Source organism: Acomys russatus, chromosome 30 (assembly GCF_903995435.1).
Source record: "Acomys russatus chromosome 30, mAcoRus1.1, whole genome shotgun sequence".
NCBI lineage: Eukaryota > Metazoa > Chordata > Mammalia > Rodentia > Muridae > Acomys > Acomys russatus.
In genome coordinates, this window is record NC_067166.1 from 5,167,201 (window position 1) to 5,311,379 (window position 144,179).

The 144,179-nt window shown below is 43.2% G+C and overlaps 1 protein-coding gene and 1 pseudogene across 1 annotated transcript; both read left to right on the forward strand.

Moving 5' to 3' along the window:
* The first annotated feature begins 896 nt into the window (after positions 1–896).
* Ndufs4 (NADH:ubiquinone oxidoreductase subunit S4) lies at positions 897–26,935 on the forward strand. The gene is made up of 3 exons (XM_051172260.1): positions 897–1,111; positions 5,204–5,277; positions 26,724–26,935. The coding sequence occupies exons 1-3, from the start codon at positions 897–899 to the stop codon at positions 26,825–26,827; spliced, it is 393 nt and encodes a 130-aa protein (XP_051028217.1). The 3' UTR covers positions 26,828–26,935.
* A 6,424-nt stretch (positions 26,936–33,359) lies between these two features.
* On the forward strand, positions 33,360–119,609 carry LOC127212199 (protein LLP homolog; annotated as a pseudogene).
* Positions 119,610–144,179: the final 24,570 nt, after the last annotated feature.

Genomic DNA, 144,179 nt, shown 5'->3' on the forward strand with positions numbered 1-144,179 from the left:
AGCTTTAAAAACCAACACCAACAAAAACCCAAAGTACCTCCACATGCCTTTATCCCAGCACTCAGAGAAACAGAGGCAGGGGCATCTGTGAGTTGAAGGCCAGCCTGGTCTACAAAGCAAGTTCCAGGACAGCCAGAGCTACACAGAAAAATCCTGTCTCAAAAGACTAAAAAAAGAAAAAGGACCTTCCTGGGTTCTCACTCTGAACCTTGCGCTGGCTCCTCACAGGGACTGCACTAGGGTGTAGGAATTCTGGGAAGGAAAAGTCCATTATCTCTAATAAGCACTAATTATTCCTTCTATCTCTTTAGCATGACCTAAGGTGAACCTACCCTCTGAGGGCTGGTGCCTCTGTGTGATTGGCTAGCCCCATGAGACTAACTCTAATGGGAGCAGACAACGCCTGTGTCTGCATGGAAGCAGATTCTATTCTCTTAGCTGGGAGGTAACAACTTTCCCTTAATGGACCTTCTGTGCTACCTTATCGTCAGTCATCCCCACCGAGGAAGTCATTCACTACAGGCTCCTGAAGAATTACCATGCCTACTCGAGAGGTGGGAGCAGAAGACGTGCAGGCTTGTCCTCAGCTACTGGACACAAGACGTTGTACCCAGAAGATAGAGAGAGGGACGACAGCAGCATGACGGGCTGTCGGGATTCGGGGCTGAGCACTGGTGTGGCGTGCACTAGGCCTTGGGTTCAAGGTGTGCAAAGGAGAGGGAAATGTTTTCCGGCCTCTTCACTGACACCTGCCCCCAAATTTAGTATTTACAGACAGCACAGTGCAAATGTGTACAAAACAGCATCAGGGTAGTCGTGAGAAAGACTATCCCGATTACAAGCAAGTCAGAGCACAAGTGTATGAAGAGAGGAAATGAGAAAAGCGTGTCACTGACATGCAGGTGTTTAACGACGTCTGTTGTCCTGTTTGTCCGCAGGACGTCACTACCTTAACTGGCGTTCCCGAAGAGCACATCAAAACCAGGAAGGTCAGGATCTTTGTCCCTGCTCGCAATAACATGCAATCTGGAGTAAACAACACAAAGAAATGGAAGATGGAGTTTGATACTAGAGAGAGATGGGAAAATCCTTTGATGGGTTGGGCATCAACGTGAGTACTTTGAATATTGTTTTCCAATTTTCTGTTGAAAATAGTGGATTTTTTTTTTCTTTAAAGATAATACTAATTTTTCTTAGAGCTAATACGTTTGTGAAAATTCCTTTTAATATAGTTAGGTTTCATTACAATGTAGAAAATGGAATTATATCTGTTCCTTTATGTATTATAGACATCCACAATAAACTTCCTAAGTACGAGTCTGGACACTGCTGAGATAAGCATTGATATGTGGCATTCAAACTATGAATATTGGTAAAATATATTCTGGTAGTGACATTAATAATTTAGTGACACTAACTTGTTTTTGTTTCACTTTGATTTTTAGTTAGGTTTTTTTAAATTTTTATTTATTTTTTTATTTTAAAGAAGCTCTCGCTGTGTAGCATTGGCCAGCCGAGAACTTGCTATTAGTCCAGACCGGCCTCAGTGTTGCCAGCTGTCATCACATCTTTCCTTAGTGCACCATCATACACAACTTCAGCTTGTTTTTAAATTAAAATAATACTACTGTGTAGCATATATTTTGTTTGTTAGAGGTATGAAAACTAAAATCAGAAATTAACTAATTTGAGGAAAATATATAATTTCCTGAGATCTTATGATTAAGATTTAAATAATAATTAATTATAAATTAATATTTATAACAGTAGAATAAATTTTAGAAGACATGTTTGTTGCTGTATCAGGAAAGTTTTTGTTAAATATTCTTCCATTTTAAAATTTCAATAGAATTATATTAGGCAAATTATGTAAAACATAGTTTCTAGAAGGATGTATCTTAAATTTTATATTTCATGTAATATATGGAGTCTTTTGTCAATCATATTTTCAGAGACCTAAGAAATTTTTTTTATTTTTATCTTTATTTTTAAAGATTTGTTTATTTTATTTATTGCATATGAGTGCTTTTATCTGCAGAAGAGGGTATCAGATTACATTATAGATGGTTGTGAGCCACCATGTGGTTGCTGGGAATTGAACTCAGGACCTCTGGAAGAGCAGGTGGCGCTCTTAACCACTGAGCCATCTCTCCAGCCCCGAGACCTAAGAAATTTAGAAGAAAAATCTTTGTCCGTACATTGTGGTTAAAATGTTATGATCATTCTTTTGAGTTACATAGATTTCTATATGTTCATCTGTACCTGGAATTTACATATTAATGCATTTCCAGTGATAATGCAGTAGCAGAGCCTTGATTCAGCAGTTATACTTGTGTATTTAGCTTGTTTCTGGGGAAAGACTTTAGTTAAGAATATAAGGCTAGTCAACATGGCAGTGAATATTTTAAATCCCTATGTTTTGAAGGTTGGGTCAAGAAGATAAGGAGTTTGAGGCCAGCTTGGATTAAAAGCTGAGAAAGAAGAAAAAATGAGTTGGTGTGAGGGAGGGAAAAAGGGAAGAAAAGGTTGAATTTTCTGAAGTTATACAGACCTATTCCTACCATCACAACACTAATGCCTAGATTACTAGATTAACTAGTAACTAGATTACTAATAACTAGATTCACACTAGAATAAACATACAAATGCATATACACATTATATGAAATATACACATTATATGAAACAGCCTTCAAATAAAGACCCAAAGAAACACAGAACCTTGCAGTAACAGTTGTCAGGTAAAGGAATGCCCAGACAAAGGAGCTGTGATCTAATGGTGATTAGTTGGGGGATGCTGGCCAGGCTGCTCGGTTTAAATTCCCATGCGCACCCTGTGTCTTCAGGGACACATTCCTTTTCTCTAGGTCTCCGGTGCTGTAGAGAACGTTTCATACTGACGTCAGAGGAAGTTCAGAGAATTTTGTTACAGCCTGCTTCGGGGCAGAAGGGCAAGAGCAGGCAGGGAGATTTAGTTACTTATATTTTATTTTCTCAAATGCCAGATACCATGTTTTGTGTAGTGTATCTTAAACCTTATCAGTGGGCTTAGAAAATAAATTTCACTTTGATGTGCTTGCACAAATATTCACCCAGTCATGATCATAGCATTGCTCCTAGAAATATCACACATTCTGAAGTTCTAATCACTTAATATATGGGATGAAAAGTATATGCTCTCCATGTGTAAGAGGTAAAGCTCTTTTCAAAATAGCTTGTCCAAAGTAAAACCTATTTTTAAAACAAGAATTTTCTATAGTTATTTTGTCAGAAGTATTATTTTGCATCTTAATATTTTATAAAAGTTAGTTCTTTTGTTGTAATATTAATAACCACTAACTTGGAAAATACAGGAACTGTCACATTTGTTGATATTAGAATCAAGCTTTTTTTTCCTGCAATGTTTAGCTTTTTTACTCTTTTTTTTTTTTTTTTTTTAAGATTTTATTATTTATTTTATGTATGAGTGCTCTGCTTGCATGTACACCTGCAGGCCAGAAGAGGGCATCAGATTACAGAACAGATGGCTGTGAGCCACCATGTGGTTGCTGAGAACTGAACTCAGGACTTCTGGAGGAGCAAGCAGTGCTCTTATCCACTGAGCCATCTCTCCAGCCCCAATGTTTAGCTTCTTAATCACAGAAAAAGATAGTATACAAAATTGTTGCTTAAACATACTGAATTTTGGCTTCTTTTGTGATGTACTTTAAAACCTTTTTATGAAACAGTTAAATTGGAAGGTGAAGTTTTTACATTTACTTCAAAGCTTGCCATTTACAAAATTTACTATCTTGTGCTGGAGAGAGATGGCTCGATGGTTGCAGACTCTTCAACAAGACCTACGTTTGACTCCCAGCACCTACGCTGGGTGACTCACACTTATCTTAAACTCTGGCTCCAGGGCAGTCTGACACATCTGGCTTTTTGCAGGCACCTGAATTAATGTACATATACCTCCACACAGACGCACATGCATACAGATAATTTAAAATAATAAAAATCTGAAAATTTTATATCTGAAATAAATGAATGACCTTACCATAATTTGGGTTCTCAGCCTCTCTCCATTTTATTTTATCACGATATATCTAATATTAGCATGTAAAACATAGGAAAAATACTTAGAGCCTAGGTATATATGTCTGAAGGTTTGTGGTTGAATGCAAGTGTGATACTGATGGTCAACTCTAGGCAATATTCTGAGTGATCTACATCTTCAGCTTATAACTTTCTTTTTAATGAAGTAGCTGCTTTATTTAATGGGAGGGAGAAAATATCTATTCAATAAATTTCAGTACTTACAGAGCACTCTTGAGTATGATGGAAGCCAATGACCAGATCGTATATCTAATATACATCTTTTTCTAAAGACCCAAAATTGCCTCATTTAGGTGACCTAGCCATGAAAAACATGCAGCTGGAGAGGATAAAGTACGAGAGATGTTATGGAAAAGATTGGTACTCAGAGTGAGCCGTGAGAAATGGTTGGGGTGGACTCCATATGTGGAGGTGCTAGGAGAGGGTTCTCAGAAGCAGGAACAATTGAAGTGATAGGAAATTTCATATAGATTGTGTGTTCATAGAAACAAGTCGGATGGGACTAGTTGGTTACTTATTGGGATAATTCAAAGGAAGTCTGAAAAAGAGTCTGACTGTACTACACAAGAGCGTAAATGGTTAGGAGGTGGAAGCCACTGTGGCAGACAGTAGAAACTGTTTGAAGTTTTTGAGCTGGCACTGGGTTTTGGAAAAAAAATAATAGGAAGATCCATCTGGTAACATGCTAAAGGGTGTGTTGGAATTTAAAAGAAGAGACAGAAAGATTAAGTTCTTGATAGCAATACAACCTAGAAAGAACTATGAAATAGATGAAGGAGAATGACAAACCAAGCTGAAAGAATGATTGATTGCTTGTTAAACTTTTGCTTGTTTGTTTATTGTTTTGTTTTGTTTTGTTTTGAGACAGTTTCCTTGTGCAGCCTTGGCTATCCTGGACTCACTTTGTAGACCAGGCTGGCTTCTGAGAACCCTCTCCTAGCACCTCCAGGTTTAACATAGAAATAAGTCATTGTATTTAGAGATTATTACAGATAAAATATTCTGTCATAATTTGCTTGATAATATAGCAAAAGCATTATATTTAAGGCACTGATTATCTCGCAGCCAAAGCTGAATATTAAATCATGGAAACTCTCTCTTCTAGGGCTGATCCCCTCTCAAACATGGTCCTAACGTTCAGTGCCAAAGAAGATGCAATTGCCTTTGCAGAAAAAAATGGTATGATTGAGCTTCCTGCCTTCCTTTTTAAGTCAAGCTAAGGTTTTATGTTCTTAACCTTAAAACCACTTCAGAATATGAAATATGGACAGATACTCGGGGCTCTTCCCTTTGCTGGGGTTGTTGACCACTGGTCCTCAGCAACACGGAAGCAGAAACGACAAACTGGGAGCTCGGTGGCTTGTGGACATGAACGGAAATAACATTCCAGAACCAGCTGCAGGGAGGCAGATCATTTATTTGGGTTAACGAGGGTTATATATAATGTTTTGGGGGGGGGGTGTGATTTCCAAGGTGGGAGAAGGACTAAGGTACTGAGATGCCTTATTAACGCAGAGAGGCACTCCAGGAATCCCAGACGCTTGCTGAATGGGTTCTTGTCATGGCAAGGGGAATTGGGCCTGTAATTTCCCTAAGGACTGTGTGACATTCTTCTGGTAGAGCATGTGGGGATCTGGGCTGTTCAAGGCAGAGAAGAAGAAATCTGGCCGAGGGAGCCGAGCCCTCCATTTTCACTGAGCTCAGCATTTTCTGGGAATGGTGCCCTGCAACCTTAGCAGCAGGGTTGCCTGACAGTACTTAGCTAGGTAGTCACTCACCAAGCCAGAGTTTAATCCCTGACACCCCTTGGTAGAAATAATCAACACCCACAAGTTGTACTTGGACCTCTGCATGCATGCTGCAGTATATATGTACACACACAATAAATAAATGTAGATAAAACATTTAAGTATGTGGAATTTGAACTGAAAAAAAAAATCATTTTATGTATCTAACCCATTGGTTTTTTAGGTTTGTTCGCTTTTCTCCACATCAAAATTTCTCCCTGCCCTGATCACAAAATATGTAACTGAAAGTCTAGTGTAACATCAAAGACCAAACTTGAAATAGAGACAGAGAATAAGATCACTGGTTCAACACTTACCTAACAGTTATTTAAAATCTAATTGCATGTGTCATAGTCTATTTCAGTTTTGACATTTTACTGTAGAGCTCTTTCTTCTTTTGATCTAAAAATCTGAGGGCTATTATTTTACCTAATAGCCTTTTAATTACTTGAAGGTAGTTGTTATATTCATTCTAAACTTCCCTTTAAGCTTAAATGTAAGCGTAATTTCCACAGTGCATTACATTTATGTGGTGTAAGAATATATGGAAGCTCTTGGGAAAGCAATAATATATTAGTTTATGGTGATCTTGCTACAAACAAATTTTTAAAATTCTTTTTTAAAAATCATTTTCTGCTATTAAGTTAATATATTGTAGTGAAAAGGAGGCCTTGGGGCTAGAGCAGTTTACTCAATTTTTGAAATTATATGTTTAATTTCATACTGGATTTAGTGTTTGTTTTTCAGTTAAGAGTACTTATAAGGGGCTGGAGAAATGACTTAATGGATAGGATTGCTGACTGTTCCTTTAGAGCATCTAGATTCAATTTCTAGCACCCACATGGCAGCTCACAGCTGTCTGAAACTCATACATGTAGTGTCCAAATATATATATTGCAGGCAGGCAATACACATGAATAAAATTTTAAGATAGAACATATGGCCAGGCACAATGGTGCACACCTGTAATCCCAGCACTTGGGAGGCAGAGGCAGGCAGATCTCTCTGAGTTCCAGGACAGCCTAGTCTACAAAGTGAGCCCAGGACAGCCAGGGCTGCAGAGAAACCCTGTCTCAAAAAAAAAACAAAGTACATGTGAAATAAGAATATCAGGTGTGAATGTACCTAAAATGTAGGCAATTGTTAATGATTGTCTCTGACCTCACCTCCCTCCCTTCCTCTGGCATCTTTGCAGTACCTTACAAGATCTGGGCTTCCCCAGATCAGGTGCAGAGAGAACCCCACTGAGACAGGGAGCCCATCATAATAGAAGGAGCTCAACTGTTATCCAATTACGTCAGGCTTTGACCATTGACCTTTCCAGCAGGGTTCCACATCAGTTTAAAGTACATTGTTAGTATAAGGTAGTATAGTATATATGAAAAACTAGTGTTATCTAATACATTTGATGTAAAAATATAAAGGCACTGTAAATGTTTCTAGAATATTTGTTGTACTTCCTCGCTTAGTATTTCGTAGCCTGTGATTTAAAAGTCTAACGTCAGGATCTGGGGTATACAGGACAGTGGCTGAGCATACCATGAGCTTAGAGCCAAACTAACTGTGTTTGAAACATGGCTGGTCATCATGACTTTGTACTTGAGTTTCCATATGTAAAGGAGAGTTGCTGTGAGGATTAAATAAGTTAATAAAAGGCAAAGTTATTAAATATGGTCTGACACATCATGCATAAAAGTACATAAGTATGCCACCTTAGTAATAGACCAAAAGTGTTTCTTCAAAAGGGTTAAGTGCACTTTCCTTGGACACTTTTTGGCCAAGTTCTCAATTTTTTAATATATTTTATTAATGTATTCATATTACATCTCAATTGTTATACCATCCCTTGTATCCTCCCTAAATTTCTTACACATGAAATTGTTGTCAGCATAATCATATTACTAATTTAATATAAAATAACATTGTAAAATATGTCTGTATTTTAATTAAACAGTCCTATTAATGTTTTTCATCCTTTCAGCCTTCCATACTTCATGTCTCACACCTTCCAAATTACTCATCCGGAGTTTGTATCATGAGTTCAGTAACAGGAAATCTAATTAAACTGTTAAATCCCTTGCTAGTCTTTCTCTTAAGTGGTCAGAAGGCGCATATGACTACGGTTGCTATGTGAATTGTAGGTGTGAAGTAGACACGGCTGTTATTGAAATCAGGTGATTTTCTAATTTGATTTACCTCCCCAGGAAAGAAAGTTCGTTAGTCAAAGCCAGTAGGAAATGTAACTTGAGAAAGCTCAGCTGATAGCGACTTAGAAAACCCTCTCACAGCGGATTTACATTTTCAGTCTGCAGAACTGCAGACCTGTCTGAGTCACTGATCTGTCTTCAGCACCTTCACAAAGCCTGGCATAATCTGTACCCAGTAAAAGTAAGGATTCTTTGGTCTCAAGAACTTAAAGCTACCCTGATTTCCAGGGTAATGCCATGTTTTGTATTCACTGTGGCGTTAGTGACCTGCTGTGTTTCTTTAACATTTAACATTACGTGTCTTTAAGTAGGTAGGCCCTACTTTCTCAGGTATAGTGGAAGCAAGGTATCTTCGTCACTGCTCTGTTGCTGTAAAGGACACCATGATCAAGGCAACACTTACAAAAGAATTTAAGTGGGAGCTTAGAGTCAGAGGTTTGGGCCATTGTCGTCATGGCAGGGCTGGCAGCAGGCCGGGTGGTGCTGGGGCAGTAGCTGAGAGTTACATCCTGATCTGCAGGCAGAGAAAGTCTGGGCAAGTGACACACTTCCTTCAGCAAGGCCACACCTCCTAACCCTTCTAAACCTATCAGTTCCTCTCCTTGGTGACTAAGCATTCAACTATATGAGCCTATGGCAGTCATTTTTATTCAAACCACCATACAAAGTCTAAGTAAGTAGCTTGGAGGGTAGAGAATCCTCACAGCTTGAAGAATCTTCTCTAAATTCCTCAGCAACGCTCTCCATGATGATTTACTTCTCTTAGACTATTGTGGGGCCATAAAAACAGACCTTCCTTTTTCCCACACCTAACATCATTTTATTGCTATATGCTATAAAAAGTTAGGTGAGCCAATGTCTAAGTTACCAAATATAGAGCACTGAAATACTTCAAACAGATGGGATGTCATACACCTGTAATCCCTGCTTATGGGAGGCTTGAGACAGGAAGATCAGGAGGTCAAGGTTATCTTAAGAGGGGGGGAGAGAGGGAGGGAGGGGAAAGAGAGAGAAAGAGAAGGGGAGGGAGAGAGGAGAGAGAGAGAGGGAGAGAGAGAGAGGGAGGGAGGGAGGGAGGGAGAGGTTAGTTGGTTCAAAAGCACCAACATATAAAGTCAGCTGAGTAAGGGGCTAGCAACTAGGACTCTAATTCCACCTTGTCTTATCACACAGGATAGCTTGGCCAGTCATGCGTCACTACACTTGGTTTTTAATACACATTGTTTTTCCATCTTTGAAATAAGAAGGTGAGTTGGATGGGACCAGCCTATGACCTCATTGTTTTCTCTTCAGGGGAAACGTATTGATGCTGGTGAACTCTTCAAAGACACTGCAGTTATGAGTAGTCTATGCTTGCTTTTCAGTAGTGTCCAGCGGCCAAGATAAAACTGTCACAAAACAAAAAGATAATTTATATACTCAGAATATTCTGAAAACACTATGTTTTCTTAGTTTTCCATGTCCCTAATATCTAAATGCTAATTTTAAAAAGAGAAGTCATGAGTATTTCCTTGCATAAAGTCATTTGTAGAGAATCATTTCTATGAGGAATGGGATTTTCAGATTGGCTTACTTTCTAGACATTGTAAGGGACCTCTGTTGTACTTTGAGAGCTCAGGCAATAAGTGTCTTTGTGACAAAGATTAATATTAGAATAAATAATCCTCCTGAGAGCCCCAGGAAGCATGAGCAGCCATTACCCTCATTTGCCACTCAAGAAAACTATGGTGTAGAGACATTAAATAACATTAAGTAGCAAGATCGTGTATTTACAGCTTGAACAAATTATATAAAAAGCCATGGCCCTGTGAGGTGGCTCAGCCAGTAAACACTGATAGCCTGAGTTTAATCACTGGGCCCACATGGTACAAGGTATATATAGTCCATGATGGCTTAGCTATGACAGTGGTAGGACTGCATTGTTGAAAATAATTACTACTTGTCCTGTGACAGAAAATGTGAGCTGATCTAGTTAATTCCTCATTTTGAGGGTGCAGGGATCCCTTCTGCACACCAGCCAGGCACCCTGCCCAACTGCGCTGACGGTCAGGGATCCCTTCTGCACACCAGCCAGGCACCCTGCCCAACTGCGCTCTGCCCCCAGACTCTGCTTCTTTCCCTGTTTCCCCCCCTCCCCATCCCACTCCCCATCCCCTCCCATGGGGTAAGTTCTTTTCCTTCTAACTTATAAAAGAACTTTTAAAATTCTTGTTTCCTTTTTGGAAATTAAAATATAATTACATTATTTCCCCTTTTCTTTCCTTTAACCCTCTCACATATACCTTCTTCCCCTCTCTGTCAAATTCATGGCCTTTGCCTCTTTTTTCTAACAATTGTATCTATATATGTAAAAATGCGCATACATACACAGTCCATATAATGCTACTTGTATGTGTATTCTTTCAGGGCTGACCACTTAGCATTGGGTAACTAACAGGGAGCTGTTCCCTGTGGAAGACTGTTTCCTCACCTCGCAACATCCCTGAGGAGCCTGTAGGTCTTTATCTAAGCTTGGGGCTTGGTGGATTTCCCACCTTCATGTCGGTATGTCTGTTGGTGTCGTTCTTCTTCAGGTCTTGTTCATGCAGCCATGTTGTTGAGATTTCATAGGATGCTTTCCCTGAGGTTGTTAGTGTTAGCATACAGGCCATTCAGCTGGCTTGCTTTCAAGGTCCTAGCAATTGCTTTTGTCATCACCTGCCACCTGTACCAGGTAGGGGCGGGATATCAGAACACCTCCACACACACCCTCACCGCCCCCACACCCACCTCCGTCCCAGTGTGTTCTCCCCTCCCCGCTTCTCTCTGTCACCACTGTTTCCCTCTCTGCCCCCATGGCTCACTCACTGTCCCTAACTCTGGCCCCAGGCTCTCACCACCACAATCAACCTCCTTTATACCAGATCTGTTGCTTGGTGTGATTCCTCAAGAGGGTGCACACCTCAGGACAAGCTTGTTGTGGTGCCACTCCACCACGTCATCTCTATATATCACAACAGTTAGATAGTTACACTCCAGACACACTGCTCCTCTCCGTAGCCTCTTTCTCAGTGTCCGTGGTAACGAGGAGCAGGGCTGCGTTGTAGATGCGTCAGCTGGGACTCGGTGCCACTTGTTCTCTTCACTTTGATCAGCTGTGCTTTTCTGCAGTGGCCTCCATCTGTGGCAGAGATGGGTCTCCTTGTTGAGGGGAGAGAACTACACTGATCTGTGGGCATAGGGTAAGTATTTAGAGTAGAGCTGGGGCCTGTGCTGGCCGAGTGACGAGTCAGATGGAGGCTCTCCTCTAAGGCCCCTGACCTCACTAGCCATGAGGAGGTGGCGAGGTTCCCAGTACCCAACGTGATTCCCCCTTAACTGAGCAAGCCTGAAATCCAGTTTGAGAGCTGCTGGTTACCACCAAATCCTTTGAACTTTTACAATGATTTCCCCCTTAAAACTCTTGCAGTATAGTTGTGCACCTTACTTTTTTCATTGCTGTTGTGTTATGCCAGTGCTGTGTGGCCGGGCTCTAGAGTTAAATCATTATGTAAGGCATAGATAGTCCTGACAGTCTGACAGTAGTATTTTGCCCTGACTACTAAATTCTAAACACCTATTCTAAGGGGAAACAGAATTTTATTCATCTTTATCTTTAATGTGTTAGGTACATATTGGTGAATTTCAATTAGTATGGCTAGTGAATTATTCCCAGATTAAGTTACTTTCCAGAAAACATGTTGAGTAATTTGTAAATTCTTTTACCATATCATTTAAATTTTTCTATGTTATTTTAATTTGCTATTGCTTCTTTCTCATAGTAGATCTACTAAGTCTTTCTGATTAGAAATTTGGAGGGAAAGAAACTATAGAAAAATGACTAGCAATTTTTAAAAATTACTTATTTTATGTATATGGATGTTTTGTCTGCATGTATGTCTGGGTACCAGATGTGTGTCATGTGCCCTTGGAGGTCCTAGGACTTGGGTTACAGAAAATTTAGAGCCACCTTGTGGGTGCTGGGAACTGTACTTGGGTCTTCTGGAAGCGCAGCCAGTGAGTGCTCTTAGTCACTGAGCCATCTCTCAAAGCCTCATATCAGTTTCTTGCATAAGAGCAAAGGGAATTTCTCTTCCTCTTGAAGTCTGATAGGTGTGTCATTGAAAATAAAGCTCACAAATATGAGACTGCTGAGAGGCCAGAAAGTTGCAAGATTTCATCTTGTAAAATGTAGAAAGAAGTTAAAGTTTAAGCTTGGAGGCAAAAAAATGCATGGTGAACTGGATATGGGGGTCAGAGGCCAACTTGTGGGTGTCAGTTTTCTCCTTCCATTCTATGGATTCTGGAGATGGCACTCAGGTTGGCATGCTTGGTAGCAAGTACCCTTAGCGGCTGCACCGTCTCAGTGGCCCAGATTGTCTTAAGCTTTCAGGTCGCATGCCTTAGAACAAGTGATGGCCCATGCCAGAGCCACTCTGAGCAGGGTGGGCAGCTGACTTCTAGCCGCCTCCTCCTGTGATGACAGCTGCATTCTAGCTTATGAACATTTAGTCAGTTTATTGTGGACAGATTTTGTTGTTGTGCAAAATACCTTACTTAACCAAATTAAAAGTGATACAAGGCTAGACGAGTGGCACATGCCGTAGAGGCAGGCAGATCTAAGTGTGAGGACAGCTTGGTTTGCATAGTGAGTTCCTCCCTCTCTCTCTCTCTCTCTCTCTCTCTCTCTCTCTCTCTCTCTCTCTCTCTCTCTCTCACACACACACACACACACACACACACACACACACACACACACACACACACCAAAAACAACAGCAACAAAAGCAGGATGCAGTGCTGCACGCCTGCAATCCTAGCACTCAGGGAAGCAGAGGCAGGCAGAACTCCGTGAGTTTGACGACTGCCTGGTCTACAAAGTGAGTCCAGGACAGACAGAGAAACTGTTAGCATACCTACTCTCAGTCTGCCTAACAACCTGTGACATCATCACCTGCCTGCCCCTCGGTGGGCACCAGCTGCCCATGATACTCTCTTCCTTTTCCTCTTCCTCTGCTCTCTCCCTTTCTCTTCCTCTCATGCCTCTCTCCCCTTGGGGTGCCCCTCCCCCTTTCCTGCTCTTCTATGCTTCTGTAATTAACTTTTCCATATCATACCTGTTGCCTGGCATCTTGATTTTCATATTTAATAGTCTTAGAAACAACAACAACAAAACAGATAGAGGGATATTTTGAGTATATCCGAGAATGATAGAGCCTTCATGGGGAACCAAGGCCCAGGAACTTGTCCACCACCAAAGCTGCCCAGAGCCAGTTAACTCACAAACTCAAAGATGGAAACCTAGGAGTCTTAGAAGATACAGTGCAGATGTACAGGTAGGAGCTTAAGACCGAAAGTGAAAGAGCGAGGAGTACTGCAGGACGTCCTGGGAGAACGTGTGTGTGTGTGGGGGGGGGGGTGCTTGCGGGAGTTTGTGATTGCAGATCCTTCCAGGTGCTCTGGTAACCATGCCCTCAGGATGTTTTCCAGAAAGGGATACTCTTTCAGGGAAAAGAGATAAGGAAATACAGAGCAAGTTCCTGGCATCTTCCAGCCTCTGGCAAGGACTAGGCTGCCCACACACTCAAGGACATTTCAAGAGTTTAGCCAAGAAAGAAACTGGTCACTTTTCTTTGTGGCCTTTTCACCCTGAACTGTCTAGCAGTTCTGTGTCCTGTTACCATCAACAGTAGAAAAGACTCATTACTCTGGTGGCTTCTTGTATGAGAAGTTTCAGTCTGTACTTGCTTAGCCTTCTTGCTTTGCGGTAGGACATTTTCAGGAGAGTGGGTTGTACAGCTGTTGACTTGACCTGGCAGTACCCTAGAAGCAGAGAGGAGAGGGGCAGCCTTCAGTCACACAGCTTCCTCTAAGAAGGTCCTGCTTCCCGCCAGTGGTGCCGCCCCTTTGTGACCAAGCTTCACTTGAGCCTTTTGGGGACATTTAAGTTTAAACCATGACAGTCAGATAAAGGGAATTCAGAAAAGCTCCCTTGGGGAGAGAAGAGCCAGAAAGAGGAGGGCAGGAGAGGGCCAGGGGGCCCGTGGCTCTGAGGTGGTGCCTTTGGCTTAAGTGCTCAGCAGACTAAAGAACCAGCCTTGGAGATACCTCTTCCAGAGCCACAACACATACACATCCCTGTTTGTACAAGTCCCTACAGCAGCAAAGGCTTTTCTGTCAAATTAGTGGGAGCTTATCCTGCGTTTTTAAAGGTGGTCACCCTGAAGCCTATTGCAGAGCTCTTCAAAGTCCTCTCATAATGCTGGTGTTGTTCCCAAGCTAAATGTGATCCTTGTTCTAAAGTCTTACTCTAGTAAATGTTTTGAATTTAAAGAAGATAAAGAGAAAACCTAAGATCAGTCATAGTGTCCCTAATCTGTGGGGCCCATGTCTTTAAAGTCTAAGTACAGTGCTGTTTCTGACACACTGGTAGGACTTGAAAATTACTCTAGATCCACACTGGCCATTTGGGAGTGAACACTACTCTCAATATCCCGCTTAGAATTATGGTGTGCTATTAATTTAAAATACTCAGTAGATTTCAAAGACTTAATAAAAACCATTAATGATTTTTTTTTTCACACTAAATGTTAATATTTTAAATACTTTGGGCTACATATGTAGTTCAAACTAGCTTTTCTTGCTGCTTTTCATTCATTTATTTAGTATAACTACTAAAAACTGAAATATATGTTCACACATTTGCATTGGACAGTACAGTCATCAGCAGTACATAGGATATATATATGATATATGCATATTTCATATATATGTGTGTCTGTCTGTCTTTTTACATAAGAATGCTCTCACTCCAGAGACTAAAAGAAATGTCTTTCCTCTAGCCAGTTGCTAATTCCTGACGTGTCCCCTGCTTCTCTTTCTAACTGCACCTCACTTTCTGTGGGAGGCTGGCTCTCTAAAGATGGGCAGTTGGGAGTAAAGGCTGAATGTCACTCATTCAACATTTTTCTGCCCTTTGCATCCTTCACACCTCCAGCTCTCCTAATCCCAAATATTTGAATACAAAATAAAGAAGATACAAAGATTCCATTGGCTTTTGGCTTTAATGCCACATCTTAAACCTCTAATGCCGCACGTGTGCTCCAAAGGAACTCTTTTAAAATAGCTTGTTTGTAAAAAAAAAAAAAAAAGTTGTTTATTAAAAAAAGGGGGGGGAGGGTAAGAGACTGAGGCATCCTCTGAAATGCAGATGAACCTTACTTCATCTCATTGTGGCCTGCAAGGACCAACCTTTCTCACCCAGGTGGCTTTTGTCTTTCCTTGTGCTACGGGAAAGCTTGGCAGGAGGAGGGAGCTACCTCATGGAGAGAGGCGGTGGGAGACAGCTGTGGAAAACATGGATGGCAGAAGCCTAACATCTACTACCATTTACATGCTAATAAAAACCAGAAATGGCTTTCCCCCTCGTTTGATCTGATTTGGAACTTGGTGACTTTTCTCTGGTATGGTATTTTACCCCCTGTGTTTTTCCCCATTGTTGTTAGCTATAAAAGTCTTTGAAATCCTCAAAATGAAGGAAGGTGTTCCTGAGGAATAAGAGAACAGAGCAGGCTGTGAGACTTGCTTTGTGCTCATGGTGGGTCTGTTGGTAGAGAAAGCCTACCTCTGAAAATAGAGGAGAAGCAGGAAGAAAAGCCAGCCTTTGCTTTCCAAGGCTCACACAGAGCACGGCTGCTCAGCAAAGAGCACTGAGGTAAGCCCACACTGAGTGGAATTCGAGTGACATGGCTTCAGATTGCCCCACACAAGAACAGAAGGAAGTCATAAATCAAGGCAGATTAGAGTCAAGCAAGGAAAACTGTTACAGGTTTTTCTTTCCTTTCTTTTTAAATTGTTTTGGTTTTGTTTTGAAAGAGGTGTAGGAGACAGGGTCTTATGTAGCTCAGAATGGCCTAGAGCTTGTTTTGTAACCTGGGTTGTACTGGAACTCATGTTGATCTCCTGGCTCAGGCATATGCTTACATGCTTAAATTATAACGCATGCCGCATCATGACCAACAACTTCTAGCTTTTGTGTCCTGTCTTGGGGGAGAAAAACCAGGGTATGGGCTCTGAGTACCTTTTGTTCAGTTAATGCCCTCCATCTCAGGGCAGCATTTTCCTGCTCCAGCAGTCTCTTTGTAGAGATAAGAGTACAGGAAGCTTGCAGTAAAACGCATGGACATTAGGGAAGAGATACAGTAAGTTTGCTGTGTGTCTTAAATACCTGCATGTTAGTCTCAGGTAAATGAGTGTCGTTTCCAAGTTAATGTTTGTTGACCTAGACGATAGGTCTAAAGCAGGTAGAATTCTTTTTAAGTAACAAGGGGTTCTCTCCTATTAAGCAAAGCAGAACAAAGACTTAGATGCATGTAAGCCGGTGACAGCTGAAGAAATCTCCAGGACCTTATCGATTCATACAGTGAGGGACTAGGTGGAGACAGACTTCCCAAGGCAAACAGACAAGGAGAGGAGCCATGACTTCAAGATAGCTGGCTTCTTCCTCATCCTGAAGACATAATAAAAGCCTGGCAGCTTAAAACAAAGGCCTTATAGGGTTTTCCCTTCTTTTCTTCTGACTGCAGACCCCTGCTGATGGGCTGGCTCCTATGGGTTAGAGGCCAACCAACCAGCCAACCCTAGATTAGGAGAGGGAGCAGGAAAACTCCTCAGAGACTTAAAACCCCCAGTCCTCCTCTGCTTTTGGGAAGATCTACTGCACCCCCAGTAAATACCTTTCTCCAATGGCTGGTTCTTCCTGCTCCTGTTGGCAGTGTTTAATATTTCTCTCCTGTTACCCTGTTGTGCTTGAGAATTTTCCTGCCTTTAAAATCTTTACTTGGCAGAGAAAACAATGCCAATCAATACTCCTAGATTGGAACACCACAGCAGACATGCTTGTTTTGATAACCTTTTTACCCATCAAATTTAACCTCATGTGGCTAGGGTGGCTCCTGACTGACCGTCTCTTCAGAGCAGCCTTGCAGTAGTAACATGCCAAATAAATGTACATTACTTCAGATGCTTCCCTTTGCAGTGGGAAAGAGCCCAGATTTAATGCGGTGTCCTGTGGAGTCTCAAAGGTGTGTGTGTGTGTGTGTGTGTGTGTGTGTGTGTGTGTGTGTGTGTGTGTGTGTTTTGTTTAGGATTTCATTTTGGAGTGACAATAAGTCGAGGGTCAAGTATTGTAGCTCAGCTATAGGCACATACCCAAGCATAGACAAAACCCTGGGTTTGCTACCCAGCACCAAAAAAGCGATGTGAGCAGGTAAGCTTGGTATAGGATTGTAGTTACCTAAAAAGTAAAAATGGGCTGTTCATTTCAAAATCACAGTAAAACCTAAAAAGTTAGCAGAGGGTAGCAGAACTGTAAAAACCGTAGCTCCTACACTGGTGACCAAGAACTTGAAGTCAGCAGAAAGCTTATCAAGTCATTGTGATAAACCATAATGTTTGCCATGGAGGAAGGTGCTAGAAAGAGCAACCTTTATAACATACATGGGGACAGTAACCTAGGACCTGAGCCCAGCGACATAAAGCAAGCTTTGCTAAGATTACTACACATTTGATGGGATTTTTCAGTCTTACAGTGTTCATATGCCATAATACAGGGAAGTCAACTTTCTGTGTTCAGGCCTGTCTTCATTCTCTTGCCCCTTGATAAATAAGGCATATCCTGTCATGTTGCTCACAAAGTTTTTGCATTGTTTACATTTTTTAAACTGCCATTATTAGATTATCTGTCAGCTCGGGTTTCTTTGGTTATGAAGTCACAAAGGGAACAAGTAGAAAATTGTGAACTGGAAGTGGTGGCTCCTCAGCTTGGGAGGTTGAGGCAGGAGGAGCAGAAGCTCCTGATCATCCTCGGCTACATGGTGAGTTTAACACCATCCTAGGATACGTGTGACTCTGCCCCACCCGAAAAGGGCTAAATTTGATGAAATGATGCATATTTGTGCTGCAGTTTGGCTGGGCAGAGGACGGTGTAACATAGGTACCTCTGTGCTTGCCACTTCAGGCTGCTCCTTCTGCTGCTCTATGCCTTCCTTCTCTGGATGCAGGAAACACGAGGGTCTTGTGTCCTGTTTCAGAAGATGGGTGGGCAGACAGTTCTTTTAGAGCTTCAGGGGACAAGAGCCAAAAATCAGAGTGGCCTTCCTGCTGTTGCTTTTTCATTATTAAATACACAAATGTCATATTTGGGCTAATGTTCCCTGAACCTTGTCATAATTAATGGCTCAGTAAACCATCTCACTTGGTAATAAATAATCTAGACATCCATTCATTTCAATAAAGGTATTTATTTTATTTAGTGTGTGCATGTGTGCGTGTGTGGAGGTCAGAGCATAACGTGAAAGAGTTGGTTCTCTCTTTCCACCATGTGTGCATTCCAGGATCATCTCAGGCACTCAGGTCAACAGGAATGGCGGCATGCACCTTTGCCTGCTCAGCCATCTTGTCAACCTGTTACCTAAGGTTTTAATAATAATCTTGGATAATTTATTTTTAAGTAAAATTGCTGGAGGGACTAATCAACCCAGTTAAAAGACACTTTTACATTCTCATGACTATAAACATTAATCCAAAGTAATGCTGGTTTATTTGATTGGTAAATTTGTGTAACTTGAGAAGGAACATATTCATAGAAAAAGAATCTATACTGACCAGTCTTGGAGGTCTCCGTGAGCCATCCAGCAGATTCATCAACAAATGCAGGCATACATCCCCAGCAAAGAAGGGTGTGCCTGTGCTCAAGTCCAGACGCCAAAGCACACGAGAGCACGCCTAACTCTGCTTCTCTAATTTTAATTTTTCCATGAATTTTGTGCCTTATTCTTACAAGTCTGGCCATTTGATGATCCTAGTTAATGAATAGTTTATACAAATCTATTCTGTTGGGTAAGAAAGCCGAGAATCAGGTTAGTTAATCTTCGCTATTTTAAGTCCAAATAAATTAAAAATTTGTACTTACTAAAAAAAAAAAAAAAAAATAGCTCTTTGGTATGAACTAATAAAGCTTCACAATTGTGCACTCATTAATTTATCTCTGAAAATTTAGAACTGAGGTTAGAAATTCTACATGACCACCTCTACCAGCATGTGTGATTCAGAGAAGCCTTTCACTCCTTCTTTTGTATGCAGTGTGAAAGAAAGAGTGTGTCTTACACTGATCACAAAGTATTAATGATGTTGTAATGAGCAGAATTTATAGGTTGGAGCCTAAATACGATTCTTGTCATTACTTGTCCACCTGTCTCTGACATAACATCTTGTGACTAATAGATAAAAGCTTTTGAAATGCATTAACAGGCAACAGACAGCATCTGAGGAGAGCCCTTGCTTTATCCTGCCTAATGTTCCCACCAGTGTATTTTAAAAGTGACTCGGTTAAAAACTTTGTTCTTTGCTATAAAACTTCACAGTTAGCAAACTGGAACGTGGATTTTTAGTAGACCTTATCTGTAGTTCCTGGCCATGGTCACTTATATTTGGCTTGTGAATACAATGAGCACTTACATTAAAGAATTTGTTTTACTCATGAGATACAAAGAAGCCAGGCAGATGTTATAGTCAGCTCCGAAAAGCAAGGGTCTGACTGGGGGCACATTAAAACACTACCAAAACAGCCAAGAGAGTGGACAAGAGAGAGAACATCCAGCGGCATCTGGAAGAGGCCAGAGCAGAGACAAGAGAAGCCAACTGGACATGTCCAGGGCTATTTCTGAGAGCATAGTGGAGAATAATGAGACAATAGTGGGGCCAGAGCGGGCTACTGCGTGTTATAAAGAGAGTGGGAAGTGAGCTGTCCTCTGCACCAGCCTGGAGCCAGCGCAGGGGAGGAGTGGAGGAGGTGGGAAGGACTAACCATGCTTTGAGATGCATGGCCAGTACATGTGAATGGGGTCTGAGGGTCTGGAGGCCAGCACTGGCTTTGGTATGCACGTCAATAGGGAGCCAGATGGCTCCTAGGCCAGGGGAAGGGGGCTCTTCCTGGCAGGACCCCAGTCATAGGCTCCTGAGGGTGCTGAAAGTACATTTGCAATCCTATAGTCCACTCATTTTATACCAGTGGGTTTGCCCTTAGGGGGTGCTTGGTTTTTGTTTTGTTTTGTTTTTTTTAGTTCTAACAAAGACAGCATGAAATTATGTGAGGTAAAGGGATGTTGATATAAATTCCAAGTAGAGACAAAACTAGTATTTCTAGAGTAAAGTCAGGAGGTGGAGATAGGGTGGAAGTGCGTGCATGTTACTGGGGTTATCCACTTTACAGGTGATAATCAAACCCTCTGGTGTCAACAGAACACTACAAGTTGTGGGAAAATAGAGGTGAGTTCCTCCAAGCTGCTGTCAGGTCCTTTCACCAGTTGAAACACTAGTCTGTTGTTTGTGTCTTTTGGGTGTTTTTGTTTTTGTTTGTTTGTTTCTAGAGACAGGGTTTCTCTGTGTAGCCCTGGCTGTCCTAGACTCACTCTGTAGACCAGGCTAGCCTCAAACTCACAGAGATTCACCTGCCTCTGCCTCTGGAGTGCTGGGACTACAGGTGCACCACCAAGTCCGGCTATTTGTATCTCCTTCTAAAGACATGTTATTTAATATATTATTGATTCATCTACACTGACCTTATAAACAACAACATGCTAACTCATACCTGGAACAAAACTTAACTAATTTTTAAAATGTTTTGTTTCTGTTTTTTTCGAGACAGGGTTTCTCTGTGTAGCCTTAGCTATCCTAGACTCACTTTGTAGACCAGGCTGGCCTCGAACTCACAGCGATCCAGATCCACCTGCCTCCCAAGTGCTGGGATTAAAGGCGTGCGCCACTGTGCCGGGCACAAAACTTATCTAATACCCACATTGTCACACCGTAGTCTTCTGGCACCATGCCTAGGAACCACCCACAAGACACACAAACCAAAACAAAAAATCTGGCTCTAAACAGACCTTGATGAGGACACTTGTTTGGAGTCTGAGGGCTAGACCAAGAAGGAAGCGACAGTGCTTGGCAGGAGCTGAGCTAGGAGGCACTTCCAAGTCTGTTTACTCCTGTGCAAATCATGAGTGACCACAGAAGCTTGAAGTGTATTGATTTGGGGGCTACAAATGAATTTTATGAACTCACAGCTGAGTATTATTTGTACCAACAGCCTACAAAGGGTTTCCCCTACTTATTCTTTATCCCAAATCCTCGATGGAGAGATTTTACCAGCTGAGGTAGTGCATGTGGGAGGAAGAGAGTTATTCCTTAGACACCCTGCACCCCTAGCCCCAGTAGAACTCTGAAATCATTTGTCTTATGGTAGGATTCTGTGTGGTGGTTTGGCGGGTTACTAGTGTATGGTGAGTTAAGTAGGGTTCTGGGAATTCTATGCATAGCCCATGCCTCAGATTAATTACCTCAAAATTTCTGGTCATGATTTTTAAATATTTTCATGTATCTTTTCAAGGCAGAAAAATATGTGTTCTAAATTTCCTTTTTGTTCCTGGTTTTTCAAGACAGGGCTTCCTTGTGTAGCCTTGGGTGTCCTGGACTCACTTTGTAGACCAGGCTGGCCTTGAACTCAGCCTGACTCTGCCTCCTGAGTGCCGGGATTAAAGGTGTGAGCCACCATGCCGGGTTGTGTTCTAAATTTCTAAACCAGTTTTCAACTGTGCTCTTGAAGCACAGCAATTATTTGATATCCTGGTTTCTTTTATGGCAAATTATGAATAGGATATTTCCAATTAATGCGTTAGAAATAATGTTAATCTGTATAGCAGTATTTATTTGAAAAATAAATTTAAAGAGACCATTGACTGTTGCGTCGGAGGGTTGTGGTATCTCGCGAGGGGCTTTGTCTCTAGCAGATACAGGATGTTTGTTACCCTAATGAATCTTCCAGGTGCTGTGCTTGCCTTTGTTTATTGACGTCATATGTGCTTTCACAGAGAAGACTTGTCTTCCATTTTACCCACAACCTTAGCACTTCCATAGTGTTTTCTAAAAGAATATCTAAGATATGTAAAATCATTTCAAAGTGGGATTTTTTTTTTTTTTAAAGTGAGATTCCTGGGAAGCTTTCTACCTTTCCTCTTTAAATGTTTGGTGTTTGCTTTGCCTTCACTGGGTGTGATAATGCCAGACAATAATCTGGTGAAATGTCTTGAAACATCCACTATTTATCAGTGTCACCCCCTTAGCGTCTCAAAGACTTGTTTGTTCTGGTCCCCAGTTGTTTGTGTTGTATTATGTGGTGTACACTTGTTGCAGCACAAATTATTGAACTGTTCACTTCCAATGTCATGAATGTCAGGGTTTGTGATTATGTCATCAGAGGAGAAGAGCCTTTCACAGGACTGCAGTCGGGGTTTCTAGAGTAAAATCTGTCATCAGCAGTAAGAGAACAAATGAATGTCTCTCTGTATGTTTATTACTGAGTCATAGATGAAGTGGCTCTGTAGATCAAGTGAATGGACTTCTCTTCATCTCACATGAAAGTCATACGCTAGCATTGCCGCCTGGCTTATTTTCAAGGGCTTGTGTGTATATGTACATGTGTGAAAAGACTGCACCAATGATTGCGTCAGGAATAGAACAATCCAGCCAGTGTAAGATCCACAAAATAAGATGGCCTGCTTTTGGAAAAGAAATTTGTTATTGAATGTTAAAGATCACATTTACGTTTACTAAGCATTTGCCAGATGTACTTTACACTAGAGCTTAAGGTTCAAAATATTTTTGTGAAAGCATTCTACTGTGTGAGAAAGCAGAGTCAGCTCCGATCATCATGTAGGTGCTGGTGGGTGGATTTGTGGCTAATCTGTGCCATATGGCTACTCTCTGCAGTGGGAAGTGATGGCAGTCCTGGGAGCTTTACTCCATCCCTGGGCAGCTGCCTGGGACTCAGTTGCTTTGATCTTCTTGTTGCACAGCTGGAAAAAGCAGGGCCTGGTTTTGAATGACCCAATAAGATGACATATGGGACACTGTCATAGACTGCACCTTCGCTTTAAATAAGTGTTCTTCAGACAATGCTCTGCTCATCTCAAATACAAGGTTGAATTATTTGTTTGTTTGTTTTGTTTTGTTTTTTTAATACCTTAAAGTTGAGAAAATAGAAATTTGGACCTTGTGAATATTTTACCAATACATTTTCTATGTTCTGTTTCATATAAAATTCTTCCTTTTAGGAACAAATTTCAGATGAGAAAAAAAAAAGGAGCATGTGTAATTCATGTAACGTACCCATTGCCAGGCACGGGCACATGTTCAATATCTTTGCAAGTGTTATTCTTAGAGTTCCATCTTGGCATGTCCCAGAACAGAGCAGAATTGGGAATCCAAAGTCACATGGTCGCCCTTTCCTTTCATGGTCTGCGATGATTGCCATTAGCCTACCTTAGAACCTTTGTTGCTTTTGTTAAATGAGTGCAGGTGTTTGTCCGCTTTAGGAGCAAGTCTGTTTTCCACAGAAAGACATGAAGGAACACAGTTTCTCCCTCTGTCCTAACAGTCAGGGTGACTGTGGTGAGCAGTTGTGGAGACCACATGCAGACTGCAGGTCTCTTCTGAATTGTTATCCCCATGGGTGACAAATGCAGTCTAGCTAGGAGACAAGCTAAACCAGTTTGGCATTTCTGTGTTTAAATATTCTATTCTAATTTTGGGGCACTGACCCTGACAGCACTTTGGAATCTCTAACCAGAACAGATAATAGATCTGTGCCTAGGTTCTGTGTACGGTGAGCAGTTAGAATTCACAGTATTTGCAGGTCTTGTTTCCTCGGGACACCGTTAAACTGTAAAGTCTGTCTTAGCAGGTGGTAGGGGGTGACAAAGCATGTTCCCACTCACTGTTTGGCAAGGAAGACCATAGAATTCTTGAGTAACCAACCAGTGATGGTCATAACAAGCTACAGGAGCAACACTGGGAAGCCTGGTTCTTCTCCAGTTGGAGAAAGGTGGAGTGAGCACTGTGGCCACAGACTTCATTTTGAGGAATTTTTTTAAATTAAAAAAAAAAAAAACATACGATCAAATTGGAAGAAAGCACAAAATAAAAATCGTAACTACAAGATATATAAAACTGAATTTCTTTAAATATATGAACTGGACAGTGTATGGCTTTAAAGTCAGCCTATGTTACAATGGCTTTGACTATTCTTAGCCCTATCATTTAAGGCTTGTTTATTTAGTCTAGGTAGAAGTAAATCATAACCAAGTATGAATAACTGTATTATACTTATAACTTATATATAATTGCCCACCTTATAAGCCAAGTGACTTACAGACTCACAGACCTCATTCCACCAGTTGTGTTCTTGCCTGAGGGCCTGCGTAGCTACTGTCTCTTTACCTGAAATCCTTCCCGGAGGTCTCCAGCTGGTGCTCCCAGATCGCTTCTAGGCCTTACTGTTACCTTTTCAGGGAAGGAGGGCTTTCCTATCTAGAAGCCATTAGTTAGAGTATACAAATAGTTTCACTCAGCTAGTATATATCAGCACCCCAATTACTACACATTTTTATTAATTTTTATTGTTAGCTTTAATGAGTTTGGGGATTTTTGTTTTGTTTCATTCCTTTGTTTACCATCAGTCTCTAAAAATAGTCCTTTACACATAATAAGCTATCAGTACTTTAAGTGAATAGTAAATGTTCAGTAAATATCTGTTGTATCGTCTTAAATTTTGCTTTTAGCAATTATCAGCATCTGCTAATTGGTGTGGAAAATAACTGAGTTTAAAGTATTTAAATGATCATCCTCCAATTACTCCATTAACTTATCTAATAAACCAGATCCATAGTTAATAACTAGGTTATTGCTCATTGTATCCAGTTCATCACACAGCAGACATGATGGACTCGGAGTCATGAGTAGATCCACTCCTCATGACAGCCTTATGAAATGGGTACTGTTTGCTCTGACGACATTGTATTGAAATGGAAAAAACCAATTAATGTACTTATTTTTTGAGACCAGCTTCTCTGAAGCTGCAGTGTTTTCCTAATGCATAGGGAAGTGCTCAGAACATGCACTCTGAGAGTGATACTGAGCACGCGACCCAAATGGGTGGTCTTAGTATGCTTTCTCTTAACCACTGCACTGTGATGAGTGCCCATACACCACACAGCTAAGCCAAGGCACCCATCCACGCATGTGCCACGTCCCACACTCTAGACACCTCAGGGAACTTACACAGTGGGAAAGACCATTCTGAAGCCATGGAGCTTGCCTTAGGATTGTGCACTTTTACTGTCTATTACATTGTATGCACTTATCTGCCATGAAAAAAGGAAAACAAAATCAAAACAAATTTCTGTCAGTTAAAGCTAGCCTAATGTTGAAGCTAATCCAGTGTTGATCCTGCCTTTCTGATTTCCCATTGCCTTATAGGTATTGGGCTTTGTTTGCACAATGGGATGATGGCGAATCCAGTAGTTTAAATGATCAATTATTGCATTCAAGGCTACTGTTTTCTTTTCTTGGACAATTACAGTAGGGTAGGTACTTTGAGCTCACACATCATGGTCTTTTTTTTTGTTTTTTTGTGTTTTTTGTTTTGTTTTGTTTGGCGTAGTTGATAATTCCTACTAAGGACTTGCTGGCGTGAGGGTTACTCATTTACTTTACTCATGAAGAGACATTAGAGTTCCTTAGAATTGATCTGATCAAGAAGTCACTTGCTTTGACTCTATAATATGTATTTTAGACATTTTATACATGATGAAGAAACATGCTTGAAGATGAGTTATTTGAAAGAGTCCTGAGAGAAAAGAATAGTGGGAAAATGGGATTTATAAAGAAAAATAAAAGTTGAAAGAGTTGCTTAGCCTAACGGAACAGTTCTGCCCAAGGAGGAGCGTTGATTGGATTGTTCCCTTCTGTAGGGACAACTAAAGGCCACTCAAAACAGATATTCTTAGAAGTAACTTTAAATCTCCAAAGTTAGGAAACACGAAAAGGTATTTGGAGAAAAGATACAAACTCAGAAAACATTTTTGAGCAAAGGCTTTCAGTTTGGTTTGCCTTAAACTCTGCTGAAACTGTTTTAAGTTCAACTCTCAAGTCCTCACCAGACATTTGGATCCAACTGGTCTCAATGTTTGTGTTGTTGGTCTATGATTTGAACTAATCACATTAGTTCATTAAACAAATGTTGAAAATAATTTTACTTGAGTTAGTAAGGGGACAGAACTTGGTCATCTCAAGAGGAATGGGGGAGAACCTCAGATGTGTTCCAGACACTAGCTCTTAGAGCAGGAAGGTGAGTTATACTATTGCGTGTTCTTTGTAGTAGTTAAAGGTGTCCCGTGTTAAGCCATGTATAGAAGTCGGATTCTATGTAATGCATAACTGTTGGTAATTAAGCAAGAAGTTTTAAGTAAGTAGAAATTCAGTCATAGGTTACACCTTTGCTTTGAACTATGACAACTCCTCTTCAGGCATTGTTTAGACTTTTGCACACAGGATTGAGAGGAAATAAATTACTAAATATATTTCAGGTTTGTTAACATTTATTCCTGTTGATAAATAAACATGAAATTATAAAAGTTAGCCTCTGCTTGCTTGTTGCTTAAGTATCCTCATTAATTGTCTTCCTGTGGGTTTTGTTTTGGTTTTGTTTTTTCACTAGGGTGGAGCTATGACGTGGAAGAGAGGAAGGTTCCGAAACCCAAGTCCAAGTCTTATGGTGCAAACTTTTCTTGGAACAAAAGAACAAGAGTGTCTACGAAATAGGGTGGCACTAGCTGCATCTCCGCTTGACTGTGACTAAAGTCAGCTGGGCACTATTTATAGTCCATGGATAATGCACCTCTTAATCTAATAAATGTGACCTTGAAACTACAGGTACACTGGGCGGTTTCTACTTTAAGTGTTTTTGATGTCTCACACTGAACACACTACAGTTTCCGGTACAGAGAAATTCCGGGTGTCCCTCCCTCAGGACATCTCAGCACTGGACTCTACTGACGTGAATGGCTGGAGTCAGCTGCAGGTGGGTTCTGGTTGCTTCTTATAGCCACGCCCAGATCAGTATCTGATGAAACACAAATCCAGACCTAAAGAGGGGTAAATAATGGGCCCAGGATGACAGTGGTTCCAGATGCAGAAGCTGATGCTGTAATTGCCTGCTTCAAACCTTTGCACTATGTTGTTTATGGTAGCTACAGAGAAATAGGCTTCAGTAATAGCAGATTTTTTTTTAGATTATATGTTCTTCAATGTGTAAGTTTACACTTTCTCCATTATTTCATGTAAATGCTGGTAACACGTTGCTGTAGCTTAAAAATATTCATCAGAGAATACAGTTTGGTTTTGAGGAGCACACTGGAAATCCTTTAGAAACATGTGAACCCACACTCCACTTCATTCCAAGGGGCTGCATCTAGTTAAACAGCCAAGGACGGCCACAGAGATATACACAGGGATTTTCTCTGCAAAATTGTTCCTAAGAACTGGTAAGTAGAAACAGCTTGAATATCTAGTTGAAGGTAAATGGAGAAATACGGAACAATTAAAGTGAAGGCTGTGTCTGGGCTGGGAGAGACGGTTCAGCAGGTAAAGGTATCTGTGGCCAAGCCTGACGACCTGCGTACAGTTGGTCCTTGGGGCCCAGGTGGAAGGTACATCCTTCACTCCCACACTGGCATACCCACCCAAGCACTTGCACACCCAAAGTAAGAAAACATCAAAACAAGATACAGCTATATGCATTTTTAGAAGATGTTCAACATTCATTACTAAGGAAAAAGAAGCCAAAAATGTGGTCCAGTGAGAAGGCAATTTCATTTAGATTGCCTTCAAAACATAACATTTTAGGATGCTTCTACTTTTTCAAGCTTACTTCAACTACTCAAATGGGCCGTAGTTTTAGCTGTGTTGCCTCTCTTGCCCCTCTTGCCTTCCCCTGTCTGATCATACTTTTCCAGTCTCTGCCTCACGCATCCATAACTGTCTCCCGAGGGAGATCCACCCCCTCCCCCTAACCCTTTACTCTGCACCTGACCTCTGTGGCTATACTGACTGTAGGTGCTTATCAAAGACTGAACAGCTAACATCTACCAAGATGTCAATGCATATTATATTTGTCTTTCTGGGTCACCTGACTTGAGGTGATTTTTTTTTTCCTAGCTCCATCCATTATTTACCTACAAATTTCATTTGTTAATGGATTATTAATATATGTAAATATATAATTTTTATCCATCCATCTATTCACAGACATGTAGGCTATTTCCAATATCTGAGTACTCTGAGTAGAGAAGCAGTAAACGTGGTTGAGCATTGACGAGAAGAGAGAATTGGATAACTCAGTCAAAGAAAATGTTAAATGTAAAAAAAATCCAGGCACAAAATATCTAGGAAACCTGGAGCACTATGAAAAAACCAAATCTACAAATCATATAAATAGAAGAAGAAACAAGACCATCGAAGAAAATGTTCCCAGCCTGAAGAAGGGGGTGCGGTGCCTATTGAGGTACAGGAAGCATAGCAAACACCAAAGAAACTGGACCCGAAAGGAAACTCGCACAACTCACAATAGCCAGAACATGAAACGTACAGAACAAAGAAAGGGTGTTAAAGTTGCAAGGTAAAAGACCAAGCAACACAAAAGCAGACCCATTAGAATAACACCAACTACTGTGGACTGAACCCAAATTCAAACTAAGTAGTTGCACTCAGAAACCAACCTGCTGATCCTTAGGAAGGTTTTCTGCACATCTGTAGCATGAAGAAAGTCAAGATTAAGTGATGAGGCTACCTACTCACCGCGTGATAAGCCACTGATGATACTTCCTGTGTGTCGTGAGGCTCTCTGTTGGTCCTGTCTCTAGAGACGCCTGACTTCTTCAGCCTACGAAGCTGATCCTACAGAGCTAACAGGACAGTTTGGTGTTTTGTGCTCGCTGCTTTGTTAATTGTTAACCATTTCTTTGATAGAATAGAGTGCTATATAGAAAATTACAAAGGAGACATGAAGGTCAAATATGCTACTCTAATGGTTATACAGTTAGGGTCTGTTTCAGGTGATTTATGCCCTTGTATACATTTTTATTTTCATAAAACAAAATTGCAATACCACTTTACATTTGAAAAACAAGAAAATCACACTAAGCGCCAAACCCCCTTTTCACCTAATAATCCTGTGATTTGTCACCATTGTTCTACCACACAATCTTATTTTCCAGACAGTGTAGATTTCAGTATTTAACATTGAGATTTTTTTTTTCCCTTTTAAAAAGTTTCTTGCACTTTAGTTGTAGTAGGTTAGCTGGCATGTCTTCAGCTAGACTGCAGATGCATGGAAGGGAAGGACAGTACGTTCAACATCTGTAACTGGCTCATCACAGGCTAGGACAGTGCACACTGCATCCTTTGAGTAATCACTGAAAATACTGCTAACACTCACCTAAAAATTACACTCAAGGTACTTATAAAATGATTTTTAAAATTTTTAGGAGTCAGTATTAAAAATAAATAATTGTGGTTTTCCTAAATAAAAAAGAGTAATCTCTCAAAAAGTCTCACACACTGAAAAAGACCATCATATAATTAGTACAGAGTAGATTTCTTTGGAGATAAATTTCAGTCTTAAATGAGTTTAAGTCATAAAACTGCAAAGAAAATTCGGTTCTGGTTTATGGTTTAATTGATCACCTATAAATATAAACCATCACCAGTGGCCTCTGGACTGTAGTTAAAGGAGGAGGTCCAAGCCGAGGAAATCATATGCTGGGGTTTGGGAGAGCTTGGGAAGGAAGCCTGAGTGTCTTCACTTGTTCAGGAGGAAGAGCCCAGTTGAGGAGGAGGAGCCCAGGCAATCGCATTCATCCAGGAAGCAGCCAAGTGTTCATTATGTTTCTCTCACCAGATGCAGAACCAGCGTAGGGAGGAAGGGTAACAGTGCACTGTAATAGTATATTTTCTCTTAATCTAAAAGTCACAGATATTTTTATTTCACTAGAATTTCCTTCCAAGTTGTTTCATAAAAAGAGAATATTTGATGAAGGACACTCAGTTAAGGGACATGTTTTATTAACTACCCTCCCCCCCCCCTTGTGTGTAGCTATGATTTCATTGCTAAATATTTCAGAATATACCTTTTCAGGAAAAAAGGCCTGACATGTTACCCTCTATACATTATAATAAGTGTTACAATAAAAACAAATTAATGTATTCACTCAGTATTGTTACTTTGCCTAATAGTGTTCATTGCGGGTGGCAGGTGAGGGAATGAGAAAGGGTCTTCCCGAGTAGCCCAGGCTGGCCTTGAAGTCATGACTGTTCGGCTTCAGCCGCCCAAGTGCTTGGATAATAGGAATACACTAGCAAACCCAGATGCAGTGTTGCTCTTCCTTGGGGATTTTAAGAGTAGAACTTAGAGTATACTCTAATAATTCACACTTCTATTGGACCTCAACCTCCCTTTTTACGTGGTTTAGTTTGGTTTTCGAGACAGGGTTTCTCTGTGTAGTCCCAGCTGTCCAGGGATACTCGCAGACCAGGCTGGCCGTGAAATCAGTGATCCACCTGCAGCTGCCTCCCCAGTGCAGAAATCAAAAGCATGCGCCACATGCCCAGCTTTGCTTTTCTTAATGTGTCCGTGAGTTTTGCCTGCACAGATGTATGTGTAACACATGTAGATGTAGTGCCATCGGAGGCCATAAGAGGGTGGCAGATCCCCGGGGACTGGAGACACAAATGGTTGTTATATATGGGAGCTATGAGCCAAACCCAGGTCCTCTGTGTGAGTAGCAAGTGCCCTTAACTGCTGAGCCATCTATCTCTCATGTCTAACTCCCCTTAATGATTTTTTAAATTAAGGATTAAATCAATAATCACATATGGAATATAATTGTACCTAAAACATTTCCTGTGCTCTTTGTTTTGTTTTTATATCATTGGGCATTATTTAAGAATCCAAATTAGCTTGGCGCTGTGGTGCCCAGCACCCGGGAAGGAAGGGAGAGGCAGGCAGATTTCTGTGGGCTCGAGGCCAGCCAGGTCTACAAAGCAGGTCAAGGACAGACAGGCAGGGTTGCACAGAGAAGCTCTGTCTCAGAAAATCCAAAGGAAAAAAATAAATTCAAATTAGTCACTGTGTAGAATATTCTTTGGATTTCTTTGTATCTTCATGATAAGATTCAGGTTCAACATTTATGGCAAGATTGTTTTTTCTATAATAAATATGTCCTCCAAAAACTCACTTCAGAAGACACAGGTCACTGTCCAGATACGGCTAATGTTAAATTTGATCTGTTCTGATGGTACTAATAGGAATGCTGACATTTCCAAGGGCATGGAGCCAGTTTCCCAGTAAGTTTGTTGTGTGGCTGCTGGGACTCAGACTCAGGTCTTACTGACCGTACCCTCTTCTAATTGAGCCATTTCTCTGGTCCATGGTTATTTTCTGGTTCTGTCATTTCTTGCAAATTTACTAACTGGCCCCAACTAGTTGTTGTTGTTGTCGTCGTCAATGTTAACATTTTCATGTTAATCACCACTGGTTTATGAGTTCCTGTTACTCATGTTCCTTACTGCGGTGCCATTACAAGCTCTTTTAAACTGATTGCTGTGTCCTTACCTTTTCTTCATCTCTTTCTGAGTAAGTACTTGTTGCGCGTTCACTCCTCAGAACTAGAATTGTGTTTCTAGGGAGCAGTGTTCCCTTTCAGTGGAGAGCAGGATTTAGAGGTCAATACTAAGGTTTTGTAGGTTCTTGTTTCAGCTAAAAACCCACTTAGTAGACAGTTCACACACACTTAGTAGCCGGTACCAGTCCTGGTGACACTAGGGAAACCATGGTCCTCCCTGAAGCTCATAGTCTCCTTAACAAGAGAACTTGAGACAGAAGGCCAAGGACAGCACCATCAGGGTGGCAAAGAAAAGCTCCAGGGCAGGCCGTCTGTGCACCTCTGCACCTCCCGGAGGAGGGGGAGAATGGAGGAGGGAGGGAAAGGCTTCCCTTAGGCTGTCAGTGGCCGGTGAGGGGCTGAACAGGGCCAGGGCATGGGGTGCTTTAGAGACAGAATAAGGAAGCTATAGTATCAGAGAGTGCATATGGAGAGCAAAGTCCAGAAAAAGAACCAAACAAAGCAAAAAATCAGTTACACCTTTCAGAAAAAGGCAGTCAGATCCAGCCCAACCTCAGTTTCTAAGGAATTCTGGGAAGGAAAAGTACATTATTTTAACATGAACCCTCTTCCTAGAAGTGACCCCGACCCCCCCCCCCCACACACACACACCCTTAGCCAAGTTATGCCCAACTGGGTTAACTGTTATGGGAGGAGACAGATGCTGTTCTCTACTGTAAAGGTTAATCTCTAGCCCTTTCTGTCACTCTTGCTCTCTCTCTCTTCTCTGGTATCTGCTGTCAGTGTGGTTTGCTACTCATTTGCTGTGCCCACCGTAAATACAAATGGGTTTAAAAGAGATTAAAGCACTTGCCTTACACATGTAAAAGCCTAAAATTGGTCCCCAGAACTGATGGATGGATGGATGGATGGATGGATGGATGGATAAAATTACTGCTCTGATAGCACCAGCAATGGTATAGGTTTTTAAAAGTTAGATGTGTGTGTGTTATATGTTAAATGTTTTATATAAATATATACACATATAATATGTATGTTCAGAAATAAATTTATACCTTTAATCCCAGTACTTGAGAGGCAGAAGAAGGTGGATCTCTGTGAGTTCGAGGCCAGCCTGGTTTACAGAGTGAGTTCCTAGACAGCCAGAGCTATTAGAGAGAGCCTGTTGCAAAACAAAACAAAAACCAAACCAAACAAATTTGTGCAGGATATCAAAGAGTACTGTGTCCTGAGTACCTGAATTAGTTGGTAATTTGGTGCAGAATATAGTTAGAATTCATCAACAGAACAGCCTGTAGTCAGATCTCCCATGACTGTAGTTATGACCAGGGTGTTCCGTGTGAAACAAGGCAAAATGAAGAAATGTTGGAAGAATTTTTAAATTGGCATCTATAAAAATAAGATACTTCTTTAGTTTCCCATTGTTGTATAAAACAAGACAAAATTCCTAGCATACTTTGATGAAGCATTTACTTTTTGGTGTGATTTGGTTTTCTGTTTATAAATCTATGCATGAGAAGATGAATTCACTTCAAGTTATATTTTATACAAGATCCAGTAAGCAATCCAGCTGCAGATCCAAGGCAAGCAATATGAAATGTGTGAAACGCGGGTCTGGACTTTACCAAAGCAGCCAAGATTCCTCGGCTATATGGTGATATATGGTAACAAGGATGAATGAGGACGAGAGGAGAAAGGGCGGCAGCAGCCCCTTGGGGACAGCGCTCCTGGTGAATGAAGAGGAGGTGGCACGTGAAAAGTAGAGGAAGCCAATAGAGGGCTCTGTAACGGAAAGCCTCTTTAGGATCCAATAGAGAGGGCTCTGTAACGGAAAGCCTTTAGTTCGGAGCCTACACAGCTCTGGATTGTTCAGTGATGTCTGGCCCAGAGGATGATGCCCCAGAGCACGTCATGCTTTGAGGTAAAGGAGGTGGGAGTGTCTCAGAAGCAAGGGCTCCTTGGCCTTTTTCATCTTTCCTCCCCTGGTGCATAATAGAAGCCATAATTCCTCTTCCTTGAGGAAGAACATTAAAAGCAAGAACTCTGAAGAAACAAGTTTTAATGCCTGAGAAGGCTGTTCTCTGACCTGTCTGCACTGTCCCTCTGGGACAGAAGAGCCCTTTGTGACTGTATCCTACCTACACAGACGCTAAAGGAGTCCCATTTGTAGGCTCAATTTCCTTAACAATTACACTTTATTATGAACTCATTAAATAAGCCTACCTCCCTTACAATCTGACTAGCCTAAATAAGAGGAAAAAGAGGTCAAGGAAAACAAGAATGCAACCTGGGAATCAGTTCCTAGGAACGATTCTCCTGGCACAGGCCGCAGGCTGCAGGCAGCAGGCAGCAGGAAGGATTTCAGCAGATCAGCAGGTCCACCAAAGTTGCTGCTGGAACCTGGAGCAAGTGGAACCTGGAGCCTCTGCTGGAGCCCAGAGCCTTGAAGCCCCTTCCCTGGAGCAGTTCTCTCTAGAAGCACTTCGAAGCAGAGTGATGAACAGCCATAAACCAAGTCCCAACAAAAAGCCAAAAGCCTCCTGTTTTGGGTGGGGATATAAGGATATATGTGTGTGTGTGTGTGTGTGTGTGTGTGTGTGTGTGTGTGTGTGTGTGTGTGTGTGTATCTCCTCAGTCTGTTCAAGGATGTTTTTCAGCTGGCAACAACCAAGCTCCCCCATAAAATGGTTCGACATCTAAGTGGAAAAACATCCTGTTCTCTCATATCTACGCGGTAAACATCCTGCTCTCTTCCCCATCCCACTTTTGGTTGGGACCAAAACAGAAACACGTTTATCTCCCCTACACCCATTGGTACAGATATTGAAGCATACCACAGAACTCTAATATTAACAGCTAACTAACAGAACATGAAACGATAGCCAACTGGATAGAATGGGAGAATCCAGCACAAGACCCCGAGATACTAGTGTGTGACAGATGCGCTATTCAGAACGCGTGGAGGGAAAGGCAGCTTCCTGGGTGGTGTTAGGACAGGTTTGATTGCAGGAGCACAAGAACAAACAGATCCAAGGCCCTGACAACAAGGGGAAGAGGAAGTGATCACACAAATTTTTTAAAAATCATTAGTGAATTTCTCTGAAGCCCAAGTAGGGATAGGCTTCTTAGCTTTAACTAATTGCTTTTAAAGTCACAATTCAAAGGTTAAACAGAATTCATACATGTTAACTTAAAAAATATTTTTACATTAAATCAGAAAAATTTAAATGTATGCATACAGACACACTGGCTACAGTATTTAAAAAAAAACACTGGAAGCTATCAATTGGATTGATCAACAGACTCAAATTTAAAACTGGAAAAAGTTTTGACATTCTTCACAGCAAAGTGACTGGTTAAATTTATTGTAGTGAATATTACAAAATAACTAGAAGATGCTATGTGAGGTGATGTCATATAAAAATAAAACCTTAAAAAAAGAAATTGGATGGTTGAATTGCAGAGTATCAAAAGGCTGGGTATTACCTACCTGTTTAAGAGTAAGAAACGCTTTTCAAACTGATATGGAATGATCGCTAGGAAAAAGACAACTGCAACACAGCAGGTGTGTGTGTGTGTGTGTGTGTGTGTGTGTGTGTGTGTGTGTGTGTGTGTTACACACGCCTGTACATAGATAGATAGGTACTCATCTAATTCTACTTTCTGTGTAGCAGAAGGCAAAGCCAGAAACCAGTGTTTTTCTTGACCTCCAAAGGATGGATGGGAACCAAGAAGAGGATTTGGAGATGAACTGTACCTCTCTGTGGATCATTTTGTGTGTTTTGACTCGAAAGCATGTTAAAATCCTACATGTTTAAAGAAAAGGAAATCAAATCCGAGAAGAAAGAAGCCCTGAAGTATAAAGCAAACAGAGAAGTGGTCCCATGTGTATCTTAACTGAAAACAGCCACAGAGAAGTGGAAGAACACACTCATGTTATGTAGAACAGAGCGTCCGACCTTCTATCCATGGTACTGGATGGGGCTGCATGGTTGCAGAGCATTCCAAACAAATACTTGAATTCCCTTTTTAGCGTGATTTCTTTATATAGTGGTTCGAGTAACAAAATTCTGGGACATACTTGGATATATACTATAACTGGGTTAATAAATATACTGATATTTTAGGGAAGCCAAATTTTTTTTCACTAAGACAGTCTTACAAATGCGGAATGGGAAAGGTAAGTCCTATGGGATGAGAATTATATCAAGGTAAACTGATTTCTAAAATAGCATGTGCATGTGTTGGTCTATATGTGCACAGACATTAGCACATTCACACGCACAGTGGCTTCTTAAATGTTACCTATTGAAGAACAAGACTGCAAAAATCCAACCCAGTCCGCAGTGAGATCTGGTCTGTGTGGATCCCAGATGCCCTCCCGAAGCCCTTGTCTACAGGCGTGGCTCTCACATGCTTCCGGTAGGTACTCGAAACTTCAGGAGATGGAGCTTAGTGAGAGAGAGACTGGTTGTCGGGTGAATGACTTTGAAGAGCATATGATCCTAAATCCTCGTCTCCACCCCCCACCATGACATGACAAGCTATTTGCTTGCCCACGTGCTTCCCACCATTGTGTGCTGCTGCAGAGCTGGACCACGCGGCTACGGACAGAACCCTCCAAAGCCATGAGCTGAAGCAAGCCTTTCTTCTATATAGTTCATCGTCTCAGCATTTTTTTATAGTAATAGACTAGCACAGACTGACTGACAAAGAACATTGGTACCAAGAAGAAAGATTTGGTTCCAAGAAGATAACTTGGCAGGTAAAGATGCTTTGCCTCCAAGCCTGAAAACCTGAATGTAAGTCCTGGGGACCCATATAGGAGAAGGAGAAAACTGACTCCTGCAACTTGTACTCTTGATTTCCACATACGCACCATGGTACCCTCGCCTATAAACACACACACACACACACACAAAATAGAATTTGACAAAAAAAAGGTTTTGTTGTTTCTCTATGCTTGAAACAACACAGAAGAGCCTTTACAGTTGATTTATAAGAGAAATTTGAAAAGGTGTAGACAACCAAATCAGATAAATGTCTAGACTCCTATGGACTAAACCTAATGGAGCATTGTTGGGACCTCTGAGGAACAGGATGCCTGCGTTAACATGGACGGTAAGGACTGTGCTGGCAGGGTTTCCGAGGGAACTGGATAGAGGCTACCCAGGATGCACCGAAGCCCTGTGTGGCTGGAAGAGGCCTCCGTTAAAAGCAGGTGGACTAGTTTATCTGAGGTGAGGTTATCAAGGCAGCAGAGTAGCCTGGAAACTACTAGTTGCTCTCAGATTTACAGTGAGAAAGGGGAGCAAAAGGGAACAGCTGAGTGATGTAGACAACTTTCATTTTGACCTCAGCAGGAACATCATGGGAGCCATAGAAGTGCTGCTGTTAGGATTAGCACAATTAGAAAGAAGCCAACGATCAATCAATCAATAAAGCAGAAATGATGGCTAAGCCATGTCAGGATCAGAGATGTAAATACACACATTCACACACATACACACACACACACACACACACACAAGTTTTTCAAGTTCTTAAAAAAGAAAAGAAAAAGATCATCCCTTGGGCTTGCAAAAACACTCAAGGAATGCCTTCCTCTGGGCTTCTGGCTGTCAAGACTAGAGACCCACTGAAGGCATGCCTGGTCCATGTGGGCCTGGGCATTGTCTGCTGCTGATTCTGAAAGAGTGCAAAATGGAAGTGTCCCATGATAAACAGTGCATACCCAGGATTTCTCCGGAAGGTCTGGTGGGCCAGGCAGTATGGTGAAGGAGAAGAGACCCTGGAAGCACGTTCCGATGGGTGATGCAGGAAGCCGGGAGGAAGGCTAATACTATACTGGAGACCTCACAAAAATAGGCACGTGCAGTTAGTTCATCCTAAGAGAAGCCCCGGAAAAATAGAGTCAGCCCAAGAAGGTGGCCGTGTGCAAATGCTGCAGCAAATTAGTCCATGGGGAGATGCTACACACGTCCTTAGGACCCCACGTTCCACCAGAGTGTTGCCCAGATGCCAGACATGGGACTTCACGCTTAGTATTTTTACTCCTGGGGTTTGGTCCAGCTTTGGTCTGGTGCTACTGGCCATCACTTTCAAAATGGGAATACTTAACTCGTGCCATTGCATTTTGGAGGTGTATAGTTTTTGTTTTGTTTTGTTTTGTTTAACAGTTCAAAGCTGAGACTTTGGACTTGAAATTAGGAGCAATTCTGGGCCAATTAAGATTTGGAGTGTTCCTCTCGAAGTGCGTGTTAAAAGCTTCTTTTCCAGCATGGCACTGTAGGCAGGTGGGACATCACTGACTGCACACCACTGACTGTACACCACTGACTGTACACCACTGACTGCACACCACTGACTGGAGGATGCTGGAATCTTCCTGCCTCTCCACCATGGAGGAGGTAAGCAGTTCTCTGTTACAATGCCCTAGACATCTGACGTGGCCCTCAAAACTGTGAGCCCAAATAATCTCGTTCTTTTTATAACTGTTTGCCTTGGGGTATTTGTTATAGTAGTGAAATGCTGGGTAACATAGCCTAGAACAACATTCCTCCCTGAAATTAGCTAAAAAAAAAAAAAAAAAGAAAAGAAAAGAAAATGACTGAGTTATGAACACAAAATGAGCTAAAAAGACTTCAATTATCCATCAAGTTAAAAGCAACCCAAAACTTAGCTGGCATTAGTGGAGCACATCTTTGATGGTACTCAGGAGGCAGAGCCAAGTGTATCTTTGCCTATGTATCCTGGTCTACGTAGCACATTTCAGGACAGCCAGAGCTATATAATGAGACTCTGATTAAAAAAAAAAAAAAAAAAAAAAAAAAAAAAAAAAAAAAAAAAAAAAAAAAAAACAACCTTTAAAATGATATATAGAAATGCTATATGTCACATGAAGGGGACACTACTGGTTAGACCTAGACAAACTGAACAGGGGGAAAAATGATCACATAACAATAAGTATGAGCCCAGTGCTGGGGAAAGTAGGAACTCAAAATTCATTACTGACAATAAAGATGTGAACGACGGAGAACAGTGATGAGGGAGGATTTCCAGGCATAGCTGCAATTGCAGCATTTGGAAGGCAGAGGCAGGCAGAGCTCTGTGAATCCAAGGCCACCATGATCTACACAGCGAATTCCAGGCCAGCCAGGGCTACATAGTGAGATCCCGTCTAGAATCAGAACAGAAAGGAGGAGTGAGGATTCTCGCTTTAAAGGAGAGCACTGTGTGTTGAGTGGGAAATTTGGAGAAAATGCTGGAATTGAAAATTTGACAATTTGAAAACATGATAGGTAAAGTTGGATTAGGCAGCGAGACTTACAAAATATCTACATGAAAAACTTGACGAGGTCATCTGTTGAAAAAATGGTAACGTAGCTAGAAATATAAAAAGGAAGTTTCTAGAAGTTGCTATAAAGAGCATATACAAATAATCAAGATCCTTTTCATGAAAATCTATTAGTATTTTTAAAAGTAGGAATCTATAACTTACACGAGGACCTGACGCTACCACAGGCTCCATTCCATGAGACGCGAGGGTGGGCTGGGAGGACCAGAGGCTTTTCTAACCTTACAGAGCACTGCCTAAGAGACCCACTTTGGTTACATCCTAGTAAGAAAGGTTTTCTTTTTTTCCATCAAAGGGAGCTAGCCTGCCAAGAGCCAATATTCATAAATCTTTCCCACCTGGTAAAACTGTGTATGAAAAGATCCCCGTGCATTCTGGGAATGTGACAGCTCAGAGCAGCTGTCTCCAACCCCGTTTCCTTCATGACAATTCTTTTAAAACTAGCCAGTGGGAAGACTGTGAGGTCAGACCCCAGCCAATGGGGAAAAGGCTCAGTTACCACCCATGTTGGGCTAAAAAACCAGGTGAAGTTGGGTCCTGGCACCCTTCCTATGAAGATAATTGCCTTGCCAGGTTGCTTTTGCCTTATTCCCTGATTGTGCGACGACAACAGGACTGCATGGTTTTGGTTTCTGGATATTAGTTTTCCCCACCTAGGATGATGAGGCTTCAGCAAATACTGTACTACAGCAAATACCATAGTGATCTCAGCAAGTGACTCAGGTCCTATTCACAGGCTTATGGACCTCACTAAGAGCCCAACCTGTAAACACTTAGATGCCCCTCCAAGTCACCAGGTAACCAGCACTGTGCCTCCTTCCCTTTCCTACAGTCTGTGCGTGCTATACATGGGTACCAGTAGCCATACTGACTCTGTGGAGTTGAGAAATGATACAAAACTTTAAATATCCCAGGCTATCATTCTATGATTGATAAACAGGTACCTAAACCTCAATTTGTCTGATCAGGAGAAGGCATCCAGCCCTGGCTTCCTCAGGAAGAATGAGGTGGGCACATTCATATAAAAGGTCTGAGAGACTCCTAGGTCAGTTAGCCAGTCAGTACACAGGGTAATGTAACAACACAGTTTTTAAGGGACACAGAACCACTAACATGACAGCACTGGTAAGTGAACTGACACTTTAGCAGCCGGCCACCAGCTCTACAAAGAATGCAATACAATAATCTTAATGTAGTTAACTTTGCAAGAGAGCATAAGGAGATAGCTGAATGAAAATGGTACATGAACAAGACGATCCATTCAGCAAAGAGAAATGACTAGAAGGAAACCAGGAACGCTGGAGGTGAAGAGTGTAATGGCTGAAGTGAAAACACAAAGGGAGTATCAACAGCTGACTCAAGCCTGTGGCTCTAGAAGGCCCAGATACGGCCCCTCGGTCCCTGGGAACACTAGGGAGGTGACTAACTATCTGCTTGCCCACTCTGTGGAATTCAAAATACTGTATGAAAAGGCAATGGTGTCTGGATTTTGTTCCAAGTTCCATCTCTTGCCCGGGGTGGAGACCTGGCATTTCAGGCTGCCCAAATATGGGGCACAAGGGTTTACTGTCCCCTTAAGGAGATAATGTGTCTTTCCTTCCCAGAAACAACGTCTCTGGTGCAGTTGCTGGGAACGCTTGCAGAAACTGCCATGGTGCTAGCAGTTGGGACTCAGAAAAACATAACTTTACTTCACTTTGTTTGTTTTTTTCAGATACTGGCCAAAAGGAGAGCATGCTTTCCCTGGCCCTCTAGGCCTTCTCCTTGTCTCCTCATGGCTGCCTTTTTGTCATGTGGCTGCCTTTTTGTCATGTGGCTGCCCTTTTGTCCGAAGGCCCCTATTGCAAACTGCATGGCCTTGTCTCTTCTCCATTTCCCCTTTTCCAGCAGCTACGAAGATCTACAGCGTGCCTGGCCTGTTCTTTTTCTCTTAATCTCTAATAAAAATTGTTCTTGAGTTTCCTCTCAAGTTTATTTCCAAATGATTTTATTGCTAAGATTAAGAACGTCAAAAGAAAACCAACAGGCCATAGGCCTACTTAACAGAGAGTTGGAAAGAAGGGGAGAAGACTAGTCGAACGAAGAAGCGAACACACACAAAACCCAGAGTGCTCCGAGCAGACCGAAGTCAGGTCTTCACGGAGACACAATATAAACATATTGTCAGAAATCAATGACAGAGAATTTTGAAAGCAGCCGGGGGGAGGGGGGGAAGACTCACTGCGTGCAAGGGAATTCCCCCTGTGACTGCAAGCAGATTTTCCACCAGAAACCTTTTAGATCTGCAGAGTTAGATGATAGATGCAGACTGCTGAGGGGATAGGGTAGGGTCCGCCAACCAAAAACATTTCACAGCAAAGCTGGCCCTGAATCCTGAAATGGGTGGCAGCAAAGACTCCCCCACCTCCACCTCGCCCCCACGTAAATGAAAGCAAGAGACTCCATCACTAGATCTGCCGGATTGAAAGCGGTTGAGGCAACAGGATGTTAATTATCATCATAAAACACAAGGAGAGCGGCAAAGGTCAGTATATACACAAATTCAGAATGTCCTAACCCTTACCAGGATGTTACTCCAGCTCCCCCTGCCCCCCCCCCCCGTTTCCCTCCCTTCCTGGTGATCTCACTTGAAAGACACGCAGCACCGCGCAGGAGCTAGGTGGGGTTTATTACAAGACAGAGTGGACTGCGTGGGCGATGGCCAAAGGCGATGGCCCGCGTGCTAGGTAGGCTTTGTACTGTTTCTAAATCTTGGAACAGACATCGTTTTATGTCTAGGTGATGGACAGTCCCATTTGGGTTGACTTTTAAAGGAGAAGCGGTGGCGTGTAAGGAAGGCCTTCTACCAGATAGTAAACTTTTGACCTCCCAGGCGGTTCAGAATGCCATGTCCCTGTGCAGGCGACATGACTCAGGTCCCATTCTTCTCATGAGTCATATGTAACAGATGAACTGATTAGAAAGAATTACAGCAAAAAATCAAAACGAATTTATTTTAAAAAAAGAAAAGAAAAGAAAGAAAGAAAGAAAAGCCTTGCTTCGCCAGGAGGACATAGCCTTCCCTTGGCTCCTGTGATTGGCACATTCTTCTTTTCGCCCCATCTGTAGCGGGCCCACCACTTAGAAAGTGAGTGCTGAGGGCAGCTGCAGTGTGCTCTCCTCCTTCTCACGCGGCATTGGAACTTCTAAGGAAGGGCACTATAATGGCTCGTGTTTCCTTTACCTTCTACTTTTCACCCCCAAAATTAGTGCTGATGGGGACATGTGGAGTGGGCCTGAGTTCATGTTCAAAGAAAAGTGAAAACATGCCTCCGCAGGACAGATCTGAAGGACCAGCAGCACGTCCAGGGACAAGGAGCTCTGGCCAGCAGTGCCATCTTTCACCCATCTCCCCATGAAACCTTCGAGACCCTTCCCTTCTGGAGAATGGGGAGTACTTGGCCGTGAGACGGTCTTTGTTCCGTTCTCCCAAGCACTGACTTAAAGCTCTCTCCTCACCTAATCTCCATCTTGTAACTAGCTGTGGTGGTGGTGACAGGTGATGTAAGGCCTCTAAAGCCCAGGGACAAGTGGAGTCTTCAGCTTCTGCTCTTGTGCCTACAAGCTAGTGATTGCAAGGGAGGAATCCATCTTCACTGGCCTTTAAAAGTCTGCTGGTACCTAGCTACCTAACAAAAGTGCCAAAGTAACTATAGCTACAATATTTTAGACACATTATTAAAAAGTGTAAACTTTGACGTCATATGCATGACTGAAGGGTTGACATTGGCATCACCTTAAAATTGACCATTACAAGTATCTTAGGGGTGGAGAGGTGTGCATATGGTGTGTGTATGTGTGTATAATACATATATGTGTGTGTGTGTGATATTACATATGTAACATTGTATTTAAGACTTATATTAGAAAAGCTTGAGGTACATAGAGAAAATATAAAAGAATGAAAACCTGTCATTACAAAAAGAAAAAAAAAATATCTAATCACAAGTAATATAACAAAGAGGAAGAAAGAGCCAGAATACACAAGAGTTAAAAAAAAACAAAAAACAAAAAAAAACAATGACTGGCACACACTAGCTCCTACCCATCAATAATTACCTTCACTCCCCTTGCTTCCAATTCCTCAGTCACAAAACAGAGCATTAAAATATGTGGTAGTTAAAAAGAAAAATGAAACAAAGCACACAAAATCCTCAGGTGTGGGCATTAAACACACACACACACACACACACACACACACAGTGGAAGTGCAGTGAACGCAGGGGAGTGTCAATGGCTACCGTGGAGGCTTTCTTGACTCAGTTGAATGTAACTTGGGGACTAGACTCTTGAACAATCCACAGCCACCATAGCCTCCAAGAACCAGTGGTTTCCTAGTTTTTCACCTCCCAAATGGAATACGTTTTAGAAAAAAAATGTTTTATTGTAAGCAAGCCAGCAGAGCTCTCCAAAGAGTTGCTGCCAGGGTCTCTGAGGGCTAGTGAGGCCTTCTGGGTAAAATCATGGGTTGGTAGGTGTTCCCTCTAGTTGACCCACCCACCAAACATTCGGTCCATCCTGGTGACTGGGTGAGAGCTGCAGGCACACCTTCAAAGGCCTGGGAAGTGTCTGCTCATACATAGTTTTGAGGCGGCTGTGCGCACTGAACTGCAAAGGGAAAGAAAGATCAGAAGCAGCGGCTGGAACATGGACCGCTGCCCTTCCACACTGTTCTGGCCTCTGACCAAGATAGATTTGCCAACAGGACCAAAGGTATTTCCAGCTCCTTGCCAGTACGTGGTCAAAGACTAAGTGCAGGTTGGCTTCTTTTCGAGCCCCCCTCCCCTGCCCTAAAATGCCTGTCTAGATTTTCTTTTGTTGTTATTCTCATTAAAAGGACAATAAATAAATAAATAGTAACAAAAATGAATAAAGTAGCTTTGCTTAGATAAATTAGACTGTCAAAAATGTCACAGGGGTACCTCAGCATAGGCATGCAAGCCTTTAAAACTAGAACTCAGGAAGATGAGATGGATCACGAGTTTAGACTGAGTTACACAAATAAGAGAGGGGAGGCGAGACAGGCAAAGGGGAGTGGGGGGGGGGCGGGGCAAGGGAGGAGAACAGAGAAAAGAAAGAAAAGAAACCCAAAGTATTTATGTATCTTTTAGTCTTAAGGTTTCATTTCAAAGCATCTGATTAGGTAAAATGTTTACACTCTGCCCATTGGGAGCTTCATCCTTCTCCCCCACTGTTGTTCATGACTTAGCTTTTCCCCATAGCTAGAATAGAGACCCAAAGGACCGTCTTAACCTCTGAAAACCCTGGGGCATCACATTGGTTCATCTGGTTGGTTTTCTGTTCTTTGTCTCAGAAAATTAAAAACTAAACCCCAGCTACAAAACCTATCCCGAGACAAAAATAGCAATAATAGAATGACAGGGTTCAAGTCATCAAAGCTATGTAGCCATCATGCCTGTGGCACATGCTGTTAATTTCAGCCATTAGGAGGCAGAGGCAGGCAGATCTCTGTGAGTTGAAGGCCAGCCAGGGCTATGTAGTGATACCCTGTCTCAAAGAAGACAAAAAAATTGTTTAACAATTGTAAGCATATATGCACCCAGCACTAGAGCATCCAAATTAAACAGAACTGATGGGGGGGGGGGAATAGACAGCAAAACAATAATAATATTTAGCAACAAATAGATCAGCTAGCCAGAAAACAATAGATCTGCATACCACCATAAGCCAAATAGAGCTAACTAAAATAAACAGACCATTTAGTTTAGCACAAGTAGACAAAAACATTCTTCCTCAACACACAGAATGTCCTCTAGGATATCATATATTAGGCCACAAAAGTCTTAATAAACTTAAGGAGAATTAAATCACAGTAAATATCTTTCCTAACCATAACAGTATGAAACTGGAAGCCGGTAAGAGGAGGAAAGTTGGAACATGCACAACTATGTAAACAATTTCAAAAGGGAAATAAAAATGTATCTTGAGACGAATAAGAATGGAGATAGAACACAGTGGAGCAAAAACGGTTCTAAGAAGAAATATTACAGTATAATAAACGCCTTTACGGAGAAAGGAGGAACGCTACAAGCTGACAGCCAAGGCAGTAAAGCTAGCAAACCAAGCCACAAAGCAGCCTAAGAAAAGAGATAATACCATAACCCAATTTTTAACAGGTAAAATTATGAAACCCTTGGCTAGACTAAGAAACAAGAAAGGACTTGAATAAAATTGAAGAGGAGACAGAACAAGTGATTTCACAGAAACAGAGGATCAGAGGACGGTGGACAATCATATGCCAGCAAACTGACCGTACTGTCATGTAAAGGAAACATTCCTCAACTTCCTCTCCCTATCTGAATCATGGAAATATAAATCCAAACAAAACAACGAGGGAGGAAATTAAATCAGTAATCAAAGGCTTCACAACAAAGGAAAGCCCAAGACTTGATGTCTCCATTGGTAAATTCTACAATACATTTAAAGAAGAGTAATGGCCAATCTTTTCCAAACTTCTGCCAAAATACTGAAAGGGAGAAAACACTTCCATGCTCATTTTATAAGCCCACATTACCTGATATAAAGCCATACCAAAAACAAAAAACAAAACAACAACAAAAACTTAAGAAAATCGAAGGCCAATATTTCTGAAGACTATACATGCATCTCAAGAAAATACATTTAACAGCACATTAAAATAATTTTACTTCATGAGCTTTACTCTTGTAATTCAATGACTGCTCATCATTTGAGAACTTAATAAATGTGAGACTTTACTAAAGTTGATCTTTACCATAGATACAGAAGAGGCCTTTGGTGAGACACAGTATCTGGCTATGCAGCAGTGGCTCATGCCTGTCATGGCAGCACTTAGGAGCTGAGGTAGGATGGCCTTGAGGTTGAGGCTGGCTTGGAATGGATAGTAAGTTGCAGGCTGGTTTGGATAACACAGCAAGATGCAGTCTTAAACCAACCACATACAACATTCCAACATCTGCTCATGATAGGAATTCTCAAGCCAGATCTCAAGTCCCAGTGACAGGGAAGCTGAGACAGAAAGATTACAAATTCAAGACCCGCCTAGGGTATGTCAGAAAACGTCATCTCCAAAACCAAACAAATGAACAATAATAAAAATCTCAACAAATTTGGCATAGAAAGAGTGCATGTGAACGTAATAAAAGTCACATATGACGGGACCACAGCTAACATCTCAGAGATGGCATGCTAGCTAACATTTTTCTTCTAAGATCAGAAGTAGAGCGAGGAATCATCCTTCATACCATACCCGTTTCTATTCCTTATCCTCTAATCTGAGAAATTAAGCAAGATAAATGCAAAAGTCATTAAATAAGGCTAGTTGTCTCTTTGTAGATGGCAGAGACATCTTATGTAAAGAAACTCCCTAAAGAGAAACCCTAAAACAATCTCTCTCTCTCCCTCTCTCTCTCTCTCTCTCTCTCTCTCTCTCTCTCTCTCTCTCTCTCTCTCTCTCTCTCACACACACACACACACACACACACACCAAACAAAACATCTTTTAGAACTATTTACCAATTAATTAAGGTTTTATAGGAATGGAGCGAAAGAAAGAGAGAGGAAGGGAAGGAGGGAGGGAAGCAGAGAGGGAGGAAGAGAGAGAAAAGGAAGAAGGGAGAAAAGAAGGAAGAAAGAAAACTCAGTTGTGTTTTTATGCACCATGAAATAACAATAAAGTAGCCAAGAACACTTAATAATATGGAACGGTATAAAACATAAATAATCGTGATAAAGCAAAATACTGAAGAACACATTTAAGGAGTGTAAAAATATCTAAAAAGTGTTTAAATTGAGTCATAAAAGAAAACACAAATAAAGGATTCCCTATGATCTTAGACTGAAGGAATTAATATTGTTAATATGTCTCAACCCAAAGTGACAGATTCAGTACAATCTACCAGCATTCCAATGACATCTTACACAGAAACAGGGCAAATATGTCAAAATTCATATGGGCTGACCAGAGATCCAGAGCAAAGGCAAGCTTGGGCAACAAAGACAATTGCAGTAGTATCACACCTGATTTTTTTTTTTTATTATAAAGTGACAGTAATCAAAATAGCATGGTACAGATATAAGAACAGCTACATAGACCAGTGTAATGGAATAACAGGCACAGAAATAATGCCCCCATATTACAAGTGAAGGGATAATAATACTCCTTTTTGTTAATGTTGGGAAAACTGAATATCTACAATCAGAAGAATGAAAGAATGTACAAAATAAGCTCAAAACAGAGCAAAAACTCCAGCCTGAAAACTGAAACCATAGAATTCCCACAAGAGAATGCAGCTTTTTGACATTAGTCTTGACAATGTTTTTGTTTGTTTTGTTTACATGACATGATACCAAAAGCCAAAATAAACAAGTGGGGTTAAATAAAACTATAAGGCTTCTGCATACTATAGGAAGCAGTCAAACTGATTAAAATGAAAAGGCAACCTTTGGAATGGTGGGAGATTTTAAAACCCCTATAGCTCTACTTTTTAATTGGATCTGAGGCCTGAGTCTGTTTCTAACAAATCTGGGCCTTGTACGGCTAACCTAGTCAAGAGAGCATGGCTCAGGAGATCCTGGGTTCAAGAGGGAAACCTGCTACTGTTGTTCTGATAAATGGGGAGGCTATCAAACTGCCTCCTAGGTATTTACGGTCATACCCGCAGTTAGTGCAACGGTCAACCTAGGCCAGAGAAGTTTCTTCAGTTTTGGTTTTGGTTTTTCAAGACAGGGATTCTCTGTGTAGTCCTGGCTGTCCTGGAACTCGCTCTGTAGACCAGGTGGGCCTTGAACCCAGAGATCCTCCTGCCTCTGCCTCTGGAATGCTGGGATTAAAGGCTTGTGTGCCACTACCGTCTATCAAGAAGTTTCTTTCTACAGTGGGTAGCAGTGAAATGCAGTGGCTAATAACTGCTTAAAGTGCTCCGGATAAATCGCTACTGAGTGGTAACCCTAAATGTGATATTTATAGTGCCCCCTCAAGGCTCAGGGAGTACAGAGGAAGAGGGGTAGAACGAAGGTAGAAGCCAGGGGACAGAGAGCAGTGTTCTAAAGTACTGTCTTTGGGACATGACATGCTCAGACCCACTGCAAATATAGCTACCTACACAAAGCAAGCCACAGAGACCAGTCCACATTTAAGCAGGCAGCACTCATTGGACATGGTGAGTTAGAAACAAACAAAATACAATAGATAAAATGAAAGAGGGAAGAGGACATGTTGGGGTTTGTCTGGGAGGAACTGGGAGAAGGAATTGGGGGTGGTGGTGGGAGAAGTCCATATATGAACTTATCAATGAATCAAGAAAATGTATCTTTAAAAATAACCCTTATCTAATAAGGGGATTGCCACCACAATATATACAAAATTTATAAACTCAATTGCAAAGTAATAAATAAATTTGGAATTTGGCACAGGGCTTAAATAAGCACCTCCCCAAAGATGACATACCAGTGGCTATCAGGTATATAAGAAGGTGTTTAAACATCACTAACCACCAGAGAAATCCAAACCAAACTACAACACGACATCATACCAATACCGCCATCATAGAGACAAAAGACAGATGTTGGTGAAGAGGCAGAGGAAGGACAACTCCAGCATGTTAGTGAAAACAAATCGGTCTATTTTCCATGAAAAATAGAGTGGCAATGACTCAAAAGGTTAAACAGAGCTGACACATGACCTAGGAACCCTACTTCTGGCTTTCGGTCCAAGGGAATTGAAATCAAGAGCTCAAAGACACGCTGTGTACTCTCCAGTGCCAAGATGCAGGAGCAACCACCTAACTGATTCATACAAAAAGAGGTGGGGCAGGGCCGTGGAGCAAGCAACTGACGGGTGCCACTGGACTTACTCTAATGAAAGGAAATTTTGTCATCCTACAACATGGATCCACATGAAAGAGATCTTGTTAAGCAAAATTATCTAAACATAGAAAGGCTTGGCAGAAAGCGCCATTACCCACTGAGTCATTTGGCCAGCCCTTATGATCTTACTTATATGTGGAAACTAAAACAGTCACACACACACACACACACACACACACACACACACACACACACACACACACAATTCATACTTGATGTGCTAAGGGAAAATATGATAATGATGACTCATCAGATGAGATTACTCACAGATAAAGTTTTCAAGTAAAAACAGCCAGGTGGGAATACTGGGATTGGAAAATAATGTAACTAAAACTAAAACCTCACTAGAAGAGTCAACAGTGTATTTTAACTGGCAGAATAAAAGATGAGTGAACTTGAAGGCAGACCAAGAGGATGTGTCCAACCTGTAGGGGGGAGAGAGAGAGAGAGAGAGAGAGAGAGAGAGAGAGAGAGAGAGAGAGAGGCTTACCATCATACAAATAAAGCATGCATCTGAAGGAGGCTAAAGACAGGTGTCATGTTAGCATGTCAAGCGACAGTGCTGTAGCCTGGACACGTAGCACGGAGTACACTGCACTAAAATGAAGGTTCCAGCAGGACTGAATCCCTGTTACCATCTGGGGGAAATTTCCCAGCACACAGGAAATATACACCTTCCTTAACACTCGGGTCCATAGAGCCATAAGGTTAAGTGGTGGTTTGAGAGCTAAGGAGAGGGTGAGATGGGGAAATAAGACTCAAGTTAAAGGAAATATGGGTTCAGTTATATAAAATAAGTTCTGAAGTTTCCCTAAGTAGCACCCTGACCACCTTTCATGGTCACATCTTCCCTCAAGCTCTGACCTTATCCAGAAAAAGTTATTAAAAGACTTCTAGTTGATAAAGACCCGTGTAGAGAATATAGGATAACCTTCAAATATCAAGGAATTTTTAATTCCAGATGATCTTAATCACATATGCAAATTTCTTTTTTTTTCTCCATAAGGTAATACATTAAAAAATTCCACTGGTCAGGCATGGACACAGACTAAGATGAAAGCCATTACTCTGTGCAGCACCATAGGAGCAGAAAAATGTATTCAAAGTAATTATGGCCAAACATTGTGAAATTTAAACAAACAAACAAAAAATATTAACCTGAACAAACAAGAAGCTCAATAAATTCCAATTAGGATAGCCACAAAAAAAAAAAAATCCATACTTAAACACATCATGGCAAACTCCTAAAATGTGGAGACAGCATTATCATGACAGCAATGGGAGAAGAACAATCCATCAGCCCAAAGGAAGCACAACAGAACTGACAGTTGAGTTCTCGTGAAAACCCGGAGGCCAGAACATGGTAGAATGAACTAAAAATAATTTTACGTCTAGCAAACAATCTTTCAAAAATTGAAACAAGATACAGACGTTCCCAGATAAACAAGGACAAAACTATGAGCAGACCTATCCCAAAATAATTTCTTTATGTTTGTAATGTATTTACTTTGTATATGTCTGTGTGCACGTATGCATGTTTGTGGAGGTCAGGGCTTGTGGGAATCAGCTCTCTCCCTCAATTGTGGAGACCCTGACCGTCAAACCTTGGCAGAAAGTCCCTTATCCACTGAGCCATCTGACCAGCCCGTGGCCAGCTTCTCAATTATCATTAAAAATCATTGTAAGATTGTGTTTTTTGAAAACTCACCTAGCGATGTGACAGATACGATAAAACACAGAAAGAACCAGAGAAGGAAGCCACAGGAGAACACAGAAATGACGTCAGCCAATGAACAATTTGAGCCTATGAGGAAATGTAAGTGTCCACCACAATAAGACAGACAAGTTAACACAAAAGACAGTATAATTATTCCCCTCTACTCTCCTAGTGCACTTTAAAGGTGACGTAAGAGAATATGGATGTCCACATCCATACCTCCCTAGACATGCCTGGTCTCATCTAGACAATTCAGGGAGCTATACCCACAACGTGGCATGCTGCTGTGATAACCACATCTGCAGTGGTACTAGAACATGGCAGATGAGTGGAGTGATCGTGGAGAAAAGTCTCTCATCTTTACCGGAACCTCATCATCATCGCTCTGACGCACATTCTGATAAAATACAGATTATGAGTCCTGATAGAACCTTTAATGAAAATGACTCATAACATATTTAAAAACTTAAGAAATTGAAAGAATATCCTAAAAATAATCATGTATTGTAGTGGATGTAAACATGTTTTGGTTTTGATCCCAAGTGTGAGATATGAGACAGACTTGTGTTAGGGTCCACTAGAAAGGGAACTGCCTCATGCGGGGTGGGGCATGGTCTTTGCCAGTTGCTAAACATCCTGGTACGGACTCTGAGAGAAGATAAATAGAGCCCCCAAAACAGACTTTTGCATCGCTTTGCATTTTTTGGCTGTTCATCTCTCTGCTCCGAGAAGCTCCTGGAGAGAAATGCTCTAGAGAACACTTTGAGGCTCAGGTTGCTGCAGCTGAGGCCACTTTTACTGGATTTCTGGTTTGCTCTTTAATGGATCTTCTGGGATCCTGACAACAAAGAGTGGAATCAGCCCAAGGCATTGAGTCCAAACAGGTCTACTCCTGTCTCTATTGACCTTAGGTCTCTCCCATTTAAGGTAGGTGGGTTGGAAGGGAAGTAGAGGGATTGAAGAACCCCAAGTAAAGTAAGTTTTAAAAGAGCAAAGCCTACAGCATAACATGAAATGTGTGAGTAAAGGAAGAACAGAGGAACAAACGTGCATAAGATCTACATGAAATAAGTCACAATGTGAAAGACACAAATCCAACTATATCAATAATTACAGTAAGTATGAGTGTCTTAAGCGCATAAGACATGTTGAAGCCGGGCGGTGGTGGTGCATGCCTTTAATCCCAGCACTTGGCAGGCAGAGGCAGGCAGATCTCCGTGAGTTCGAGGACTACAAAGTGAGTTTCAGGACAGCCACAGCTGTTACACAGAGAAACCCTGTCTTGAAAAACCAAAAAGACAGGTTGTAAAACTAAATTTAAAATAAATATATTACATATGTTGCATATTTCTTATGTTGTATATTTTTTAAAACGACGTAAGCTGAGCAATGGTGGCTCATACCTTCAAGCCCAGCCCTGGAGAGGCAGAGGAAGGTAAATTTCTGTGAAATCAAGGCCAGCCTGGTCTATATAATGAGTTACAGGCTAGCTAGGGATACACAAAGACTCTTTCTCAAAACAAAACAGCTATGTAGAAAAGACATAAAAAGCAAATAGCAGGTATTGTCAGAAAATGGTGGTGCAGGTCTTTAATCCTATCACTCGGGAGGCAGAGGCAGGTAGGTGGATCTCTGAGTTCCAGGCCAGTCTGGTCTACAGAGCGAGTTCCAGGACAGCCAGGGCTACACAGAGAAATAAGTCTCAAAAAACAAACAAACAAACAAAACAAAAACCCTCAAACCCCCAGACATTAATAGTGTACACTAATATCGCACAGAAAAGGGTTAAGGAAAAAGCTGTTAATAAGGACAAAAAGAAGTTTCTTACAAAAAGGGGCCAATTAATCACACAGACATAGGGATAAATCCTGTGCAGACAAGAGTCGTCTGAGAGGAGAGACTCTCAATTGCAAAGAAGCATCTAAAAGACAAGACAAGCCAGTGGAGGTGTTTTCTTGATTGATGATTGATGTGGGAGGGCCCAGCCCATTGTGGGTGGTGTCACCCCTAGGTAGGTGGTCCTGGGGTCTGTAAGAAAGCAGCTGAAGAAGTCATGGCCAGCGAGCCAGTAAGCAGCACACCTCTGTGGTCTCTGTTTCAGTTCCTGTCTCCAGGTTCCTGCCCTGCTTACATGCCTTCCTTGACTTCCTCATGGAGAGACTGTTATCTGGAAGTAAAAGAGGAAATACCCTTTCCTCTCCAAGTTGCTTTTGGTTTTTAACATAGCATATTTACTAAAATATATGAAACAAACACTGACAGAATAAAATAAAAAAATAGACGGTTAACAATAGCAGTGATGGTTTCAATAGCAAGATTTCTATCTTTCTTGGTTTGTTTGTTTGTTTTTGTTATGTTCTTCGAGACAGGGTTTCTCTGTGTAGCCACACCTGCTGCTGGAAGACAGGCACAATGGAAGAAGGTTGGTTTTGCCTGCTTGCCCTTGCCTTGCTAGCACACTCATTCTTTCACTGGCATTGGAGCCTGCTTCTTCGAGATTCCAGCACAGACAGACAACCAGCTGAGACACCCAGCCTGGGGGGACTGAGCAACTACTAGATTCTTGGACTTTCCATTCACAGCCATCCATTGTTGGATTAGTTGGACTTCAGCCTGTAAATCGTTCCAATAAATTCCCTTTATACCTTATGCTTTATATTTATATGTAGAAAGAGAGGGTCATCCGTAAGTCTATGACTCTAGAGAACCCTGACTAATACATACAACAAGATCAGAATACGAATCCTGCTCGAGTGCATGTGGATTTTTAAAGACATGACATGAACTGGTGCATCGAAACAAGGTTCAGTTTAGAAGGATGGAAGCTGTACAATGACCGTTCCAACATCGGAGTGACGGAAGGAAGTTACAAATTGACAACATGAGAAAGTTCGAGATACTCACACCTTTACAGAAAGTAAACAGTGACCTCTAAATGACCCATGGGTGGAAAAGGAAAATCAGAAAGCATGTAGCCTAGCAAAGAAAATATAGCATAGTAAATGCGCTTTGCCTATAAGTGCCTCAATAGTAAAGAAGAAAGATTGCAAAGATAATGAGTCAACTTCCTACCTTAAGGGAGAGGGAAAGGCTGGTGAACAAATAAGGCCAGAATTTCTTTTATTGTTGGTAAGACTGTCTCAAGATTAGAGCACTGGTTGACCAACTCTAAGGATAGTAAGTTGAACAAAACATGACTCGTACGGTATGTAGATTCTATCTCAAGAAGCCACTTGAAAAAATGGAAAAGCAAGTTTCATCAATGGATATTAAATCTAGGAGAACTTTTTGATGAACAGAAAGATATTTCCATGGCCCTTGCCTCACACGGGTTGCTAATGATTGCAAGGAAAAACAGAGTGATTATGGCGGTGAAGACAGACAGCATGTTGCTGCTTGACCAAAAGTAACATCAATGCATCTGAAGGAGGTGAGCCTCAGACAATACCAAATGTGATGCCCTGAACAAAAACTTGCAATAAACTGAAAATGAGGACAGTCCTATTAAAGGGGAGTGTGTGTGTGTGTGTGTGTGTGTGTGTGTGTGTGTGTGTGTGTGTATGTACACATATATATGAAGAAATTTGTGGATATGAACAGACTATGCAAGGCTAAAGAAATTGACAGTTCAATGCCATACTTGATCTTAGATTGTAAAACACTGTTTACAAAGAGCACTATTATCTGATAGACATTAGGATATAGAAATTAATATAACATAATCCAAATTCAATATATTTTTGTTAATAAATATATGATAGTTGTGAAAGAGAATATTCATGAGAGTATACCTTAAAATGCATAGGAGAAAAGGACTGTTATGTGTATAATTTATCCTCAAGTAGTTCAGAATAAAACACTCTCCTACCTTACACATACATAGGCGGTATATTTGTAGAGAACAGGAGGAAATGGAGAGAAAGAGAAAATAAGCCAAAATGCTTGTAACAGGTGAATTCACAAAATGAGTATATGAATGTGTGTTGTACTGATGTGGTTTTTGTAATTCTATTTTTTAAAGATGTATTTATTTTCTGTTGGCATGTACATCTGAAAGTTTGTAGAGGGCATCAGACTCCACTATAGATGTTTGTGAGCCACCATGTAGGTGCTGGGAATTGAACTCAGAACCCCTGGAAGAACAGCCAAGTGCTCTTAACCACTGAGCATCTCTCCAGCTCCATTTTTGTAAGTTTAAAATAAAATTGATAATGTTTGCAAATATAGGTATTTAAACTCAAGTATTCCAAAGAATTAATATGTCGGCAAGGAGGCAAGGAATGAGGCAGCTGGTCACAGTGCATCTGATGTCAGCTGCCGCAGTGGTCAGGAGGTGGGGCTGGACCAACATCCCTCACTCTTCTACTGTCTCCAAAGAGGCTCTACCTGCTGAGGGTACCATAACCTTCCTGAAGAGCTGCACTGGGAAATTTGCTCATACACGTGAGCCTATGGGGGACATTTTACACCCAAGCACAGCATTCCATCCCTGACCCCACAGGCACAAGGCCATCTAGTGCTGTAAAATGTTAATTCTAACCTCAAGCGTCTCATAGTCTTTAAAGTCTCCAGCATGTCCAAGGATCTCAAGTCTCTTCTGAGATTCAAGGACACCTCTTAACCGTGAGCCCCTATAGAAACCAACAAACAAGCCGTGGATTTTGAACATGCTGTGATGACGGCGGAGTAAGCTTTCCCATCCTAGAGCACAGGAATGGGTATAGCACAGAACATCTGGGCCAAAGCATGGGACAAAACCAACGGGGCAAACATCGAACTCTATAGCTCCATGTCCGGCATCTGGGGCATATGATGGCATCACCTGGGCTCTAGTGAGCTTTGGTATCTTTGCCCCTTGCTGTAGTCCTGCGTCTATAGCACACACAGCTTCTCTCATAGCTACCTCCACTCCACCCTAGCATCTTGATGGCAAATGCCAGCGCCACCCCCCCCCCATGACTGTTATAGTACCCCCAACATCCTGGCATCTCCATTCTTACTCAGGCACCTTCGTAGCTTCATTTCTCTCAGGGCCCCTTTGCATGGGATCCACACTGCTAGACCTTAGCCTCCGTGGTCTCTTCACCCGGGCATCATTTATGTCTACAAAGCCTAAGTCACGCAATGCCGCCTAGTTCAGCTGTCTGGTTGAGATGTAGCCTGGCTCCTTTGAACCCGAACCATAGTGGTCTTTGTGTGTTGACCCTGGGGAAATCTTTATGTAGGCAGTTTTTGAGCAGGTAGCCACGTTAGTGACACCCTCAGCTTAGAATCGCCCTTCGAATGAATTTTTGTCTTCACAAATTGGAACCCTGAGATCTTGCCTTCCACGTGCCTTTGCTCACGTCCCAGGGCAGAGGCTCACACAGCCACAGCCGCTTTTACTTTAAGCTTTAAGCTGCCTTATTTTTAAGCCTGTCTTTAAACTTGCTCTTCTTTTTTTTCTCCAAATTCCACACTTCCAACATCTTTCTGCTCAACCTGTTCCTGCTCTTCCACATAAAAAGCGGTGGACAATAACCATGCCACAGCAGCCTGCATGCTTTCTTGTTCTTGAGATTTCCCCAGCAAAATAAAGTAGTCCGTTGCTTCTGGATTCATCTTTACCCAAGATCGCAGGACAAGGCCAGAATCCAGCCAGATCCTTTCCCAGAATACAGCAGAAATACTGTCCAGACAAGACCCTGATGGAGTCCTCACTCCCCTCTGAAACCTCGCTTGCCTACCGCCCTCAGTGTTTTCCAGTGCTCTGGTCTCCTAAAGCACCGCCTACTAAGCGCCACCTACAGCAATTCTAGGGCTTTTCTAGCCCACATACTTCCACATTCCTCCTACAAATTCCTTCCAAAGGCCTAGGAAGCATCTGGTCAGGCTTATCACAGGGAAGACCTTGCCCTTTGCTTATTTTTTATGTATACAGTGTTCTGCCTGCAGCTGTGCCTGCCCGCCAGAAGAGGGCACCAGATCTCATTATAGATCGTTATGAGCCACATGTGGTTGCCGGGAGTTGAACTCAAGATCTCTGGAAGAACAATCAGTGCTTTTAGCCTCTGAGCCATCTCTCCAGGCCCGACCTCGCCCTTTGTACCGAAGAGTTGCAGTCATTATTTCCCTTGTTGCTGTGACTAATTTCAAATTCGAGGATTTGCAGCCAGTCAGTCCATCGTGCATGGGAAGGCACAGCGGCAGGAATGTGAGGTAGCTAGTCACAGTGTGCCTGCAGTTAAAAAAGCAGGGAGCAGGCGGGAAGTGCAACTTGGTTAAAAATCTTCCAAGTGGGCTGGAGATATGGCTCAGAGGTTAAGGGCGCCACCTGCTCTTCCGGAGGTCCTGAGTTCAATTCCCAGCAACCACATGGTGGCTCACAACCATCTATAATGAGATCTGGTGCCCTCTTCTGGCATGCAGGGGTACATGCAGGCAAAACAATGTATACATAATAAATAAATATTTTTTTAAAATCTTTCAAGTTTGACCCCTTCCCTGTATCAAGGCTCCACCTCCTCAGGGAACTGCAGCTTTCCAAAGCAGTGCCTCGGCTGGGAATCAAGTGACCAAAGACATGAATCTAGGGATGACATTGTATACCCAAACCACAACAGTCCTCATAACACTATATTTAGACTAAACTAGCCTTGATATTTTGACATACTGGCAGGCATTTCATTTATGGAATTTAAAGAATATTCATATCATTTTTGTCTTCCTAATAATCTAATATATAATCATAAATTTACCCTCTGGTTGCCACCACCATCAAGTGTCTAACTATAATAATAATAATAATAATAATAATAATAATAATAATAATAATAATAATAATAATATTTATTATATATTATTATTATCATCATCATCATCATCATCATCATCATCATCATCATCATCATTATTTGAATTTGGTTCCAAAAAAATGTTCGCACATTTATTTTGCTATTACAGATTTTAAACAAGACTAAGTCAGTTTTCAGACAGGTCATTTTATATTCTAGGTCTGTTGAGTGGCTTCTGAGTGCCTTTACTTTCTTCTGTAGCTCTTCATTCTTTACCCAAACTAAAATCTCTATTTTAGGGATTGGTAAGGTAGCGCTTGATACTTGACACTGTGGGTCCTAGAGAATTTTATAAAACAAAGCAAAGGTCGACCTTTCTTGAAGGCTTTCATGGTGGTCGTAACTACAGATAAGTCTATGCTTTTCCTCTGTCGGCTATGAGCAGCCCAATCTTGGGGCTGAAAAGATAGAAAAGAGGGGCTGTATAGAAGAAGGCTCAACAGTTAATGCTCTATCAGAGGACCAGAACCTGGATCCTCAGCATCCCACTGGGTGGCTCCTAACTGCTTGTAATTCCAGCTTCAAAGGAGCTGACACACTAGTGCCTCACCTTTCGTCTCTGTGGGCACCTGTGTGGTCATACACACAGATTAAAAAAAAAAAAAGATAAACCTTTTATTAAAAGACAGAAAATAATAGCACAATTTATGTTTACCTACTAGAGCTAGGAAGCTGTCTCCTATAGAGACCTGGCCATGCTGGCTTCCTCAGGGGCATGCAGCTCGTTAGAGAAACGCTGGCAGGTTTGCTTAGCTATGGTCATTACAAGAAGAAAATATCTTGGGTTGGAGAGGTGGCTCCATGGTTAAGAGCACCTGCTGCTCTTGCAGAGGACCTGGGTTTGACTCCCAGCACCCACATAGTGGCTCACCACCATATGCACCCAGGAGGACCAAACATCCTCTTTCCGGCTTCTGCAGGCACCAGGTACACATGTGGCCCACAGATACGCACACAAACAAAATAAACACAGAAATTAAAATTTTTAAAAATTTTAAAATGGGGAAAAAACCCTCTTACTTTTCTAATCAGAGTTACGGGTTTCTTTCACCATCAGCCACCAAAAGCACTAAAAAAATGGGAACTGAGTCTCTAATGAAGAAGAGACTCGCCATCTTTTAGTACCAATAGATTGAGGAAACCCCATAGGTTGTTATGGATCAAGATTTGTGTGTAGTGGTTTAAAACGATTTTTCAGTCATCGAGAGCTTCTCTGCCTATGCTGTGATCCAGTGCTCTGTGACTGGGTCATGACTTAAAGACCTTGGTAATGTAAACCAAGCTAATGACGTAACAAAAAGACACAGGGGACCAAAGGTCTCACTGTGTCACAGCAGTCCCCAGCGGCATGGCTCTAATTAGGACTATTGCTTTGTGTTTTAGAGGTTAGTCATTTCATAGTGAAAATGTGCCTTGACATACAAATATTATTACGCCTAGGGCAATTCTTTGCGAGGAAGAGCCAATTAAGTTAATGAGTGATTTGAGGGGGTTAAAATGGCTGATCTGAAACAAAAAAAAAATTTTTTTTTCCATTTCAAAAATTATATCATATCTGGCAGTGGCAAGGAGATACATAAATTCTTTGGGAATTACTCCTAAAAAAGATAAAATTTTTTTCTATATGGCTTAAGAATCCATTTAAAATTCAAAATACTATAAAATCCAAAACTGTTTGAATACTAACCTATTGCTGTACAGAGACAATTCTACACTATGAAAACTACTTACTCGTAAAGTTCCCGAAAACCACAACTTGGAATTATTTTCACAAAGTGTCCATAGTGTAGACAACACAAATACCCTTCCACTCAGCTTGCAGCTCCCTCCCAGAACTCTGGTTTGGACCTGAATGGTTCTGACTTGCATCAGTGACCTCCCGGAGTCACAGCTCAGATCAACCTGCTGCCCTGCAAGGGGGAGCAAGGGATGCCATGGGTCTTATGCAGAATTTCCTGAGCTATGGTGAAGATGACTTAGTGGTTTATAGAAACTGTCCACTCACTTGGGTATTGATTATTGGATTCCCTTGGAATAGATGGGAACCTGCTTTGTTTCAATTTTCCTGGTGACCCAAGCTTAAAATTAGTGGCAGAAATACAGTTTACTTTTGGAGGAGACAATAATTCCCTTCCTAAAAAAAAAAAAAAAAAAAAAAAGAGCCAACCCGCTTTCTTTATGGGATCCTATCAGTAAGTGGATACAGTTCAAGATAGAAAGCGGGGTTGACCAGCACTCTGTCTGCAATGGGCCTGGAGGATGCATACTGGGACAGCAATACTGACTGATGACTGCCATCAAATGCTCCTGCTTTTCTCTACCAGCTGCACTCCTCGGAGAAGCAAGCAAACAAAACATGCACGTTGACACAGCTCCTGGGATGAGAACCACGATACCTGCTCAATACCTCGTCCCAAGCAAGGACTTAAGATGTGGTAAACCATTCATTCGTCCTCATGAGAACGCTGTGAGCACCTTCGTTCTGAGAAGAAAACATGGGAAGGTTTACTTGCCCACATTCTCTGTTCACTATGGGGGGGCGGGGCTAGTCTCTTAAGCATGTGCTGCCACCTACTTGTTACCTGTATATGTGTGTGTCTCTCAAAAGTGGGGCCTTTAGCTAGCACACAAGAGCTAGCCAAAGTCCTTTGTCCTAAATTCTTGCCAAAATTCAGAAAGCTCTGGAATCTGCAATTTTGGAGTTTTAGAGACATCTCATTTACGAGAAAAATCTGACAAGATGATTTATAATTGTATTTATCACAACTAAGTGCAAATATTCATCATACCTTTTGCCACAGTTGATTAGAGCATTATTATAAATCCTGATGAAGGTGCTATGTGACATGGTGTGTGTGTGTGTGTGTGTGTGTGTGTATGTGTGTGTGAATGTGTGTGTGTGTGTGTGAGTGTGTGTGAGTGTGAGTGTGTATGTGTGTGAGAGTATGTGTATGTGTGTGTGAGTGTGTGTATGTGTGTGTGTGTGAGTGTGTGTGTATGTGTGTGTGAGTGTGTGTGTGTGTGTGTGTGTGTGTGTGTATGTGTGTGGGGGAGGAGGGAGGGAGAGATTATATCACAAAAATAGTTTGGAATTAAACAGGTTGACTTGGGTAGACTCTTGACTTTAGGCTGTGATGTGTTCCTCAATCTGCACATTTCTGAGTGGAAATGTGCACCCCGATTCTCCAGGTGAGGTCTCACATGACATGTCACACACCTCTATAACATTCACTCCCCTAGAGTCCTCTGTCATAACAACTTTTCTCCCAAACTAAATTTTGATCTTAGTTATAATGTCTTAGAAATAGGTTAAAGAAAAGAATGATGCCCAGTGTCTGGGGGAAAAGAGTTGCTTAAGGGCAGCAGAAGGCAGTGGTCATGGCTCTGAGAGCAGGAAGGAGTGTCAGCTCTCTGTGTAATTGTAACATTTCTGTGGCATTTAATTGGCTCCATCTCATCACTGCAGATACAGAAAAATGCTCTCTTTGTATTGTCTAAGCACACTGTACATTTAATATTGAATTTCCCAATAGACAGCTACACATGCTTCACTTATTTCCTCTAAGCATCCCATATGAGCGACGGTATAACCAGTGAACACAGCGTTCAGTGTGTTGGATGGTCTGCATGCTTAATCCATAAAAACAAACTTCCCAAGTGTTTTCCCCGTAAACCCACTGAGTCTCCAGACTCTCTCGGTTCTCTATTGTTGTGCAGCATTTCCTGTAAATGTGCTGAATTGTAAACGGGCATTGGCTTTTTGAGGTTCCTTCTGCTGCCGTCTTCTACCCTGCCATAAAGAATTTCCAGACTTGCTTTTAAAACTTCAGGAGCTGACGTGGCTTACATGGACCAAGATGAAAGTTAAAGTTCATGTTGAGCTATTAGCCCAGAAGATGGCTCAGTAGGTATGGAGTTCTCCAGGGGCTCAGATGAAAGGAAGGAGGAGAGAACCAATTCTTTGTTTTTTCAAGACAGGGTTTCTCTGTGTAGCCTTGGCTGTCCTGGACTCGCTTTGTAGACCAAAATGGCCTCGAATTCACAGCGATCAGCCTTCCTCTGCCTCCCAGGTGCGGGGATTAAAGGCGTGCACCACCACGCCCAGAGAGAGAACCAATTCTTGCAGGTTGTCCTCTGACCTCCACATGTGTGCTATGACTCGGGAATGGCTGTACACATTCTCACACACAAAAAGAGTAAAAATAACAACAACAATAATAATAATGAGTTGAGGTGAGGAAGGAGCTCTTCCAGAGATGTTCCTGTCATTAGCCCAGTACTTTAGAAATGTAGACTCCAAAAGGCAGAAAAAAGATGGCTAGCAATAAGGGCACAGTAGGGATTTTGTTTTTCTTTTGTTTTGTTTTTGAGATAGCTTCTCACTTATTTCAGGCGGCCTTGAATTTGCCATCAGCCAAGGCAAACTTCTGGTCCTCCTGGTTCACCTCCTTAATGGTGAGATGACAGGCATGTGTTGTCATGTCTGGTGAGGTTCTGGAGACTGAATCTCAGGCTTCATGCATGTTAGGTAGGTAAGCACTCCACCAACTGAGCTACATCCCCAACCAATGGATTATTTTATTGTATTTTATTTTATTTACCTTTATTTTATGTGCATTGGTGTTTTTGCTTGTATGTCTGTGTGAAGGTGTCAAATCTTTGAGTTACAGACAGTTGTGAGCTGCCATATAGGTGCTGGGATTTGAACCCGGGTCCTCTGGAAGAACAGTCAGCGGTCCCAGCCTCTCAGCCATCTCTCCATCCCTGAATTTTTTTTTTTTTAAGTGAACAACTACATGGAGTAAGCTACTCTCAGAGTGGGATAGAATCTTAAACGTTTATCTTGAATTTTTCACTTTTGCCAATGAGGAAAAAGCGAAGGCACAGAAGCAGTGATCTCTGGGACCAGGGTCTCCTCTTTTCTTTGTAGAAATGATGGGTCAGTACTAGCCAGGGTGCTCTGGTACAGAGAGAAAAAGTAGAAAAGCAAACAACAAACAACAAACCAAACCAAAACAGGTATGACACTGAACAAGGCCCTGTTGTCTAGGGTACCAGGTAATAGTGCCCTGGGGTCACACCCATAAACTCCAGCACAGTCAAGTACTCAACAGCTGTGTGACCCTCCAAAAGTTCATCTTCTCAAGGCCTCTCTGTCTCCATCTGAAAAACAGCTCCATCCCAGTGTAATTAACTCAGACAATTGTGAGACCATTTCACAGAACAGGCACTGTACTTAAACTAGCTATCCACGATGCTTGTCAAATGTCAGCTGGTTATTAACTTCTCTTTTGGAAAGTCTAGAAAGTCTTCACAGATTTGTAGAGATTTTTAAGAACCATTTTGACTGGGCTGGAGAGATGGCTCACAGGTTAAGAGCACTGGCTGTTCTCTCAAAGGTCCTGAGTTCAAGTCCCAGTACCCACATGGTGGCTCACAACCATCTGTAAGGAGATCTAGTGACCTCTCCTACTGTGTAGGTGTTACATGTTTGCAGAACACTGTATAATAATAAATAAATATATTTTTAAGAAAAGAACCATTTGACTAACCAATACAAGGAAAAGGTTAAACACAAATGCAATTAGGGACTTCCAGTTTCTTTCAAATGGTTATAGATAGTAGCAAACCCTCTTCAGCTACAAATATCCAGGTAAGCCATATAAGCTACAACAGGAAACATCCATTTCAAAATTGAGTGAAAAATAGAAAAGTCGGGTCTTCCACCAGGAATGGAGGGGTAACTTGAAGCGTGAGGGTGCTCTCAGAGCAGGAGGGGGTGGCCCTTCGCACTAAGACCCCTGGGAATGCGTGAGGCCCTGGCCTATAAAAGATAGACACCTAGAAGTGGAAGAACAGACCTCTCCATGAAAGAAGGACCAAAGGGCCTCCACTGCCCTGGGCTCCAGGGGGCGACTTCCCTGAGAATTCATTTCAAGAAAGTTGAAAAATCTGAAGCTCTTATCCACACTCCCCTTCCCAGCCCCTCACACCATATCTACAGCCAAAGCAGGCAGAATTCTTACACCCCACAGCCGAAGACCACTGATAAAAATAAGCTTATAAAGAAAATTATTTAGACTACATGAGAGTGTATCGTGCTGTGAGGCAGGCAGGCACTGAAGAGAAGACTCAGCAAAGGCAAGAAGTAACATTATAACTTCTGAAGCTAATAGAAGTGCCTGGAAGAAAAACCTAAAATTAGTGTGCTTTAAAGAGTTGTTGGGCTAGAGAGATGGCTCAGAGGTTAAGAGGACCGCCTACTCTTCCAAAGGTCCTGAGTTCAATTCCCAGCAACCACAGGGTGGCTCACAACCATCTATAATGAGATCTGGTGCCCTCTTCTGGTGTGCAGGCGCACATGCAAGCAAAACACTGTATACTCAATAAATAAATAAATCTTAAAAAAAAAAAAAGAGAGAGAGAGAGAGAGAGTTAAGGTTGTTTAAGACAAGAAGAAACTCCTCAGAATAGAAAGATGTAAAAAAAGAACCAAAATTAATACGTCCTCCTCTTCTTCCTCTTTCTCTTCTTCCTCTTTCTCTTCTTCCTCTTTCTCTTCTTCCTTTCTCCTTCCCCTTCTCCCCCTTCCTTCTCCTCCTCACCTCCTCCTTCTCTTCCTCCACATTGTGTGTGTGTGTGTGTGTGTGTGTGTGTGTGTGTGTGTGTGTACATGCCCATACCAGGGTGCACATGTGTTTGCAGGTCACAGGACAATTCTCACTACTTAGGCTCTGAACATGACTCAGGTCATAAGGCTTACTGGAAAACACTGAGCCATCTTGCCAGTTCCCCAAATAAGTTTTCTAAATAAAAAACCCAGGCCTCAAGCCCTGGTCCCAATGGTTCATGTTTTGGATTGTTGGGCTTAAGTGTGGTGATGATAAAAAGTGATGGCATCTTTTAGAGGTAGGGCCTATCAGGAAATACTGAGGTTATTGGAGGCCCTTCCCTCAGAATGGCTTACTAAAACAGTTCTTACGTGAAACCTCTCTGGCTTCCTGTCTCCTTCACTTTCTCCTTCACATTTGTGCTCTTGGCATCCATAACACCACGTGATCTGATGTACGTCAGGGACCCTCACCAGAGCTATCACTGTGCGGTTTGGACCCTCAGCCTCCAGAGTAATGCAGCGCCCAACCCCATGTATTTACTATAGTAATAGGAAAATGATATAACTCAGAGAATAAACATGAATGGTTATAACAACAGCAATAGGACTAATTTGCAGACAACGAGTAATATGGAAGATGGGGATGGTGAAGAGGGGGTAATGCTCAGGAAGAAGGCAGCAACATCGGTATGTTAAGGAACTTAACATTTGGTTGTGGGCTGAAGAGATGGCTCAGTGGTAGAACATGTACTTTTCTTGTGGAAAAAAAGAAAAAAAGGACTCATGTTTAGTTCCCAGCAGCCACACTAGGTGGTTCACAACTGCCTGGGACTCCAGCTCCAGGCGATCTGCCGTTGTCTTCTGGACTCCTCAATACTTGTGCACTCATGTGCACATAAACATACACATATTTACATAATTAAAGACAGTGCAAATCAATCTGAAACTGGACAATATTGTCATGATGAATATGGTTGATTTCTTTTTATTTGTTTGTTTGTTTTTGAGATAGAGTTTCTCTGTGTAGCCTTAGCTGTCTTGGCATTCATACTACAGACCTCAAACTCATAGAGATCTACTTGCCTCGGCCTCCTGAGTAAGAAATGGTTAGTTTCTAAGCTAGCAGAGAGAAGAAAAAGTCAGAATAAAAAAAAAAAATGAATCTATTAAATTATATACCCATATACCTATACCTATATATAATTTCACAAATAAAACTTAAATTGAAGCACATTAGTAATTTTAACTTAGGATGGGAGTTCAGGCCTCCTAGTTAGCTTAAACTATCAACTTGACATAGACTTGAGTTTCCTGACAATTGACGAATTCCCCAGACAGTTTAGCCTGAGCCCATGCCCATGAGGGATTATACTGATTAATGACTGATGTATGCAGGTCTATCTCACTCTGGGTACTGCCATTTCCTGGGCAGGTAGTACTGGGCTATATTAGGAAGCTTTGAACTTACAATCTCCCTCCTGCTCACCTAAACACATAGGCAAGCCTGCTTGAGGATTCCTTAGACAAGCTTACCTGGAGACTGTGCCAGACAGACCCTCTGGTGCCTCTATGCCCTAAATGGTGAGATGTTTTCTCAGCTTCCAGACACTAAAATGAATCCCCATTTCTTTAGGTGCACAAACACCAATGCCCAGCAAGAAAGATCATGAACAATCAGGAAATGCAATTCCTCCAGAGTAAAGTGACCCTAAGGAAAGAAATGGAAGTTTATAAACTGAATGGCAAAGAATTCAAAACAGCCCTAAAGAAACCAACAGAAAACAGATAAACAAAATCAGGGAAATGATCCATCAACAAAACGGGAAGTCCAGCAAAGAGACGAAGCCACGGGGGGTGGGGGGTGGGGGGTGGACAGGAACCCTGGGACTAAAGAACACAAGGACTAAAGCAAAAAGTCCCACAGTGAACTCTACTGACAGAGTTAATCAAGTAGAAGAAAGAACCAGAGAGCTAAAAGACAAACACTGAAATTACCCAGCTAGAGGAGCAAAAAGGAAAAGGAATGAAGAGAAATAACTAAAAGAGCAAAGTTTCAAATTATAGAATTTTTTTTTAAAAAGAGGAAAGATGAAAGGCCAGAAAAATTATCTAGAGGAATAATATCAAAACACTTCCTAAATCTGTAATGATATATAAATACTTTGATACTGGAAAGCTGAAGAATTACAATAAAGTTCAATTCAAATAATACAACACCCAGACATACCATCTGTTGACATTTTAATATAAAAGGGATGTCCTGAGGCTTCAACAGAAAAGGAACATATCAGACACAAAGGGCTTACAACAGTCTAGCTGTGGGAACGATATGGATCAAGACCAGTGGGAAACACCTCCTGACCAGGAATACGCTACCTTAAAAAAGAAAAAAAAGAAAAAATATATATATATATACACATGCCCTCAGAAGAAACGCTAACGGGAGTTCTTCATGCAGAAGGGGAGGGGTGGGGATTACTAACAGGAGGACATACGTGAGCATAATGTCAAACTCAGAATGCTCTGCAATGCAGTGATGTGTAAACCGTTTCTATATCCAGGATTAATATTAAAAGACAAAAGTATTGAAAGGGGAGAGATAGCGCAGGGTTAAGAGCCCAGACTACTCTTCCAGAGGTCCTGGCTTCAATTCCCAGCACTGAAACTCTTAAGTGTCTATAACTCCAGTTCCTGGGGCTCTGACATCCTCTTCTGGGCCCCAAGGGTACCAGGCATGCAAGCAGAAAAATCCAAGTTAAAGTGTCGGTAGCCTAAAGCAGCTTAATATAAGATTATTGTACATTTGTTAGTTTTGTTTGTTTGTTTGCTTGTTTGTTTTGAGATAAGAATTCCTGGCTGCCCTGGAATTCACTCTGTAGACCAGACTGGCCTCACACTCAGAGATCTGCCTGCTTCTGCCTCCTGAGCGCTGGAATCCAAGGTGTGCACCAGCACTGCCTAGCTATTGTAAGATATTTCACTCCAGCCTCCGAAATTCCCAACCAAGGACTCCAAAAATCAAATATCATGTTTTCTATTGATTGATAGCTAGATTTTAACTATATATGGTTTTTGGTTTTGATTTCTTTTGTGGGATTCTTTTGTTGGTAGTGGGTTTTTTTTTTTTTTTTTTTCTTTTCTGTTTTTTGTTTTTGGTGTTTGTGACATGAATGTAGAAGGGGAGTTTTTGGGAGGAAAACGTATAAAGAGAAAGGATAATGAGGAAGAAAAATGTGATCATGATAGCCATAGGATACTTGGCTATTTTAAACACATGTGTACACACACATACAAACACCACCACTACCACCACCACCACCAACAACAACAACCACAAAAATTACCATTAAAAACCCAGTACAAGCCAAGACACAGCCACATACTATCTCTAAATGCCACTGGCCTTAGGGATAAGCACAGAGTCAAAGTGAAGAAATGAAAAAGATATTAATGCAAATAGAAGCTAAAGGATATGGGTGGGTATATTTATATTATATGAAATAAATTTTAAGTAAAAAATGAGAATAAAATAAGAGAAGGAAGGTGACTGCACAGCAGTAAAAGGATCAGCTAGATAGAGCATATAACAAATATAAATTAATGTACAATATTGGAAAACCTAATTTCATAAGATATACATATTGATTAATCAGAAAAAGAAACAGGTTGTTAGACAAATACAGCAAGAGATCAGCTCTGCTGATAAGGTGGCCATCTAGAAAGAAAACAAGAAAGAAATATCAGGCTTCCATTATACCTTGATGACGGGCCTGACAGACACACACAGAATACTACTTGGCAGTAACAGAACATATATCCTTCTCAAAAAATGAAATATTTGTGGATCTAGCCCCAGAGAAGATCGTCTGTTAGGCCACAAAATAAGTCAGTGCATTTAGAAAGATTGACATCAATATCATCTATCTTCTCCAGTCACAATGGTACAGAACTAAAAATTAAGAACAGGAGGAATTGTGAAAAATTCACAAGTACATAAGACTCGGGCAACCTGCTCCTAAAAATCCCATGGGGGAAAAATATCAAAATATGTTGAGATAAATTGAAATGAACCTATAAGATACCAAACACGTGGCATGGAAAAAGAGGGTAGAGGAGAGTATAGTAATAAATGCCTATGTCAAAACAAAGATCTGAGATAAACAGCCTAATATTATAATACAAGGAACTGGATCAAAAATAGCCCACCATTGGTAGGCAAGGGAAACAAGACAGGAGGCAGAAACAAATGTAACAGCAGCCAGAACAATAGAAAGGCCAACAAAACTAGAGTTTTTTTTTTTTTTTTTTTTTTTTTTTTTTTCTGCAAAGATAAATTAAAATACTTAGCTAAAACTAAATAAGAGAAATAAGTTAGGGATCAAGAGATGGGCACTCAGTTAAAGTGCCTTCCCTGAAAACACAAGCACTTGGGCTTAGCGCCCCAGAACCCACATAAAGGGCAGGCAGGCATGGCGGCTGCCTGTAATCCTAACTCTTGGGAGGCAGGTGGAGTCACCTGAAGCAAGCTGTTGAGGAGCACTAGCTGAAAATGGGGAGCTTTAGGTTTAGTGAGAGATCCTGCCTCAAAATATTCAATTGGGGAGTAAATAAGAAAAACATGTATTATCAACTTGAGCCCCCACATGCAGGCACACATGGGAATGCATATTTAGGCCCATATATGTAGCCACATACATGCTCAAACTCACATGTGAACATACATATACACATGTATGTAAAGAGAGGGGGGCAGAGAGAATGGGATCGGATGTATAAAGTGGAGATGCTATGTTGGCAGCACAGCAATACAAAAGCATGTAAGAGGCAACTATAAAATTCATATGCCAGGAAATTAGATATTCTAGAAGAAATTCTTCAATCAAACAGAAGTCCATATATATCTAAGAAGTTGAAGAATTAAAAACAAAATCATAAAATGTCATGTATGAATAAAAAAACCTATCAATACTCTGTTATACACCAAAGCAGGATGCAGAGAAACTTAAATTATAAACATAAAGGTCTAATATCCAAAATATATAAAGAATTCATGAGATTAAACACCACCAAACCAAACAACCCAATTAAGAAATGGGGCTCAGAACTAAACAGAATTCTCAACAGAGGAATACCGAATAGCTGAGAAACACCTAAAGAAATGCTCAATGTCCTTAGTCATCAGAGAAATGCAAATCAAAATGACTCTGAGATTCCATCTTACACCCATCAGAATGGCTAAGATCAAAAACTCAAGTGACAGCACATGCTGGCGAGAATGTGGCGAAAGAGGAACACTCCTTTATTGCTGGTGGAAATGCAAACTTGTACACCCACTTTGGAAATCTATCTGGCGCTTTCTCAGAAAATGGGGAATAGTACTTCCTCAAGACCCAGCCATTCCACTCCTTGGGATATACCCAGAAGATGCTCTACCACCAACAAGGACATATGCTCAACCATGTTCATAGCAGCCTTATTGATAATAGCCAGAACCTGGAAACAACCTATATGGATAAATAAACTATGGTACATTTACACTATGGAATACTACTCAGCTATTAAAAACAAGGAAGTCCCAAAATCTGTGGACAAATGGATGGAACTAGAAACAATCATACTGAGTGAGTTAAACCAGGCTCAGAAAGAGTCACAGGGTATATACTCACTTATAATAGGACACTAGTCCAAAAGGGATGTCCCATGAAAGTCTTCACTTATCAGGAGATTGGGATAGATGTGAGGACATCCTATTGGGACCATAGGTGAGAGAAGTATGGGAGAATGGGAAAATGGAAGGACCCAGAGGGTCCTAGAAACCTACAAGGAGAATATCATGATGGGTGGATATGGACCCAGGGAGGTTCTGTTCAAACTACCAACCAAGGACAGTACATGCAGTAAACATTGAACCCCTACTCAGATCTAGCCAATGGACAGGACATTCTCCACAGTTATGAGGAGAATGGGGACTGATTTGGACATGAACTCTGGTGCCCCATATTTGACCACTTCCCTGTGATGGGGAGGCCTGGTGGCACTCAGAGAAATGATAAGCAGGCTACCAGGATGAGACTTGATAGATAGCCGATGACCATATAGTGGGGGAGGAGGTCCCCCTTGGTCACAGACCTAGGGAAGGGGAATAGGGTGAAAGCGGGAAGGAGGGAGGAACAGGTGGATACAAGTGAGGGAAAAAAATTTAAATGTAATCTGAATAAATTAATTAAATAATTTTTAAAAGTTTAAAAATAAAATGCTGAGCACAATCCCTGGTGCCTGAGAAGTAGCCAGCCAACAGCAGCTGTTGCTGCTGCCCTGGCTGCCCCCCACTGACTGGACTGTGGAGCCTGGTGAACTGGCTTCTCCAAGGCTAGTCCATACTCTAACTCTGGCTGTTAGAGACCCATCACTTAGGGTTGTCAAATAATGTCTGCAGAAAATTCTAGTAGGAAACATAAAATAATAATGAAAGACATGAAATAATGAAATAGTAAAACACACACACAAGTTATAAACATAAAGATAAGTCATACACATTTTCTAAATAAAGTTTAGCGAGGTAAAGTGTTCAAGTCAAGAGACTACAGGACAACTCTAAGGAAAATCCAAGATAGCAGAAGGAATGAAATAACATAGATATGAAATGAAAAGGAAAAAACTAAATTGAAGTTCTTTTTCTTAAGATCACGATGCATACACAAGACTCCATTGATGCTGATCAAACAGAGAGATGTCAATCATTATCATTGAAAAAGAGCAGACAGTTGAGCTTGGTCTTAAAACACCATCTAGCCAAATGCAATGAGGTATTCTGTCTGGGTTCTGGAACTAAAAACTGACATCAGTGGAAAATTGTAGAAGCCCAAATAAAGCCTGAATCTTAGTAATAAACCGTTAACTTCCCTGCTTGGGAAATGGACCACGATTACCATCAGGAGATGCTTGGGAAAGGTGTCCTGAAACACCTGCCATCTTTACAATTTGCCCTAAGATTGTTCTAAAGTTGGAACCAAACTCAAAGCAACCATGTTTAAGTTTTGTATTCACTAGTATTTGACGGTTCTAGCTACAGCGTACGGACACTCAGGACATAGTTCAAACGCCTACTTCCTTCACGAGCCACAAAGACACAAACCAACAGTTTCACTTTGAAGAAGATACCAGAGTATTGCCTTTGCATATGAGACAAGAGTTATGCCCCTGAGTTTGGCCTACACAATAATGAGGGGACCTCTCGAACAATGTCAAAAGTAGGCAGGACCTAAAGAGTAGTGATACCCAAGGTTGTCTGTTGGTCCAGACAGACAGACAGACGGATGGATGGACAGACACACACACACACAGACACAGAGAGACAGACAGAGAGAGAGAGAGAGATGTTTTCATTAAGAGAAAACCCTGAAGATTACAAATTATATGTTTCCCATGCCAACACCACTGATGGGCATCACTGAGAGTCAACAGACACCAAGAAAGTTGCAGCTGTTGCTTCTCCTTCAAGGAGATCCCAGTATTCCCAAGGCTACAGGCGCTTTGTGGAGCCCCTGTTCCGTCTGCTCCTATAGGAAGATGTATGTGGAAAAATGCAGGCTGTAATTTATATTAGTTCCAATAAAAACATCACATCCTCCCACCAGACAGGCAGTGTAGCTAAAACCATAATAAAAGCTACCACAGAAACAAGACTCCAAGGTGAACACAAAGAGCCAAAGCAATCCAGAGGTCAATATTTTCCAGAAGCAAGTTGGACAGGGACAGTGAAAATCCTTCAGGGTATTTGGTTTAGGAAAAAAAAAATCCCACCAGCACATATTTATATAACTGTTTTAAATGAAGGCAAAATATGTCTGGAGCTCTTCACTGGATAAGAAAGTGCTCGTATTTATCCACCGTCCCATATCATCATTTATTTTCCTTAGGAACATCAAAAGAGTTCCATTTGCATATTTATAGAAGGGAAAGAGTGTTCAGAGGGACCTCAGGCTAAGTAGCAAATCTTTGTGAGCTGGTGTATCGTTATTGTTTGACAAAATACCACTCACACAGTAAACACCACATATCCCTTCTCCTTTGACTTGCTTAGCTGCACTTTTGGAAGTGGCTAAGAACTTTATGGGACACCTAAGAGGCACAGAACCTAACACGTTCACTAACTGTGGAGATAGTATGTGAGTGACCATTCTTTGCCCATTCCCTCTGCCAAGGCTGAGATGTCCCAAAAAGTATTGACAGTATTCACAACACCAAGGCTCTTGACAGCCCTGTTTGGATTAAGCTGCTTCGGTTTCCTCCTCTGTAAAATAGACGTAGTGAACAGGACCTGTCTCGGGGCTACTGTGTGAGTTGAGAAAGAATTAATTCAACTGCCATGGTGAGAGACCTGCTGGGCACAGAGATGCACTAAAGGGCTTAATAACTATTCCATGCACGAGTGGACACATGAATGGATGACCAGATGGGGGAGTGAATTCTCCCACTTGCTTCCAAAAAAACAAAAACAAAAACAAAAACCCAGCAACAAGTAAATGTATGACATGGTTTCCTGCTGCCAGGGCTGCACCTCTGAGCAGCAAAGGGACAAGCAGGGAGCTGGAGTTGACACCAACAGTGGAGTAGCCACCAACTTACCCCAGCTCAAGAGGGAACTCCAAACTGCTCCCTGGCTTTCAGGTTATATTGTAACTACTCTGTTTCTAATTAAAATAAATCTTGCTTCCTCTGTCCTGCTCCCATCCCAACACACACACACACACACACACACACACACACACACACACACACACACACACACACACACCTTCCCAATTTTCAATGATAACTGAAATATCACTAAGTGACTTATCTATTCAGAGGAGACATCTGGCACTATCAGATTTCCAGTCATGCGTGTGTGTGTGTGTGTGTGTGTGTGTGTGTGTGTGTGTGTGTGTGTGTGTGTGTGTGTATCTGTGTGTGTGTATGACATACACACAAATAACTCTGGATTTTGATAGAGTTGTGTGGCTCCCGCTTTAACATGATAGATAGATTCCAGAAGAACCTGACCTTGCATAATGTTCCGTTTTCTCCTCTGAGAAAAGCACTATGGGAATCTCAGCATTGCTCCTAGAAAGGTAGTATGCTTTCATCTATTAACGCTGGCCTCGCCTGTTCAGTCAACCCAGGTCTGCTGACCCCTATGTCACACACGCCACTCATAAACAAAGCCTATTTACCCACCTACCCATCCATCATCTTTCTTTTTTCCCTTCTTCCTTTTTTCTTTTTGTTTTTGTTTTTGTTTTTTTTAAGACAGGGTTTCTCTGTGTAGTCCTGGCTATCCTGGAACTCCCTCTGTAGACCAGGCTAGCCTTGAACTCAGTGATCTGCCTACCTCTGTCTCTCGGGCTGGCATCAAAGGCAATGCACCATCACCACCTGGCTTCTCTCAATCTTCTTAAACCCTCCCTGAGCGGATGTAAGCCATGCGGTCACTTGCTTCCGTTCCCCAACACCTCTCCACTGTTGGCTTCATTTCTGTTTGTGTTCCATTGTAAATATATCCCAGGATGTGGTCTCTAGTTATCAGAGTTGGGGAGCCTGCTATGGTATGGAAGATGCATTTGATTCAAACTTGAACAAATGCAGTGGGGTTCAGGGCACACTGGTGCTCTCTCGTTCCCAGCCTCGCATCAAAAGTGATGGGAAAAAACTATATCTAACTTAGACAGAGAAGAGGTTGACAGAGACTGAAGCCCATGCCATCACCCTCCCCAATGGCTTCTCTTCCGTTTCTGTATCTTGTTTCCCAATCAAAGGCCAGGAGGATTATCAAAGCACTTACAGAGACAGAGAATCATAACTTTGTGAGCTCCCTGGGTTTTTTGTTTGTTTGTTTGTTTGTTTTTTCTTGGATCTATGTACCCAGTCCTGGACCATAGCCAGCAAACCACCCCTGAAAGGAGAGGTGTGAGGTGTAAGAGACTGTGTGTGCTGGGTAGTTTTATGTCAACTTGACACAAGCTGGAGTCATTTGGGAAGAGGGAACCTCACTTGAGAAAGTAGCCCCCACACCAGATAGGTCTGTAGACAAACCTGTGGGGGCTTTTTTGTGGTTGATGATTGATATGGGGGTTCCCAGCTCACTGTGGATGGTGCCATACTTGGACTGATGCTCCTGGATGCTGTAAGAAAGCAGGCTGAGCAAGCCGTGAGGAGCAAGTCAGCAAGCAGCACTCTTCTATGGCATCTGTACGCTTCAGCGCCTGCCTCCAGGTTCGAACCTTGAGCTCCTATCCTGACCCCTCCGATGCTGGCCTATGCTGTGTAAGTGTGGGATGAAATAAATTCCTTCCTCCCCAAGTTGTTGTTGGTTAGGTTGCTTTATTCCAGCACCAGAAGCCCCGCCTAAGACACCATGCACACTATGCTCAGAGCTGATGGTGGCAGGACACTAGAGAGCTGTTGCTGGAGATGGAGAGTAGGCTGTTGTAGGCATGGTGGTCAGAAAAATGTTTCAAAGATGCCCTAAGAGATAGAAAAGCCCAAAGAGCCACACCCCTAAACAGCCAAGCAGGCAGAAGAGCAGTATGGGTTGCTTCCTTAAAAGGTTACAAAGAGCAGCAGGAGAGTGGTCCACAGAGGTGAGTCCTGTTGGATGCTGATGGCATCCGAGTCAGAGACCTGCTTCTGTGTTAGTGCAGGTATGCTAGTGTATGAGGGAGAGGGTCACGTGCTTGTCCCTGCCTTTTGTGTTAAAGCAAACCAGGTGGCTACCAAGTGCTTCCCAGCACAGTCATTCCACAAGCACCGTACACAGCACGAAGTCTTCTTGGCAAGGCCAGAGTTAGCTCTGGGCCAGATGTGGCTGTGTCTTGGCATGACTTTGGAGCCCAAGACCAAAGTGACGTCAGGTCATTTTGTCTAACTTCTTCCTTAACTTATTTCCCCCGTAGGATTTGAGATTGTTTGCAACGAAACAGTTTTGCTGCGAAGCAGAACTGCCTTCATCAGCGTCCGATTGCTGTGAAGAGACACCACGACCAAGGCAATTCTCACAGGAGAACACTGAACTGAGGCTAACATTTAACAGTTTCAGGGGCTCAGTCGGTGAGCTTTATGGTGGAGAGCATGGCTCATGCAGGCACTGAGAGCTCTACGTTTAGATCCACAGGCAACAGGAGAGAGAGGCTCTGGGCATGGCCTGGGCTTTTGAAACCTCAGCCCACCCACCGCCACCCACCCCTGCCCCATGATACACTTCTTCCAGTGATGCCACATCTCCTAATCTATCTCAAATAGTGCCACTCCCTGATGACTAAGCATCCAAGTATTTGAGCCTATGGGGCCCATTCTTTGTCAAACCACCATAACAACAAAACAAAAATCCTGCAAACACAGGAAAAAGACAAAGAGCCAATGAGGTAGAGAAGTGGTATCATATAGGTGTGGCCAAAGAGCAACAGCAGCATCCGATCCTGAGTGCTGGCCCGAGCTCGAATCTAAGTCCAGCCAGTGGCCGAAGAACTCTGTTACCAGGGATTGACCCAGGGGTCCATATTCCTGTTCCTAGATGCTTGTGAGGCCGTGAGGCTCTGAACACATACCCTCAGACATATATGAAGATAGTCTGTTGGCTTTCTTATGTCACCGTCCCTGGGCCTCTAAGGTTTAGAAGGAGTTCATCAAAGCTTGATTCTGTCAAAGCAATCCTCTGTGTGTGTGTGTGTGTGTGTGTGTGTGTACACGTGCTATGTTGCTTTGTTGTGTGGGTTGTGGGTCTGCTCATATGTGTGTGTTTTGTGTGCACATGTGATATGTGTATGCGTGTTGTGTCTGCTCATACGTGTTGTGTGTTCACATGTGGTGTGTATGGTGTGTGGGTGGCTGTATGCACATGTGGCCGGTATATATTTGGTGTGGGGTGGTGCTTATGCACATGTGGCATTTGTGTGGTATGTGTGGAATGTGTGTGCACATGTGGTGTGTGGGTGGGGTGTGCACGTGACATGTGTATGTGTGATGGTGGTGGTAGTCCAGAGATAGATGAATTGAAATGAGGTTTTGTGGTCATCTGGGCATTTCTTTTTCTTTTTCTTTTCTTTTTTTTTCTTTCTTTCTTTCTTTTTTTTTTTTTTTTTTTCCTCCATCTAGGCATTTCTTTCTTTCTTTCTTTCTTTTTTTTTTTTTTCATCTGGGCATTTGTTATGAGGGTTATTAGGTCACTCCTCGGATGAGGTCCTCTTGATCTGCTCCCACTCCTTTTAATCACGTTTCCAGATCCAATTGAGTCAAGTATTTTGAAACTTTTTTTTTTTTTTTGCCAACTAAACAAATGTACTCTTAAGTGCTTTTAAATGTTCGTGCCTAATTATGAACAAATGTTTCATTTTCCAACATGCTTTTTGAAACAGTGAAAATTGCCTCATCGAATTAAACTGTCCCTGAAGATCGCCCCTGCCTTGTCAGGACTGCATAGAAGCCATTTTGCCAGACAATGTAAGTTGACACACAACTAATGTACTAGATACACAATGTGCCTGTGCTGATGGCTGATAAATCTTTTGCTGCTGACACTGGTTTTGTGGGCTCTGAATACCATGTGTAGCACAAGAGTACAGAATCTAACTGGATTTAGCACCCTCCCAGAGGAAGCTGGGCCCTGGCCTCCTGACTCGCCGGATTTACTCTTCGGTTCACATAAGCCCTCAGTTGAAACTCTTGGCTGGGGTATGGTAAGGCACAGAACTCAAACATCACAGAATAGGGACCATTTCCAAATGTCTCTAGCACGTCTTGTCGGAAACAATGTGCTGATGGGGATGGGCCTGCAAGGGATGTTGAGTGCAAAACAGGTCAAGTCACGGCGCAGAGTTATTGTGCTATACAGCTGGGTGTGGCTGCATATTTCAATGTAATTAAAAATAGTTGTTCCTCCTGACAACTGTGATCAGAAAAGGTGGAAAGGGCAGCTGATGTAATACGCCCTTCGGATGACATGTAAAGCGCAAAGAGCAAAGTGCGGAAAAGGAACCAAATGATTGTGCATCATCCGCTGGCGAAACAAAAGGAAGGTGGGGAATGCGGCTTAAAATGAAAGGCTAGAACCAGTGAGATAGACGACTTAGCTGGTAAAGGCGCTTGCTGACAAGGCTGATGGATGACATGAGTTCCATCTCTGGGGTCCGCATAGGGGAAGAGGATAGCTAACTCTCCCAAGTTGTTATCGGATGTCTGTGTGTGTGTGTGCCCGTGTGTATGTATGTGTGCATGTGTGTGCATGTGTGTATGTGTGTGTGAGCATGCGTGGTGTGTGTGTGTGTGTGTGTGTGTGTGTGTGTGTGTGTGTTACAGACACATTTTAAAAAATGAATAACGTGCTAAATATGGTGGCCCATGCCTATAACCCAGCACCTGAGGAACAGAGGCAGACCGATCTGGTGTTTGAGGATGGCTTGGGCTGTATATAGCAAGACTTTGTCTCACAAGAACAAACAAGAAGTAAAGGGTAGGAGTGGAAGGAAGAAAAGAAAACAAACCCCCCAGACCTCCAGTTCTTTACAATCATATGGAAAAACATTAACCCAGTGCCTTCCCCCATCTCCTGACAGGGTCTCACCGTGGATGTAGCTCCTGGAACTAGGGAGACTAGGCTACCCTCCAACTCACAGAAATTCCCCTGCTTCTGCCTCTACCTCCCAGCTGCTCAAATTAAAGGCATCATGCCTCATCTTTCTCTCTCTCTTTTTAAGTTAACATACAAAACAATGGGCCTGGTTGTGTCTTAGTTGCATGTATGTACAGACACACACACACACACACACACACACACACACACACACACACACACGACATTTTACTATTTTTTACATACTGCTTTCGAAGCCTAAATTACATTTTTATTTTAATAACACAAAATCATGAGCAAGCTATAAGACTGATTTAATTAATTTTAAATTCACGTGTGTCCATGTGGTAAACAGATTCTATACTGAAGATTCAAGGAACTATAAAATTTTATCTTTAAACAATTATTTATTTCCTCATTTGTGCACATGAGAGGGGGGGAGAGAGAGAGAGTGAGAGAGAGAGAGAACGTGCGTGTGTGTGCGTGTGTGTGTGTGTGTGTGTGTGTGTGTGTGTGTGTGTGTGCGCGCGCGCGCACCTAGCTAGTTCTCTCTTTGCAATGTGTAAGCCCTGAGAATTGAACTCGGGTCGTCAGGATAACAGATAAGCATCTTGCAGACCTTAAACATTTTATCTTTTGGTAGCCATTCATGTTTCTGTCTCGATTGAGCTTTTTTGTACAGTTATGATTTTTTTCCCTCCCTGAAGACTATGCAACAGAAGAAAAGGAGAGAAATGTGACTTAAAAAGAAAGAACAGTACCAGTGAGGGTGGCTTACCAGGTAGAGGTGCTCACTGACAAAACAGGGGGGCCAGCATTGAGAGTTATTTCCAGGAGAAAAATCTGCCTTCTGTGAGATGAAAGCGCAGTACATTTTTACCTACACCCAATTATCCTAAATAGGAGAAGAGGAGGTTAGTGGGGGTTTTTAGTCCCTAACAGTAAACTTCCAAAGGAACGCATCTAACACTACAGTTTGCATCCTTGCATCTTGATGATGCCCACAGAGCTGGTGCCAACAGTGCCTGCCTTGTAGCTTGAAGGCCACTCCTTAGGGGACCACTGCACCTCCCTAAGCAGCACCCTGCTTCCCCAGAGGGGCCTGTGATAAGGATACAGCGGAAGAAGCCATCTGACTTTTCTCTTCCCTCTCTATTGCTAGGAGATAATTTCCCTAACAGCACCCCCGAGGAGTGGTGCTGGGTGAATTTCAGAACCTTCATCTTCCTTGGGTACCAGCAGTCAGGAAATGAGTCTGCGTTCCTCTTAGTGGGCGGTGCTTTGCCAAATTCTGTATTTCTCGGGATGGGATGGGGTGGGGGTGGGGTGGAGCCAGGACTGTGGAAGCTGATCCACTGGACTACTGCACTGAGCACCTGTGGTCAGAAGCCAGATGCTCACGAGACTTCTGTCTGGGTAGGCCCAGTCACCCACCCAAGATTTCCTGTCCCCAGAGTTTGGCAGTTGCCAGGGAGTGGGTGTCAAACAGCACGGTCTGTGGGCCCAGCCACACAGGCTGGGCCCCCAGCTTACAGGGCGATTATGATCTTGAGTGCTGGTCCTTCTGAGAGAGACTCTGCCCGCACAAAGCCTGTTTGTTAAATTCCCAGACAAAACACCTGCCCACGGGGGCTTAGGTTCCCTTTATGGGCATCCTTATCGGTTCTTAAGTGTAATGTAAGAGGATGGAGCACGCTGATGTTCCATACTTAACAATCCTTATGAATACTCCACTGCTCTGTATGCTCAATGCATTAGCTGGAACATGCACATGATACAGTTGAAAAGCACCAAGTATCAACTCCGCACTCCATCCTGCATTGGGCACTCTCTCTGGAAGTGTTCCGTCATCGAAATATTAAATGATTGCCAACTAGGACACATGTATTTGCAAGACAGTGCACACCACACACATTATTATGACAGACGTAATAATGGCTGTGATTTGTTTGATCTGGGCTAATACAATATGCCCCCAAAGAGAGACGCCAGTGGGTTTGACAAGGGGCACATCCGTTTCCAACAAGTGGGAGCGACTGGGAAAGATGCAAGCCTATCTTTGTACAGTTCTAGTTCACCAGGACAGCTGTGGAAAAGGGTCTTCTTTAACGGAAGAAACATCATAGAAATGAGTGCTGGTGGAAAGGGGTCCTAGGCAAATTACCCCAGTAGTCTAACAGCCATAGTGAGACAAGGTGAATCCTGCCCTCCCATCTACAACAGGTAGGGGGGCAGGAACAGTTGCGGGGACATACAGAACATGCTATTCTGGGCGATGGAGACCACTCACCAATTCTGGATTTTGAGTAAGCCTCTGTTAAAACTATGCACTGCGAAAGATTTCAGGGAAGGCCTGCACTTGGTTTTTGAGTCAAGCCGGTCTACGCTTACTGGCACAACATACCCAGCTTACAGAACTGGGCGCGCTGTGTTCTCAGACACCTGTATTTGGGAGGCAGCTCAGGCTGAACAGTGAGACAAGCAGTAGCCAAGAGATGTTCCCAGGAAAAGGAAAGGCAGGAAGGCCTACCTCTTCTGGCAGAGGATTCTCTGAGCTCCACCCTCAAAGGCAACACTGGGTGTCAGGAAGCTGGGGGGGGGGGAGGCGGATGTCTCTTATCCTGTCAGCATGGAGGATCCCCTGTCCATCCTGAGGTCTGACTGCTTGGTTGACATCTGCACACATGGCTCAGCCCAAGTGGCCCCACTGGGGACCAGAGCCAGGAATGACTGACAATCCTAGCCCAGTGGTTGCTCCTATTTACACAGGGCGGATAGCTCTCTGCTCCTCGCTGGTGATCTCTTGCCCAGGTCCCAGGTCTCTTGCCCAAGCTTTGAAAGGGACTTATAGCTAAGGAGGAGTGGAGGGCAGCGTTATAAATCCTGACCTTGTTTCCTGTCATTGGAACTTATTTATCCTATGTTTCCCTCTCAACCTAAAAGGCATCCTCCATCTGCCCAGTGGCACTTCTGTATTCCTGAGGGAAAACCCACCCGTTTGCTCACCTTCAGTGGCCCTCAAAGTCTGTTCCCTTGGAAACAGCTTCCAGGGACTGGTCCAGCCATGGCCGTGAATAGATCTGTGTGAGTCTCCAGCTTTCTCGCTGTGGTAAGGCAATGGATGGACCTAGTAAAGATCTGTTCCTAACCCTGGAGAGAAAGGCTGAAATCCCGAGTTGGTTTACTCAGCAATGAAAGGGTTACTCCTGGGGGTTGGGTAGGGCTGTGGAGAGTGGCTGAACACTCTTCTCCTCCTGTCTGATGGAGATGTGACCTGGCACCACTGAAAAGCTTTAAGATTAATGGAGAAAAGGCAAAATCCGACAGCTTTTCTACTGGTTTCAGTCCTCCTGGGTGGGCCAATTGGTCTTGAATGTCACTAGCTACTTAATCTTGTGTATCTGAAACAGACTGGTGTGTTTGGGGAGCCTGGCTCGCTCTGTATAGACATCAATTGGAGAGGCAGATAAAAGGAGACTGCATTGAATTTCCCCTGTTAAGCTTTTCACTGGGCACTTTCTGACTGCAAAACAGTGAGTGACCCCAACAGATGCAGCCATCCTGAGCTGGGTGCTCCCACCACAACCCGCTACTGCTGTGTCCTTGCCGAGCTGCTCCTGTGTGCGTCAAGGCAGACTGGTACACACACATGCCTAGTTTGGGGGCCTGGGGGGGGCGGTTGAATTACATGGCCTTACTTACTTTTAAGATTTATTTTAAATTATGTGCGTGCTTGTGGTCTCGGGGTGGGTACGTGCATGTGAGTACAGATGTGTGAAGAGGCCAAAGGCATCAGATTCCCTGAAGGTGGAGTCAGAGACAGTGGCGAGCCAACAGATATGGTAGGAACTGAACTCAGGTCCTGCCCAACCACCGAGCCATCCCTCCAGCAGCCGTGATGTCTCTAATGACATAGACGCAGACGAATGCGCAGCCACAGATGAAGACAAGAAAAGAAACACAAGGAAAGTCCACCTGTGCTTCAAATGATCTGCAACACGGTTCAAGCAAACAGGGCCAAACTTGTGGGTGGTTTTTTCCAAGACAGGGTTTCTCAGTGTAGCCTTGGCTGTCCTGGACTCACTTTGTAGACCAGGCTGGCCTCGAACTCCCAGTGATCGGCCTGCCTCTACCTCCTGAGTACTGGGATTAAAGGTGTGCGCCACCACCGCCCAGCTCAAACTTGTGTTTTGTATCCTAACTATCCATCCAGTAAAGGGATTCATAGTGAAACGGCCCTTTCTTTATCCCACTTTTGCCAAACTGAACACATAAAAGATGTGCTCAGGTTTAAATGCCAAAGCATGAACGGGAAATTAAGAAACTAAAGCTCCGCCATTTGCAGAGGAGGTTGAGATAGGCTAACTTTTGATGTTTTAAGGATAGAGATGGCTTTATAAGTATTCTATGGGATGGGGTGATCTTGTCTGGTTTGGTCCTGTGGAAGGCGCCTCTGAAGCATCTCATCAGCGGTTCTCAACCCTCCTAATGCTGTGACCCTTCCATACACTTCCTCCTGTTGTGGTGACCTCCACCATAAAATTATTTCCTTGCTACTGCACAGCTGTAAATTTGCTGCTGTAATGAATATTAATGTAAATCTTTAAAGATGTCAAAACCCACGATTGAGAACCCCTGAGAGTCTAAGCCCATCGGCTTCTGAGGGCCTCGGGATAAACCTAAACAATGGCTCTGCTCACGCCCGAGCTCGGATCGGTTTGCTGCACACCATGTGCCCTAACCGTTCATCTTCTCATTACTTTCTGCTGCTCAAAAGGCATAATCGTGGTGGAGTACCTCATCAGCTTGTGAGCAGCTGAGGCAGATTACCCAGCAGACTACAAATCTCCCTCATGCTGGTATCTGAGAACAAATGGAGCACTGACTTGCAAACACAGGAGAAAGCTACAGCCTCTGTGTGTAGGCCTGGAACTCCCCACAAGCGCAGATGCACACAGGTTGGTGAGGAACGACATGGGAGTGTGCATTTGACTAAGGTGAAAGGTCTCTTTAAAACAGAACATTTTCCAATAAACATACACGAAACTCGTCATAAACTGCGTTATTTCTTCTGTCTGCCCGAGGAAGATGGAAGACATAAACGCAGCCCAGGGCCACGGCAGTACATCACACCTCTGTAGTTTGTCTTTGAAATATCACCAGCTATCTGGCTATTTTTAAAATGACCAGTTTTTCTCCTCTGGCAAGGATGTCTTGTCTGCTTAAAGGAAGAGAGAGGAAGTCACTGATCGGTCTTAAAATGGAAAGTGATGTAGAAGATGACTAGACCAGGGAGGTCAGAGGTCAGTTCAGTGATCATCCCAAATACGATGTCACACTTTACTGTGTGAGTTTCTTTCTTGTCTAAATACACAGCCTCAGATAAGGTCAAAACAAAACAGCAGCAAAACAAAACAAGACAGCAGCAACAACAAAATGAGAACAGCCCGAAACACCGCAGTGGAAATGAAGCTAGTCTTCCTTACGGAAACTTCAAGACTAGTGCATCTATGGTGCCTCCACACAGGGCTGGATGGAAGGCCCTACATATTATAATACAGAATTGGCGGTGGCATCTTTCAGCTCCCCCCACCCCCAGCCCCTGCCCCACTTCCTTTTGACAAAGTTTCACTATATAGCCCAGGCTGGCCACAAATAAACAATCCTGTTTCTGCCTCCCCAGAGCTGAGATGCCACTATCCCTAGCTCCCCAGCCTTCCTAGTGAGGTATCTGAAAGAATTTCTTCCAGCCTCCAATTTGGAAAAAGAGAAGGTGAAGGATGATAATACTACCTCAGACAAGAGGCCTAGGTTCCACATCTTGGCTGTTGCCAAGAGTCTGTAGCCCAGGCTATCTCCACTACATGGAAGCCAGAGGCTACCATACTCACAAACAGCAAGAAGAGCCAAACAAGGAAAAACTGGGGCCTCTCTGTGCCCAGAACCCCTGCCCCACTTGTTTCTCCACAGCTGTATTTTTACCACTGCCACTGAACTTTTAATATGCTCTGCAGATGGCCAACATGAATGCAAATTAAATTGTGAGACTGCCAAGACACCCCCTCCCTGCCCCCAGCAAGAGGATGAACCCAGGATACGCTGGGCAGTTTGATTACTCTGATATATAAATTACTCTGATATATAAATTAGAGGTGGAGTTGAAAAGATAAGAATTAAAAAAGAATCTCGGTGACCTGCTATGGGCTCTTGGTCCCGCAGTTGACATAGCTAGAAGTCACATATAGAAGCCACCATACATTAAATACCTTACCCATTGGCTTGCTTGGGTGGGGGTGTTAGGATTCTGTAATACCCCGAGGCTCCATAAAAAGACAAGTTATTCTACATTATACAATTGCCAACCCAGTAAACGAACATTCATCTCTATGAGCCAGATTAGAGATTCAGGAATAATCAAACATTCCCCTAGCTGGTCTTAACGTTGATTGAGAGACTCAGATGTTTGGTTAGGATCTACCTGTCTGAAGAACATTTGGAAGGTTTAGTACAGATGCGGTGGAAGTTTAGGCTCCGGTCTCTGCTGACAGCTCAGTGACAACGGTAGTCAGGTACCAGAAGGCACAGAGACAAGAAGCCAAAGATTGTAGATGCACAGAGAACTGAACTTAAACAAAATGCCAGCCTGGGCAGGAGGCGGTGGCGGAGAGATGTGGCATAAAGAAGGCTGTAAAGGTGGGTAGAGATTCTTGTCACCTTAGGTGCTGTCTCAAAGTCTACCTTCTGTTTTGAAGACTGGGAAGCCACAGGATGATGCGCTCTGAAGGAGGCAAAGGCAGATTTGTGCTTCTGAGATGTCTGCTGTGACTGCTGTGTGGCTGAGCAGAGACAGCTTTGGACTTGGTTGGAGAGGCTTTTGGGAAAACAAGAAGGAAGCTGTTTCTAGAGTCCACATGGGAAGTGATGGCGGCTTCCAGGGAAGCAAGCATGTATGTGCTAATACTTAGGCATTTGCAGTGAAGCTCCAAGGGGACCCAGAGACACTGCAGAGGCAAGCCAGACAGCAGTGGGGCCATCACTGCCTATCTTTTGAATGTGGGTCTCAGCACATCATCTGACCAGAGACCAGACAGGAAGGTGGGGAGGGGCTTAGGGAAAAAAAAAAAAAAACATGCTGAAGATTACCAACCACCTTCATGATTTCTAATTATGCCAGGAAGAACATAGTGGGAATGGAACAAGACTCTGCAAAGCCTTTAGAGGGAGAGCTCATTTATATTCCAAACATTGAAATGATTTATGAGTCTCAATTTATATGCACCCATTCAGGAAAGTACCTATTCATAACACACACACACACACACACACACACACACACACACACACACACACCCATCCCTAGCACAGCTATATGTGTGCACACAAGTCAAGGGCCTCTGTGTGATTATTTTATATATAATATAATATATAACATATATCATAGTCCATATCTGCCTTCCATCCTTCCTATAAGCCCAGAAGTTAGGACACTTTTCCCTCCATTCTTCACTTCTGGGCCCACCGGGGAGGCTACAGACTTTACAGGGAGTTCACTTGAAAAGGTTAAGTCAGTAGCATGGCCCTCTGCTGTGATTGTACAACTTATTTCAATACTATTCAGTGAAACCTGGAAGTGAAGCATGGCCATCTCCCTAATAGTCATCCCGAAATCTTAAAGAGGATTTAGCAAAGGCAAGTCACTAGCGAAAAGACTTGGTGTCAAATTAGATGTAGGCACTACGACTGTAAAGATCCGGAGGGGAGAACAACACTAAAAATAAATTCTGTGCTCATGCCCCAGAACAAACGCTTTAGTCTATGGCAACCGACTGAATTAACTGTAAGTAAGGCATTGCAGGGTGGGGGTGGGGGAGGGGAGAGTGGCCAATAAAAGGAAAACGGTGTGGAACCCCTATTAAAAGGCCTGTGTGAAATGAATACCTGTTTTACACTGTACCCAGCACACGTTTGTTTGTTGAGACTGGCTCTCAATATGGAGGCCTGGCTAGCCTTGAACATGTAGATATCCTACTGCCAAGTGTTAGATTTACAGACATGTCACAAGCCCAGCTTGCAAGTACCATTTTGAATGCCAGAAATAGTATAGTGTTTGTATGTATATGTGCATGTATGGACCTAATATATAATAAGTAAAAATAAAACATCTGTATGCATATATACTTATGTAAATATTCATTTTATATATTTATAATATACTAAACACACATATGTATATATATGTATATTTACCTTATGTAATCCCTTCTTAAAATAATATTCTGGGGTAGGGGTGTACCCTAGTGACAGAACATTTGGCTAGCATGAACAGTGCCCAGGATTCAATCCTTTACACTGAAAAACCAAAACCAAAACCCTATACTATTTTCAATGATCTGAACAGCTCCTACTCTTATCAGTGGAAAGCACTTCCACAGTGACACCAAGGCCCTGAGACAGTGAGGCTATACTCCAAGAGAAGCCTTCTGGTGAGTAGGGAGACCAAATCTCACCAGAACCCCAACATGCCTAGAAAATCAACTATTTTCTCTGCTGTACTTGATAAGATTCCAGCAGTAACTAAACGGAGGGATTGGAAACTCTTATCAGAGCCCTCTGTATCTCATTTATAGCCTATTATATAAACCTGCTGTGCATGTTCGAGTTTACTGCACAGTAAGCAAGCCATGCACACTTCTCATTTCACACTGTGTTTAGCGTTCACATTTAATCCTCCTGCGTCTTCATAAAAGGCCTGAAAGAAGGATCCTCTGCAGCTGTTGTTAGTGATCATGGTGTGGCCCACTGGGTTCCCAGACAGGCTGTCCCTGATACATGCCACCTCAGAGTTACAGATACACGAGAGACTGGTCCAATGAAGGGAAATATCATTTAAAGTCACATTGACTATTTTAGTGAGAATTATGTTTATGCTGGGTTCTGTAGATGGGATTCCAGGCTCTAAGAACACTTAGAAACAGTTGCTCATGAATAATTTCAGGAGGAAGAGTGCTCAGCTTTCAGTAGATTCTCCACAGGCTCCTTAATCCCCTAAGAAGATGAGAGCATCATACAATAAAAACAGAATAGAGTATGTTTTAGCATGTGTGGACCTTGATAACATTGTGTGGAATGAAAGATCAGTCATAAGAGACCACAGAAGTATGTGCAAGTCCAGAAAAGAAAATCCTATGGAGACAGAAGAGTAATGACCCCGCCCTTCCAGTCCTCCTGACTCTGCCTCTCGAGTTCTAGGACTAGGAGTGTACACCACCACATCAGATTCTACTTTTCAGAGCAATGGTTAAACTTTGTGTATGGTAGGCAAGCACTCTTCCAAATGAGCTATATGGGGGAGTCCAGACCCCGTGCAGCCTTTTTTTTTTTTTAAAGGAAAATTGATATAGACATATTCTTTACTCAGTGGGACACTCTTACCTTTACAAATAAGCAAGCAAATACCCATGAGTCACTACTGTGCGGCCCTTAGAGTTTTCTGAAACCAGAGACTCCATTTCTTACCACGCTAGAGCTGGTGGCCAGTGATAGGACACAAGAGTAGAAAAAACATGGACTGAGCAGCCTGGACTACTCGCCAGGCACAGGGCTGCCATGCAGGCATGTCTAACCAAGGTAGTGGTCAAGGACAGCTACAAACATAGCCCAACACAAAATCTAACTAAAATATTTTATTTTTTTCATGTAACTTTTGGGGGGAAAATCAATCATATTTGTTTTAAATGTGAATCCTGTAGGTGGCAGCGCCATGTCCCAATGTCAGTAGGATGGCCATCCCTGGAAGGGGCCCATCCTGTTCACTGTCCTGCTCATCTCTTGCTCTGAACTACAAGAACACGTAACAAAGCGGGCCTTCACCGACACGATGTGACATTTATCTAAAGGACCTGACATGATGCCTGTCACACGGCAGATAATACGTGGTAGCCAGATTTTTATAGTCCTTTGTGAACTGGCAATGATTTCGTACCAAGTGACAAAACCTCAGTTGAGCCTCGTTGAGGCAAGGAAGGAAATAAATCACTCATATCATTGGTAAGTCTAGCTAGCTGCAGGGCGATTGTAGCCAGCAACACAAGTGACTGCTCTTATTCCAGCTTTGTTCTCAAGGCGAAGCTGCCAGAGGCTCACATTCTACCAGTTTAGCAGCTGGCATGGAAGAACAGATTGATGTTGTGTCAGGACAAGCTTCGGGAAAGATCCCGGAAAGAGCCATTGGCCTGGCTAAGATACTCTCTTTCTCTGAGCCAATTTCCATGGCCAGGGGGATGAAATACCCATCGTTGGCAGCACTAGAACCATGTGCCCCATCTGTGATTAGTGGATGGCTCAACACCCGCATCCTCAAACCGGCAATCTATCTGCCCTGCGTCTTCAGACATTTGCTCTCTTTCTCACGGTAAGTTAGCATTTTAGGCTGAGTGGCAAGAAACAGACATCTTAGGATTCCAGTCTGCCTTTGCTGATCACCTGCTCAGTGGGAGGCACCCGTCTATTTATCTCTTTCCACATTCTGTATGTGTGCCTGCACACCAACCCTCAGACACATGGGGAGCCTGCCAGATGCCTAGCCTAATGAGGAGCTCGCATAATCAATTATACACATTTCATAACAACGCTAATCCCTTCCTGATGGCTTCAACTAGTTGTTGAAGTCTAGAGGAGACAACCTTTGTGAGAAATGTGGATAAAATTAAATGGGTAATTTTACTTACTGAATATTTTCCTGCTTATGAGTTGAGGAAAAAAAAAAAAGAAGAAAGAAGAAGAAGAAGAAGATGATGATGATGAAAACACAAATGAATGTTTCGGGAAGTGCCTGCCGCGTTAGGCAGGGATTTATGGGAAGAGGCCAGGAATGGATTTGTATTCACAAATGAGCAAAGCCCTACAGACCGGAGCTCTGGCTTAGCTGAAGGCCAGCACGCCCTCCCCTGCGCTGACAGGGGTGTAAATCAGATGCAAGCCATTGCCCACTCTTCAAGTCGTTTTGTTGGGGGTTTGGATTGAATTTGTAGGTGCCTTTTCCTTTTTCCAAAAACAAGGCTCAGAACACAAGGGGGAAATTTAAGACCCCAGGATGCGTTGCTGAGTTGTAGCCTCCAGTGGGGCCTGTTTGCCATCTTTAAGTATTTTCATGGGTGCTTCTCATTAGAGCCAAGTCATGCCACACATGTGTGTCTCCCTAGCCTCAGGAGGGACCCAGGCCCTGTTGCTCATTAACACTAATGAACACTGCTTCTTTGTTGATTTCCCATGGCCAAAGGACTACAACAGAATACAACGATGAAGTGGTAAGGAGTGGAGATTATGGATTCCAGTCCTGTGTGGAATCCTTCCTTCCTTCCTTCCTTCTTCCATTTTTCCTTTTATCACCAGAGTGCACTGAGAACCTTCTATATGATGTTGAGTGGTTCTGTGTATTCTCCTGGGTCAGCTGTGTACAGTTACCTCTCAAGCATCTAGGGCCAGGCAGTTCAGAGGCCCAGGGTTAGCTGAGTGCCTGAACATAGAATATGCCGTTAACAAGACGTTCTGTTTTTTTTTCTTTTTTTAAAAATGTATTTTATTAATTTATTCATATTACATCTCAATGGTTATCCCATCTCTTGTATCTTCCCATTCCTCCCTCCCTCTCGCTTTCCCCACACTCCCCTCCCCTATGTCTGTGACTAAGGGAGACCTCCTCCCCCTGTGTATGCTCATAGGGTATCGAGTCTCTTCATGGTAGCCTGCTATCCTTCCTCTGAGTGCCACCAGGCCTCCCCATCCAGGGGACGTGGTCAAATATGGGGCACCAGAGTTCATGTGAAAGTGAGTCCCCACTCTCTACTCAACTGTGGAGAATGTTCTGTTCACTGGCTAGATCTGAGTAGGGGTTCAAAGTTTACTGCATGTATTGTCCTTGGCTGGTGCCATAGTTTGAGCAGGACCCCTGGGCCCAGATCTGCCCATCATAATGTTCTTCTTGTAGGTTTCTAGGACCCTCTGGATCCTTCTATTTCCCTATTCTCTCATGCTTCTCTCACCAAGAGTTCCAATAGGAGTGACACCACATGCTGGCGAGGATGTGGAGAAAGAGGAACACTCCATTGCTGGTGGGAATGCAAACTAGTACAGCCACTTTGGAAATCTATCTGGTGCTATCTCAGAAAACTTGGAATATGGCTTCCTCAAGACCCAGCTATTCCACTCCTTGGAATATCCCACAAGATGCTCCAGCACATAACAAGGACATATGCTCAATCATGTTCATAGTGGCCTTATTCATAATAGCCAGAACATGGAAACAGTGTCCCTCAGTAGAAGAATGGATAAAGAAACTGTGGTACATTTACACTATGGAATACTACTCAGCTATTAAAAATGAGGAATTCCCAAAATTCGTGGACAAATGGATTGAACTAGAAATGATCATAATGAGTGAGTTAACCCAGATGCAGAAAGAGTCAAATGGTATATACTCACTTATATCTGGACACTAGCCCAAGGGGCATGTCCCATAAAAGTCTTCATTTACCAGGAAAGTGGGACAGACGGGAGGACATCCTATTAGGACTTTTGGTTTTACCACTAGAGTTTTCTGCTGGGCGTGTTGAATGATGTGGTTTTCCCAAAACAGGGATAAACTCAACACTCAAAGGGTCTCCCTACTCCTTCCTCTGCCCACAGTGGGATTTATTTATCTATTATCTGTACCCAGGCTAGGGCAGATGCTTCTCTCAAATTGGATATGCAAATTCTATGTGATAAGTGTTCTGCCCCAGGCTTTGCAGAACCAGATTTTCTCCATCGAAGTCTGCCTCTAGAAATAACACAGGGGTCAACCAGACCTTGGTAAGAGCTGCTATCTCTTCTGTACGTGTAAAAATGCCCAGATCTGAGCTGGGCCTTGGCTTGAGTGTATCTGCTTACAAGGATGGACAAAAAGCCACCATGACTGTGACTCTTGGTATCTCAGGTGAGTTGTTTCCAGCCTCTTCTCTAAGCCAGTTTGCAGCACAGGTAATGTGATTGACAAGTTCTACAGCAGATCACCTATGCTTCCGACTCATCAGGACGAGTCATGTGGTTCTGAGGGCGAGCTCAGTTTTCCTAAAATACAGGGTCACTTATGAACATGTCAGAATTCTACCAACAGGAAACAATTGGGAGAAGAGCAGCCAAGACAGCCAGAAGCACCTGCCAAGGAGGACAGGGATGAGCAGGACACATGGAGGAGGTCTTGCTAAACAGGAGGCTTGGCAAATGTTCATCGAGGCCTCTCTATGTACTGGGCACTGTACCAAGAACAGTATCTAGGATGCGGGACAAAGCCTATACTTGGGCCAACCTCATGGGTTTGCCTGAGAAATGCATTACTGGGAGGCCTATGTCCAGCCAGTCCAGGACTTCAAGACCTACATGTTCTGTGCTTTCACCTGCCCAGTCCAAGAACATGACTCTCCACATCAGAATGAGAAAGCCCTTTATCTGAACAGACACCAGAGCATTCTGCTTGGGCAGCAGCGTCTACCCTGGTTTACAACTATTACTTGGATCCGATTCTGTGCTTCCAGTACCGTGTCAGCAGCACTTATTTGGAATTGTATCTATACAAGAAAGCCTTCAACAAGGGAGGGAAATGAACAAATGAAACAAGGTGGGCAAAGGGCTGGAGGAAAGAGGGCAGAGTTCCAAGAGCAGAGGAAAATTGTGTAAGAGAAAGTACAGGAACTGGATGGGTATAGACTTCTCTTGAAAGCTATGGCAACACATGGAGAACAAATTACAGATGACTCAAGGCCTCAGCCCCTACCAGAAGCAATGCTCTGGTACTACAGCCCTTTTATAGTAGGCATTTTGGGCCTCGTGGGTATATCAGATTAAACAGACAGGGTTGAATTCTGTTACTGTCACTATAGTCAAAAGTAATTTGAATAGACTAGAAATACTAAAGGGAAAATAAAGTGAATTCCCAGAAAAATAACCACATCTATTATTAATGCCCAGTGGGTGAATTATTTAAGTGATTTACTGTTGCTCATATGGATGCAGATATTTACCCATGCAGTGGTAATTAATATCACTGTCCACAGACATTTACACCTCTACAATGTATATGAGGGAGGGTTTACCAAGGCTCCTCATCAGTCACAAATCACCATTTCTTTCTTGATAAAGAAAATGAATTGAATGAGCAAAGGCACTATATGACATCAATCGTCACATCCACTCTTGAGGGACCTGCCATTATCCTTTCTAACAAGCTAGAGTGGTTCTGTGTCAGGATGAGGTTATCACATGTCTGCACAGGGCTGCGATGAAGTGAAACCTCCAGCCGAGGAAAGCTTGGAGCTGCCAAGGGCTGTTTCTGCTTTCTGAGTTTAATTTAGAAGTCACAGGGGCAGAAAATGTAGAATAAAATATCTGACAATCCTACTTCAGGTAGAGGACACAAGATAATAAATTCTGCCAAGTATTGGCACTCTGGTGGGTGCCAAATTGTATGGACCTATTGGAGTAGGGTATGCTCCCCACTGCACAGGACACGGGGAGCCTGTGCTGACAACAGTAAGAGGAGAACCTGTGAGTTTTCTAAGTTTCTGAAGAGATCAAAGTTTGTTAAGATCCCTGGAGTCTGGGATGGTTAATGTGAAAACAATGAAAAAATGCAAGGATGTAACAACAGAGCATTGCTGTACCCAGATCGCAAGACCCCCAGAAAAGACTACCAGGACTCGATACCAATGCAATATACATGAGGACCTTTAATAGACTCGAGCTGGGCTCTGACCAGACACCAACACAGTGGTATCCAGAAAGAGCTTCAATCTCTGAGCTGAGGGTAAATTTATACGTTCCTATCCCTCCCAGCGTCCCAGAGCAAGGTAGCTCCAACCTGGCAAGCATCGATTGGTTGAGTAACATAAAGAAGTCTAATGTCTCTAAAGGTGACAGGCTACAGAAAAAGGCTCCAAGACCACCCATGGCTTAGCTTTCTGTGTTCTCTTTGTTCACTACCTTGTCCAGGGAAGGGTCTGGTTTCTTATTAACCCTATCTCCGGTGGGTAGGAAGGAATGTGGCTATAAAACTGGGTCTCTTATCAATGCTATCTCTTGTGGGACCCTTTGGGTTAGTCACTAGGCAACGCTATCTCTAGTGGGTTCTTCTTTGCGGCTGGCCAGATTATCTCCTGTAGGCCTATTTCTTAACCTTTGCCCTGGTAACCCTGAAATCCAATTTGAGTTCTTCTGATAGCTCAGCGTTAGAGTGTTTGCTAGCGTGTGAAGATGGGGGGCAGGACTACGAAGAGGTTAGGGTCTAAGGTGCATGGTGTGAAAAATGGGGTGAGCCCATTGGGGCTTGATTTGGGCCTGTCTGGCTCACGGTGGAATCTTTACTATGTCTACCACATAGTAGGTACTGAATAAATACCCGCTGAAGCAGGAAACAGATGCTAGACACTGACTCCGTTGGCTGGCTCAGCCATCCCTGAACCCCACTCCTTTGCTTTCTCTTTGCAGCTAGCTACTTTCCAGCTTTCTTTTCACCCAGGGACTTGTGGTCCCTTCACCTCCCCTCTACGTCTCTTTACTATTTAGTTCTGTCTAGTCAATTTATGGGGTCCCTCAGTAAATGTTTTGACTTCACTTAGAAACATAAGCTCTTGGGGTCATTACTGTCACCTGGCCCAGACTCCCCAAGCAAGCCCGATGTTGAAGGAAATGTCAACTAGAAGGGTTTGGTCTGCACGTTCACACTGAACGAATGGGGCTAAGAATACTCGATGCATCTGGACACAGCGTGTGAACTGCTTCACCGCCTGTGCAGCAAAACATTTCCTGAGCCCGAGAGACACCTAGAGTTCCACAAGACTGAGCATTATGTAAGAGATGTTTTAATGCAGGAAATTAGGATTATATTAAAACGGGTACACCCCATCCCCGGGCCTTGAGGACAAGACCAGGATGAGTCTCTTTGTTATAAATACAAATGTACTGACTAATCTGCCCCTCAGTGTATTGTTTTGCTTGCTACATTGGTAAAAAGATCTCCCCTAGAAACACAGCCAATATCACGTATAGACAATGAGAACTGGCTTACCGAACTATGGAGGCCGAGAAGTAACATGACAGTCCTACCTCAAGATCAAGAAAGCTGATGGTGTAAATTCAGGTTTTTCCAGGGAAGCTGGTCGTATCAGTGCAAGTCAGGAGGCCTGAGACACCCAGGGCATTGGTGTAAGTATCAGAGTGTGAAAGGCCGCAAAAGGTGGAGTAATGGTGTCTGCCTCTGGCAGAGACAGAGAACTCACCTGACTCCTTCCTGTTGGTTCTGTCCAGGCCCTCCACAGATTAACTGTTGCCCATCTTTGCTGGGAGAAGGAAAGTCTTTCTTATGTCATTCAAACGTCAGTCTCTTCTAGAAACATCCTCACAGGCATACCCAAACTGTGCTACACCAACTCTTTGGGTATTCCTCAAGCCAGTCAAGGTAAACACCAGCCATCTCACTGCCACAGGGCGAAAAAACCTTCTGAAACAGGAATGGGTTGCCAGCCCTTAAAGGAGAGAAAAAAAAAATTCCAGAGTGAAGGCAGCTGGGGCCAAGCCATAGCTAGGGTAGAATCACAGCTGACTTAGATTGTTGGATCTCTTCTCTAGTGGGGCTGTGTGTCACTCAGTCTCCATTTACCCCTGATTTGTCCTTCATCCAAATCCAAGGTCCTTGTCATCTGTTGTAGTGGCATGCAGTTCTGCCTGGTGTTCACTGCTCTGTCTGGTTCCTGCAGGGCTTGTGAATCAAGTAACTAAAGGTAACTAAGTGGGCTAAGCGGTGGGGCTGGCAGTAAAACAATAATAGCAAAAATAAACAAACAAACACACACTCCAGCAAATTCTTCACCGGACAATGAGGACACCCTATGGTTCAAACTGTCATGTGATCTTCCAAAGGAAATGGCACGGAAGAGCCTTTTGCCTGAAGGGCTTGTGCACTGGGGCCCAGGAAGGCTAGTCTGGCTTGCAGACAATGCCAATGCACACACCCCTTGGACATGGGTTTTAGATGGCAGAAAGAAGAGTAGCCAAGTAGACATTTTTCTACTAATGCCTATGCCACAGTTTGACTAGAGGAACTTGTGGCAACAGACAGCACCAAGGGTGCCAGCGGGTAGAGTTCTACCCACCTGGCTATAGCCAGGAATCCCTGTTCCTGTTTGGCTAGCTTGGGAGGGGAGGCGGGGCTACCTAAGCAGCTTAGTGTTCTAGAGTAGTCTTTGAAAAGCTGTATTTCCAATAAGCACACATTCTGAGAGCGACCTGCCTTCGAGTCCCCTTTCTTGGCCTGAGTACAGAGTAGAATCAGCTGGGCACAGTTTCCCAGCTGGCAATACCCAGGCAGTCTCAACATCTACTTTCCAATGTAATTGGTTTGAGGGTTGCCATGTGTGCTGGTATCTTTTTTTTTTTTTTTTTAACTTCTAGGTTATTCTAATGTGTCTTTTGGATGGACAACATTGCAGTTGGTGGGATTCTCAGTATTAAATTTCAACTTCCAGGCTCGGCCATAGACACTCAGCCTGGGGCCACGTTGTCAGTATTTCCTCTGCCTCTCCTAGCCCACAGACTTTAGTGCAGCGGTTCTCAGCCTGGGGGGTGGGGTCACAACCCATCCCTTTGGGAATTGAATGACCCTTTTCTGCGGGTTGCTTATCAGATAACCTGAATATCAGATGGTTACATTGAGATTCATAACACTAGCAAAATTACAGTTATGAAGTAGCAGTGAAAATAATGTTATGGTTGGGAGGGGGGTGTCACCACAGCATGAGGGACTGTGTTTAAAGGGTCGCAACACTAGGAAGGTGGAGAACCACAGCTTTAGTGCCACGGAGGGACAGAGACACAGAGAAGGGTTTCTTCTCATCCTACTCCTCCTCCGCCATGGACACATATCTTTCCTCTTCCTTGGCCTCAAGTCTTTGCATCCCATCTCTTAGTGGAGAGGCCATTCATTGGAATGTTTTACAGAGAGACACAATGAAAACCATCCTCTCCTCACTCCACATATTGCAGCCTACCTCAGTTCCTTCAGGACATGGAATCTGTTTGCCAGAAACTACCAAGGATGAATAACCTTAAGTGGACAGATGGCATAAAGAATGGAGTCTTCTGAGTCTGAGAGAGGGAGCTAGCCCACGACTTGAGCCACTCTGGTAGCAAATACACCCTGTCGACTTCTGCAAGCCTTTTACAAGTTGAGCAGCAGGGCAGACACTGGCTGCTTCTCTGGGTGGGGAATGGGTTGGCCTCTGCCCAGTCTACCCTGGGAGAAATAGAAATAAGACCGGCGAAGGAGATCTGACTTTCACACAAACTCTGGTGCCCCATATTTGACCATGTCCCTTGGATGGGGACACCTGGTGGCACTCAGAGGAAGGATAATAGGTCACCAAGAAGAGACTCGATACCCTATGAGCATATACAGGGGGAGGAGGTCCTCCTCAGTCACACACATAGGGGAGGGGAATGGGGGGAGGAAGCGGGAGGGAGGGAGGAATGGGAGGATACAAGGGATGGGCTAACAACTGAGATGTAATATGAATAAATTAATAATAAAAAAAGGAAAAAGAAAGAAAGAAAGAAAGAAGACCGGCCACTTCTTGCTTCCCAGAGAGGAAGACCACAGCCTTCGGGTCTCAGAAATGCTGACTTTTGTTGTTTGTTGTTTGCTTTTGTTTTTGTTATTTCTTGCATGGGAAGACCAAGGTTAGGTAGCGGGACTCAGCCCATTAAGGAATTTACCGACACCCACTGAACGTTTTGTTCAATATCTTCCAGCTCCCAGCCAGAATATTAGAATTCAAAAGCCTAGAAACAGAAACATATCTAAGTGAGTAAATAAATGAACTAGTAAGTACATGTCATCCGAAGGATGGTCACAATTTAAACGCATGCCTTTGCAGATTAGCCGGTGACTGCTCATTAAAGTGGACAAGAAGAGATTAAAATAGTAACTAAAATGGCCCGACTTCTTGCTTTCTCTCTCACTCTCTCACAGTTTACAGTTCAAATTACCCAGGGACAGCTACTTTGCATGTTTTAGCGGACCAGCCTGTGCTACAGAAGGAAGCGAGGGTGGGACAAAGCTGACCAGGAGGATTAACGCACAGGCCAGTGCTGGGTGATTCCCCCTCTGGTTTTGTAATCTGGAGTGAGGCTTGTGTGGGCAGATGGAGGAGGCAGAGGATGGCCCTGGTACCAGTCTCTGTTATTCCAAAATACCAGAAAGAGTGCTAGACTCACACTGTAAGATTCACCATGTTTGGCTTCAGTCATCCTTGGGGTCAACCGTTTTGGGGGAGCACTGTGGCAGATTTGCTTCCACATTTTAGCAGAGCAATCCTGTTCTAGAGGCTCCCTGAGGGGAAAAAAATGCCAAGAGCTAAATGTTTTTGAATCTTGGAGTCTTTGAAAACATCATTAGTCTGTCTGCGTCCCACCCACAGAGAAGTAAATCATAACTTAAAGAATGGCAGGGGATTGAAAATGGTGAAACAAAGAGCAATGTAATTGTTATGAATCTATTGCTACATAGAACTGTCAGCAGTAATCCGTAACTGTTCTCCACTCCTGAAAATAAGATTTGGATATTCTAATAGAGAAAAACAGAAAGGAGATCGGAGGAAGCAAAAATTATGCAGAGAACTGGAGGGTAAAATGTGTCACCTCCATGTTGTCAGGGATTGTGTCATTTTTGCCTGGTTTCCAGTGTGCCCAGTTTCTAGCACATTCTAATATCTCTCATTCTCCAAGATCTCAAAGTTGATAAATGTCATATTTTAATCTCTGAGCATAATGAAGGGAACAATATTGAAATCATTGCATAAAGACGACAACAAACAATATTTAGGGTGGAAAATTTAAAAAAAAAATTAAAGGCGATTTACATCTTTGAAAAACAAAGGGCCAGACTTTCAGTTTCTCCATTTCCCTGAAGAGCTCATAATTTTGTTTATTTATAGATGAATAAAATTCCCTTGTGTGTCTGTATGGTTTTTTTTTTTTTTAATCCAGTCCTCAGTTGACCTCCTTCACAGCTATTATGAAGAGAGCTGCGATGAACACGGTTGTGCAAATCTCTCTGGAGCAGGATATAATTTTCTTTAGGTATGTGCCCACGAGTGGTATGGCTGGGCCATGTGAAAGCTTTCTTTCTTTCTTTCTTTCTTTCTTTCTTTCTTTCTTTCTTTTTTTTTTTTTTTTTTTTGAGCAACCTCCAGACTACTTTCCAAAATGGCTGCACTGGTTCACATCCACACCAACAGTGCCCACCTTTGCACTCATACATGCCATTTTGTGGCTATTTGTATTCTTGATGATGGCCATTCTGGCTGGAGTTATACTGAATAAGTTAACACTGGGCCAGAAAGACAAATGCTCCATGTTCTCTCTTATATGTAGTGCCCAGCTCTGGATCTATAGCTATGCATGTCTAAGGTGGAGTACACATAGAAGTCAGGAAACTACAAAAGTCCCTGGAGGGAAGGGGTACAACACTGGTAAAAATGAGAGTATGGAGGACAGGTTTAAGCAGGGAGGAGAGGGAGTTGGGGGCGGATAAAGAGAAGGGGTGACCACAACAAAGCTCATGTGGAATGTAAATCTACTCTCTTGTAACTCAATTTTAAAATATCACAGTTTAGAAGAGGCAGAAGGAAATGCTGCCCCTAGAAGTCATGGAATACTAAATAAAACTCCCAGGAGGTGACATGGAACAACTGTATCTGAGACGTTTGCTCATCAGTGACGCACCAGGAGTCCCCTGAGTAATACAGGCTCTTGTCACTCTTCTTAGTTGCCACCAGAACTGCCGAAAGGACCATGTTGTTAAAGATCACACACACACACACACACACACACACACACACACACACACCCTGTGCAGTTGTAACATGAGAACACAGCAGCAATTGCTCTCTGATTAGACTTGAGCCTGCACCATAGGAGAGAACCCACACGCATAGTGCTATAAACGAAGTCAAAAGCATATGGCCAGAGAAGTCAGAGGCCCCTAGTGCGGAATGTACTACTCTTGTTTTTTTGTTTTTTGTTAAATCGACATGGGGTTAAGTTGCCTTCTAAACATCTACGTTTATTCTCAGACAAATACTACTCTTAGCCTTGAGAGAAGTGTATCTTTGCAGTGGATGCAGAGACTCAAAGCTGCCTTGGTTGTTGAGAGTAGGAGACAGTTGAGTGCCCAGCCAGAAAGACTCAGGGAGAAACACACACACACACACACACACACACACACACACACACACACAAACACACACAGAGAGAGAGAGAGAGAGAGAGAGAGAGAGAGAGAGAGAGAGAGAGAGGTGTTAGACTGATAATTGAAGACTTGACAGAGACAAGAATGTATGAAACTCTTAGCGGCTGCTTGGTATGGAAGTGTCATCCGCGGTGTGTGACAACACTGAAGTTGGTGTTTTGCGGGAGCAGCACCACCTCGTTAGCCACGTGCACTTGTGTTTCTAAACAAACCCCTCAGCCCCCCAGCAGGAGGATCTTGTTTGCGGAAAAGGAAGACTCCTACCCACATGTCTACATCTTTACCCACTGAGCCTTCACAGAAGCGGCTGTCTGTCGTGCTGGAAGCTAAAAGGGGCAGCAGCGGTCGCTGGTGGCTAGCTCGTTCCACAGGAACCACAGCGACTTCATCTGAATAGTTTAAAATGGGGGGGGGGGGGTGGCGGGCACACAGAGTGCTACGGAAAGAGAAGGCAAAGAGACAAACTCTTCTTCCACATTTCGGCTCTACGTGGTTCAGCCCGGCACCCTCATGCTTGTGTTACTTTCCCAGGCTGTGGGTGGGTCACAAAGTCACACTGCCCTTTCCCACCTCTTTGCTTTTCCAGTCAAGCCACTCTGGAAAGAAAATGGCTTGCTTTATTCTCTTCAGTCCCCAGCAACTTGAAGGCCCCTTGCAGGTCTCTCTCTCTCTCTCTCTCTCTCTCTCTCTCTCTCTCTCTCTCTCTCTCTCTCTCTCTCTCTCTCTCTCTCTCTCTCTCTCTCTCTCTCTCTCTCGGCACCAGCCTCAGCTGTGTGCCTCTGCCACTCTCTGTACATTTCTTCCCACCCACACACTTTCCCAATTACTTCCCTTCTCTTTCACATCCCTCCTGGCTCCCCATGCAGCTGTCATCACTCAGGTACATATTTTATGCTTACGTTACTTGGTTATCGTGTACATCCATTATAACGAGGTCTGTGGCTCTGCTGTACAATCCTACGGCCAGAGGAGCCCTCTCTTCCATTTCCTTTGTAGCGTCCCACAGTGTGTTACCTGCCCACACATGGGGGCCCCTCAAATTGAGTGATTACTTGTTTCCTTTTGCATACACACCCCTAACTACAATGGCAGCTTCCCCTCTCTCTACAGCTTCTGTTTCTCGGATACCTTCTCATTTTCCCTTCCCCAGTAACTCCAAGCCTACAAGGTTTTGGATGGAGTTCTGGTACACCAAACCGGAAAACCTCCGTTCTCCACTTACACCTACAGGCCTGAAACTTTATACAAGGCATTTAATGTCTGTGAGCTGTGGGTCCTAACACATCTCTGCAAGCGGGGAAAGACGATGACTTCCCCATAGGGTTCCTAATTGCTACCGCAAACGCCCGGCGGCTCGTTTTGTTCCTAGCTTCACTGATGCTCACGCAGTTTTCATTTTGTTTTTCCTGCACGTCCTCATGCCCCTGGTCTGTTACAGCTCATATTGGTGAAGACGGTTTCCTGCATTGACAGTAAGTGAACCCAGCCTTGACAATCAGGAAGGCCGTCACCTGACCCAAGTCACAGGCAACACCTTTTGTAGGGTGTCTGTGCGTTCTTCTGAGCACACAGGTTCATGGGCTGGGTGGGAAAGGACCTCCCAAATGCCACAGGAAGAGCCTTTCTCTAGCAGAACTGTGTGCTCCAAGGGTCAAGCTCACATCCTGATGTTGCCCAGAACAAAACTCTCAAGTTGGTTGTGGTATTGCAGCCCAACAGTCATACGATACCCTTCACGGCTGCCATTTCATCTCACAACATTGAGTGCCTTGCTTTCATCCTAGAGTAAGTCAGTGGTGTCAGGTTCCTTCCAGTAATAGCCACTGGCTTTTCCAATGCCTGATTCCAAATGAATCATATATGCTCTTATTTCTGAAATGGCCATCAGTTGATGTTAGGCATGGGATTCATGTAATAGTTAAGATGTTTCTGAGCACTGTGCCAGTGAAGCTGTCTTCTCTCAAGCCACAGAATTGTCTCCAATGGGAATTGGGTTGCAGCTTTAAGTCTCAGCTGCTCGGCTAAAACTCTGTGAGTTCCTAGACATTCAAGTCTAAATCTTAGCAAGGTGCCTGGTACAAAGCAGGTACTTCATAAAATATTTCTCAGTTAAAAAAAAAAAAAAAGAGCACATAAGCCCCAGAAGGGACTTAATGGGATTAGTGTTTTTAAATATCATCAGGAAGTGCAGGGGGAGACTGGTTCTCTCTTCTAGACAGTAAGTGATAAAAACAACCAGTTTCTTTATTCTCAGGAGTGACTTCGGCTGGGAAGCAAAGACGGTTCCAACTGCTAAGCAATCTTGTTAACCTGACTCTCCCCTCGTAGTTCAATGCCAGCTCCAATTGGCAGTCCCTAGAAGTTTTGTAGCAAGGGGCTCTCCGGATGGTAACAGTTCTTATTTGCAGCTCTAAAGACAACAGCCTCACCTGTCAATTTTTTTTTCTGTGTCCTTTATGCTCTTGAAGACACCCTGTGCTCGCCCGTGCCTCATACACACCCACTTCCTACAGAGCAGCTTCACATCAGAGTACTGGGTTTTCGAGCAACTTCCATCTGTTGCTATTCCCAGGCTGTGCTGCGCCTCTAAGTGTGGTCCACAGATTGGCAGCGGCAGAGTCATTTGGGAGCTTGTTAGAAATGGAGGATCTTGGACTACGCCCCAGACCTACTGAAACAGAATCTGCATTTTAACAAGATCCCAGGTGTTTCCTACGCACAGTAAAGCCTACAGACACTCCCCTATTACAGTCCTGAGTGAACAGAGCTGACGTCGGCCAAACTCTTTGTTTTGGACGAAAGTTCCAGGCGGTGGTGAAACACCTGGCCCACCTTTTAAGGGACGGAGTTTTGGATCCTTTCCAGAACGTTTCAGGCCAGCACCCCAGCACCTCTACCACCTGTGGCTGCCTCCAGGCACCAAGGCTAATGGCCCTTTCATCTAGGACATATTTCTCATCTGGTGTGATCTATAAGCCCAGATAAGTTGGGCCACTGTGACAGTATTGATTCCCCGTGACCAAATGCTCTCACCCTTAATTCCAGCACTTGGGAGCAGAGGCAGGCGGATCTCTGTGAGTTCAAGGCCAGCTTGGTCTACAGAGTGAGTTCCAGGACAGCCAGGGCTGTTACAATGGGAAACTTTATCTCGAAAACAACAACACAAAACAAAACAAAGTGTCTGGTTTGAATGATGTGGAAGTGTCCCAAGCTTTGGAATTGTGTTTGAATGTGCCTAGGTGGGTCTAAAGGGTGGAAAAATCTGATTTAGGGTTGGCCCTTAGAATTATGGAGCATCCATCTGGTCTCCGGTCTCTTATCTCTCCCGCAGGTCTAAGGGCTTGCATTTGGAAGACTTTAATTAAATTCCTCCTTCTCCGCCAATGTCTACTACCCTCCGGCAAACACCAGAGCACGCATGGAAATCAAACTCAGCTGTCTCTGAGTAAACAGTGTAAGGAAATATTGTAACAGGTGATTCCCCTGTAGTAAGGCTTGCCGGGGGACTAACTAGGAACGGCACCGTTGCTTAAAACGCAGAGCCAAACACACACGATTACACGAGGGGCAGCAGAAACGGTGACAAGATCTACCTGCCGCTCACACACGCCCTGGGGGGACATCCAAAGACCCAGCTTTGCTGAGTCCTTCCCAGTCTTCTGCTAGAGGGTCAGGTTCTTCCTACGTCACTTCCTAGTCTTTTATGTCCTTCTGGTCTTTACAGGAAGTTAGGGCAGGAGTTCTCCTGTTCCCCGCTTCACGGATGAGGGTAGTGCCAGATACTGAGGGACACGGTCGCTTTCTTTTTCTCTTCCAAGCCCTGAAGCAGTTGAGCCAAGGGTGCCTAGGGCTTGCGACAAGAGTGCGGGGCAGTTGCTGACAAGACCAGTCTGGAGAGCACACCTAGGCTCCTCATGCTTCTTAAAAGCGTTTTCTGATGGAATGGCAGGGCTTGACCTCAGCTGAGGCAAAGCCCAATCCCAGGAAACTTCCCGAGAACAGGGAAAACGCCTTTTGAGGCAACTTGTCAGAGAGAGTGGAAGGGGTTGAACACACCAGTTAGGTCCACACCCCAAACTCACCAACCAGATAGGAAGGGGAAAAAAAAACCACGCAACACGCTGCCAAAATATCTCGTGGAGAGCAACGATGGAAACCACCAGCCCAAGCTCCCTTGGTGAAAGGGCTCTGCTCCAGTCACAGTACATAGGGGCAGCCCATCCTGATCGGTGATTGAAAAATGAACAATGAAACAACCTGCCAATCAGGCTCTGGCCTCTGAGCGCCTGTGAGGTACCCCAGTCTGATGGAGGTCTTGCCTGGAGGGAAGATGGGCTTGGTAAGGGCCCCTCCGAGTCCTGTCTGCAATGAACATGCACATTGTTTTAAAAAAGAAATATATTTCCTTGCACTCACACTCTGGCCAGTGGCATTATGTGTGAGGCAATGAGAACTCGAAACATCTATAACTGGGGGGGGGGGGGAAATAGAAGCTTGGTGCCAAGAGATTTTCCAGTAAAAATTGCTTGGCAGGGAGAGGATGTGGGAAGGGGATAGAAAATACAATGATCATCAGACGAAGGCACAGATTCACTGGAAAAGCTTGGCAAACCTAATTCCAGAGAAACAATGCGGATGAGAGGCTCTCTCTTCTTTCCTAGCTGTGGGCTGGTGCCCTGGATGGGGAGGCTTTGGGGTACACAGCGGACATGCTGCTGACATTTTGCCAAGACACAGCTAATGGCTTGAAAATTGCTTTTTTCTTTTTACATTTAGTCTTCTAAGCTGGGGGTGTCTCCCAGGCACCACACATGCAATTACCGCTGTGTTTCTATCTCCAGTTTTTTGGGGGGGGGTTCTTTTTGGAAAATTAGCAGAAGCACAAAGACTGTTTTTGTTTTAAAAAAGGATTCAGATGATTTCCTAGAAGCAGCCTGAAAGTTAATATAAATTCTCCAAGAATTGATGATCCCCAAACAAAAAACAAGACACTCTCCCCCCTCAAAAAAAAAAAAAAAAAAAGATAAGAAGGCTGTAGAAAGCAGGTTGGGGCGGGAATGACAGCCGAGTCAGACATGGTAGATCACACCTATAATTCCACATTGTAAGAGGTGGAGGGAGGTAGAAGGTGAGGTCAGATCTGGCCTGGACTATCAAGGGCTGGGGACATACGTTAGTGATAGAGAGCTTACCTCACATGCTCAAGACCCTGGGTTCCAGCCTCATGGGGGGGGGGGCAGGCTAAGTGACTAATCACAGAAGGCTGTGCAGTGTTCATTACCCCTTTATGCTAATTTACATGGTTACATGCAGTCTGGGGAGGGACTGAGACCTGCCTGATCCCCTGTCATAAACAGACTCTGTGTTAGGGCTTATGTGTTTGTTTTCTTTTCTTTTATCCTTCTGAACAAAAATACTTAAATTTGAAATTGGCTACCTTTTACAGAACAAAACTGGCATCATATGTTCAAAAGCTGTGGCAAAATTACTTTTTTTTTTTTTTTTTGCAGAAGCTGTGTTGCCTTAGAAAAGTCAGGTCCTGCTGTGTGTCCTCAGTTGAGGATGAAGCTCAAATTGCCATCTGGTATACCTAAGTCAACCCACTGACTCCTTCTGTACTTGGTAGTGGGAACCAGGGGGTCTCTGGAAGGGGGAGAGTCCAGTGGACCACCTGAAGTGTGTGTGTTCACTGCTCCTGAGTGAGAGGGTGCCCCAGATGCCCGAGCTGTCACCGATGCAGCCAGATCACTATCTTCCCAACACGATGGGTGTACAATGCTAACCCCACTGAACATGTCCGGACACTTAGCAGTTCATGGCTTGGTGAGCTAAGACTTTATTTCCTGTATTGTAAAGTATATTTTCTAAGCTTCTCATTAGACTCATTGTGACAATATTCCAAAATCTGTTTAAGAAGGGGATAAAAAGCAAGTTTAAATGAGGCAAGTATCACATACCGACTAAATCAACTTCATCTGCTAGTCATACAACTGAGAACCAGGGGCTGGTGAGATGGCTCTGCTGTTAACACTTTCTGCTCTTTCAGGGAACTAGAATTCAATTCCCAGAAGCCACAGCAGCAGCTCACCACTGCCTGTTACTCCAGCTCAAAAGGAACCAACCCCCCTCTTCTGGCTTCCAAGGGCCCCACACTTGCATGTATGCACACACCCACAGGTATCCATATAAACAAAAATAAAATACATCTTTTAAAATACCTGTAGGGGTCTGGAGAGAAGGCTTGTGGCTAAGAGCACTGACTGCTCTTCCAGAGGTTCTGGGTTCTATTCCCTGCACCCACATGGTAGCTCCCATCTGTGGTCCATGCATGTGGTACATAGATACATGTGTAGACAAAACACCAATACACATAAATAAAATAAAAATGTATTTTGTCTTAGAGTTAATATTGCTGTGATGAAACACTATGACCAAAAGCAACTTGGGGAGGAAAGTGTTTATTTGACTTTCATATCCTGAGTCACAGGGATAGAGGGAAGTGAAGGTGTCTCAAATGGGGAGGGACCCTGGAGGCAGGAGCTGATGGAGAGGCTATGGAAGAGTGCTGTTTACGGCTTATTCAGCCTGATTTCTTATGGCACCCAAGACCACCATCCTATGGACTGCACCACCCATAATGGGCTGGGCCTTCTCACAGCACTAACTAAGAAAATGTCCTTCAGACTTGCCCATAGGCAGATCTTATGAAGGCAGTTCCTCGGCAACTGATGACGATGCGTGTGTGGCAAGTTGATGTAAAACTAGCTAGCACATCCTCAGAACCAGCGGGTTTGAAGGGCTCCAATTGTAAACCAATACACCACCATCGCGTGTGGCCATAGACCTGCGCAGGCATACAACCCACTCTTGAGCAGGACTGAAATTGCCCAACTTTACTGAGACCCACTCAAAGCACTGCCACAAATTAATAGACAATAAAAATTTCTCTGGGTTAATGAGTGATAACTAAGCAGAGTAGAACATTTGCGAACTGGGAAGACAGTATATGCAGAGATCAGTCAGCTTTTCTCTTCTGTGAATACTATTAGTTAATGTCAACACCTTGATCCATCTGAAATGCACTTGCAGGGGAGAGAAAGAGCAAGATAGTGAGAGCATGGAGGCGCACGTGACAGGACGAAGCTTCTGTCACTGTGTCTGCCTGGAGCAACAGTCCTCCCTCCCTTTCTTATCTTAAGATTCTGGTGGGCTGCCCTGGCCACTGAGGTTGGTCGGGTGATGGACATATATGCAGCAGCACAGTTCACAGCTTCTGCTCTTAGGACTTCCCCGGGAAGGGATTTCTCAATCCCTCAGCTGTGCAGCTTATCACACGTACTCAGGGCTGGCAATAAATGCCCATGTTTCCAGGACAAGTCTTGGGGAATAAAGTTAATACAGAAGAAGAAAATTTTTAAAAGGAGGAGAAGGAAGAGGAGGGGTGTGGGAGGGGTGCGGGAGTGGGTTGGGGGGGGAGGCAGCTCTTTTTCTTAGCTTGGTTGCAGTAATCAATCCATACCTCTCCTTTAGGTTAATTGAATTTTATAAGCTAAGGATCCAGATGCTCTTCCTTTCTCTAAAATGTTATGAATGGGAGCTTCCCTAAGAGTCTGAGGTTGTGGGAGAGCGGGGCCTGCCTCTGACATGAACTCTGGTGCCCCTGATTAGACCACCTCCCCTTGATGAGGAGGCCCAGCGGCACACAGAAGAAAGAGAAGGAGCCTATCTGGATGAGACGTGATGGGCTGAGGTCATATGGTGGGGGAGGGAGTCCCCTTCGGTCAGAGGTCTAGGGGAGGGGAATAGGGAAAAAGAGGGAGGGAGGGAGGGGATGAGAAGATAAAAGTGAGGAGATAACAATTGGGATGTAATCTGAATAAATTAAAATAAAACACGAAATAAAATAATCAGACACACTCGCGCGTGCGCGCACACACACACACAAATAAATAAAATAAAATGTTTACAAAAGAAAAAGAGTCACAAATACCTCCTTTCCTTGGGCAACATTGTAAAACCTGTGCTTTGGGGATAGATAAGACATAAAACTCACCATATAAACCAGAAGACTTCTGGGAATAAACAAAAACAAAAGCAAAAACAAAGCCAGGGTGACTGTATGAGAACAGGCTTAAGTGGCAATTTTACAGTCACTGCATTAGTTACTTTTCTATTGCTGTGATAAAATACCGTAAGCAACGTATAAGAAGTAGGAGGGGTTTTTTTGGCTTACACTCCAGAGGTGGAAGCCGTAATGGTGAGGAAGGCGTGGCAACAGGTGGCTGGAGCAAGACCCTGGCTGGTCACGCGTCATCACACAGGAAGCCAAGAGAGACGGAACCGGAAATGGGTGAAGCTAGCAACCCTGAAAGCCCACCCCCTCCAGTAAGGCTCTAGATCCTAAAAAATTCCATAATCTCCTCAAACAGAGTCACCAACTGGGGACGAAATGTTCAAGTATGGGAATCTACGGGGGACATTTCTCATTAAAACGACCACAGTCGCTCTTAAGAAGAATATCGTTTTGCCGAGCGCAGCTCGCCTGTAATCCCAGCATTCTGGGAGGCGGAGGCAGGTAGATGTCTGTGAATTCAAGGCCAGCCAGGTCTACAAAGCGAGTCCAGGACAGCCAAGGATATACAAAGAAACTCTGTCTGGAAAAACAAAAACAAACAAACAAACAAAAAATCATTTTTTCCGTGTATTGTGTGTCTATGGAAACTGCCAAGGGCCATGCCATTTAGTGGGGTTCTAGCTCTCCGGTAAGCTGTGTCACATCCGGCTGGAGTACACTGTTCAGCAGTACAGATGAGCAGCCCACGTTCAGATCCTGTTCCCATGCTTCTGTTTGTGTGCTAAGCTGAGGAGACTTAGGGAAATTCAGGTCACAACTCGTAAAACCAGAAAAAGCTGGCTTGCTCTCTTCTGGACTAGACACTGACTACTCAGGATGTAGAGCGTGCTCCTTTCTCTTGGGCAGTCTCTCTGATGCTCTGAGCATGCCTTTTCCTCACCGCCCCCGCCCGCAAACAGCCATCTTTGTAGACTGGGGTACCGACTCTTTGTCCACAAGTCATGAGGTCACTATAAACCCAGATCCAAGTGAGGCCAATCGGGTGCTTCTTCCAAAGAATTCAGACTAATAGCTATCTAATGCTCAGGTAGCTGGGAAGAGACTGTATTGATTCGGAGCCATTGTAAGTCATATTTAGCAATTTGGCCAAGAGAAACCCCCCCCCCCCAAAAAAAAAAAAAAAAAAAAAAGAAAGCTAGTCTTAAGTGAAAGAGAAGGAGAGGCCCATGTCCTGAGAACAGTGGAAATTGGAGGCAGAACTTGTCACCAAGTTGTAGTCATGGCTCCCAGGCATAGTCTCTCAGACTGGGCCAGCTTCCTGCTTAGGGCTCAGTGAGATGCTCTTATCCTTACACCCTTTCTCCCACACCCCATTACACATAGTTTGCTGCAGCTAGCTCAATTTGATTCCTATTTCTTTCATCCAAAAGTAACTGAACAAATACCATGAAATATCTTTTTGGTGATTTTTTTTTTTTTTTACAGCTCAGATATTCCCTCAACAATTTACGGGCCAAACAATTCCCTTTCTGTGTCTTAACTTTCAAATCCAAATGTTGATTTGCTCCTTCCCTCATTGATTCTGCAGATCTAGAAGAGGAGGGGACGATGCCCACACTATGAAGTCACATGAGAGCCACATGGACTTAATTGGGACAAAGGTCAGATAAACACTTATGAGTATCTCCTTTCCTTACTGTATCCTATGTCTTGGTGTTGATACATAACAGTGGGATGTCAAGAATGGTTTAACTTGCTCACTTCGTTTTTCCTAATGTAGACAGTTCAGAAAGCATAACAATGCATGAACTACCGAATGAACTTTTTGCAGAACGGCTTCTAGGAAATAAATGGAAGTGGTTGGTTTTCTCCAGCTCTTCTCTTTGTATATTTCTCCCTTTGGGGCCTCTACCATCCCTCTACCCATCTCCCTCAGAGGACAGTCCCTGACAAACTGAATTACAGTGAAGTGTTAGTGACAATTTGTTACTTCTACTAGTTGTGTTTGCATTTTTTTCTTTTTAGGAATCTGGAGAGGGCCCTGTGAATGCAAAGAAACGACTCTCTAACGCCAGCTCTTGGACTTCACTGTGGATTCATAGAGAAACTCTTGGGGGTTGTCTAATTGTTCTGGAAGCTTCTCATGTTACACAGGATGCCTGAATACTTGGTAAAGAAGGTGAATATAAAATAGAGTGGCGGCATTCAGGGTGGCTTTTGTTGTTACACAATCTTAAGGAATTTTACCTTTGCTTTATTACTCTTGGGTCTGAATTCTTAGAAGCTGTGAGTAAAGCAGAGGGGAACTGGGAAGTAAACTGTAGGCAAAAAGTTGAAGTCAGTAAGGTTTTCCAGGCCTCTGTATTTGCATACGTGTGTGTGTGTGTGTGTGTGTGTGTGTGTGTGTGTGTTAGAGATAGCTAAAGAAATGCTAGTTGGGAGAGTAGAAGAGGCACACACTTCTTCCAAGGTTTAAGCTCCTAAACTAGAAAGGTATGCTGGCCAGGGCCAGTCAAGGAAAAGCTACAAACCCTACTGTTGCTCTCCAAGTCTTAGATTGCTCTACTACAGCAGAGGAGGTGGGCTCCTCTTGTGTGAGGTCGGAGATCTTTAGCTTGGCCAGCCAACCAATAGACAAACAACTGTCCCTCCTTCCGCTGTGGGCTGTCGGAGCAAGAGTCACCAAGCTGTACTAATGAGCCACCACTCAACAAGGAATGGACCTACAGCTATCTACTCACCTTTAACGTAGGCGCAAAGACAAAGCTGTGGTCAGACCCAGGAGAATAACATTGGCTGGTATGGTGAAGCCTTCTCTCACAGGCTGGGAAGGGCTACAGGTAGCGGAAAGGCCTTCTGGGGCAGAATTGACTTCGCTGAGTGCTTGTGTTACTCACTGATGCAAGGATCAAGGCAACCATGCATTTCACTTCCCCTTCCAACCTGAACAAGGCCTTCTATTTTCTCAGTGAGATTGATCCTGGGGAAAGATTATATTCTACAGTGTACGGCTGTGCACAGCTTGTGTGGAAAGGGCGTAGGGACATCAAAAGTATTTCAGAGGCCTGCAGTCCATATAAAAGGGTGCAGTTTTATTATGTAAAACTACACAATTCAAAAATAGAATCACCATGTGGGCCAGCAATTCCACTCTAAGGACATAACCTTCCTCCCATATAAAAAACAGGATCACAGACCAGTTTGCATATCCATGTTATGGTGGTATTATCCACAATAATCAAGATGAATGAATGGAAGAATGAATTAATCAATTAATAGAACACAGTGTATACACACAGGTGAGACGGAATATTGCCTCGTGTTACAACACAGATGAACGTTGAGAATATCGTGCTAAGTGAAACAAACCCATTCTAGGGAGACAAACACTGTGTGAGAGGTGTTCTTCCTCTCCCTTAGTGTTTGAGACCAAACCATCCCAAATGGGATCTATCCCCACAAGGTATCTTTCACTGGGCCACAGTCTGGCCCTGTATGAATTATGTATAGTACTCAAAAATCCTAGAAAGACAGCCCGGGCTCGGGGCAGGCTCGTCACAGACAGTTTCTGTTCTCTGTGTGTAGAAGTTCTATGTGTACTGCACTGTAGTTTTGCAAGATTAAAAAAAAAAAAAAAGTCTTCTAGAAATCATTGTGCAACAACATGGCAACAGCTGGTTACTACTGGCCTATAGCTTCAAAGTTGTTAGCATGGTCAATTTGACGTTACGCACTTGAAAACCACAATTAAAAAGAAAAACTCACGCAGGTGAGCTATACGTAGCAAGTAGTTTCGCCCTCCTGAGAGGAGATGCGGGAGGACTGCTCGGAAGTAGTGTTCCTGGGAGGATGCTCACCGGGCAGGAGGGTTGGCAGCGCTCTACCTGATGAGAGAAATGTGCTGCACACATTTAGCAAATGCAGGCCGAGCCTGGGCTGTTTCTCTTTCAGGAGCAGCCCCACAAGGCGCCCCATTCCTGGGCCTCGTGCTGCACTCCCTGGGAAGTAAACAGAGCTGGGAGGCTCCCTGTTCTAGGAAAAAGCTAATCAAATGATCCAACTGCTCTGCTCCTCGTTTGGAACCCCGGGAGAGGTACCAGGAAGCACAGTTTTGGCCGAGAGAAGCGTGGCTATGAATAAGGGAAGCTGTCACAGGCAACTGCTGCCCTGCTCGGCTTCCACACAGCCCCTTAGCCTTTGCCCAGGGGAACCCGCAGAGCCGCAGTAGGTATCAGCCACGGCGCTGGAGTCAGGAACACAGTTATCCAGGCTTCCGCCTCGCCTCTGCGTTTTGGAAGAGAAACTGACTCCTACCCTTGTCCCAGTATTCAGTGTTTGGGAAAAGACCCAATTAGCTAGAAGATGGGGAGCCTGGAATTTGTGCGAAGGTGGGCTGTGGCATTAAGAGACAGTTAGGGAGTTTGTAACTCCAAACCCCTCCAACAGTTTCTTAACTATCCTCAGGAGACACTCTTGGCTGAGACAGGAGGGAGGAGTATGGCTTCAGAGAGATGTGGGCCTTCGCCCTCGGTGGGAAGCAAGGCTCCTGTGAGCCCATTTCAGTCTTTGCTAATGAACCATTTCAGGGCAACTGAAGTCACTGGAGTCACTGATAATTGCATACATTTTCTTCCCTCACTCTTTTCACTTAAGATTCTTAGGTCTCCGTCCATGAAGCCCCATTTTTAGTAACACACTGGATCCTGCCAACATCCTGGGGCTGAGCTTGCCTTTCCACTTCTAGGAATTTCCACTGACCAGGGGGAGGGGCTCCAGGCTGCCAAGACGGTTGTGAACGTGTGTGACCATCTAGGAGTTTGCGAAGTCTAAAGGTTGGGAGGGTCAAAGGTCTCTCCCAAGCACCTGAGGTGAGTAGCCCCAACCTCTTCGAAACAAGAACCCCAGTTCACCTCAGCCCCAAGGTGACCTAGTGCCAGAATTGTGTTTTAGTCACTCTAACCAGTCCCCAGGCCCACACGAATACAGCATCCAAAAAGGCAAGCTTTTGGAACTACAAACCCCCGCGGGAGGGCAGCAGGACTTGCGATGATATGGTTTATGGAGTCTCATTTTTTAAAATCTGACATACTTACAATGAATGATGCCGTGAAAAAAACAACTGGACCCACCCCAACTCCTTGTGCGCTGTTTATTGCCTTGGATGGCATTAGGGTCAGATCAGAACACAGCCATCAGGGAAGAAGCTCTGAACAACGGAACACATCTCACCCCAAAGTGAATCTGCAGTTAACCCTTTGAGCAGCAGAACAATATGATTCTTGCCTAGTGCTTAAAAGATACCGAAACAAGAGTCACAAATACGAGTAAATTCATGCCCTAAGTGGACATTTCCCTCAGGTTTTGTAGGGCCTGCTGTTTTTTGTTGTTGTTGTTGTTGTTGTTGGTTTTTTTTTTTTTTTTTAACCACAGGGCCTCTGATGGTTTTTATAGTAGAGACTCTGATAACTAAACCTCTGCTTTTTGTTGCCTTCCAGATGTCAGGTCTCTCCCTTCCTTCCCTTCTGTCATTACCAGTCCCCATGCAGAAGTGTGGGGCGCTCTTTTTTTTTTTTTTTCAGCCTCTATTCTCTGCAGAAAGCCAGCCAGGGAGGCCTGTCGTACTACTAAGCCTTATTTAATATGGCTAACTTTACTGGGTGCTTGTGGCCCGGGACCCTGGTATTTGCAGCTCTTAAATGCCATCTCAAATCCATTACAACTCGTGGGTGAAGCTAATAAAAACCACTCAAAGACCAAGACAGTTGGGTGGAGCAGGACCAAACCCTGGCATTGGCACCCACGTCACAGGCTTGATTTTACAGGAAGAATGTGGATTTGAGGTGACCACCTCTCAGTATCTGGCTGTTCTTTCCCAAGTCTCTACTGAGACGTTTGCAGCACCCCCAAGGGCCAGGATCAGGGCTCAGTCAATGGCATCAGATGTGAGACTGCTCTTCCTGCCGCAGATCCATGCGTAGTTAGAGATGAGCTGAACTGAGCCAGTGATTTGCTCAATTTTGCATGGCCACGTTTACAGAGGCCACATGGAATCTGCTCTCAGATCTCTTGAGAACTTTCTAATCAAAGACTGCAGAGTTCAAAAGTCCTTGAGAAAGCCATCTGGGAACTTTTGTGTGCTGACAAGTTTGTTCTCCAAACTCACAAACACACTTGCAAGATGACAAGCAGATACCACAGACTTCTGGGAAAAATTCAGTACCACATTGTGGCCTGAGAAAAAGCCGCAGGCTCTTGAAGGCCGCTTGTCTCCTACCAAGTTAAAATACCTACAACCTCATAATCCACTGCTTTCAGGAGAACTATCTGAAACTACCCTGATAATGGCTCAGGGATGTGCTGGCTAAAAAAAAAGGAGGGGGATAAAAAATAAGTCTAAAAGTAGCCACCACTTGTTAAGTACTCACACATACATTTTACTGAGCTTTAAACATAAGCTGTGTGACTCATTGTCATCGTCATCATTTTGTGAGGTCATCATGTTGTGAGGTCATCATTTTGTGAGGTCATCATGTTGTGAGGTCATCATGTTGTGAGGTCATCATGTTGTGAGGTCATCATTGTTATCTCACGCTGCTGAGAGGAGTAAGTTGTCCTAAGACATGAAGCTTTTAAGTGTTGTGCCTGGATTTGGAACTATACATGCTTAGATGATGCATAGGGCAGTTTGGTCCAAAACGAATACTGTATGTGTTGATGGCACCTGAAGATTAAAATCAAGCTTAAAGTTTGCAGTTACACAGTAACACTGTAGCCATTGCAGTGTTACAATGCAATGCTTTGTCTGTGCATCTACAGCAACACCAGGGTCAACAACCTACTATGTTGCAGGCCATTTAAGAAGAAACAGCAGTGTAATTTCCTATCATGCCTGGAGCTTGAAAGCAAATGACTATGCCCCTGGCTTATAGGTTTCCTGTACCAGATGACTTGCTGTTACTTTAGAGCCTCCTTCTTCTACTTATTGAAAAATGATGTCACTGTTGTGCAGGAGGCCGGCCAGCAGCAGCCACAAGTATCTTGTGTTTATAATAACTGTGTGATAGTCCAGTGATGATGAAATGGCCCAGTGACGCATTTCTCAGCATACCCCTAGCATTAAGGAACATATGTCTGCAGTTCTGCCTCATCCACATGATTGCCCCAACAACATGCATGCGCCGTTCTCCATCCTCTGAAGACCTGCCCCTTGAATGCATCATACATAGTTTTCAGTCGTCGCGGCAAGCATCGCTCAGCCCTGCCTCTCTGTGTGGAGACCACCCTGTCTTCACTAGGTTTCTGTGCATGTCCTTTTCTCAGCATCCCCAGATAGTTTATGCAGAACTACAGGACTACATTAATCTGACTCTAATTGCAATTGTTTTTATGCTTGCCCGTCTGTCTCCTGTTGAAGACAGAGTTTCTTGAGGGAAGATTCATGCGTGTGTGGCTTGTGCCCCTAGGACTGGCATGTTTCAGTTCAGTTAACCCTTAATGAATATTGCTGAGTGCAAGGACAGATGGCTAGATCCCTAAGAACTCACATCTTTTCAACAGTGGTGAAAATGTTAGCTATAACCACCAAAAGCAAGAATTTCTATTTGTTTGTTTGTTTGTTTGTTTTGAGACAGGGTTTCTCTATATAGTTCTGGCTGTCCTGGAACTCACTCTGTAGATCAGGCTGGCCTCGAACTCATAGAGATCCTCCTACCTCTGCCTCCTGAGTGCTAGGTGATGGTGTGTGCCATCACCATCCAGCTCTGAGCAGAAAATGTTTTTATACATTAAAAGATGGGTCATTGCATGCATCCTACCTATTCAATATTCAATCTGTTCTGGAACTGGGGGCCATTCAGAAATGTGACTGCTTTTCCAACAGTTGTACTATGTTGCACACGTGTTTTTAAAAGGGCATTATGTGGTTCAGAATGACCTTGAACTTCTGATCCTCCTGCCTCCACCTCCCAAGCGTAGGGATTAGAGGTGTGCCCCCACCACACTCAGTTTATGAAGTGCTGGGAATTAAACCTAGGGCTTTAGTTAGGGCTGGGCAAGCGCCCTACCAACTGAGCGATATCTGCAGGCCAACCCTAACACATCTAAATTCATTATTTAAATTCCAGTTGTCATACTTTGTAAAGGATCCCACTTACTTATATAGTTCAAAAACACTAAGTCCTGCATATCCATTCAGAATCAATTGGGCTTTGAAAGCCCATTCGTTATCTAATGCATCAATAAGACAGCGAGCCTTCCTGGGAGGACAGATCTCAAAACGGTTACGAGTGAGATGACATGCCTTTACCTCCACCGTTGTGCCTCTCTATTCCTTCAGGATTGCAGTAGTGCCAGGGTCACAGGGTTACTGTAGATAAAATGCGATGACTCACGGTGCTTAGAATAACGTTCAGGGTATTCGGAGGGTTTGGCGGGGGCTAGTGATCTTATTAATACTTTAGGATTTGGTCTCTATGGCACAGACTTGTTAGAAAGCAATAGCGCACAGAAGGAGTGGGTAAGAAAAACTGCGCAAGTGCCCACCACAAAGGCTGTCTTCCTTCCTGGGTATTTCCTGGACAGGATGTAAATTGGGGCATTTCCCCAATAGAAAATGAAGCATGTTGAGAGTGGGGAAACTTTGCAGTTTTCCTGGGCATCTAAAGCCTTGTCCTTTCTTTTTCCATGTGGCACCCGGCACATAGATTCCTGCTGGCTTCCTTTATAGCTTCATGCTCTCTTAGTGTACAAATCCAAGTGCAGCTGTGGTGGTGTTTGAAAATAATCAAACTGGCGTCACCAATCCCCTTCTTCCTTTTCTTTCTCCCTGAAGTTTCTTTCTTTCAAACAGCTTTAAAATTCCATTACCAAATTTCCTCTTGCCTTTTAAATATATTACACATTGTGTTACGTATTTGTGGTTGAGATAATCACATGGACCCATTTGTTTTAAATTAAATGGGTTTAGGCAACAAAACCCTCCAAGTGTCCTGGTAAAAACTTCTCTGCATGCAACATGGGCAGAGCCTCGAGCAAAATAATTAGGAACTAATTTGTCAGAATTGTAACCTGCTTGCAACTTTTACACTCTATCTCTTTCAACTCCTATGCAGAGATAAAATTCAGATTCCCAGGCATTCAACACAACCCAGTAGCAAGGGCTATGTTAAAGTTAATAGGACCCCTTCTAAATTATAACCAGATACAAGACCCCTTCTCTGTATTCGCTGTTGAGTACTGTCAACAAGGTTCCTAAACCAGTTGCATGTTTGGGGCCAGTTAAGAACAGAAATTATATCCGATGTATCCTCTACTATAAGTCATAGAATGAAGGGACTAGAAGCTCTGCAGAGGATAGGACAGCAACCAAATAACCAGAGTAATTGGAACAGTCACAAAGGCTGAAACAAGCGGCCTCATCGCTGTTGAAGCTTGCATATACGTTTGCACCGGCCCTTTTACAAAATCTCATACAGCTCTCTGTCACGCAGAAGGCTGTTCAGTGTCAGTCTATGAAGTTAACTTAAAAACATGCACGCTGGGGCTGGAGAGATGGCTCAGCAGTTAAGAGCACTGTCTGCTCTTCGAGAGGTCCCGAGTTCAATTCCCAGCAACCCCATGGTGGCTCACAGCCTTCTGCCATGCAGGTGTACATGTAGACAGAGCACTCATATACAGTAAATAAGTAAATGGTTTTTAAAATGCATGCTATAGAAAGAAGTTAAAGGACAGGTGGCAGGGACTTGTTTCTATTGCATTGCTGAGTGTTTAACAGTTTGGTTTTAAGTAATTGTTTTTAAAAATAACTTGAACTTTACTGAGTTTCATGGTGGGTGCCTTTAATCCCAGCACTTGGGAGGCAGTGGCAGGCAGATCTCTGAGTTCAAGGCCGGCCTGGTCTACAGAGTAAATTCCAGGACAGCCAAGGCTACAGAGAGAAACTCTGTCTTGAAAAACCAAAGAACCAAAAGCAAACAAGCAAACAAACAAACAAGATCTTTATTCTTAGTGTAGATTTTAGAAGCAAATCTATACATCAGCCATATTTTGTAATGCCTGGGGCACCTGGGTTTTATCTGAGGGTTTTCTCCCTGCCTGCATTCTCACTTCATGCACCCAAGTCAACAGAGCCAGACGGGAAAGTAGTTTCTAAGTCAGAGGAAGTTACTTAGGAATCCATGGTTTACTTATCTGGTAGGGACAGTGTAAGTAACGGTAAAGGAAGGCAAAGTGAGTGTCGGTGGCTTTAGGAGGAATCACGAGTTGGGGGTAACCGGGTCATCATCCCCTGATGCTCTTGAATGTGGTTTTGTCAGAAGCAGGGTTCCCTCTTTCTAAACACCCCCACGCTTACGCCGGACTCAGAAGTGAAGTCAAGACAACAGGTTGTGAAAGTCAAAAAAAAAAAAATTTTTTTTTTGCAGAGTTAAAAAAAAAAAAATCACAAGCATGGTTCAAAGCCAAATGTTCAGCTGTGGAAACTGTATCTTCAATGTAAACTGCAAGGCTTTTCAATACCCTTTTAAATAGCACATGTCCATGAAATAAGAGAAAGTTCAATTATTTTGTATATGAATATGCTTAAGGTAAAACTATGTAACTCTATCATTTTTTTTCAGTAAATATGGCTATCACAATGACAAAAATGTGCAAATATAGTTTGCTGGTGAAGTTTGTGATTAAACAATGACTTTTTTTTTTAAAAATGTGAAATAGTTCAATTGTTGCAGAGCAGAATTTGACAATTTCATATGTGTTCCACATGTGTTTACTCTTTAACTCATTAATCTTACTTCTGGGAATCTATATTACAGAAATACAGACAAAAAATATAAAAAGCTCATTATTAGGATAATTTGGTACAGTGTAAGTTTTAATAGCCAAAGACGGGAAACAATTCAAATAGGAGTCTGGTTGACCAATAATAGGCACATCTACTCGATGAAGCCCTATAAAGGTACGTGAAGTGAGAATATGGGGCAGACGCAACGGCTCAGTGGGTAAGAGTGCTGCCAAGCCTGCTGCCCTGAGTTCACCCTTGGGGACGACCCGGTAGAAGATGAGAACTGACTTCCACAGTGGGTCTCCCTCTCCTCCCCTCTCTGTCTCTCTGTCTCTCTCTGTCTCTCTCTTTCTGTCTCTCCCTCCCCCCTCTCTCACACACACACACACACAATTTTTATATATTTACAAATATATTAATCTTTAAAAATGTAAGACTACCCGTATTACGCTCATTTCTTTATATGGTATGAAGTGGAAAATTACCTTTAAACAATGAACAATGAGGGAACAATTCCCAACTCATTCTGACACTACAATTGCCTTAACACAAAAGCCAAAGTCCTCACAAGAAAATAAAGCCATTAACCAGTATATCTTATTAACATAAGCATACAACTTCTCAAAAATACTAATATGTGTGTGTGTGTGTGTGTGTGTGTGTGTGCTAATGTGTGTATTACATATAGTATGTAACAGAACAAATTAGGATTTACCTCAATAATGCAAGAGTGGCTTGACAGCTGAAAATGAATTAATATGATATACCACATTAATAGAATAAAGCAAACAAACCCAAAAAGAAATCATACAATTATCTCAATAGACACAGAAAAGTAGTTGATACAATTCAACAGCCTTTTGAAGTGAAACACTCAACAAAGGGCTTGGTGGCGCATGCCTTTAATCCCAGCACTTAGGAGGCAGAGGCAGGCAGATCGCTGAGTTTGGTGCCAGCCAGGACTACAGAATGTTTCACTGAGTGAAACATTGTTGAAAAAGAGGAAATTAAAGGGGAGAAGGGGGAGGGGTGGAAGGGGACTCAGGGAGGGGAGGAAGCATCAACTTAAGAAACTAGAAACACAAAGGAATTCCTTCTGATAAAGACTATCCATGGAAAATGTACACCCAGCCTCACCATTAATTGCGGAAGAGTGAAAATATCTTTTAAGACCCATAGAAAGGATCCGACGCAGGGTGCGTAGTCATGTTTCTCAGGTAAAGCATCCCTAAAAGCTTACACTGTAAGTGAAAAAGGAAGACACATGCTGAAAAGAGAAAAAAGAATTGTCCCAAGGGAGCTTAGCAGATGTAAAAGTATCCTCAGAGTTGATAGTGATGAATCTAATGAAGGATGCTGGAGAAATAGCAGCTGTGGTGGTACCCAAACATTGCCGGGAGTGTGTGGCAGATGATGTAAAGGATGACATGAAAATGGATACTGAAATTAAGAGAAGCAAAAAGACACTTGTAGACCAGCATGGCCAGTACCCAGTGTGGATGAGCCAGAGGCAGAGAAAAAGACTGAGCAAAGAGAGAAGAAAAAAGCAGGGGAATAGCAGAGCCCAGGCAGCAGAGAGCCTGGCCTGGTGGACCCTTAAAGACTGGAGCGTGTTACGTGCTGCTGAAGTTCAGTTGCTTGGAATGTCTTCACGGGCTTCAGCTCTCGCTAAATGGAAGCCTTTTGTTTTCATATTTTAGTTTGGACTTAATTCTGTAATTCAAAAACAAAATAACACATTTGTGTTGGGAACTTAAATAAAATAACTTCTGTGATGAAAGAAGAAAAAAATAAAATAAAAGATCCGTAGAAAGACAAGGATAGTCTACTTGTGACTTTTACTCAAGATTTTACTAGAGATTCTGATCAAAACAAACAAGGAAAAAAAGATATAAAAGGCATCCATCCTGGGAAGAGTGAAATGAAACTATTTCAGTTCACAGATGAACTAGACCATCCAAATGGAACAACAAAACATTTTAATGACTATTTCTAAGGAGAAAAAGGAAACCTACAGAGGTAAGATTCCTGCAATTACAACTTGCATTGTAAATTAGCTGTTGCCACTTTAATTGGGAAAATGGTCTACATACTTGTAAAGAAAGACTTCACTAAAAACAAACAAAGGAGCTGGAGATGGGGGTTTATCAGTTAAAACTACTTACTGCTCTTCCAGAGGAGCCAAGTTAGGCTCCCAACGCTATACAAAGTGGCTCAGAACCATCTGTAACTCCAATCCCAAAGGGAATGAACTGACGCCCTGTACTGGCTTCTGCAGGCATTTGCATACACGTCATGTATACTCAAACATACACACACAAAATAAAAACATTAAGACTAAATGCCTAAAATCACCAGCTTCATCCAGGTTTGGCGGCTCACGCCTTTAATTCTAGCACTTAGGGGGGCAAAGGCAAGTGGATCTCCGTGAGCTCAAGGCTAACCTGGTCTACACAGTGAGTTCCAGGCTAGCCAGTTACATGATGAGACCCTGTCCCAACTCCCACGCTATAAGAACCCCTCTAAAACCAGAACCGCCAGATTTGCACGGCTCTATGTCTTTGTGTTTTCATTCACGTTTGTGAAATGTACAATGCCAAGGATCAAGGTGCACCATGGTGGGTGACAGTGGACGTCACTGACAGAATCACAAATACCCCCCTCTGGCAGGGACAGTAACGACAAGGGATACTATGCATGTGTAGGGCGGAGGACGCACTCAGAATCCCTATAAATCTTGATCAGTTTTTCTGCAAACTTGAAACTGTTCTCAAAAACAATGTCTCTTAAAAATATTTAAAAATTGAAGGGGCTGGAGAGATGGCTCAGAGGTTAAGGGCAGTGACTGCTCTTCCAGAGGTCCTCAGTTCAATTCCCAGCAACCACGTGGTGGCTCACAACCATCTATAATGTGATCTGATGCCCTCTTCTGGCCTGTAGGTGTACATGCAGGCAGAGCACTGTATACAACACAATAAATAACCTTTGGGCTGGAGAGATGGCTCAGCTGTTAAAGGCTAGGCTCACAACCATAAAAATTGAAAATAAGAGCTGGCTCAAGATGGTTAAGAGGACCCAGGTTGGATTCACAGCACCCGCATGGCAGCTCACCGCGCTCTGTCGTACCAGCTCTGGGGGATCTGAAGACCTTTCCAAGCCTCATCCAGCAGCAAACCATGCACGTGGTAAACAGATACACATACAGGCAAAACACAAACAAGCAAAATAGAATACGTATTCAAAATAAATTAAAAATAAATGAAATGGATGACCCTGAGTATGTACCAAATGTGGTGACATAAGTATATGGAGAAAAGCTGGACGATTTTATACAGGATTCTTCCAGTGTACAATCTGAGAAAAATGCACCTAAAGAGAGAAAAGAATTGCAAAAATACTTTTACAGTCTTGAGCTGTTTTCAGTAATCAAACCAGTGATATATTCTTTTGTTATTCTGAGACCTTTGTCTGTGCCTTTGCTATGGGATAAAATGAAAATAAATGTAGTGTGCCTTTGAAAAGCAGGATTTTATTCAACGGGAGAGATTGTGATAGTTTCATGAGATTGTGTTCTGGAATCTTGCATTGGAATTTGAGGTGAGTGAGTGACAGGGCAGAGGCGCTCATGGTTCTCAGAGTGAGGCCCCTAAAGACCATTTCCAATTTAGAAAGGCCTATTCTACATCTTCTCCAGAGATTTAAAAAGTGAGCACACCATGTAGTTAGCCTTATCAAGAGCAAAAACAGCTACTGCAGTGCAGGGTTGCACTTTGTTCTCTTCAAACAGGGCTCAAGTTCTAAGCTCTGGTGACTAGAAACGGGACCTTCTCGGCAAGTAGATAACGCTGTATTTTGTAAACCCTAATCCTATAGCTAGATTTCTGAAGGAGGATAAAAGAGTTTCTGAGACACATGCCTTTAATTCCAGCACTGGGGAGACAGAGGCAGGCAGATCTCTGTGAGTTTGAGGCCTGCCTGGTCTATAGAGTGAGTTCTAGGACAGCCAAGGAAGGCTACAGAGAGAAACCCTGTCTCTAGAAACGAAATAAAACAAATAAACAAATGAAGAAGAAGAGGAAGAAGAAGAAGAAGAAGAAGAAGAAGAAGAAGAAAAGAAAGAAAGAAAAAGAAAATAACTGTGGAAAAGTCAGGAGGATGGATAGAGAGATGCACAGAAAGTCAAAGGGAGGGACACTGAGTTTGAGGGTTTTTTGAAACGGGTGTGGAAAAGAGTTTCCTCTTTCATTTTGGGATGTCCACTGAGGAGGAAGGTCAGCTGGTGCTTTCTCTGCCTCTCTGCAGGCTTTCACCCCAGCATCTGGCTCTTCAGTCTTTGTTGGTGAAATTGAACCTTTGAGAACTATTATCCTTGGCTGCTGCTTTGCACCACTCAACCTGAATTAGTGTTCATCCACGACAGCGCCCCTCGGAAATCAACTAAGGGATGCTGAGTCAGAAAGGCTCAGGGCATCCACTGGGAGCCACAGTCACTAGTGGAATGCAGGGCAACCTGAGAATCAGCAATGACAATAAAATGACGCAAATTCCTGAGGTCATAAAATCAAATAAAAAGTCTAATTAAATAACCGAGGAGGATGAGACCATTTTGATAATATATGTGAAAAAGAGCCAAGCTTTCACTCAGCCTTTTTTATATATATTATAGATGAGAGGAAATTCCCCTTTGGAGATGCATTTTTGCTAATATATAGTAGAATGTCACCATTTTACACCCTGTGATGAATCAATGAATCCAGATAACAGCAATCCAGGGAATATTGAAATAACAATGAAAGAGAGCCAATCACATACCTTTTAGTGGAAGTGAGCGTTGAGGACATCTGACCCAATATAATCCAATCTAGGTCCAACCAACAACTACCAGAAAACACAAGGGACAAATGAAATGATTAGAGGCACTGTGGGGAGGCAGCAGGAAGCAGCACAAATCCTACAAGAGGAATGATTTGATTTGTTAAATAAATTGTAAGGCGGGTAATCCCTGGATTAAGAGTTGACACACTTCTAGGTTGTTTCCAGTTTCTAGCATTTATGAATAAAGCTGTTATGAACATAGATGAGCAAGTGTCCTTGTTGTGTGATGGAGCATCTTTTGGATATATGCCCAGGAGTGGGATAGTGGGTCTTGAGGTAGAACTATTCCCAGTTTTCTGAGAAAGAACCAGATTGCTTTCCAAAGTGGTTGTACCAGTTTGCACTCCCCCCAGCAATGAAGGAGTGTTCCCCTTTCTCCACATCCTCACCAGCATGTGCTGTCACTTGAGTTTTTTTTTAATCTTAGCCATTCTGACAGGTTGAGATGGAATCTCAGAGTCATTTCGATTGGCATTTCCCTGATGACTAGGGAAACATGGGTAAAGAAACAGTGGTACATTTCCACAAAGGACTACTACTCTGCTATTAAAAACAAGGAAATCTTGAAATTTGCAGGCAAATGGATGGAATTAGAAAAGATCATCCTGAGTGAGGTAACCCAGACCCAGAAAGACACACATGGTATGTACCACTTATAAGCAGATATTAGCCACGTAATGCAGGATGACCATGCTACAATGCACAGACCTAAAGAAACTATGTAATAAGGAGAACGCTTGACTCTCATTCGGAAGGACAAATAGAATAGACACAGGAAGCAGGTGAAGAGAAGGAACAGGATGGGAGCCTACCACAGAGGTCCTCTGAAAGACTCCACCCAGCAGGAGATCCAAGAAGATGCTGAGACTCACAGCCAACCTTCGAGGTGGAGAGCAGGGAGTCTTATGGAAGAGTTGGGGGATAGAAGGACCTGGAGGGGTCAGGAGCTCCACAAGGAGACCAATGCAGCCAACAAATCGGGACAGAGGAGGGGGGTGCTGCAGAGACTGATGCACCAACCAAGGACCATGCATGGTGAGGACCTAGACCCCCTGCTCAGAGGTAGTCGACAGGCAGCTCAGTCTCCTTGTTGGTCTCATAATATGGGGAGTAGGGACTACTTCTGTCATGGACTCTGCCCGCTCACATTGATCACTAGGGGGGGTTGCCAGGCCACAGAGGAAGAGGATACAGGCAGTCCAGATGAGACTTGATAGGCTGAGGTCAGATGGTAGGGGAGGAGGACTCCCCTTCCCGAAGACTAGGGGATGGGGGGCGGGGTGATGAGTGTGGGAGGATAGGACCTGGAGTTGACAAGGGAGGGGGCTACAATCGAGATGTAAGGTAAACAAATTAAAAAATAAAGAGTTGAGAGATAACATGCATTATAATGTATTCTAGTATTTCACTAGAATCCTGGCTCCAATAGAGAAACTGAGGGAAAACACTTTATATACTATGAAAAATGTTTAAGTAAATTGACTAGACATAAATAGTTATGGCTTCTTTAGATGCAATAACTCTTGTTTAAAAAAATGAATCCATACCTTTTAGAGCTTTTTAGAGCTATATGCTAAAATAGTTATAGATCCATCAACACAAGCTCTGGATTTGTTTTAAAAATCACTTTCATCAGGACAGAAGGAAATGGGTGGGGATAGATAAAATGTGATTGATCATGTCTTTGTAATTATTGATGCTAAGCATATGAATGTTTATTGTATTTTCTTTTTACTTTGAGTATTTTAAATATCTTTTTTTTTTTTTTTTTTTTTTTTTTTGAGACAGGGTTTCTTTGTGTAGACCTGGCTATCCTGAAACTCTCTCTGTAGACCAGGCTGGCCTCAATCCTCTGCCTCCAAGTGCTAGGATTAAAAGCATATGCCACCACTGCCTAGGGAAATAGTTTTCACATCAGAAAGTTATAAAGGGAAAAAGTTAATGGATAGATCTTCTGCCTGCTGGAAGCTTGTCATTCAGTATATCAGTGGCCACAGTTGGAAAGACCTGACAGAGAGGGCAGCAGTGAGCCCTGCTCACAAGGCTGCAGTGAACAGTGAGTGAAGGCTGGAAGCTTGTCACAAATGCCAAGTGCCAGGCGTTCTGTGTCATCGAAAGGCAGTTCTCTTTATTTGAGCTCATACACAGGGCCACGCCAGTGTATGTCACTACCCTGAGCCTTTAGACACAAAGATAAATCCAGACACCCAACTGCTAGTCTATCAGGATGATGTACAAATCACCATCTTGAGTATCATGGCTCCTTCTATCTTGGGAAAATATTTATGGGAAGGCACCTGCTTGCAGGATGAAAAAAACAAAAACAACTAGCATTTGAAGTCAACTCATTTTCTCCCAATCCTAGTTTTAAACCAGCATGCTATATGTTGCAACCCTGACATGCTAAGATTGCCTTCCTTTGGAGAGGCTACCAAAGCCCACAAAATAATGGCATTTCATCGCAGGAGGGGCATGGCCTGTAATAGTTGTCATTACTAGAATAATACCTCGAACATAAAGACTGACTAACGGGATAAATGCCTATGAAATGAGCCATCCCGACTGCCGAGGTGATAATTATGATTAGTATGTGCACGGCACAGGTAAATCAATGGACCTCTTCTTGTTGGTGTCATATGTGGGCTTTTTGGCAGCAGTCTTAATTGAAAATTAGTATAATTAGTAACAATCACAATTGTATTTCAGGATCTCTGTGTCCCCTCTGCAGAATTCCTTAATCTCTACAAAGTCATGTGGAGTGTGATTACCTGTGCTGCGGAGAGTAAGGTGGGTTTACTCAATACTCTGTAAGTTAAGAATGTCTAGAGGTCTACACCTTAGGCTCCGGGTTGGGTCAGCAGGTGTAGACCTCTAGACATTCTTAACTGACTTTCACACGAACTCTGGTGCCCGATATTTGGCCATGTCCCCTTAATGGGGAGGCCCAATGGCACTCGCAGGAAGGATAGCAGATTACCAAGAAGAGACTTGATACCCTAGCATCATATTCAGGGGGAGGAGGTCTCCATCAGTCACAGTCATAGGGAAGGGGAATGGGGTGAAAGCGGGAGGGAGGGAGGAATGGGAGGATGCACAGGATGGGATAGCAAATGAGATGTAATATGAATGATTTCATTTTTCAATAAAAGAAAGAAAGAAAGAAAGAAAGAAAGAATGTCTAGAGGGGAGCTGGGTGGTGGTGGCACACGCCTTTAATCCCAGCACTCTAGAGGCAGAGGCAGAGGCAGGAGAATCTCTGAGTCGAGGCCAGCTTGGTCTACAGAGTGAGTTCAGGGACAGCCTGGGCTACAGAGTGAGAGAAACCTTGTTTTTTAAAAAGAGAATGTGCAGAGAAGCCCTTACTCTGACAATTTTCACCGTATACAACGTTTAAAAAAGACACTCTTTATTTTCAGTTATGTGTATGCATGTGTCTCTGTGTGAGTGTGTGTAGGTGGATGCAGGTGGCCACGGGGTGAGGAAGAAAATGACAGATGCCCTGCAGCTGGAGGGCAGGAGGTTGTATGCTATTTGATGTGGATGCTGGGACCAACTTGGGACCTCAGGAAGAGCAGAAAGTGCTTCTAACTGCTGAGCCATCCGTCTAGCCTTTATATAACATTGGTCCCTGGAAAGCATATTTAAATACAAGCCTTTACTCAAAGAAGCAATGGGGAAAGGTGGTAAAAGACATGTGCCAGACAAAGGAAAACAATAAAAAATAAACCAAACAAACAAACAAAACACACACACATGCACACATACACACAAACACACACAGACAAACACACACACACTACTAAAAAAGAAAGTATTGATGACTTGTACTTGGTCAAAATTTAATGTTTCTACCCTTTAATTATGTTCAGAAAATGATGATATCTCACAGACTGAAAAAATATTTGCAAAAGACAATTTATATTACACACACACACACACACACACACACACACACACACACACACACACACACACACACAGTTTGTGTCTCAATATTAAGGAAAAAAAATTAAAGGTTAAAGATCTAAACAGGAAGTTTTTCAGAGAAGGCATGCCCATGGCAAACATGCACACTAAGAAATGCTTCAAGTTATCTGTCAGAGAGCAATGCACATTTTAGCCACAATGAGATACTACCGTAAACTAATAAAATAGACAAAATAAATTAAAAGGTCTGATAGAACCAATCTCTGACAAGGATGCTGAGCAACTTGAAATATTGTAGTTTGAGGGTAAAAAATGCAAAGACACCATTTTGGAAAACCAAGGCATTTCTCAGAAACTCACGTTGACTGCCTGGCTTTTGTACGATTTCTCTCTAGGGGCTGGACCAGCTTTCCATAGTAAACTCCCCTGGTAATTCTAGAAGGTGGAGGGGAAAACACACATCTTATCATATGTTACAATGCTCTGCTGTAAATAGGTGAAGTGTAGTGGGAGCCTAACTTGCTTGTCATCATGAGAAATAAGTGACAAAGGGAAGAGGAGATGCTCAGCTCCTACTTACTGCGTCACCCTGTCAGAACTAAAGAGTGAAGAAGACCACAGTGCATAGGCACAGAGTCCACAGAAGACTGAGATGTCATCAAAGGCCTTACCATACTGTTAGAAGTCTATTCTCCATAATTCTTTTTTTTCCCACAATACACCATGTTCAGCTATCAAGAAAAAAAAAAGTTACAAGGCATGCCAGAAGGCAAAATAAACCATGTGAAGGAAAAGAGCCAGCATCACAATCAGATGTGGCAGGCGTGTTGGGATTGCCAGGCTGTGGATTTAAAACAGCTAGGCATGACACGCCAAGGGCCTTAATGGATCAAGTAGGGAACATGAAGAAACAGATGCGTAGTGTAAACACAGAGATGGAAATCCTAAAAACGACCCAGAAAGAAATGATAGTGATCAAAAACACTGTACCAGAAATGAAGGATGACTTTGATGGGTTTATAAGTAACAGGGCATGACTGCGGAAAGAAGCCCTGGATTTAAGGCAATCTCAGTAGAGATCTCTAGAACTTAAAAACAAAGAGAATAAAAGATTGGGGTGGGGGGGACAAAACAAAACAGGGTATCCAAGGACAACTATGAAAGGTATAAATACATGTTATAGGCATACCAGAAGGAGAATAGAGAAATAAGAGAAGAAATGTTTGAAACAATTGATGGTTCAGATTTCTCCCAAATTAAACATCAGACTTTAATTAAAACAGAACCTGAGTGTTCAGAAAGCATCCAACAAAATAAATGCCAACAGTCACATTTTTCAAGCTATAGAAAGTCAGTGAGAAAGAAAAAAAAAAAATGAAAGAAGATAAAGTGGAGAAAAGCCCTTCCTACAGAGACGCAAAGGGGAGCATTCTCTCCGACTTATCTGTCCTCAGTAATGTGGGGGGAGAGAAGAGGGTGTAGTGAAATAATTCGGAGAGAGATGAAGTTAAAAGCACACCTATGGTTCTGTACTTTGTGAACTTGGCCTTCAAAAGCAAGAGACGAGGGAGGTCTGTAAACAAGCTCAGCTGCTCCTCGGGAGGACCCAGGCTCAGTTCTCAGCACCCCCATGGAGGCTAACAACCATCTTTAACTCTAGTTCCAGAGGACCTGACTCCACCTTCTGGCCTCTGTGGGAACTGCATCTACATGCAGGCAAAACACCCGTATACATAAAATTAAAATAAATAATTTTTCGGGCTGGAGAGATGGCTCAGTGGTTAAGAGCGCTGCCTGTTCTTCCAAAGGTCCTGAATTCAATTCCCAGCAACCACATGGTGGTTTACAACCATCTATAATGTGCTCTGATACCCTCTTCTGGCCTGCAGGTGTACATGCAGGAAGAACACTCTATACATAATAAATAAATAAATATTTAAAAAATAAATAAATTTTCTTAATTAAGAGGAGAAATAGCTAGCTATGATGATGTAGCATCTGTAATCCCAACATTTCAAGAGTCTGTGGCTGGAAGGTCACAAGTTCACGGTCAACCTGGGCTACAAAGCTAAACTCCCTTCCAAAACATATGTGTGTGGAGGTTTCAACACTTCTCTGACCTAAATGGATAGATTAAGATGGTATAAAATCACTAAGAATATTCTCGAACTCAATAATACTTCAATCAATTGGACTCAAACCTTAAAAAAAAAAAACCTCTTCCCTACAGGAATAGAACAAAAGGAAACCTTTTCTCCTTCAGCTTATCTGAACTACTTACTGTAGAAGACAGCACACGCTATAGGCCATAAAACATATCTTAATTAAAATTTTTTTTTAAATTTTTTTAATTTTTAAAAATTTAATAATATTTTTATTACATATATTTGTTTAATTATTTATCGTGTGTTTGTGTGTGTGTGTGTGTGTGTAGGTACACATGTGTCATGATATGCATACAGACATCAGAAGACAACCTGATGAAGTTAGTTCTTTCATTCCACCATGTGGGTTGCAGGGATTAAAATCAAGTTGTCAGCCTTGGGACCAAGCCTGACAGTCTCGCTGGCCTGACAGAGTGGAAGCAACAGATAGTGTGTGCTCTCAGAACTAGAAACTGGAAAAAAAAAGTCCCCTGACACATGAAGTGTACACAGATTTGTAGATAATTTGGGTCAAAGAAAAAATCTCAAGAGAGATTTAAGGACATGTTAACCTTAATAAAAATAGCAGAACAAAACTCAATGACAAGAAAAGTAAACAACTTAATCTAAAAAAAAAAAAAAAAAAAAAAAAAAAAAAAAGGGCCAAAGACCTTAATGGATGCTCACCAAAGTGCATATATGAATAACAGATAAACCTAAAAAGATGCTCCACATCACATGTCATTAGGGAGATGCAAATTCAAAAAAGATGCCACTCTACACGCACTAACTTGACCGAATCTGCAACCCTGACAGCACCAGACACTGCTGAGGCTGTGCAGGGATGGGAACCATCCCACAGATCCCGCGGCGTTGCAAAAGTGCTAAGATGCTCTGCGAGACAGTTGGGTGGGTTTTAACGAAAGTAAACACACTCTCACCATATGTCTAAACAGTGAGCCCCCTGCTATTTATCCGAAAGTGTTGCAATGTTATGTTTCAAAAAAAAAAAAAAAACCCTATCTCCAGATAATTGGAGAAGCTCTGTTAATAATTGCACAAACCTGGAAGCACCCAAGATGCCTTTCGGTAGACTGATAGATAAATTAACCATGGATGGTCCAGATAATGGACTATTACCCCATACTACAAAGAAAAGAGCTACCCAGCCATATAAAGATGGAGGAATACGCCCTCCAGAGACGCAAATGCCCATTACTAAAGGAAAAGAACTGATCTAAAAGGCTACTGTGACATTTTTTTAAATGTAGAAGCATGGAAATGGTAAAGAGATCTAAAACTGGGGGGTCAGGGAGTTGAACAGAGAGAACACAGAGCATTTGGGGGCAATAAAAACACTATATAATGACACTGTAGTGCTATAAAGATTTTCTCATTCAAATTTTCAATGGACTCTGGCTTTATGACTTTGTCACACTCACATTTTCCATTTGTTCTGAATCCTGTGGATATTTTTTTTTTTTAATTGGAGCTTCTTTGAGTCGGTCCTGTGAAAGGTCAGAAAAGAATAGAAGCAAATTGTGGTTGCAGCAAAAAGTGAGCTTAGAAAAATACCTGTCATATAAAGGGTATGTTCTAATAAAACACAGTCATGCTTTTCAAAGATTAGTCTTGTCAATGTGTGGGTGTGGCGACGGATGTTGATCCCAGGTCCCTGCACACGGTAGGCAAGCGCCCTACAGTAGCTGCATCCCAAGCCTCCTGAGGAGACCTTCATGTATCATGACTCTGAGACGAGGCCTGAGACAAGCTGGCCTTTGCCAGTAAGTTAGCCACGAGACTCCTGTCACCTTAGTAGTGAGAGCCTTACTGCTCCCCTCACTATACCTTCTCCATGAACGAACTTCTGTGGGTCCATTAACAACCAGCCTCATGGGCTTTGTATGGAAATAAAGGGGGGGCAAAAGTGATTTCCATTATGCTGTTAGAAATGGCTGTGGAGATGGGGGGGCCGGTTATGTGGCAAGTATTATGCTGTGGCTTTATTTGTGTGGTCTTTGCTCACCACGTCTTGGCAAAGTGAGCACTAATCCTGTTTTCCAGATGGGAAAACCAAAGTTCAATAATGCTCCCAAATATTCAATAATGGAGTGCATTCCAAACCGAGAATAATGTGATGTCACAGTTTATTTTTATTTTTTTATATTATAAATATAATTACATAATTTTCCTTTACCTTTCCTCTCTCCAAATTTCCCCCATATATCCCTTCTTGGGTTTTTTTTTTTTTTTTTCCTTCAAATTTATGGTCTCTTTTTTCATTAATTGCTGTTTTACACACACACACACACACTCCTAAATGAAATACAATCTGCTCAGTCTGTAGAATGTACTTACTTGTATGCATATTTTCAGGGGTGGCCATTTCTCACAACAAACTCCCTCTTAGAATCTTTTCATTTCTTCTTCAATGTTTCCTGAGCCTTGGGTGTGGGAGTGTCTTGTAGATACAGCAACTGGGGCTAGGTTCCACAACTCTGCCTTTTGATTGGTTGTGCTTTTCTGTAATGCTCTCTGTCCAGTTCAAGGAGAAGTTTCCTTGATGAGAAGTGAGGACTATTCTTACCTGTAGGTATAAAACAAATACTTAGTTGTAGTTATAGATTATGTTGCTTCAGTAAAGCATGGCTGTAGACTGTCTTCCAAGATCTATGACTTCACTAGCCGCAGGTTGCTTGTGCCAAGCATGATTTCCGTCTTGTTGAGTGGCTCTTAAGCCCAATTACAGAGCTGTTGGTTACCACCAAGGTAGGTGTGCCACTAGTGCACCCTTAGGGTTATTGCATCATGCAGGCTGTTGCTGTGACTCATGAGTGTGGTAACTGGGTAGAATTATTGGTTGCTTCCCTCTTTCGGAAACTTGTGTGGCACCTCCTTCTGCTACCACGAAAACTAGTCTTCACCGGGGAGGCTTCATGGTCAGTTCCACTTCAGAGTCCTCGGGGCCCTGTGTCTAAAGTGCACGGTGTCTTCAGCGATGAGGACTTGCCTTCCTGTTGTGGGCCGGTCTGGTGATATGTAGTACTGGCTCCCAAGATCTAGTTGGTACCTAGACGAGCAAGTACCTGTCCTTGTTGTGTAAAGTTTGCCTAAGAAATTATTCCCAATTGATCAATAAAAATAAAAATAAAAATAAATTTTAAAAAAGCCGATACCTGGGCAGGAACAGAGGAAGGTAGGCAAGGTGGAGGTTTGCAGGGTTCTTAGGGAAGGGTCCTGGGAGAGGCAGACAGGTCCTGGAGGAGGAATAGGGAGAGGATCGCCATGCAGAGAGGAAAGAGCCGCATGGGCCCAGGGAGGAACTCTGAAGTTACACGTGGAAAAGAAGTGGCCCAGGGGAAGAAGACTGGCAATCATTAGGGATGGGAGGTCGCTCAGATAGAAATCGTTACAACAGACGGCACGGGATAGAGGATGAGAGGAGATGGAAGGCGGGTTAGGGGTTTGCCCTGCCCCAGGTGAACTAAGACTATTCCAAAATATATCAGGTGCCTATGTCTTTATTGATCATAAAAGCAGGTTAGATAATACTGCTGTAAATAATTATAAGCCTAATAGTAAACATTTATTAGGCCTTACCATAAATTGGCAGCAACACCTTCCACACGGGGGTTGGGGAGGCAACCGAAAGCAATAGCAGTGGCTTGCAATGTTTTGGGAGTGTCTTAGACAACCCTGACCAACAACTCAAGAGTGCTTCCCATGGCCAATGTTGGGGTTCTTGTTAAATGGCTTTTGGCTCTTGGAGGGAGCATTGTCAGCCCAGATGGGAACATTTCATCTAAACTCTACATGGATGCTTATACACTGGTGTGTATGTCTGCTTATACACTGGTGTGTGTGTATTTTAGGTAGGTAGTAGTGTGATTCCTTATGGCTTTTTTAGACATCCTTACTGTTACCTTACTCTTCTCCCTACTTGTTTGTTTTTGAGAGATAGAACACCACTATGGAGCCAAGGATGACCTTGAACTTTTGATCTTCTTGCCTATTCCTCCTGAGTGCTACGACCATAGGTACTTAGCACCATACCCAGTTCAGGCAGTTCTGAAGATTGACCCCAGGGTCTTCTGCACGCTGGGCCAGCATGTAGAGTGTCGTTGGTAGAACAGAGCTACATCCTTGGCTCCTGTCACAATGTTGACTTTGAGTCACTGAGGGACTTTTACAAGTCCTTTCTTGGTCCTCAAGTGTTATAATGCTGCTACTGATCCAGAGTGCAGAACCATAGCTATATACTGGACTGGAGGAGGTACAAAAGATGCGGATGGCACTCAGAGATCCCAGAGAGGAAAAAGAAGAAGAAGAAGAAGAAGAAGAAGAAGAAGAAGAAGAAGAAGAAGAAGAAGAAGGAAGAGAGGGAGGAGGAGGAGGAGGAGGAGGAGGAGGAGGAGGAGGAGGAGGAGGAGGAGGGAGGAGGGAGGAAGAGGAAGTGAATTGGTTAGCAGCATTGAGTGAGCATCGAGGGCAGCTGGAGAAGTATGTGAAGGCCAGATGAGCTGTTTCCTCCCACTACACAGAGGAGGGTCATGTGTGTGTGTGTGTGTGTGTGTGTGTGTGTGTGTCGGGGTGGGGGCAGCAATGCTTCGACTTCTCACATGCAAGAGCCCCAGTGTGGCTCACAGACTCTTTAATAGCTTGAAATAAATGTGCAGACTCGTTTCCCAGCCTTCTCCACCTGGGCGCTATGATTATTTCCCTGCAGTTTTGAACTCGCCATTTGTTTCTAATTTGTATAACTATGCGAACCTCGTGGGGTTTGGATTAGGCAAGAAGCTTCCATGCAATTGAGTTCATTTTAATAAAGTCCTACGATATACCCCAAACTGAGAACAAAAGGCCTTAAACCTACCTTGTGCTGCTGAAGAAGAAAAGTCTACGTAGCCCCCTTTACGGTTTCTCTTTGTCAGGAAGAAGGAGGCTAAAGACATTTGTTTCTCTTCTTTAGATTTCAGTCATACTATCCCATTTTGATGTGGGACATGGGAGGGTGAAAGATGCACAAAATGACAGGGATGCCTTGTTTTGTGTATTTAGGACACAGTTTAATGAAACAGGCAAAAATGGAACCATTTCATGTGTGATATATATACCTCATGGAGGAAATCATAAATGTGTGAGCAAATGTGTGTGTGCCAGCGTGTGTGTGTGTGTGTGTGTGTGCATGTGTGTATGTGTGTGCATTCATGTGTGCATGCGTGCCTGCATGTGTACATGTATGTGTGCACACATGTGCATCTGTGTACATAGCCTTTTAAGAGAGCCCTTTCTGACAGCCCTCCCTTAGCATTTATTCTACCTCCCAAGAGACTGCTGGCTACACACACCATGAGAGCCTGAGGTCTCGGCACAGAGTGCTCCAGTGTACTGATGATTATATGGCTCCTTGAGGTGGGAATTCAGAGAACCCTACAGAAGAAAATAGCTTTTCCTTCTGGCTAAGAGATGAGAAGCGTCGCCCCATCACATCAAAGGTGCCATGCTCATCTGCCAGCAGCAGGGCCGTGGCCATCCATCTGCAGTGTCACCAGCTTGGCAGCCCAGCCAGCCACATCTGGAAAAGTTGAATGAGCTGCAGACTTGACACACATTAAGGAATGTGCCCAGCACAGCATACTGACACCAGGCTAACACAGTTTTCTTCATCCTATGTGCATCGAGCACAGTAAGTCATTTGGAAGTTAACACTTTGAGGGGCAGACGATGAAGATTCTGTGTGTACAATTGCTAATAGCAATTCTTTGAAAGGGAAGACATGCTAGGCCCAGCAGGTTTAATAACAGCTATAAAAGGGGAACACACCCAGGAGAGACCAAGAAGGGCCCAGCATGTGCATCCCAAGAGAATAGAAGCTTCTGGGGAGAGGGTGGCACACACCTTTAATCCCAGCACTCAGGAGGCAAAGGCAGGTGGTTCTCTGAGTTCAAGACCAGCCTGGTCTATAGAGTGAGCTCCAGAACTACAGAGAAACTTCGTCTCCAAAACCCATCATGTGCAGTCTTAATGGCCACGCGCTTGTCCTGGAGAGATGGCAGGGACTTCTCCTGACTGTCCCAGCAGTTTCCGTTTCAACTTCTCAACTCCTAACAGGCCCCATGTCTTCAGATTTCATATTTATTTGTCTTGGTAGCTTTGATGGTCTTGAGCAAGGTGCTCTTCAGAGCAGATGCCTCACGTTCTAACTGGGCATGAAATATGACTGCCTGGTTCAGGGCAGACAAAGTAGGAAGACTGTCAGTGGTAGCTTTAATCTCTCCTTCCTTCCTTCTTCCCTTCCTTCCTTCCTCCCTCCTTCACCTCCATCCCGCCATTTCTCTTGAGGTAGAGTTTCTCTGTGTAGCCACGGGTGTCCTGGAACTTGCTCTGTAGACCAGGCTGGCCTCAAATTCAGAAATCTGCCTGCCTCTGCTCTGGAGCGCTAGGGTTAAAGGCATGCACCCCATCACCTGGCTAATCTTTCATTTAAGGCATCTGGGTAGAGGGAAAAGTCTCTGTTACACCAAACCCTTTTCCAATGCCACTCTAACTAGCCTGACTTACATGTAGCTTACTATTTAAATTTTCATTAAAAAATTTATTCCGTGTGTGTGTGTGTGTGTGTGTGTGTGTGTGTTTTGTATATGTGGGGAAAGAGGCGTGCGCCATGGCATGCACATGGAAGCCAGAGGGCAAATCTTCCCCCTCGTGTAGGTTTTGGGATTGAACTCAGGCTGTCAGGCATGTGTAGCCACTGCCCTTGCCCACCAAGCCATCTTGCCAGCCCTAAAATATTGATTAAAAAAAAAAAAAAACTATGTGTTCTGCAAGAACTCCAAAGGAAAAAAAAAAAAAAACCCAAAACCTATTCTCATGGGAAGCTAGGGGAGGGAGGAGACGTGGTGGCACCGGTGCGGATGGATGAACCCCCAGCTCTCCTAGAAGAGCTCAGCCTGTGGAACTGGCTGCGTGGGGTGCTCAGCTTTGGCGGACAGGACCCTCCTGCACCCTCTCCCGTTCTCAGAGTTCCCCAGTTGCTTTCCTGCATCTCTGCCTCCTTCCCTAAAAGCTTGCCACGGCCCACCTGACCCCACAGGGAGCGGTTAGACAGCTTTTCCCTTACAGGAGGGGTTGGCTCTTCGCTCAGCTTTACAAAAGGTGGCCAAGTGTGGTAGTGCCTTTTGTCTTACACACAGGGAAAGGCCATTTCCTCCTTTAAAACAGGTTGTCCTTGGACTCACTGTGTAGTCCAGAATGATGGGACTATAGGAACACACTGCCAGATCTAGTTCACTGGGTGCCAGGGACCGAACCCAGGCCCTTTGCATGATGGGAAAGCATTCTACGAACTAAGCTACATCCTCAGCCCCAAGAGAGGTCATTCTCTCTAGAAAAGTGCAGTATGGTCAACTTCCGTTTCTTTCTTTTAAAAAAAAAAAAAATGTTTTTTCGAGACAGTGTTGCCTTGGCTGTCCTAGACTCGCTTTGTAGACTAGGCTGTCCTCGAACTCACAGCCATCCGCCTACCTCTGCCTCTAAAGTGCTGGGATTAAAGGCCTGCGCCACCACCCCCGCTAACTTCTATTTCTTAAGGAATTGTAAGCACAGCTGGCCAGTGACAGAAATGAGTGGGAGAAGGCCCACGTTGAGTGGTGCGTGGAGGACAGGAACTCAGATCTGGAGCTCCTCACTGAGCTGTTTCTCTTTTACTGTGTTTGACCAACCAGCTGTGTGTGTGGTCCCCCAGGGCCACTCTGCGGGGTGGAACAGGGATGGCCGAGTTCCTGGAGGTCAGAGCTGCACTTCGAACACCCATTTGCACGTCAATCAATCAAAATGATTTTGCTTGAAGAGGCTTCTCAATGAAAGCAAGGCTGTCTTCTCCGGTAGCATGTGGCATCCAGCCTGAGGCGGGACCTACTGAGATCTGAAAGTCATCTCTGGCGGGTCCTCACTGGGGATCAAGGGTGGTCCATTCTTAGCCTAAAGCTTTTGTTGTGATAAAGCAAAAGCCAGAAACCCCTTACCTCACGCTGCCCCTATCCATGCGCCACCCTGCTGTTCCTGCTGCTGGACACTGTTGCGATGTCCCTCCGTGCTCACTCTGCAGACAAGCAGCAGAGTTCTCCATCTGAGTGTAGAGAGTACGGTTCTGATCGGTCCGCCTGGGTTTAACAGCTGGCTCTGGCTCTTTCTCTTGTAGCACAAAGCAACTTAAAACAAAAACAAAGGAAAACACGTGCGCAGCGGCATGTGTGCGTGCGTGCTTGCGTGTGTGCGGTGAAGTTGTTCTCTGTCCTCTACACTGACTGGTGCTGGGGTGTGTGGGCACCCACTCCCACCATACACAACAACAACAACAACAACAACAACAACAGCTCCTTTTGTATCACACAGTGCTGAAGATGATGTGAGGCAGGTAGGCACTCAGAAGGTGCCTGCCGCTGTTATCCGAGGACCCATACAGAACCCTCACATGAGGACCGGCGTTGCCCTCTAAACACAACAAAGAGACCAACCTCATAATGGAAAAGTGCTAAATTCTTGGCTTGAACTAGTTCACTTTAGATTAAACCGAAATGTTCAGGACAGCTCTGACCCTCCGGAGAGTGAGCCTACCGCCCTGCCTGAAAGGCCCATCTCTGAAAGGACTAAAGCCCCCAACAGGGCTCCACTTCCTGTCACTGGGCAGGGGGAACCCGCTGCGCTACCTCACCATCAGGCAATGGCAGTCTTTGGGTCTGTTGTATTTGGCTCAGCTAAACCCCGCACTTCCAATTTTCACACTCTCTGTAAACGTTTAATTCGAAAGGCTTTCCTATTTAATATCAAACAAGTGAGAAAAAAATTTCATCAGCTCATTAGTGCTGCGCCAGACTTCCACTGGGATGTGGCAGCCACTGGAGTTCAGCTGCGCGGAGGCCTCAGTAGGATTTCTCAAATGGCTGAACGGAGAGCAATACATCAGCCTACTGAAATCTCACATGCCATTTGGTTTAAATATTAAAGTTCCTTTGAGGTTAAGTATTAGAAACAGAAGGAAGGCAGGTTTGCAGTCTGTTAGCCTGGCCTCCGCATGCTGTTTTTGTCACAGATATACTTCTTTTCAGCAAGAGGGGTCACTGCTAGCCTAAAATCGCCCCGACTCCATTTACCAAGGAGAACCAGGCTTCTGCACGCTCACCGACTTTTGCCCCAGGCCTGCTCAACCCACAGTCTAGACTGACAGACTGTCTAATGGAATATAACAGCAGCCCAAGTGGGAGGCACACATCATTTGAAATGTTCTATAGGGAATTTTCTTTTTAAGTAAAAAGAAACAGGTGACATGTATTTTGACGAACTATTTGAAGCCAATAAATTCAAGATATCATTTCATCAAGTTATCAATTTAAAAGATAGTCATTTTTTTTTTCTTGTACTAAATCTTTGTCATCCAGTGTGTATTACACACCTCAGTGAGGGCCAGCCACCAACTGGCTGGACCCAGCAGGTCCAGGCTCTGAGCTAGATTATTTCTGCACCTTGCATTCCATCTGACAGCCCTGGACCAGTACTGAAAACCCTGGCAGAAGTGGAGGACGGGTCCCTAGAGGCTGTCGGGGGGGGGGGGGTGGGTGGAGGGGGAATGGTGTGGGTGGGAGGGGGAGGGGGGAGAAAGAGACACTGTGAAACGGAATCTGTCACCAGAGTTCCTTTTGAAGTGCATTTGTCTGCAATAACTTTATAAACATGGTTGCTTCTCTCTGTTTCACAGCTTCGGGGAAGTCGATTTATCTCTGACTGAGGAAAAGAGTATTTTCTCAGCTGCAAATCATGTTAATTGGGCAGCAGAGAGCTAGGAATGCGGAGTAAACAGTGCTAGTACCTTTAAGGTTTTTGATGGCTTTTCCAGGAGTACTGTAGATACTGTATTGAAGGGGGGCACTCTCCTCCTCCGATGGGTAGCAAGGCCAGCAACTGCCGCGAGGTAGGGACAGGAGATCACGCCAAGGGATCTGATGCCTTGCTGTTTTGCGTTCTTACGTGACTTGGTTTTTCAGTCAGAGCAAGCACAAATGCGAGTTGGGAACCGAGTTGTCTGTGGGGGCGGAGGGGGGAATGTAGGGGTGTTTGGATTGGGAGTTGGGGGATGTCGTGGTATAGACTGGGTTTGGGTAGAGCACTCATTTCTTGGGGGTTGCCTTTCCTTCTTTAAGATTTCCATTCTTTTCAGCACTCAGGTCATCGAGGGATAATGACAGGGCTGGGGTTTTTTCCCCCCAAAGTGCGAAAAGATTGAAGGGGAAGCAGCAGGGTGCTTCCCATTCTCCCCTCCCCCCCACCGCCACACACACACACACACACACACACACACACACACACACACTCTGACTGATTTTAGCGATGGGTACCCATGTAAGCTGAAGAGTCGGAAACTGGTTTCCAGAAAAAAAAAAAAATGTCCTGCCGGGATTCATCAGACTGGCTTCCTAAAACCCACAGGTGGATGTGATGCAGTGTGATTCCTGCCTGCTTCTAGCACCTCAGGACCTCACTAGTTTTGCAGGCTCACTCTCTGCCCCCCCCCCCCCCCCCCCCCCCCCCCCGTCTGTCTCTCTGTGTGTGTGTGTCTTCCATATGACCCATTTCTCAAATTCAGGAACTTATTCCAGCTCTAGAAGGCCCCTCTATGTTTCAACAGATGATGCAATGTGAAACTCAGAGCCCCTAAACTTCAGAGGTCTGTGGATTCCAAATTCGGGACCCACGCTAAGCAAATCAGGAAGCCCGTGGCTGACACAGTTTGATTTAACTGCTCTTGGAAAACCACATCTCTGTTTTTCTTCGACATCGCTCTCGCTCTTCTGCCCTATTTCCACACAATTACTTAAAAGTTGTGGTGCTCAGACTTGCCTAGGGACCTCCCAGATACAGACAGATTCCTAACTGGCCAGGGCTTCTGCACTGGTAACCTCCTCAGTTGATTTTATGCCAATCTTCTACAAGCCGTACTCTCAAAAGCCGCAGTAGAGGTCGGCTGGAGCACTGCTGTTTCAATGTTTTCTGGGTGAGGTCAAAACCACTGTAAATTTGTTTTGTGCATGGAACAGTATCAGTAAGATTTCCAAATCGTGTTCTATAGTAGGGTTTTGTTCTGATTCAAGAGTAGTAAATCATCTTTACAAAGTCCTTTTGCCATCCACCTGCAGTTTCAAAGATCACCCTAGATGCCAGGTTTCGGTCTGTGCAGACAGTGCAGTGTATGGTATAACAACGTTGCCCCCCCCCACTAGAAAGAATCAAGGGGATTGCTGTACCCCCATGCGCTCTATTATGGAGGTTTCCTGTACTTGCTATGATGTGCTGGCCATAGTCAGGGGGTCAGAAATGAATGTGTTGCTTGGAATCAGCATTCATGAGAGCAGTGAGGTAAGAGCACCAGGCCTGCAGGAGAGCCTGACATGACTGCAGTCCTCTCTCTTAGCCAGAGGGAGGGAGCCTTGGAGGTGGGCAGAGCAAACCCCACAGGCACGCTGCACCAGCATCACAGGGCAGAGGGGCATCAGCCTGAGATGGCAGTGACTGAGGAGTACCCTGTAGCAGCTTGTGTCCTTCAGGGACGGTTAGTGCATTAGTACACCTGCCATGTGGCAGCCATGCTGCTAAGTTTTACTCTTAGAGTTTTTCATTCAATTCCCATAAAAAGCCTATGGTTATTTCACACGAACTGTTAAGATTGTCATTTGACACACAAGGAAAGAGAGCTTGGAGGAGGTTAGACATTTGCCCAAGATCAGTGCGGGTTGAAGCTAAAATTAAAAGCCACTTACTTTTTTTCCCCCCAAGGCTGTCTATATATTGAACACAAGACTGACTTTATAATTTGCATGGCTCGGTGCAAATTGAAAGTGTGAGGCCCCTAGTCCAAACAGCAGGAGAGAAGTATGTTTATATATTTAGGAGTGGTGGTATATACCTCTAATCACAACACTTGGGAGCTGAGGCAGGAGGCGGTTGGCGATCAGACCCAGAGCAACCAAAGCAAGTGCCCTGCCAGCCTGGCATGTATGATAAAGTCCTTATTTACAAAATAGACAAGGGAGATGTTGCTATAAGGTTTTAAATTTTCTTTAATTTCTTTCTGTCTGTCTGTCTTTCTTTCTTTCTTCTTTTTTTTTTTTTTTTGAGGAAGAAGATATCACTAGTTAGCCCAGGCTAGCCTTGAACTCAAGATCTTCCATCTTCCTGCCTCAGACATCCAAGTACAGAGATGACAGGCATGGACCACCAACACTGGCTAATCTTCCAATGTTTTTTTATTTTGTCTGACAGAAATGATTTCTGTTTGCTACAGGATCTCACTCTAAGTCAAGGGAAACTAAAACTGAATTTGCTAGTATAAATTTTGCCGTGCATCTTTTATTGTTCAAAGCCAACTTAGATACCAGTTGTAACTTGTAATACAAGGACACTGAAATCACACAAGGCATGATTCATGCTGCATTAGTGTTTGGCCCAAAACTTACCTGCTTTTATTTCATTTCTTGATATATGCTATCCATCAATACTTGACTTCTGATGAATAAGGAAGATCTGGAAAAAAATGTTAGAGTGCAATTCTCAATGGTCCCCTTCTCCTTTCTTCTAGGAAATCAGACTTCTCCATATGGCCCTTTATAGGACACCTATACACACCAGGCAGCTGTTCCCCTTATCTGGGTATAGGCTTAATATGCCCACTGTAGACTTGGTTTTAGTCCCGCTGATCTGGTGGAATTCTTTGCTAACAGGGCACTGTAAATGCAATACATGGAGAGGCAGGTAAGGATTTGTGTATTACGCTACCTCTTCCACTTGGTTGGAGGTTCCATTGCCCTGTGGACTTCCCTTGTAGTAAGAATATTATTAAGAAATCCAAGATGGGAGCAGCAGGGCATTGAATCAAGCGTGGAGCTTTTAGGGGCACAAGCTGCTCTGGGAAAGCATTAACTGCTCACCTGTGTAGCTGCGCTTGCATGAAACGCTGACTAACAGAGTAAATTTTCTTGTCCTCTAAATGTTGCTGGGTAATGCTAGATGGTATTCCATCTGAAATGCACATTTCAGGAGCTTACTTTCTAGCCTCAGAAATGGGTTCCTAGCCACCTCGTTTAAACACGATGGGGTATGCCAACCAAGCATGGTGCCTGCCTCTTTTGGGCCTCTGTTACGTCTTCCTTCTGTTTCATATTTCTTTTTGTTTTTTCTTTGCTTGTAGCTGGTCTTTAGTATGCTGTGGGTTCTTCTGTTTTCCCACCCTTTGTCCCCTCCAGTTGTATCTCCTACCACCAGATATACAGTATTTATTCCTTAACCTTTCCAGCCTGTAAAGACATGCACAACATACATGCTGTGGGGTAAAAATACAACTATCAGGCAGGAAGGGAGTGAGTTATATAACTTCTTCCCTTTCCCTAGAAGATGTTGGTTAAGTCTGCTTCTTTTGTTTAAAGACAGCTTTAATGCCAATTATCACAAAACAAGATTAAAATATATTCCCTTTTCTTCCTGTTAAATTAGGGCAGACTAAGACAATTCAGTAGAAAAGGACACACAGGACATGAAAGAGTAAAAGAGACTTGGGGATTAAGGGTAGGGGGAGGCTTTAAGGGTGGGAGAGTAGGGAGGAAGGGGAAATTTAAATACACGTTGTTTGAAAATGCTGTAATGATATCTAATACAATGTATGCTGCTTTAAAAATGAAGAGATATTTAAAAACCAACAAGCTCACAAGGAACTGACAAATAAGTATCTCCAGGAGCTGTGAACTGCAGCATCTTAGGAGAGTAACTAGAAACTCTCAAAGACTTTCAGGTGTTCATATATTTTGATCTGATTAGACCCCGTAATTCCACCTATAGCTATCCTATGGAAATATGAAGGAATGTGCATAAATATTCTTAGGCAAACATTTAAAACAGAGATGTAAACACCCAATGTTGAGAGGGCTATTTAAATATGTTACTAGTAAGACCTAAGTAGCCACTAAAGATCATCTTTTAGGAAAAACTCAACAACATAGAACATTTTCCCTAATATATTAGAAAATAAATGCACAATATGCATTCTAAGTGGCCAATATTGTTAAGGTATATAAGAGGAAGCTGGGCGTGTGCACATATGTCTTCAGTCCCAGAGCTGAGGACAGGGCAGGAGGATCCGGAACAAGGTCAGACAGCTTACAGAGACTATGGCATCAAAAACAGAAAACGTATGTGGAAACAAAAGTAAAACGCAAGTGAGATGCACCACAATGTTTGTGTTATTTAAAGACTGCCTTTTACATTTTCCTCCATTAGCACTTTTCTGCAATGAACATGGATCACCTTTATGATCACCGGCAATAAGGCTCACTCCAACACAATTCCAGACGTATGGGGGAAGATGTGTTACATATGGAAACCCTTCTTCAACTCAAAGCTTTAGCCGATCAAACAATGAGCATGCACACATGCAAACACACACACACACACACACACACACACAAACACACACGCAAACACACAAAGACACAGACACATACACACACAAACACACACGAACACATACAAATACAGAAACACACACAAACACTAAGACGCACACATACACGCACACACAAACACAATTTTTATTCATTTGTCTTTATAGATTTAAAAACCAAACAGAATACAGAAATCGCTTTTCTACAACACAAGAGTGCTAGAGTCAGTGTACCCTTAAGATATTTAAAGAGAATATATCAGATTGTATCTTAGAAACTCGTTTTTCCTTTACTCACCGAATTGCACATGATAGTCATTCAATCAATGTTGCTGATGAGTACATCAGCAGGTGGCAGTTAGGTGACTCGAGATAGTCTTCGGAGGTCACTGGAGGGAGGTGCATTTACTGATATAAAAAGAGTCTGTGACAAACGAGGAAGGATTCACAAGTCCAGCGTGGTAGTCAGTACAATTGTTTTTAAAAACCTCAGCTTCCACGGGGCTTGGAAAAGCAAAGGGACAATTGCTTCAAGTATCCATTGCTGCAATCATCTCGGCAATGTTTATGGACCGTTTCCTTCCATACCTCAGGACTCTCCCAGACGGAGTACGTTCTGTGAGTCGTGCTAAGGAACCTCATGATAACCCTTGGATGGAGACATATTATGTTATAGATTAGAAAGCTGAAATGTGAACGTTTAAGTAACTTGTCCTTGTCGCATGGCTAATGAAGAGTGAAGCCATAGTCCGAGCCAGTCATGGCTGGCTCAAGCTGGAATCAGTCATTCTTGGATTCAGGACACACATTCTCAGCGGTGATGAGGACGCAGGTGGGCACCG

Excerpts from the sequence above, each read along its gene's own strand:
- Ndufs4 (XM_051172260.1), top strand. The coding sequence starts at position 897 with ATGCAGGTGTTTAACGACGTCTGTTGTCCTGTTTGTCCGCAGGACGTC. Across the intron at positions 1,112-5,203 it reads TTGATGGGTTGGGCATCAAC|GGCTGATCCCCTCTCAAACA; the intron begins GTGAGTACTTTG and ends TCTCTCTTCTAG. Across the intron at positions 5,278-26,723 it reads TGCCTTTGCAGAAAAAAATG|GGTGGAGCTATGACGTGGAA; the intron begins GTATGATTGAGC and ends TTTTTTCACTAG.